Raw genomic sequence first — 144,179 nt, forward strand, 5'->3', positions numbered from 1 at the left:
ACCTCTCTAGATTTTAATATCTTTAACCCAGGTTGCATTAACTAATTTAAAAGGCTCTTGCTCTTAAAACAAGAAACCAATGCTCCCAGCCCCTTGCTAAACGGGGAAGCCATGGTCACAAGCACAATGGCTGTGACGATCCTACTTTGGACCACGAGAGGGAGCCCGAAGAGGCTACCTCTGCAGAACTGAATTGCTAAGAAAAGACTGAGGGCGTGTTGTTTAAAAAAAGGAAAAAAAAGAAAAAGAAAAGAAAAAACCCCAAAACAAAAAACAAAACAAACCTTTGCTCGCTCCCAAGATCTGCTCCTAATTATATGTAGGACTAGACTCAACCACACACTTTTCAGCCAATCCTAAATGGCCCAGGCCCCTTTTTCACCCTCAAAGCAGTCAAGCCGCAAGCTTTGCACTTTCAGACCAGAGAAGTGGAACGAAGAGTCATGGATACCGTGTCCCACCCCCAACCCCCTGTCACCTCCTGGAATTGAGAGCAGCTTAGGTTAACCTCTGTCAACTGTCCTCACTCCTGATGGCTAAGGCAAAGATGTGACGCAAATGCCTTTCTAAATTCTTCCAAGAGTAATTATGTAATTACCCTTTCCTCATCTTGTGTTAGAGGCTGGCAAATGAACGTCTTTCCCCCACATCAAAGGAGGAACAAAATAATTTGGAGTTCATGTAATGAAAACCTCAATTTTTGAGGGTCTAAAAGCCCTTTTAAGAAAAATTACAAGGGAGGTACATTTTGGAGACATTTTTAGCTAATCTTATTAAAGCAACCTAAGGATATAGTAATAACCATTAAGAGACTTTTCTTTTTCCTCCATTTAATCCTTCTTACATCTAAATCCAGAAGCTGAAAACGGTGGAGTAGCTAGAAAAAGATTCACTCATATATTCATGGAGTAAACTTTTTTCCTTTTAGCTCTTCATTTTAAAATAATTTCAGACTAACAGAAAAGTTGCACAAATAACACAAAGAATTTCTGAACTTTCTTTTCCCAGATTCCGAATACTAATCTTTTACCACGTTTGCTCTTTCCTTTCCTCTCCACTCTCACAGTTTTCTGAACCATCTGAGTCCAAAGCAGTCCACTGTGTATTTCCTAAGAACAAGACCATTCTTTTCCATAACTGCTGTACAATAATCTGGATCAAGAAATTAACATTAATACAATATTATTTTCTAATCTACAGACTTTATTCAGGTTTTCCCAGTTGCCATTAATATTTTAAAAGAAATCCCCTGACAATAAGTGGCATTCAGTTGTCATAACTCTTCAGACTGCTTTAAACTGAAAACATTTCTTGGTTTTGCTTTGTTTTTATCTTTATTTTTTTGATATTGCCATTTTTGAAAAGGACAAACAGAATTGTTGGTAGAATGTCAGTGTTTGGGTTTGTCTGATGTTATTTCATGATTAGATTCAGGATGTGCATCTTTGTTCAGAATACCATAGAAACGATGTTGTGTATTTCTCAGTACATTACATGGTACTACACGATGCTGACTTGTCCTGTCACTGATGATGTTCACTTTGATCACTTGCTAACAGTCAACAGACTATTAAAGCTATAAAATCTATTACATATTGACATACATATTGAAATATGATATAGAAGTTAAATAATATAATATTATATAACACAATAGGAAATATGCTGTGTTAGTGGTACTTAAACATCTGGTCTCATCTCAGAAATACTTTACACTCAAACATTATTGAGGGTCTCAAGGAGCTTTTGTTTATTTTGTCTGTCAGTAATTACTATATTAGAAATTAAAACAGAAATTTAAAAATACTGAATTCTTAATTTATTTAAAAATAATAATGATGTACCTGTTACATAGTAGCATGAATAACATATGTTTTATGAAAAACAACTGTATTTTCCCAAACAAAAAATAGTGAATAGAACGTCACTGTTGACATTTTTGCAAACCCCTTTAATGTCTGGCTTAATAGAGAGCAGCTGAATTCTCATATCTGCTTCTGGACTCAATCTGTTGCAACATGTTTTTTGCTTAAAGTGTATGAAGGAAAAGAAAAAAAATGCAACTGTAATTGGAAAAGGAAGGGGTATTTTAGTAGCCTTTTCAGATGATTGTGGATCATCTTTGATACTATACCAAAACTCAGTAAGTGATAGCTTCTTAAAGGTCACCCTGCAGTGTAAAATCTGTAACTGCATCCTTGAACATTTTGTTCTCTGTTACATGAAAATCCACTGGTTTATCATTCACTTTGAACAGATCTTTTACCCAGGCAAGTCTTTGTTAACATTGTACACTGGTCATTTGGAAAATGTTGACTCCCTGAGTTGTACAAATTTTCCACATGTTGCCACTTCTGTATATAATAACCACCCCCCACCCCATCCCCGGCCGCAGGCTGAATTTCACATTTGTTAGTAGCAGCACTAACTTTTTCAGAAAAGTGCTTAGATACTGAGAAACTGTGAAATTCATGGTGGTGGATGCAGATTTTCTAAAATTTGAGTTTTCAATTGAAAGCTCAAATTTTTATTATAGGCAGTAAGTATTGTGAGTTGTTTTCTTTGAAGTGACAGGTTTACTTAGCTTGTTTTGAGAAAATGTCCATTAAATTCCCAATTCTGAATAACCATAGTTTGTCAGTTGTTCTTTCAAGAAAAATGGTGCTACAGGAAAAAAAGCCAGTAGTGCTGCTCACAACTCAAACAGTTGCTCAGCTGCTTCTCTGGGACAACACCAGCAGGTCGGTGTGCAGCAGAAGTGCTTTCTGCACGCCCCCACTCGTCACACAGAATGTCAAAAAGGTGAGCATTCGACGGTCAAGATTTAATACAATTAATACATTTTAGTGCTCAATGAAGAACTTTTTAAGTGAAACTTGCTTTAAAAAAAAACAAAAGTTCATAGTATTGAAGGTTACAATGACCACCTGTACAATGTGGGACTACTTATCTTGATGGATGCTAAGGTACCAGCAGTTTTATACACCATTGCTTTCATAATTTGTGTAAATGTCAGCATATAAGAAAGGCAAGTAATGCCTTAGTGTTACTATAAATACCCTTTGAGCTGAAAGTGTCTCAGGGACTCCCAGTGTCTAGGGATTACACTTTGAGAAGACAACGAAACATAAGCATTTGTATAAAATACACGTTCTGCCTGAACTTAACATCCAGTTGGACCTGCAGACGAGCTGACAAGAAGCAGGTTGAGGGAAGGATCTATAGGCAGATACAAGGCATTGGTAATATTTTAGGTCTTGTTTTTGGTCATGCGTGCATGGAGTTTGGCTATCTTATAAACCTATGCTGTCGTGTGGTAGCCACTGATCACATATGACTAGTGATCGTCTGAAATGTGACTAGACCCAATTAATTTATGCTCTAAATGTAAACTACATACCAGATGTTGAAGGCTTCAAGTGGGAAAAAAAAAGAATGTAAATATCTCATTAATAGTGTTTATAATTGATTATATGTTGAAGTGATAAATCTTTTGGCTGTATTTGGTTAAACACATTGTTAAAAAATAATTTCATCTGTTACTTTATATTTTTTTAAACAGGGCTACTAGAAAATGTAAAGCTACATATGTGTGTCTTCCCTTGTATTTCTACTGGGCACTACGGTTATAAATAAATTCAAAGATAAAATAAAATATTGATTATAAACCAGGGCCAACCATAGACCAGTGATAATAAATGCATTCATTACAAGCCAAGGACTACGTTTCAACCAATTTGTGCCTATGACATCAAGGGCAAAAACCACTTTATTTAAACAGTGTGGTAAAGATTATTTAAATTTTGGATAATGACTTAGGTTGCTGAGCGAGCACAGCAGAGGGGCAACTAACCCAGTCTTGGGGAGATCATAGAAAGATCTCTTCCCGGAGAAAGGACTGTCTTGGTTGTAACTAAAGGAAAATTAGAAAACTTTCAGATGCAGAAGGTACAAGTAGGGAGGAAAGGAGAGGGCCCTCCAGGGAGAAGGAACAGAATTTGCAAAGACTGAGAGCCTTTGCTCAGAGCACACTTGGAAAACGCCAGAATTTATGCGGGCTATTGTAATACAATTACATCACCACCTGCAGCTATTTACATAAAATTCTGTTTTCCCTGAGGCACTTGTACACAAAAAAGATTTATTTTACTTTCCTGCATTTTTTTCTCAAAAGGATCATGAATTTAAAGTTATATATTTTAAAACCTGGGAAACATCCCAGCATCATACTAAGAGATACTTTGAAATTACTGTTTAGTTTTATAGACACACATGGGGTTTGGCTTATCCACATCTTGCCAAAAATGTGACCTTTCGTGTTCAGGATAATAAAAAACCTGACTCCATAATACACAGAGCTGCACATGACTCTCAGCAAGAGGAAAAGTAAAAAAATAAAAGTCTGCAAAGACATAAAAATCATATTATGCAATGACATCACATCAATACTATGGTTAATGCCAAATTGAGCAGTGGGGTCCCAGTGTCAGGACCTTGATAATTAGCCACCTTTAGTCCAGTTGCTACTGTGTCAATTGAGAGAACAGGCCCAGGTGAGTGGTGAAGACAGGATTTAAAATGTCTCCTAATTTGACTTCTTCCCTCCTCCTTAGATGAAAATCATGGCTGAAGACCTCAATCTTTCAAAAAAAAACCCCAAAACCATAAAACAAAAACCTGGAGACTAGGACATCTTCAGCAGGAAAAAAAGCATATTCAAACCCTAAACCAACTACCTGAGCCCCCCAATTTACCTTGGTAACCCTCTCACTCAGACGGCAACCACAAACATGATCCTAATTCCCTGTGCTTTCCTGTTTACGGTCCGCTGAAGTAGACGCTTTGAGAACTGGGGCCCCATCTGCCTTGTTAGCGTCATTGAGAACGAACATGTGTCCATTTATCCCAGGCGCTCTCCGTTCCCCATGAGGCTAAAGAGGACATGACTTCGCTACCGGGCTTCCGTAGTGACGCCGCGGCCACGGCGGAAGGGCGGGGCTGGGGTCAGGGCCCCGCCCCCTCCCAGCCCCGTGTGTGCTCACCTCACGGTTCCTTCCGCGGCTCAGCGCCCCCCTCTGCGCTAAGCTGGGCCCCTCACAGATACCGTTTTTAGCTCTTACTGATAACCCTACGAAATGTTGTTGTCATTGTCTCCACTTTACAAAGGAGGAAACTGAGGCCACGTACTCAAGTCCGTGCTGCTGGTAAGAATCAACTTAGCAGGGATTTGAACCCTACTTTGATTTCACTTCATGTCTGGCCTTCCCCTTCCACCCACAGATAGTCTGGTCTCCGGTTCTGGAATGCCAGCAGCTGGAAGAGGGGGATGTGTGTTTGGGGGCACCTGGAAGAAGGTGAAAGTGAAGAACAAATGGTATTGGGGCTTTTAACGCTTCCTGAACACATGCCATGGGCCTGCTCTACAGCAAACACATTACTGGTTTAATCTGTTACCTGTGGATAGGATTTTTTACGGGGAAAGAAATCTCAGGCTTGGAGAAGTCATACATTTTGTACATTTGTGCCAGGCCTTGGAGCTAGTGAGTGGCAGAGGCTGAGTTCAGACTCTTCGTGAATCTGAGGTTCATACCCCTTTTAAAAAAAAACTATTTTTTTTTTGGATAGGCATTAAATTCATGTGGTTCAAAAAGTCCAAAAGACATTCAAAGATACGCACTTAAACAATTTGCTCCTGTGTCCAGCAGCACTCCCCCTCCTCCTGTAAGTATCTTTTCTAATGCTGCTCAGTACAAAGAAAAGCAAGTACAAATAGGAGTTCGTATTTTCTTCCATTTCTTATACAAAAGGTAGCATATTCTACACCTCCAAACTTTGCTCTTTTCACTTATTAGAAAATAAAAGTAACTAACCCTTTTCACTTAATAGAATATAAAAGTAACAAATAGTGCTTCTCTGCTGTGTGCCAGACCCAGTTCTAAGCATCTGATGTATATGAACTCATTTAATGCTCTCATCAACCCTATGAGATAAGTACTAATTATTATCTCCATTTTGTAAAAGATTGTATCAAGGCACAGGTTAAGTGTCTTGCTCAAGATCACACAGCTGAGAAGAGGTGGAGCCAGGTTTCTGACTTGGCTCCAGAGTCTGTGCTCTTAACCTTTACTCCAAGCTGCCTTTCTTATATTATGTATGTATATAGAAGATACATCGTGAATACATAATATAGATCACATGTTATAAAAAAATCTCTTCACTTTTATATAATATGAATTACATATCTTCTGTATGTGGTGTTAAATATCTACTGTATCAGTACATAGAGGGCTTTCTCACTTTTTTACTATGCTGATATGATGTAATAATTTAACCAGTCTTACTGATGGATATTTTGTTTTTTTCTAAATCTTTTGCTATAGTAGGAATAATAATAACAACAGAATATGCTATAGTAATAATAATATAGAGTATAATAATATAAACATATATAACATACAATTATAATATACCATTTTCATATATAACTGCAATAAAATATAACAATATAAATGCCACTATAAATATCAATATCAATAATATCAATAGATATAATAATATGTATTTATAGTCTATTATTGTATTACAATATGCAATTGTAATATATATACAACACTATACTATAATATATTATAATAAATAATATACTAATATAAATGCTATGATAAATATCAAGTGCACATTCATTTTTTATGTGTGCAGGTCTGTCTGTGGGCTACAGTCTCTGAAATGGGATTACTGAATTGAAGGCCATATGCATTTGTAATTTTGATAGCTAGTGCCAAATTGCCTTCCAAGGGACTGGTACCCTTTACCATCCCCACCAGTATGGACAGCACTTACACACAGTGTGCTGTCCTAAGACCCACACCTTTGATCACTGTACCATTCTGCCTCCCAAGGACAAATTAGTTTGAAAGCTGTTTGAATCCAAGGAAAACTAAGTTACATAAGAAAAGGTCAGAAACTTGACCTGAGTCAGATGTCTGACTAGAAGTACTACCAATCAGAAGCAAAATGGAAGATACTTGTTAATTACACTCAGGGGAAGCAGTATAAAGACATTTATGCCAATAATTGAATTCCCATTCTGGAGAGCCTAGGTTTCTACACTGTCTGCTTCCTCTGCAGAGAGGAAGATAGTTGAATTCCAGGAAACGCCACTGGATCCGGAACACAGACAGGAAGTGTATGCTATCCTCTGAGTGCCGAGGAGGAGGAGCTGCTAGTCTGGGCTCCTGAAAGCCCTGCGAGCTTACATGAGATAAAAATGCCTTTTCTGGTTCCAACTCTGGTAACCTGGTTGAGTACAAATTTCTGGGAGCTGATCTAAAAGGATCAAGCAGGATCCAGCTTCTCCTGTGGGCTGCAGACACCACAGGAGCTCATAATGTGGGTAGAGGCTTCCAAGGAAATGCACTGAGCTGGTGATGCAATCCTGGGTGATTTTGTCTTTTTCTTAATTCTTTTGACAATAATGTTTTCCTGATTTTTAATAGGGAGCACATATTACTTTTACGATCAGGGAAAATAAATAAAGGTCATTGAAACCAAAATAGTTCTTTCTTTCCTTTTTCCTCCAAAACAATTCTTTCAAAACAGGCCAGCAGCCTTCTACATGGTGAGATTCAGGGCCCCAGGAAGTTCTTGGCTACCCCGAGGCCTTCCATCAGCCTTGTAGTGCCTGGGAACTTTGCAGATGCAAATCCCCTCTAAGAGGAGCATACTTTCCCTCTTCTCTATTTCTTCCTTGTAATTAACTCCTTCCTGGAATATACAGGTCCAGTAGGGATTCAGGTGGAGAAGGCTGAGGCACTTTAGACCTGAAGGGGAAGGAAGCACCGGGAGGCAGGGCGGAGGTGGAGCAAGGTGACTGCATGAACAGGAGTGAAAAGCAAGTGATGTGGCACCAACGACATTTCTTCTCTGACTTCCGCAGATTGTGTGCAGCCAGCCCTACAGTCACCACCTAGGAGAATCCAGAAGAGAAAATCTTGATGAGAGTGGATTGGTGAACCTCCCCTGCTGGTAGGAAAAGAAATCAATCCAGCCTTTACAGAACTTTGGTAAATACAGATAAAGATTCTAACAATGTGATTTGATTTTGGGGAATTTATTCTGAGGACATAAGTTGTAATACGAAAAATGCTTACTGAAAGATAATTACAGCATTACTAATAAATCTGAAAAATAAGATATAACTTAAATGTCCCAACAGTAAGGAACTAGTTATATAAATTAGGGTACATACACACAACACAATATTAAGCAGCCATTAAAAAAATTGTTACAATTTTAAATAGAAGCAATGTGCAAAAGTGATTTACTTTATGATTAAAATTATGCAAAAATATGCATCGAATGAAGACTCTAAGGAAAGATACTGAAATGTTAAATGTTAGTCTTTGGGTGGTTAGGATTATGAAAATTTTAATATTTTTTCTTTCTTTCAATTTTCTATGCGTATGACTTTTAAAATTAAAAAGATATACTTATCTAAAATACTATTACATTATTAATGATTAATGTAACTCTGAGTCTAAAAGTGGGCTAATTTTTTGCATCACCAGTGACCTAGTGAGAGTTTGACTCAGAATTCAGTATAAAGTCACTGAAGTCAATACCAGGTGCCAATAAAATGCTTCAAAGGGTCTCACTGGAAGTATTTTAAGTAATTGAAGATTCATTTTAATCAGTATAATTTGCATATAAGCAGTAATAGAGTCAACAAAGCCCTTCATTTTTTTCTTTCCTGCTAAGTAGGTTAAACAAACTCCTACAAATTCTGTTTGTGCTGTTAGCTTGCTTGGCAAAATATACCCTCATAGAAAATTCATAGGTCAGTTTCAGATTGGACTCTTCTGGCCTTCACTGGATAATCAAAATTAGAAGGTTTTATTGTTCATATACATGTAGTTTGTCTAAAGCTTACTAAACCTGAATCTTTTCTTGGGGTAGTGACAGGGAAATCCAACTCTATAATCTATACACCTCACTTACATTTTGTTTATAGTGTTTGGTACCATTTGCTAATGGTTTTATAAATGAGATCTTACTTCCCTTTGTTCCCCTGGAAGGCCAGGATTTGAATTTGGTTGAACTGATTTCAACCAAGAGCCCAATGCAAGGCTGTGCTCTGGGGATTTATTAACTGGTAAAATGAAAACAAAACAAAACAAAAAAGAGGAGGCAGAGTGGGCAGAAACATGCTCTAGACACAGCTGACTTACAATGTCGGAGAGGTAACAATTCAGGGTTATTTATTGTGTCCATGCCACTTACCAGGTGCTGTCTGGGTACCATAGGGATGCAGCAATGAATAGGATATGGTCCTTTCCCAGGGGCAGTTGTTGCTTACGAACTCTATTATGCTATCTTATGCAGGTAGCATTGATTAGTAAAGTGAGATAAATATGAGACAATGGGGAGGAGAAAGGACTGTGGAAGTTAGAGAGGAGTCTGCAGATTTAAAGGCTTTGGTCAAATCTTATTAGTCCCTCTGAGTTTCTGTAAGACAAGTTAGCAAAATGGATTTTTACCTAAAATATCCAGACCTCTAAAATGTCATCAACTAATTTAAGGTTTTTTAAAAACATTGTGGCTTTGAATCAAACAATAAAACTCCACTGGACCGTAGTGGGCCGCATATGTGCAACTTCTGTCTTTGAGAAACAGTCCTGTTAAATGACAAAACAATAAAAAATGTGTCTAATTGCAAAGCAATATGATAATAATACTCATTTCAGGTTTATTGGAAATGCTAAATAAGATATTGGGTATAAAGTACTTGGCAAAATGACAGCTCTTAATGGTTATAAATTAGTAATAAAAATTTATGTGCCAAGGATAGATGTAATCAGACAATGTAGTTACAGACTATTCAGGGAAAAGTCAGAGTTTCCCTGAGCATTATTTTAATAACAGCTTTATTGAGAAATAATTCATATACCATATAATTCACTCATGTAAAGTATACCGTTCAGTGGCTTTTAGTATATTTATAGAGTTATGCAAAAATCACCACAATCAATTTTATTTTATTTTATTGAAGTATAGTTGATTTACAATGTTGTTTTAATTTTTGGTGTATAGCATAGTGATTCAATTATACATACTATATATATACATATTTTTTAGACTCTTTATCATTATAGGTTATTGCAAGATATTGAATATAATTCCCTGTCCTAAACAGTAAGACCTTTGTTGTTTTTCTAGTTTATATATAGTAGTTAGTATCTGCAAATCCCAGACTCCTAATTTATGCCTCCTCTCCTCTTCCCCTCTGGTAACCATAAGTTTGTTTTCTATGTCTGTGAATCTGTTTCTGTTTTGTAAATAAGTTCATTTGTGCCATTTTTTAAAGATTGTACATATAAGTGATATCATATGGTACTTGTCTTTCTCTGTCTGACTTACTTACTTTGAATGATAATCTCTAGGTCCATGCATGTTGCTGCAAATGGCATTGTTTCATTTTTTTTTTATAGCTGAGTAGTGTTCTTGTGTGTGTGTGTGTATACACACACATACATATATACAACTTCTTTGTCCAGTCATCTGTTGATGGACATTTAAGTTGTTTGCATGTCTTGGCTATTGTAAAGAGTGCCGCTTTGAGCATTGGGGTGCATGTGTCTTTTTGAATTAGAGTTTCCTCCAGGTATATGCCCAGGAGTGGGATTGCTGGATCATATGGTAAGTCTATTTTTAGTTTTTTTAAGACTCTCCATACCATTCTCCATAGTGGCTGCACCAAATTACATTCCTACCAACAGTGTAAGAGGGTTCCCTTTTCTCCACACCCTCTCCAGCATTTATCATCACCACAGTCAATTTTAGAACATTTTCATTAACCTCCCCAAAGTAACTTTACTCATCAGCCGCCACTTGCCATTTCCTCCAACTCTCCCATCCCTAGGCAGCCACTGATATACTTTCTGTCTCTATAGATTTGCCCTTTTCTGGCTGTTTAATGTAAATGGAGTCTTACAATATGTGGTCCTTTGCATCTGGCTTCTTTCACCTAGCAGTGTTTCTAAGATTCATCCATGTTGTAGCATGTGTTAGTACTTTATTCCTTTTTAGTACCAAATAATATTCCATTGTATGGATATACCCTATTTAGTTTATCTGTTTATCTAAAGTTGAGGGGCAATTGGGTTGTTTTCATTTTTTGGGCTATTATGAATAAAGCTGCTGTGAACATTTGTGTTCAAGTTTTTGTGTGGACATGTTTTCACTTCTCTTGGGTATAAACCTGGGAATGGAATTCATGGCTGTGCATTGTTTTGAATGATTAGGGTTTTAGGTTGAAGAGGCAGGGAGAGTCAGAGGAGGGAGAAAGAATGGGTGAGAATTGGGAGGATATTTTGCATTTTGAGCAAAACCAAGGAGGTATAAAATAAAAAGGCATATGCAGGAAACTTGAAGGGGTTCTACATGGAAGAAGTGGTGATAAGTAAGGGTAAAGAAAGAAGAATTCAGAGCATAGAGGGACTTGTTGGTCTGTCTGTTCTTCTGAAGGTACTTGAGAGCCACTGAATGGCTAAAAGCAAGGCAGAGAAAAGAACACTCTGGAGGTCATGTGAAGGATGGATTTGGTTTCATAGCTGGGATTCTACCTGGCAGGCAGCTCTGGTCAACATGTTGCTGCCTGCAGAGAACTTTGCTCTCCAAAACCATCCGCATTAAATATTTGGACTGGCTTCTTACACTCAAAATAATATAATATGGATTTGTGATATGTGATATATTAATAATATGGCTAAGGGAGTTTTAAGATAAGCCATTTTGTTGTCTTGAAAGGCAGTGCACAATTGGGTGAGGCTTATTTATGTTGGTATCAAGATGTGTTTGGATTAAGTTTTTGAAAGTGAGTGTGCCAATTTGCTTAGATTCCTTTTTTTTCTTTCCTGTAGTAAGAAATATTCACTTTAGCCAATGAAAAGTATACCAAAATTGTGATTGAAATGGAGAAGCTGACTCATGTTTTGAACTTGAATCTTCTGAAATTAAAATCCCTCTACACTGGTTGTTCTTAACAATAGGACATTCAGAGGGTGCTCCCTGTGTATTCTAAGAACCTGCATTGAGATGTTGTCATTCAGAATGAATATTTTTTGTGTCTCTATGCTCTTGGAATTATTAGACATTATTAAGAATGCTGTTGTGTATTTCCTCTTTCAAAGCCACAAATATCAGGCTATGATTGATTCCAAGTTTTATTTAATATATTTTCCAGGCCTTTTCAGTTAAGGGCCTTCAAAAAATAATATATCTCTGTGCTGACTCCAAATTGAATTTAAGTCTGACGATTAATAAAACAGCTTGTAGCTACTTTTTAATTTCCTTATTCACTTGGTCAACAGCAGAAGTGGAGTGATATGAAAGGACTTGGAAAAGTTGTATAAAGCCTTCTAGTTTCTGTTTTCTAGCATTTAATTTATTGAGTTTGCTTTCTCCTTTCTGAAATTAAATACACATCTGGAATGTTTAAAGTGATATAGATATGTATTAAGTTCACAAATATTTATTGAATACCTACTGTATATCAGAAACTGAGAGGTTTGGGGAAAAGATGACTAAGGTAAGTGTCCCTTTAGAGATTTTTAAGACCTACTGGAGGAGATAAGAAAGGTACACAAGTGGCTCTGCTAGGAGGCAGATGGGGGGAGGGCCCCGGAGGGGGACAGTGGAAATGCTTGGGGTGTAGCCTGTTTTTATGGGTGATTTAATAAGGGTTGTACAGAAATGGGGTCTGTGATTGACTATATTGGCAGCCTTGGTTTAAAAAAAATTAAATGCACAGTATAGGATAATGGCTAAGAGTGCCTGAGTTCAAAACTGGAATCTTTTATTTATCTGTTGTGCCATTTTAGTCAGATTATTTAACCCTAGAATTTTCTCATCTGTAAAAGCGATGTATTTTGTAGAGTTAGTAATGAGGGTTAAATCAGGCATGTGCAGCAATTAGAACATCCTGGTATAGAGTAAGCTCTCAGCAATGATCGTTCTTGTACAGCAGAACTTGTCAAGCCCCAGAGTACTAAGAGGCATGCTGAATCAAAAAGAGAGAAAGAGGGAAATCATGCAACTGCTCCCAAGCCTGTTTGACCACAGAACACTTCTTTTTTTTTAACGGAGCATCTCAAAGAGCTAGTGTTCTAAGGAAGAGATTTTGAAAACGCTGAAATAGGGAGATCAGAGGTGGAAAAGACAGTACTTAGGCTGGGCCCTGTAAGATGGGAAGGACTAGGTCAAAGAAAGATGGGGTACAGGACATTTTAGGCAGGGAAAAGAAAACGCTAAAACCAAAGTATTATCATCATTGAGGGCAGCAAAAATCTTCTGTAGAAGATGTATTTATTCATGGGGAAAAGGTGACTTAGTGATGGAAAGAATAAAAGCCAACACAGTTGTAGTGGACAGCTACTGTTTTGGCCTGCCAGAGTTCACCCTTCTTCAGGAAATAGCATCAGAATTTTCCTTGGGGAGCCACCAGAGGTGGGTATGTTGTGAACCTATTGAAGCTTAAGCCTCCAAGCCTTTCATTCTCATGACTGTCTTTTCATCCTGACGTTCCTCCTTCACATTTCCCCTTGTGTTCACAGTATCAGAAGGGCTGAAGGCATGTTTTTGAGTCCAGTTAAGGGGAAGTTGAGTTGGCAATACATTTAGTTTGTGTTTCAGTGGATATATTTATGTGGCTCATGGTCACTTGATTATATAGTTTAGTATTTGCTGGCATCCTAATGTGATTCCTGACTTCTAGGAATATTCACTGCTGCCCCCTATGGTGCCTGATCTAATATGACAAGAGGACACTGACAGCAAACTGGCTAATGAATGTGTCACTTCAAAGAGTATTTGACATGAGTCCAATTTGGTCAAGAAAAATTGAAATATCTTGAAGTCATCCAGTTGATATGTAGGAGAGATTTGAGAGAAGTCCCAAATTCGACAATGATAAAATGTAATAATAATTTCTATATCCTAAAATATACAGAAAATTATCAATAACAGTGTGAAGTTGAAAGAACATTTTAAAAACTATCAGTGATAAATATATATTGATCAACCATGGTAGAAGAAAGATTGAATTATCTTTATATTCTCCTTTAAAAATGAATGATATTTTGAAGTCACTGTTGTATGAAGAAGTAATTGAAGGTATTCAGACAAAAATTGTAGGGAAAAAAACAATAATAGAGATATTCTAGGGAGGATTTTGTGATGATTGGGGCATTTCTTTGTTTTGGGGGATTTGGTATTTTTTTCTTTCCTTCTTTGAAATATTTTCTTTCAGTAGCTAATTTTGAATCTGTAATTTTGTCTTCTTTTTCTGAGAAAGCTCCCTCCCCACCAGAATTGGTAAAGTGTTAGAGCTCACTAAACTTGATCTGCCTCTGGGAACGACCTTCTTCCCACACTCACTTTATGACATTGTGGTGGAGCCAGTTCCATCCCAAACTCTAGAAGGGCGGGTATTTTCAGGCTGGCCAGTAGTGTACCACATTCAGTTGGTTGGAGAGAATGGTTCAAGGGTTCAGAGGTTCTGGGTCATGTGACCCAATCAGAGCCAAAGAGACTCAGTTCTGAGCTTGTGTGTCTGGAAGCCAGTGGGTTGGGAAGCAGATCCTGCCCTAACAGCAGAGCTGCTGCAGCAAGGGCACAGGTGAAGGCATCTCACCATATGTCTAAAAGTGATGAAGTTATAAATCAAAATACCAAGTTGGCTAATAAGACCATTCTGTCTCTCCACCATGACAAATACCCCTTCATTATGACAATTCATTTGTTATATAATGGGTTTTATATAGTTGAAAATTGTCAAATCCCCAAAGACAAATGAATTAAATTTTTATTGAGCATGATTGGGCATTCTTTTAGTGTGCTGGTGATGATTTAAATGAGTAATAAAGTAAACTTACACACATACATATACTGCAAATTATTCTGTATTTATTCCATAAAGTTTATTTTCCTTTTATTTATATCAGCAAAAAATCACTATTTTTAAAAATATTCTTTAATTTTGAAACCATACTTTTTTTTTAATGGAGGTACTGAGAATTGAACCCAGGACCTCGTGCATGCTAAGCATGTGTTCTTCCACTGAGCTGTATCCATCCCCCCCCAAAATCAGTATTTCATTATCAAGGTTTTCACATAATTTATGTTCTGTTGACAGTACATTGTCAATAAATTAAAATAATCCAAAAAATTAAAAAATGAAATTTTAATACATTTGCATCAGAAAAATAGAATTAAGGTAAATGTAAATTTTTAAAGATTAACAATATTTATATGTTTTTGAAAAGTTATTTGGTTTTTAATATTTTAACATTATCTATAAAAACAAAATAAATATAATAGTTAATCAATATTAGAAATTATAAATCAAAGATATATAGCTTAAATTTTAAATTAATGTTAAAATTTTAATTTAATCTTACTAAATTAAAAAAAAAGTTCACGATTCTAGCATTCAGTGTTCTTCTAGTTGCCACTGTATTAAATCAAGATCCATTTGTGCATGTACTAATCTAGACCCATGTGTAAAAAATTTGAATAATATGAATTCTTTAATATTGTGAAATGTTTCTGAGCTACCCTGTGCAAATACTGCAAACAACACTCTAGTCATTGACTTCCTCTGTAACGATAAATTGGGACTTGTAGAAATGGAAGAAAAAGAATCCTTAGCACTACTGGAAATTAATATTTCATTTGCAAGACATTGTGTTCATGCCAAATTGAAAGGATTTGACAGATGAATTCCTGTGTCTTTTCTCTTACCTGAACTCTTCCTCAAATCCTCCCCACACTTCCATGCAGTTCCCATCTCTGACATTGTGGGACAACATACAAAACTTCATGGCATCCAGATGCAGTTAGTTTGAGGAACTAGAACAAGAGATGGGGAGAAGTGTTTCACTGAGGCCTACAAGTTGTTATGCACAGGAGCAGGTTTTTAGCATGTTCTTTAATGAAAATAAATATACTTATGTTTAAGTGATCTAGTGGACTCTCCTAAACTTTGGGGGCCGGGGCTGGAATGCCTCTTGTCTCTGGAAGAAAGAACACTGCCTACAGCCCACCATTCTGCTGCTACCCAGAACTCGGGGGGCTTTGTCTCCTAGATACACTTCTCTTCTCCAGGGTTGATGGGGTGGTGGAGGTGAGGAAAGCTGTGAGCAACGGAAGGTGATCTTGCCTCTCATTCTCACTACTCTCAAAATCTATTTTCTCCTTTCTCTCTCAAGGACTATTTGTATACTCTTTCTTATGAGCTAAGTATTTGGGAAAAAATGGACTTCAGCTAGTGAACTTCGAATTTCTGGGTGGGAATGGAGGGAGAGGCGACAATCTGGAGGCAAGGAATTGTGAAAGGTCTGGCTGTCTGCTTAAAATAGGATGAGGGAAGGTCACAGGAAAAACAAACAGAATCAGTATCTCAATAGATCATCCTGCCAGTAAGTGGCATGGCTACTTACTTCTCCATTGGTTGGTGGGAAGGTAAGTTTCAATTGTTACCTTCAGCTTCCGAATTACAATGGGGACCATTCTGGAAATCAGGTTAGAGAAATGGAAACAGGTAGTAGAGAGAAAGCCTGCAAGTACCACCACCTGAGAGTGATGGAATTTAAAGGGTCAGCTGACGGGGGCGGGGCTGGGGCCCAGAGCTGGAGGTCTTCAGTCACTGGCGGAGCCTTTCCCAGGAGCCTGGAGGGACACCTTGTCTCCAGGAACAGGTATTGTTAAGTGGGACAGTAGCCAACTAGCCAGGTTGTATTTTAGTAAACCCAGCATGAAAAGAGGGGATGTTTTGCATCGGATTGAGCAGGCATAATTACAGTATGGGTTACAAAAGTAGTTAAAAAAAAAAAAAAAAAAAAAAAAATTAGGCCCAGAGGAAAAAATATCAAAAATAAATTGTAATTTTATGTTGTGAACTAATTGGAAGCTTTAAAATGGCAATTGAAATTCTTTCTGGGCCTCAGGGAGATAAGGTGGCCTTCTTCAGGATGTTTGAACTTAATTACCAGGTGCAGCAAGAGCGGAATAGATTTTGTAAAATTACTTAAAATAATCATGTTGGGCACCAGAAATGGTTACATTTATCTAAGGGCCTTAGCACACCTTTCAGGTTGAAAGATAATTTGTATCATTGAAAATTTAGTAGAATTTTAATGCATCTCCAGATGAGGGGGAGAGTGTTTGAAAAATGTGCTTTGTACCTTATCAGAAATTCATGTGGGTTTGAAAATGTATATGGAGATTTCTTTAGCGGAATACTGGTATGCTAGCAGCAAACTGTTTTTATGTTCTTAAAAATATTTTTAAAATATAAAAGTAATATAGCAACGTTACAGAGTTTTAGAAAAACAAAAAAATTCGCCTATGATCTTACCAAGTCTGCTATAAGAACTCATCTTTTTATAATCCTTTGTGGACATATGGTTTTCATATTGTTATGTAATTTTGTATCATGTTCTTTTTTCCCTATTATAAAAATAAGTTTTTTCTTTTGCTCCATATTCCACATTTAAATTTAAAATTCTAATGGTTACATGATATTCCTTCCAGGAGGTATGCCAAAATTTTTCCGTAGGATGAAACATTTAGATTTCTTTTTCCATTTTTTGCCATTAAAAATAAAAATGTAATGACTGTATAAAGTGCTCCTCCTTCATCTCTTGTCCTGGTTGCAGACTTTCAGTTATTTCTAAGAAGTGACATTAATGGTTAAGAGTATAGGACATTTTCTTGGCTCTAAATACATATTGTTAAATTACTTTACAAAAGTGTTGTTCTAATGAAATAACATGCTGCAGTGTATCAAACTAGCACATTCATTGTAGTCAACAGCATTTTGTCTTTTTTTTTCTAATTTAATAGCCGTTTTTTCATTTATGTTTCCTTAATTGTAAGCAGAGCTAAATGTTTTTGCTTATGCTTATTTTTTTTCTTATTCCCATTGTGTATTAGGGTTTGAAGAGTGAACCTAAATTCATTTGATGACAAATTCATGAAAAGTTTCTGAAAATTTGTTAGAAGAAAGTAATTATACTCCCAACCTAAGTGAACAAAATTTTTAGTTATATTTGAATTAAAAATTGAATGTTTCTAATGAGGGCTATTTAACTCTTGAGATAACTGTTTTCTGTGGTTACTTCAGTCTCAAACTAATTTCCCTCAAAATGTTACTGAGGATTCACCGAAGAAAAGAGTTTCATGATCAAATAAGGGGGGAGAAAGCACTTGGGGATGGTGGGCGAAGAGAAGAATGCTTTTCCTGAGTAGTTTCGGCAAATTGCATCGTAAAATCTCACATTCCCAGTTTGTGGCGTTCTCAATCCCTCCGAGGGAACCAGACACCAGCTTCCTTCTGGCGCCTTCCAAAGCATATTAGCATAATAATAGCTCTGTGAGGTACTGGGCTAAATCCTCTTAACAAATCACTTGATCTTACATTTGTTTTTCCACGGCTGTAATCAGGAGAGGTACCTAGGACCTCCTACCGTTCCACAAGAGCCATTTCCCTCCTTTGACTTGGTGCCTTCCTACCAAAGCCAAAGGAGTAGGAAGCGGGAATGGGAGCAGGTGTTGCTTTTCTGGGTCTGAGGGAGAAGGCTTCATTGCCTTGAATCTCTGTTTTTTTGCTCTTCTTGCCTTTAAGTGGTAAAGATCTGCAGCTGTGGTGGTGGTTGAGGGTGCTTTGGGATGCATAAGAACATCCACTAGTGCTCTAGAAGAATGTATTAGAACCTCTAATTATATTTACTTCTTTCGTCTTATTTTTGGTGTTTCTGTTTCTGTGTGCTTTATCATGCAGAGTCGTGTATGTTTATAAGAAATACGTACTGTTGGGATACATGCTCCAATTTGGATACTAGTGATCTAAAATGGCTAAGAATAGATTGTGAACCTAAAAGGAAATAAAGAGGCTGTTCATTTATTCATTCATTTATTCAAAAATATACTTCTTGAACAAATATTGATGGTCAAACCTACTAGGCACTGAGGTTATTATAATAAACAAGGGTCCCTGCCTTCACAGAGCTTTTGAGACTCAGGCTAGAGGGAAGAAGTTCTGGTACCTCACATGTAATGGATATAGCTTATTAGACCAGAACATTGGGATTTGGGGCATAATTTTACCTGGAATTTCCTTTCTGCACATGTCCATCTCCAAACTGTGGTGGCAACCAGCAACTCAATTATTTGTCCTTCTCTTTCTTTCTATATCTTTCCTTATTAAAGATACAATGTACAATATGCTTGAACCTAAACTCTGTGATTCCCCAAACTGAGTGTACTTTAGAAGTAGTTTAGCTAAGAGGTTCACCATTATGTGAATTGTCCAGTTGACTGATATCAACTTAGGGTCATGTGATGATGTACCAGTTTGCTCAGGTTGCTTTATGGGACAAAATGCTGCAAACGGAGTGGCTTCAACAAAGTTTATTTTCTGGAGGCCAGAAGTCTGAAATCAGGGTGTAGGCAGGTTTGGTTTTTTTCTGAAGGCTGAGGGAGAGTGGGTACCACACCTCTCTCCTAGCAGTGTTTGGTTGTCCTTGACTTACAGATGCATCATCCAATCTCCATTTTCATCCTTATGTGGCATTCTCTCTGTACGTGTCTGTTTCTGTGTCCACATTTCCTCATTTTATAAGAACATGTTATATTGGACTAAGTCCCACCTTTCATGACTTCATCTTAACTCGATCATCTGCAGTCACCCTATTTCCAAGTAAGATCACATTCACAGGTGTTGGGGTTAGGAATTCGTCTTTTGGGAGGGACACAGTTCAGCCTGTAAGAGATGCTTAGAATGTGCTGGCAGTTGAATATGGAGTCCCACTCTGAACCCTGCCCTGTGTCTGGAACTTGGGCCACCACCTAGCCTTTGTGGATCTTGTGCGCCAGGGTGAAGGATCCTATCCTTGTCATCCTGGCACTGGTTTCTATTGGGAAAAATGTAAGTGGGATGGGGAACTGCAGCGGATTGTTGGTGTCTCAAGAAATTTGGGAAGCTGTGTATTGATACTGAAAATGTGATAGAAGTGGAAAATGTCATGAAAATACATTGCCACCATAAACGAAAAGGTGGCAGAAGACAGGACACAGATGTAAGTGATGATGATTTTTATCTTCAGGGGGATGCGTTATTCAGTCCTGGCTGAAATTATCATCCACACTAAGGACTCTGGGGAATCCTGCTCTCCAGGACTAGAATTCTCATTTCCTACCCTGTACATCCCTTTATTACATGTTTTACTTTGCTCTGTGCATTTGCTTATCCACCTGTCTCTGCAAGACTGTGAGGTCCTCAGCAATTCATCTTTACATCCTTACTGTTTGGCAGAGTACCTGGCCTTTAGCAAGAGCTCAATAAATGTTTGGTAAATAAATGAAAGATTTAAGTAACTTTTTATTAAACCAGGCAGTAAAGGTATCAAAAATTAAAAATAGCCAAAAAAAAAATTGAAATGAAGTAGTCAACATTAGGGGAGTGGATAGATAAATTATGACCAGAACCACATGATGGAAGTTCATGATGTGAACAATGAATGTGTTCAAAGAAAGTTTAATGACATTAGATAGTAACTATTTATAATAAGTTAAAAAGCAGTGTATAAAACTCTGTGGTGTCATCCTCATTTTATAAAGGATGATATACATCTTGGTGCATATGTATGTATATAAGGGCATAAAACATAATTGTGTGTATATATTGGACATGCAGAACTAAAACAGGAAGGAAACATACCCACATATGATCTGTGATCATCTCCATTTGGTCAACTAGTTTTTATTTTCTTTGATAAAAGTGTCTGCATTTATATTACAAATTTTCTGCATGTATTTTTATGTTCTGAGAGAAATTGATGGACTGGATGAAAAAATAAAACACAAACTAGGAAGCCTTCATGGAGAGTTGTGAAGGCTCTTCTCACGGGGAATAAAAAGGACAACAGATCATTCATTACCCCAAGGTTAAGTTAGAAATTTATCCTCAGGTCCTCAGGGCCTTAAAGGAACCCTCTTCTTGTTCATGTCTAAAAGCGACTCCGTGGAATAACCCCACCTGCCCCAGGATGTCCTGGGCCGGCCTGGCTGGTGTCACGTGGGGAATGGCAGTTATTGCAGTTTTGCTGTTTTCCATGTTACAGTCTGGGGTCCTGCAAAGACAAGAACTCTACCCAGAGCTGTCCCCAAGTGGTGGCCTTCACTTTTTGTACCGCCAAGGCAGACTCCTTCTCCAGGTGCGCGGGCAGCCTCGAGGGCCAGAGTGGAAAACATGACACAGCCGTGTGCCTGTGCAGAGGCTAATTTATTTAGAAAGAAAAAAAAAAAGTCATTGCCAGGATTCTCAAATGAGGGCTGTTGACACGTTCTGGGGCTAATTTAAGGAGGGGCTGGGGTTAGGGAATTGGTCTTGGTAGAGGAAGATGAGGAATGGACTGGAAGCGTCTGAAAAGATGGTAACCAAGAGGCAAAGGAGATGAGGCTAAATTTATCTGGGGCATCTGGGCCATGCTGGCCCGCTTGGGGAAGGGAAATTGAGGCGGGGGCTGAGGGTGAGCCGTGTGGCAGACGCAGAAGTAGAAGGAGCTTAATCAGGCTGCTCAGACCTTCACAGGCACACGGATCAGTGGGGGTCAGGTCACAACACAGTTTCTGGGTTTAAAACCCAATCATTCGGGGTGGGGCCTGAGGGTCTGCATGTCTGACAAGTTCCCGAGGAATACCTGTGCTGTTGGTTCACGGACCACAATTTGAGAAATGAGGGCTTAGAAGGTAGAGGGCCCACAGGGGTTCTGAGGGGCTGAGAGGGGTGCAGTTTACCTCGTTGTCGGAGCTTGCAAGCACTGAGACTTCTGAGTGATAGGAGAAATTACCTGATCAAGTAGGAGGCCATCTGTTAACAGCCAGTAGTATTTGGGAAGCCATGTGGTGTGGGAGGTCAGGATTTTCAGTCTTGTCGACGTGGGTGTGAATCTCAGGGAGCTTGGTGTTTATCTTGTAGGGGATGGGGAGGCTTTGAAGGGTTTAAGCTTCTACTGGTCACCTCTTTCCTTGACCTCCTGGCTCAGTGCCTCCTTCGTGCTTGAGACACGGCCAGGTCTTCAGTGGAAATGGCCCACTGCCACCCTCCTGGCCAGGCTGAGGGACGCCTCCTGCCCAGAGTCACTTGGCTAGAAAGGGAGAAAGGTTTGAAAAGTCTGTCTCCCAGCTGCAGTCACGGTCCACACTGGGCCCTCAGGGCCTCTTCCCATAATGAGTTTGGCTTCCTGGTAACATCGTCTGTGCTTGACACCCTCCCTACTCAGCAGGATCTGCATTACCTTGTTAGAAACAGTCTTCAACTTCATCTTAGAACTTTAGAATCAGAATCTGCATTGCAACAAGGTCCCCAGGTGACGTGTGCGCACATTTCAGTTTGAGAAGCACTGCCTTACGTGACTCTCCCCCTGGCCCTTCTCTGTCCAGGGAAAGAGACTCAATAAATTAAAGAAATGCTTGCATAGCATTGCTGTAGACTAGGCAACGTTCTGAACACATTAATTACCCGTCAGTCACACCATGCACTCTTCTCTTGCCTGATGCCTGTGTCAGGGCCACCGTGTTATATCTGGGTGGGCATCAGGTGCCTGGTCCCATGGAGCCCCCACACCAGTCTGGCCAGCTGGGGACTGACTCAGCCTCTTTCTGGGGCTCAGCATAAAACAGAGCCTAGTGTGGGAGTGGGGAGACTTGCGTGTGAGGGAGCACTCTGTCTGTATTAATCCTTTTTAAGCATCATGGAAAGCTTTCTAGGTTCTGCCAGGGATTGCATTCTAGACATGGGTGGGTCTGTTGACTCCCACCCTCTCTCCAACCACTCTTCAACCTCTAGAGGGAGGGGAAATTGCTGTATTCAGTCTCAGGTCATGCTGATGGGGCGAGTCTCTGGAAGGCAAGACACTGAGTTGGCGGTTCCTGCACTTCACTCTCGAGGGTGGGGACTTTTTGCTGCATGGAGCAGTTTAGAGCTTGGACTCTGAAGAAAGACTTCTTGAGTTCAAATCTGCATCCTGTCACTTACCAATGGTATGAACCTTGGATATATTACTGAATAGCTCTGTGCCTCAGTTTCTCATCTGTCAAAGGGGGCTATAAAGTATCTACCTTACAGACATGTGGTGAGGATTAAATGAATTAATATGCATAACATACTTAGATGCACTTAGATGCATTTGAGGAGGGGATTGGCAGATCTTCTAGGGTGCAGAGGGATTCGGGGCAGTATTAGTTCTCCCTTGCTTCTGTAACAGCTTGCCGCAATTTGGTGGTTTAAAACAATGCAAATTTAGTGTGATACAATTCTGGAGGTCAGAAGTCTGAAATGAGTTTCACCAGGCTAGAATCAAGGTATCTGCACAGCTAAGTGCCTCCAGGAGGCTCTAGGGGAGAATTCATGTCTTTGCCTTTTCCATTTTCTAGAGGCTTCCTTGGTTCATGATCCCCTCCTCAAGCCTCAAAGCCAGCAGTCTAGCATCTGCAAATCTACTTCGTATCACTCTAACCTTTGCTTTGGTGTTAACCTCTTCTCTGACTCACGTCCCTGCCTCCTGCTTTCATCTGTAAGGACCCTGGAGAGTCATGTAAGGCAGTGCTTCTCAAAGTTTAATGTGCACACACATCATTATAACACCGGGCTCACCTGAAGAATCCAGGCTAACGTCCTCTTCATCTCATGGTCCTTAACCTAATCATATCTGTAAAACCTCTTTTGCCATGTAAGGTAGTATTCATAGGTTCCAGGGATTGGAAGATGGATATTTTGGGGAGAGGGGCATAATTTTGCCTACCTCAAGGACCAAAGAGATCCAGCAGTTTACTTTGCTAAGGAAATGAAGAAAACCCATGTTAACTGTTAATCCATGTTAAATGATGTTGGTCTGAAGCTGTTGGTAATCAGAGGGCGCTACCATTGCTGGGTGTCTGTGCCGAGCCCTGCAACAGGTGCTCTTGTGGTTTGTAGCATTTAGTTTGTGTACTAGCCCAGTGTCAAATGAGGTATCAGAGGCTGGGAGAGATGGGTCACTTCTCTAGTGACAGGGCTGGTGTCTGAACTTGTGTGTCTGGTTGCAAAGCCCACCCTCTTCCCACCACGCCATGATTTTATTCTGAGTCAATAGAGCCCAGTGAGGCCTGCCCATTCAGAAGGCTTAATGTCCTCCATGGAATCCATTTTTACAAATACTGCTTGAATATTTCTACAGCTCGGAACTGGCCAGAGTAGAATTTGGCAGGTAGCCTTTGGAGTCTAATTACCCAGCGCGGGGGGAGGGCTGGAGCAGCCCCTCAGGGAAGAGGCCTCCATTTGCTTTTCCCCCCTTCCCCGGCTTGGGCTTCATCTCAGAGCTGCGTGGTTTCCAAGACAGTGTGGCTCAGAAACCCGATGCCCTGCATGGCCCAGCCCAGCCAGATGCCCAGCCCAGGGTAGGATCCTTTCACATAAATAAATGAGAACATCTTATATATGGTGTGCAAACGACTCCACAAAATCAATTCTGCTCCTCTGGCAGCAAAGTTCTGGGCATTAGGAATATTGGGAGAGTTCATGAATAACGGAGATCACACTAAATGGCAAGAGAAACATGGTTTGGCGAACAAGTGCTGTCTAGGTGGAGATGGCACATTCCACAGTACAAACAAACTTGGGCACAGACCCTTCCAGAGAGGATTGTGAGAGGGGGAGGAGCCCCAGGGGCGACTGATGAAGGTGCTTTTGTACTGGCAGGGGTGGTACTTGCTCCCCCGCGGGACCCGTGGAGCATCCCTAGGAGCTGCTACTGGAAGCAGGTCTGGGAGATCCCAGTGACTAAATGGGCTCACAGGGAAAACGACAGGGAAGCAAACTTATGCTTCATGTGAGAGAGATCTTTGCAGCAACTAGAGCTGCCCAGAGATGGAGTGGGCCACCGTAGAGAGCAGTGTGTTCAGAATTATTTAAGGAGCAACCACGCATAGATCACTTCGGAAGCCTGGAGGAGTTTCTCCTGTAAACTCAAAGTCCCTCCCTTGTGGGTTTCAAGAGGCGGCATTAGCTCCGAAGTCCACGTTGGAAAGATTTGTTCCACCTGTAGAAGTCTCCTGGGTTATCTCTGGGAGTCCCCATGTGTTTCGCACATGCTCAGACCAGTCCTCCTCTGGTCATTTGAATGGCCCTGCTTGTCAATGTCACCTGCCTATGAGTTGCTTGAGGAAGGCACCTAATGCCCACCATTGCTCCACTCCATGACATGCAGCTGACTGCCAGATGCATTATGTACCAAGTGCCCTGTATTCCCAAAGAATGGGGAGAAGGCAGTAGGGTGCTAGTAAATGGTTAATAACTGGCTCTCTGAAAAAAAGGTTTCTGATTTCTAGTGTTTTCCACTTCCTGTGGTATAAATACTTCCACCATGGCTGATAGCAAGCTATCAACTTATTGTCAACTGGTTTGCAGACGTTCCTGAGAAATTACATTTGATTCTCCTAAACAGGTGCAGGTCAGCCCCAGCGCATGTTGGAAGGAAGTTTCCATTTCTGTCTGTCATTCAGAGTCCCTGCTTCTTGTGAGCAGAATGCATTATGAAAGTGGCTTCTTGGTTTCTGCCTATAGAACCCTCTTCCCCAGGGGACCAGACCAAAGTTCTTGGGGTGGGCTTGGGGACTTTGTGCCTGCCTTCCTACTTTCTCCTCCTCATGAACACAATATTTCCCTGGCTCTGGGTACCGTTTCAGGAGAGACCTTCCCACCTGTGCGAGTAGTCACCTCGTGAAGTCTCCAGATCAGGATCCTCCTCCAATCTGTTTCAGTTGAGCTGGTTCTGCAAAGTGGCTGATCATCAGAATTTCATGGATAGCCTTAAAAATGTAGAATCCTGTGCTGCTCCTTCCTCTAGAGATTCTGATTTGGTAGATAAAGTGTAGGGCCTGGAAATCTGTAATTTTCCAAAGTTCCCTGAGAGATTCTTATGATGGGACATGTTTGTGAGTCACCATGTATGACTGCTTTGGGAAGGGAGTTAGAGAGTAACTTTTAATAGCCTTTCCAGAAGACTCAAAGCCATTAAATCTGCTTCCCAGTGGGGGTGATGTCTTAAGTGAAGCATGATATCACTTATATGTGGAATCTAAAAAAAATGACACAAATAAACTCATTTACAAAACAGAAACATACTCAGACATAGGAAACAAACTTATGGTTACCGGGGGGAAAAGGTGTGGGGAAGGATAAATTGGGGGTTTGAGCTTTGCAGATCCTAACTACCATATATAAATTAGATAAACAACAAGGTTCTACTGTATAGTACGGGAACTATATTCAATATTTTGTAATAACCTATAATGAAAAAGAACATGGAAAGGAATATATATAACTGAAACTTTATGCTGTACACCAGAAATTAACATAACACTGTAAACTGACTACAATTCAATTAAAAAAAAAAAGAAATGAAGCAGTGAATCCAAGGGGTAAGACTGTGCCTTCCTTCTGACTGTAGCAGAGCAGATTTGGAAAGCCGGTGGTCCACATACCACAGTCCCATGAGAGCGGCTGAGCAGGTGAGTGACAGGTGCTTATGTTACATAGCTCAGAAACATGTATTCTTAATGACCATCACCCAGGGCCACTGGGCTGTGGCTAGGCTGTTCCTCAAGCTGTGTTCACCCTGCCCTCTTCCCTCATTCTTTCTCCCCACGTCTTCCTCTACATCTTGGATGCCTTGTGTACTGGGTTTCTCTAGGGGGCAGAGGAACTTCCTTCTCAGCCTGGCCTAAGAGACAATGATCTCAGAGAAAGGGCAAAAGAATTAAAGTGGCTGTAGTGGGAAGAGACTGGGGTGAGGGGGAGTCTGAAACATTTCAGAGTCCTCACCCAAGTGATAACCCAGGCCTCAGGGCCTGCTGTGAGCAAGGAGGATTAGAACAGCAAGGCTGTTGATAGGAAGAAGGCTTAGGGCTGGGGGTGGGGATAAATCATCACTGGAACCTGAGTAAGACTCTTGGACAAGCCATCTGTCTCGCACTGTGACCCTCAGGCCCTGTGTCTCTGATGTGCCCTTCTCTGAACTCCAGCACATTCTATGCCGTGCACACCGGCATTGGTTACCTACGATTGCCTGCCGGGTTCACGCTGATGCCTCCTGGAAGACTAATGGTCAGTTTACATGACCTCAAAGTTCCCTTCCATCCTCCTAATTTCCAAATTTGAGGAAATAGGTTTTCTATGTTGTTGTCTCACCCAGTGAGGTGTCTTCCAAATGGGTTACTGGAGGAATACTGGCCCCCTGTTCCAGAGAACAAAGGTGCAGCCATAGAGCCCACATCTGCCAGACTCAGGGCTCATCTGTTACCTATACCTGCAGATTACAGCTCTAGTGAACTTTGGATGACTTCAGAATCCCGTGACAGGTTGAACTTGAGATAGAAAGGAGATGCACGTTTCATTCAAAGGATCCTGGAACCTAACACCTGGTTCTGTGCACACAGTGATAAGAGGGCTTTGTAGGAGTGAGAGACAGTCTGCAGACATGGCCTCAGTAGGGAGCAGGAGGGTTATGGGCAGTGGGAGGGAGTTCAGGTGGACGGCATATGGAAATACCTGAGAGTGAGGCCAAAGAAACAGGCTGTACCCATAGTAGCTTACACTAACTCCCTGTGGCCTGGGCTAAGTCACGTATGTTCTCTGGCCCTCAGGATCGTCTTAGATACAATTTTGATTTTATACAGTTGAAACTATCAGTTTCTTTTATTTCCTGAAGATTTGAATTAGAGTCATAGATGTCATCCCACTCTCAAGAAGTTCACCCACAGTGGTGGATTAGTTCTCTGGTTGTATTTGTTTTATTTTATTTTATTTTGTTTATTTATATTTTTATTGAAGTATAGTCAGTTACAAGATGTCAATTTCTGTTATACAGCATAATGTTTCAGTCATTATATCTGTTTTATTTTTACCCTGAGATCTCTAAAGTTAAAAATGATGTGAAAGTATGAAAGTATTTTATTTTTTCTTTGCAAGTGGCTATCCAGTTATCCCAACACCTGGATTTATTAAGAATTCTCTATCCTTCCCAGTCATAGGAAGTACAACTTTAATTATAGGATAAATGTACTCTGCACGTGTTTATTTCTAGACTTTCTATTCTATTTCCATGTTTGTTCTTGTGTTGGCATTAACTATACTAATTGTAAAGCCTCCTTACAGATTTTAATATCAAACAGAGCTATTCATTGCCTATTTTTTTCTTCTTGTTTTTAGAGCTTTCATAATATTTTAGTCCTTTGGGCTGCTATAACATAGACTGGATGACCTAAAAACAACAGAAGTTTATTTTACAGTTCTGGAGGCTGGGAAGTCCAAGATTAAGGCACCAGCAGATTCTGTGTCTGGTGAGAGCCTGCTACGTGGTTCATGGGTGGCTATCTTTTCTCTGTGTCCTCATGTGGCAGAAGGAGTGAGGAAACTCTCTCAGGTCCCTTTTATGAGGGCACTAACCCCATTCATGAGGACTCCACCCTCATGACCTAATCGCCTCCCAAATGCCCCACCTCCTAATACCATCACCCTTGAGGGTTAGGTTTCAACATATGAATTTGGCAGGTGGGCACAAACACTCAGTCTATAGCAGATGGCTATTGTTATCTGTCTCTAAGAACTTTAGGGTAAATTCATCTAACTCTAAAAGGAGATAAGTAAATAAACAAATGAAAGGTGCAAATGATACACTGAAGTTGGTTAAAAATCTCTGCTCTGGTTCTAAGTGTGGAAACTTGGTAAATTATTTAGCCTCTCTGGGTGTGTTTTCTCATTTGTAAAACAAATATGAAGATGTACAGCAAAGCACTGCAGAGTAGATTTAGGGATCAGATGGACCGGGGTCCTGCTCCTGCCTTGACCACTCAGTAATAGTTGTGACCTTGGGTAAATGACTTATCCTCCCTGAGTCCCTCCCTCCTCACCTAGAAACAGGGTTAACAGTAGAGCTGATGCGATAGAATTGTTGTTGGGGAAGCACGGGCTCTTCGTGAGTGGAAAGAAAAAGGCAGTTAGTCACCTCTTCCTGTTTCTAGGTTCTAACCCATGGAAAAAAAATACAAGCAGTCAGATGGCGATTAGTGTTAGCTACATGGTGGTAAGTGCCCCCAAACCCTGAATTTCCCGGTTTCTTGATGGAGCTGGATTGGGGTCCAAGCGAGGGCCTCTTGCTGCTTCTCAAACCCAAGCCTTAGTCCCTGCCTGTGGGGAGCACTAGGTGGCATGTGGACCCAGGGCTCTCTTAGCCAGCGGACTTCAGGGAGCGCCAGAGCCTGCTCACACATCCATTGCTGGCAGAGAAAGGAAGGCCCTTGGGAGAAGGGTGACCTTCATGCTATCTCTTGAAGTCCTGACCCTGGGGTTCTCTCTGTCGGGGCAGGGAATATAAGAGAGCCCTGGCCCTTCCTGCACTGCCTCGAGACAGGAGAGAGAGAGACTGGGCCACCCTGTCCAACCAGGGTTGAGTGTCATACTCCCACCAACCAGGTCGCCTGTGCCCTGTAGGGGAGGAGCCAGTAGGGAGTAGAGGGAGGCTCTGAGAGTTTCGCTCTGAGACTCCCCCATGGTGGAGAGGGGTGTGAAAAATCTGTTGGAACACAGACAGGGGGCTGAGGGTTCCCTTCTGAAATGATTGTGCCTGTGGTGATGAAAACAATAAGTCTACTCTTGTAAAGAGCTTGGGTTCAGGGTATTTACAAGTTTGGCAAGTGGCTGGCTCCACTAAACCCATTGGATGGAGTGTTTCCAAGAGTGTTTCCTGTCTCAGACATAATCTGCCATGTTTCCACTCACTTTGAATGATTTGAGTATCAGTTCTTGTTGAAGTTTGTGAAAGCCAAGGGCAGAACAGCCGGAGTTTATAGTGCCAGATGTCCAGGAATACATAATAAGTTAGTGATTTTGATAGAAAGAAACAGGACGTCTGTTTTTGGAGAGGTTACCCTGGGTGAGGGGGAGTTTTTCCTCCTCAACACTCCATCCCCTGGCCCTCATCACTGCCTTGGGGCTTCCTAACTGGTGGCCCTGCTGGCGGTGTCTTCACCCTCCACTCCCTCTGCACGTGCATCCGGCCTCCCCAGAACCAGAGACAAGGAGCAGCCAGAGAGTGGCTGGGGTTGCAGCCAGACCAGAGGGCTAGTTTGAAGGTAGAACAATGAGTTTTCCTAGGAATTCTCAAGAGACTCTTTTCAGAAAAGGAGCCACGTGGGAGGCTGAATCGCTGCTTCTTTGCTCCGATGGTAAAACTGACAAGTGAGCAGTGATGTGGGTAAATTACTGAATTACCAGTCTGAATTCTTTTCAACCCTTGACTGGTATGGTTGCTCCTCTGGGCCTCCTCGAAATGGTTTGTACAAATGGATAGAAACTTGAAGAGGTTTCTGTGGTAGGATATCCAAGGAGAAAGAGGGCTGTTGCTTGAAACTTTATGGTCCTGGGGCGGGTCCTTGAATTGAGGAGTGAGTCAGGCAGATAACAGGGGAAAGAGCATCTGATGGCTGAGGGAACAGCATGTATAAAGACCACAGGACAAGAACATAGCCCATTATAGGCTCGTCAAGAAGACCCACTTGGCTGGAGCACAACAGACAAGGAGAGGAGTGGCTGGGGGAAGTGGTCAGGAAGGGAGTCAGGACAACCAGATGGACAGTAGTTCTCAACTTCCGTGCACATTAGAATCACCCAGAATGCTTTAAAGACACAGATACCCTGGCACCATCCGCTTGGTAATTTGTAGTGACTTTCATTGAAAAGACTTATTACTGCTATTGTTGTTGATGAAATATTTGTTTTTTGAATTTTTATTGAACTAAAGGCCATTAGCTCAAGAAGTTCAGACCTTCTTTGGAGAATTTGTGTGAGGATAAAGGGAGGACATGTCCTTTAAAGAGGTTGTTTCTTTCCTGGGAGATTCAGTAGGAAAACAGCTGAGACTCCTGGGGGTCAGTAATCTTCAGACGGTTAAAGCTGCTGAAATCGAGTGGCTGCCCCCCTTGAGGAGGTAGCTAACCATCTTGATGATCAAAAGCTTGGGTGAGGCGGGTAGAGTTCCCATGAGTTAAGTAAACAAGGGTTAATGTAGAAATCAGGCAAGGAAGGTCAGAGAGCAGTCCTGGCAGTAGTTTTTCATGGAAAAGAAGATGTCAAATAATAAAGCACTTGGTGGCAGAGCTTTTCTTCCTTGCTCTGAGCCCTAACTTCACCTCAGCCTCTCCTTTTCTCCCTTTGGGTATAGAATATCTTTCAGTGTCTCTCTATCTCTTTCTTCTCTTTCCTCCAATCAAAAACCAGCTCCACGAAACTAGTGAACTTTAAGTTACTATGGCAGAATACAGCAACAGTATCTACCATTCCACATGTTCTTCTTACAACTTGACCTTGACATTCCTCCCGATGAGTGGTAAAGTCTGTGTCCTCTCCCCTTGAACTTGGCTGAACCTTTTGACTGCCTCAAATAATAAAGTATGGTAGGAGTGACACTATGTGACTCCTGACACTGGATGAGAAATATGCCATGTACTTCCACCTTTTTCTCTGGACACTCTTGGAGCCGAGCTGCCATTCTGTAAGAAAAGTGAAGAGACCTATAGAGATGTTCTAGTCAACAGCCCCACTGTTGAGTGATGGAGGTCTCATCCAAGAGTCAGCATTAACCACCAAATATGTGAGGGTAGACACTTCCAGATGATTCCAGTCCCTAGCCATTAGTCAACCCTGCCCTCCAATTCTTGGCTGAGGCCCCAAACGTTGGGAAGCAGAGACAAACTGGCCCTGCTGTGTCCTCTCTAAGTTTCTAGCTCATTTTACCTCCTGGAGAGGACTTCCCTGACCACCTTTGTCTATAATGGTATTCTTGAATTTCCTCTTCCTTTTCCCTACATAGCAATTACTTGGTAAAAATAACTATTTGTTTGTTGGTTTTCATTGTATGCCTCCCACAATGGAATGTGAACTCCATAATGATAGGGACATTCATACTTAGAAAAGTGACTGCACATATTAAGCAAGTATTTGTGCAATCAATATTTGTGGCATGAATAAAACTTGACAATTGTGCTACCAGTTCATTCTTCCAGAGTCTTTGCCCTGGAGCCTGGATTATGCCTCAGAGTAACTCAGAACATAGTCATGCTTTGCTAATCTGAGTATAGTTTTAGCATGTTTATTTATTGTCTTATTGTTGGCATTATTTGGATGTATTCAACCAGATACTAGGTGCTTGCCAGGGTCATAGACTGGGTTTCATAGTATTTTTGGCACATAGTAGAAGTTCAAAATGTCCTAGATGAATTTAAATAATTTGTGATAAGCTTTAGATCAGCCCTTTGGCAAGGAAGAAGGAGGACTAAATCAACATATAATCATGAGGCTTCCCAAGGTAAGGCACAGATGATTTGCAACACAGCAGTAGGGAGTATCTAAGACTGAAAGAACTGAAGCTACCTCCTGGCAAAATACAGTAGTTAAGAAAGTCAGTTCTGATGTAGAGATTTTTGGATGGCAAGGTGTTCAGTAGAAACCTCTGTAGGATTTGAAAAGTGGACCTTTTTCACCTCTCCCACCACACAGCATCCAGACCTTCATTTGCATCATCTATCTGGATATCTGGATATGGTATGATGTTGGTCAAATGGAATTTCTACAGGGCCAGGCATAGAAGCGGGGGTCAGGTTTGGGGTGAGGGAGAAGGTGGGAGGGGAAAGTGATGGCTATAATGCATTCCTTCAGACTTGAGGATCAAAGGACCCTCTTAACAGATTTTGCTGGGAATGGGTGGTCTGTTTTAGGAGAAATGAGATCTGGAGTGATCTTCAACCTGGAAGGCCCTGACTTCCTGGGTGGATTTGGCTTAAGTGTTTTCATGGCTGCCATCTGAGGGGCTCACTCATATCAGGTGTTTCTCAGATAGGGGAAATATACCCTAATTGGTTATGAGTGCAGTCATTTCTGCTTTAGGGCATACATAGTCAAGAAGAACATCCCCGTTGAAAGGGAGAGATGAATGCCATTTTTGGAAAGAGCTAGTTTCAGCAAAGATCATCATCACACATAGAGATATCATTCACCCTGATTACCAGTATATCCATCAATCAGAAATAACCCAAACTCTGAAAAGGAAACAAAAAGATATGCCATTGGGAAGAGCTCAGATATTTACTCCCCACACCCTCCTGTAGCAAGTTGCAAGAAGATGTATGGATCAATGAAACCATACTCGTCCCCACAGAATTGTCTGACTAAAACCAGAAAAATGATCCGAGGGGAGATAGTGCCCTATGACTGCTGCTGGCAGGGTTCCTTAGCATTTGGGCAATTGGAGGAATGTTTCGTTAATTTATTAACACTAGGAGTCTGGTCTAGATTCCAGTGGTTAGGCTCTGAGCAACGACTTTGCTTTTGGTCCTTTGGTTAGCTCAATAAAAATCAGGCAGTGAATGCTATGCAAATCAAGCAGTTGGTATTGAAATAAAAGTTTTAAGAGTCTTAAAATCTTTAGACTTTGATCCTTGCTCCTGGACTGAATCTGTATGCATGTGTAGGGAGATGGTGGGGGTATTGAGTGAGAATCAGAATTGTCATCCAGGGCTTTTTTCAGAAATTGTTGTAAATCTATAAATGCTGTGTGGCAGAAATTTGTTTAGGTTCAAGTAAATCATTATTAAATTTGTTTTGCACCATCTAGGGGAAATTCAATGATGTCCTTTCAGATATGGTCTTATGTAAGTGTTGGGGAAGAATGATTATGTTTGAGATTGTGTGATTTTGAAAAGTTAATCAAAATAAATTCATCTTTTGATCTTCTTGAAATTAATTTCAGAACCTTCCTGACAAGAAAGCAAAAGAGGTTGCAATGTTTCATCCATATTTACTCATCAGCACCCAAAACTTCCATCAGGGTGCCCCATCAAATCATCCAGGTTCTCAGAATTTCAAAATAGAGGCTAGTAGATAGTCAACCTCTGCTCCTCCCAGATGCTCTGGGGTCCTTTCCACTTTTCTGGGCATCCCTCCCCGGCTTTTATGTTCTTCTGTTTACCTTTAACAACCCCCATCTGTGACTCTCCTTGGAGGATTTCCTACATGCTACTGGAACGACTTTCTTCAACTTGCCAAAGCAGGCCTAAAATGCCCAGGAGTTTGCACTTTTCCCTTCCCATCCTCTGCCAAGAGCACTGAGCTTTGGATTATCTGTGCAAGACTATAAAAGCCAACTCCGAGGTATAGGTTCTTCTCCAGGATGTGCCTTGAGACCAGGCTGAGAGTGGGACTGCCTGAAACCATGCCCCTGCTTGGCTTCTTACCTTCCTGCTTCCTTAGCCCTCCCTTGTTGGTCTCACCTAAGGGCACTTCCTCACCTGCCTGTGAACCTTCATTTCAGGGTCGGCTTCTGGGGAACCCATTACCTTTTCCACCCATACTAGTGAGAATTAAATGAGGTAAATGCATGTAAAGCACTTATTGTCTGGCCATCATATATATTAAAAATGTTAAATATTACTGTCGTGGTCCCTCACGTCTTTGTTTTGGACTTTGGTCAATTGGTGCCAAGCTTGGAACATCAATCCATCCAGTTGGGCGCAGTGAGGCAACACTGAATCAGACTGAAAGAGCATGTGAACGTGCATCTTAACGTCCCAAGGCCTCACTAGCCTGGCTATCCATGCAAATGTAAACAGAATAGGAGCAGGGGTAGCCAGCAGTACAGAAGTTGCTGGGGAGAGAGTCCACCTTATTATTATTCAAAAAAAAATTGGTAAGTCTGTTTCCCTGTGTTGGAAATTTCAAATGTTTGGCCATTTACTGTGACTGCTTACTTTTTTTTTTTTTTTTTTAGCATATTTTAATTATTTATCTTTTAATAAATACTGTATTTTTAGAAGAGGTTAATTTGGAGAATTCCTGGTTATACAGTCAGCTTTTAACACTTGTGCACTCAGAATATGGTTTCATTTCAAAATAACTTTGGGATGGTTCAGAAATTAGTTGAGCTCTCTTTGGGTGCTGTATGTATCTTTCATTCTTTCATTTAAGACTATTTACTTTTAAAGAATTCTTTCAGATACACAGATTGAAAGATATCTTAGTGGTGATCATGGGGTTGACGCATCCCAGTGAGAGTGAGGCTGGCGGTGGAAATGACAGTGGTCTGAACACCCTCCACTTAATGAATTAGTTGGTGTTGCCCTGTGCTTTACCACCCAGAGTGGAAAACTAAGAGAAAGGGAAATTTTATATTCATACTGATATGATTCTGTAGAAAGAGTCATAAAGAATCTGAAAGACACTTTGAACAATCCATAAAGTTTGTGTTAGAAGGTTATTTTTCCTTTAGACTTTATGTAGAAAATAACAAAATCAGAAGACAACCTTCGAAGCATATGCACAAGCTTTCTAGGGATTTTTTTTTTTTTGGCAGAAAATCAGAAATCTTAGTATTCAAGGGGCTTTTGAGAAGCCATCTTGTCCTCTTCCCTTTCATGAGGGTCAGATGCCAAGGCCAGATGGGTCTAACTCATTTCAATCGCTAACAGCTTTCACCGTCAGGAAAGCCTCTTTAAGTTTCTCAGCAGGAAGTTGAGCTCAGTTTCTCTGTCAGGGGATAGTCAGTCTCTGGGCTGGACCAGAGCCTTTCAGATTCTTTATAGCTCTTGAATTCTGTAGCATCATGTCAACTTAGTGCTGGGAGCAGAGAGGGACTTTCTCTCTGAGTCCCATGTTCCCACGTATCCATCACTTCAGAAGGCTGTGGTTCTATATGTCTAGAGTCAAACCTAGAATCTGTCTTTAGATCTTGACCCCAGGGCATGAGCAGGGAGGTTCACTGTAGCGCCTGGGAATGGAATTGACTTGTGCTTCTATGGGCAGTGGAATGGGAAAGTGGAATTTGGCAGATGCTGTAACCAGAACGCTGAGCAGCCATGGGGAGCAGAGGGCTGGGTGCACATGTTACAACACGGCTTAGATGTCCAAGGCAGTGTGGAGTCTGAGAAGCAAATTTATGATTTAACACCATCTGTGCAATAACCACGCACACAAAACAACACGGTGTAGAAGGACATCTGCACATTTAAAGACATGTATCGAACATATTACGGGAGTTGGTATTATGGAAGAAGGAGAAAATAATAAAGAGAGGGCTTTGTAGATGGAAGATGATAATGCAGAGCACTGAGGAGTCTGATTGACTAGACTCTGCTTCCAGTCTTCAAGAAAAATAGGGAAAAAGTGACTGAGAGCAATTTAAAAAATAAAAGAAAGCAAGCTCTAAGTGAATCAGAGGCTCAGCCAAATTTCACCTTAGGGTGGCCCATCCTTACTCCACAAAGAAAAGGGAGAAATGGTGAAGGGGACTGTCTTCTTTGAAAGAGCCATACTCTCCTCCATCCTCCCACCACCTGCTTTTTCTCTTTCCACAGCTCTTACTTTCTAATTCTTGAATCACTGTCATGAAGCACTAAGCAGCAAGGTTGGCCCTCGGTTTGAGAAATGTAGGAAAAGATCGCATGGTTCTATTTTGTAATGTGCAACGTTGTCCCCCTCTCTTGGATTTCTTGCCTGGGGGTATTTGATGTGCTCTCAGGTCCATTTATTGAGTGCTAACTAGTGCCAGGCACTGTGCCAAGTGCTTTTACCTAAATCATCTCATTTAATCTGCACCAAAGATTCAGTGAAAGCTGTTTCCTTTTTTTTTTTTTTTTTTTTAAGATGACTCAAGTTAGAGAGTTTATATATCTTTTCAGACAACACTTAAGCTTAACATTCCATGGTATTATCGCTCCAGTTGGGACTACCATGGGTCATGAAACCAAAAGGATGTTTATTTTTATCAGATTGGGAAGGAACCAAAAAATGCCCAAACTTGGGTTGGCCTCCAAGCAGAGAGAAATGAACCAAGTTCTTTTCTCATTGATTGCCTGCAAAATCTAACTATGCTTGTCGTTGGGACTGACAATATATTCGGACTCAAATAATTTAAATACCCATTCTCTGGGGCCACATTTGGGAATCACCTGTTTTATCTACATGCTACTGGAGATTCATGTCACTAAAATGTTCTGTTCCTGGAGAAATGGCAAGCATGGGAGTGAGTTGCTAGCAAGTCACTTCATGTCTCCTACTGTTGTTTCTAGCATGTTCATGTCTGTGGATGCGCAAATGTATGATGGATTTGTTTCTACCCAAGAGTTAATCTGCTCCCAAATTATTTCCATATTTTGTAGACTCTAGTCTGTAAAAGTCTAACTGATGAAGCACCTGCACATGCACTCAGTGAAAAATCATGTGTCTAAATGGCTTACGGAAAAATACCCAACTTAAAGGGACTATTAGCATAGGCTGAAATTTTCAAATGCAGCCAAAGGGAATAGCCTGGCTTCTCCTTTTACAAGTCACCAGTGTGGCCACACCACTGCCTTTCTGTGTTGCATACATCACCTGCCTCCTAACTGGAAATTCAAGAGAGCAAAGTCTTCATCTGAAAGTAAATTAAGTCATGAGATATGGAATAATCTCACAAATTAGCACTTTGGAAGAAAGACAGTCCATCCATGGCTCAGAGTGTTAAATTCAACTTCCATGGCTCTGATCAGTGGCCCTTCTCCCTCTTTTTCTTTTTTTAAAATTATCTTTAGTCTCCCACCCCCTCGCTTCCTTCTGTTGTTGCTTCTTGATTATTACACACATGCTCATATACACACAACACAAACATTCTCCCTGGCTTTTAACTCGACATCTTTTATGCAATAGTCATATTCTTCTAGAAAAGAGAAATTATTGCTACTTGCCTACTAGCACCCAAGTAGAGCATTCAATTAAGGAAATACCATTATATATTTCCACAGGAAAAGGCCTGATACATCTTCGGCTTGCAGAATAGCATTCATTTCAGAAATGCTGCACTCATAAGTTTCCAAATTCAGAATTCACTGTTTTTCCCTCTGCCTAGTAGAATTTATTCTACTTAGGCAGTGTCACATTGATGAAAAACTGAATTTTGACAACTGATATACCATATAATGGAAGCAAGTGTGGGGGAAAAAAGTCTTAGAAGCATATGATTCTTGCTTTTGAATGTCTGTAATGAAAATAATTGAGTTACTTCTAAACCAGTAGAATTTGTGGTTTCTGTAATGCTGATAAAGGGTTGTTGAAATCCTCAATGGTTTGCTAGACATTGCCTTATGAGAAACTTACACCAAGACTTTCTTCAGGTGAGACTGCACTGGAGGCAGTATGTAGAAGGTGCCTAATCTGGACCTCCCACCTTTAAAAGGTATGCTGATGTGTTGGAAACTGCCTTCTTCCTGCAGTTGTTATTATTTTCTTTTATAGCTGTCAACTCCTTTCCACAGGGAATTTTCCACTCAGAAAATCCCCCTTTGCGATCTCTGTGGAGACCCTTCTTCCCTCTGAGCTTGGGCAAACATTACACTACCTAGAAGTCCAGAAATCGTTTTCACATTTTCCCAAAGGTTTTCTCAGATGTGCTTCTGAATAAAAGACTGATCTTCAGGAACCCACCAATACATACGTTCACTTAACTGCTGGCAGAACTGCCCAAACGGAGATTATAATAAGTTCATTAGAGAAGAGATGTCATTTTTGTTTTTTCCGAAAATGTACCATGTCTAGTGACATAATGGTACTTGCCAAGAGCAGAAAGCCAGACCCCTCATGTACAGCATGGTGTTAGACTTTCTGCAGTACTGAAGACAAGGACAACAGTCATTCAAGCCGCCTTCTTCCTGGAGCACACGCAGCCCCCTGTGACCCAGCACTCTTCGAGTTTTTAAAAAGAAGTTAAAGTTATACACATGATAATGATGGTAGGCCTTAAAAAAAAAAAAAACAAAACTGGAGGTATTTTATAGCTAAACAATTTTATTGGCTTTTTGTGAAATAAAAAACAGGAAACAAACCACCATGGTTAAAGGCCGTAATCAGCAGCAACCAAATGAACCAGCCACTTGGTTACAGGAGCTGACAGCAAACACTAGTGGATATTATTGCTTGTACCCCAGGTGCATTTACATGCCCATTACGTTTTGGCAAGGTTACAGTCAAATGGGAGCTTTGGTTGTGTAAATTCAACTCTGACTACTCGTCAGAAACTCAACTTCTACCATTTTTTGATGGGATATATGTCAATTCTTCCTGAGTCTTGACATCTATCCTAATCTTCTGTCTCCTTTCTCCTTCTATTAATGATTTACAACCTACTGACCAAAAATTAAAGCAGATGCATTTGCAGTCATCCATCCCTACTCTACTGCCCCCTCCTTTACCATGCGAGGGTGACACATTTCTGGGCCTCTCCAAACTCTTGTAACTGGTGTGTATCCACCACCTGGAATAAATGCCCATCTGTAATCTGGATAGATTTTCCAATGTTTTTGGCTGTCAACACTGGGCTCAATTGCCTGTTTTCCAACTTCTGAAAGCTAGAAAAAAAATCAACAGCCTTTAGCATCACTAAAATGACCTCCTGGTAGAATAAGCCCCAGCCTCCACCGCACATCCCATGACAGGCATGGAGCTGTGGCCTTAAAACGCTCTGTATGAGTCCTGTAACAGCTTCATTTACAGAGAGGCGATGATTGGCTGCCTCGCCAAAGCTCCCCTGCTCAATACTTTCTATTTTAACACTGAAAACTCAGAAGGACAAAGGGTCAGAACTAACTCACAATAGCACCATTTCCTAGACTCTTGGAATAAAATTCCTGTCTGCATTGGAGGATGCAGGGACCCTAGACGACCCAGCCTCCGGCTTTGTGCCTTCACAGGCCCCACTGCATTTCAGCAGGGGTGGGTGGTCTGTCTTGGCCTACTTCTGCAGCGACACGAATTTTCCCTGGAAAGAGTTAAAAATACGGGTCTTACAAAGTGAAGTTGGCCGCAGGTGAGAGACCTGAGGAAGCCTTTTTCTGGTGGTGAGATGTGACAAGCCTGCAGACGTGGGGACAGAGTCCGGGGACCCTTTCCCTTGCGCATTTCGATTCAAGTCAGTGGAGAATCTGCGTGCAGAAACACGGCAGGATCCAGGACTCCCGAGAGACAGACATCCTCAAACAGCCATCCCAACACCCATCTCTGATGGTATCTCTTGTATTCAGGTCCACGAGTGAGTTTGCCCTGGATAATGCTGGGATGTAATAAGCCCTTCTAATGATTATAAAGATTATCCTCTTGAATCTAGATGTTTTAAACAACAGAAGATTTGATATCACTATATTTTACATGGCACATAGAACCATATAATTACTAGCACTTACACGGCAAATATTGTAAATACACATTCTTGGAGTTGACTTGGTAATTATACCAATGTTATTCAGCAGAACAAAGATTAAACAGCTCTCTGGCTTGCACTTTGGGGAATTTCATTCCAACCCTTTACTTCACAACAAAAGGATAACCCACTAATTAAGTAATAATGCTCAGCGGTCACGTGGGTGAAGAGACTCACAGGGCGACTGCATGGTTAATTTGTGGTCTGTAAAATAAAGCAATACACAGTATTTTCATTTCCAACAAAATACAAGAGACCATATAAAAATATTTTCCAATTTGGAATTTGAAACAGGAAAGCTGGATTTTTTTTCCTTTGTATAAAAAGAAAGGAGATAACGGACTGAAGTTTATTAAGCCTTGTAACAAAAAATTATACATGTAAGTTTAAGGAATGCAGTGAGCGTCAACTTCCCTTTTTGTCCAGGCTCATTGATGGTGAGCTTGTGCTTTGATCCCAACAAAGATAAATGCACAAAAGTGGAGGCAGATCAGTGCCTGAAACCTGAACTACATCTTATCTCTAATAATAAGACTAATTTTACAGTAGTGCCTTTAAAAGTGGTGTGTCAGATTACTGATTTTCTTCCCTCTTCCACCTCAGGCGACTGCTGGAGATGAATTCCAGAAGCACCACTTTCGTCTTGAGTGATGTTTATTTAGTGCAATGTCTTCCTTCTCTCTTTCTCTTTTCACACGCTGGTAGTGGTCTTCTTCCTTCAGGTACCACACTGGGGGCCAGCGGTGCCGCTCAAAGTATTCCTGGTTGTCTGGTGAAGGAGAAAGGTGAAGATGATGATGCCTGCTGTTCACTGACCGCTTCTGTGTGCAAGGTTCTGTGCTTAGTGCTGCTCATACGTGATTATCCTGTGCATCCTCTCAAAAACCCAACGTGCAGGGACTACGAGTAGGACCCTTTGCAGATCGTGACACTAAAGTTTTGGGAGGTAGAATTACTTGCCTAAAGTCAAGCAGCTGGACACACAGGGTCTGAACCCAGGACCCCCTGATTTCAGAGTCTAAGCTAGCTCCTAAGCATGCCTCCCTGAGCAAGGGTGAGCTAACCACCTTAGCTTGCTCTGCAGCAGGGCACCCGAATCCCCCCAACCACGAAGTTCTCCGAAGAGAATTCCCAACCTACAAGTCCCTGTGTCCCATCACATGAATCTGGGACTGCCAGCCAGTCCCAAGGAATTCTCCACATTCCTTCTCAAGGGCAGTGAAGGCAAACCCTTCACAGTCAAGAGGTGAGGAGAATTGGACACATGGGGACCGCACAGTCTCACCTGCAGATTTCGATTTGATTTCCTTGCGGAACTTGGAACACACGCTGTTGTAGTTGGTGCAGATGTGGTGCAAACACCAGGCAGCCAGCTGGTGGGCGTTGTGAAACTGCAGGGAAGTCACCAAAAGGGTGTCAGGCTCTATTGTCTAAAGTGATGCAACGAAGAAATAAAATGCCGTCGCAGGGGTGAGAGAAATGGCCCAGAGGACTAATTCAGAAACCTCCTGTTCTGACGATAGTGTTTTGACTTTGACCACGGTTCTGATGCCAGCTGAGTAGTGTTTGGCACACTCCTCCCCTGCGCCCTGGGATAGGCACACTAAAAATAATCACTGTAGCAGATCAGGAGTCTGAAGTATACCTTGCCCCCCGCCCCCCGCCCTCTAGTGATAAGTGGCTGTGGCCTCTGGAAGGCACCAGCCAACAGCAGAATGTTGCGGTGTCATCTGTTTAAGGAAGCCTCCGCAACAGAATCCTCCGTGTCGCGTGTCAGAGCTCAGCTTGCTGGGGCCGAAGATCTGAAAGAGGAGACTGAGGAATGTGTGACTGTCTTATACCTGTCCTTTGGTTACATAAGAAGAGCAGGCAGTGTGGGCAGGGTAGGAGGGATCCAAATACTCCATCCACCCTCTCCTTTCCGAGCACATGCTCAGGATGGTGGCAGCTGACTTGGCTGAGACTGAAAAAGACCTGATGCTCAAAAATCAATAGTCCACTCCCTATTCCCTCCCCAAACTGGGCAGGTCTCCGCATCCCTCACTTTCTGTCCATGCCCCTTTCAGGCATCCATCCTGCGGCCTGTTGCTCTTGAAGTTTCTCTGATCAGGTGAACCCTGAAACCTGCAGGGTGCTCCCTCTGGGGCCCACATCTCCACCCTGAACGAAGGCCAAGGAAATAGCCAAAGTCCTCAAAAACTAACTCAAGAAACTCTCTGCAAATCACAAGCCCAACATCACAGAGAATTTTAGCAGGTGCTTTCAACTTCTCTTGATAGATTTCTTTCTGAAAATAAGATTAGAGCAGTGGTATCCTGGAGTTGGAGTTGGCTTGTACTTGCTCAAGAGAGGCAACTGGGTACATTTCTTCCCTACTCTTGAGTTTGGTGACTTCGTGTTGTTACAGTTAGCCAGGTAGGAATGTGTATGGAAACAGCAACAGGTCAGGGTCCCACCTGTCCCCAGGCTGACTGTTAAATACTTACCAGTACAGCCTGGGGTTAGAGTCTAACGAATGAGCTGAGGTACGGGAGACGCCACGCTACACCCTTCCTGCCCAGGCTTGTCAGAGCTTAGCAGCCATCATACTATTTCCTTGCAGGGTGTAGGTGTGGGTGGGGGCGGAGTCTGTGGTCAAAGCCAACAAACAGACAAAACTGCAACTCATTACCTCATGTGGACTGGCCCTCTATGAAATTCCAGGTCATTTTATTTTTCTCTAAGAGGAATACTTATTGTAGAGAGCACAATCACAAACTCTCCCCCAGGCCTCTTTCAAAAGACCTCAGATTCCAAATGTGGACAGTTTTGACAGGGCTTGGTGATTTTACTGCAATGTCTGATGTCTGTTCTCAGTTTTGACTGTAACCTCTATTGGGCTGTTGCTCATACTGGATTTTAATAATCTATGCGTATGTGTTTTTTTCTCAGTTGCCCACAATCGCCCCAAGGGCAGAGCATTGACCGTTTGTATCTGTCTGTCCTCTTGTCTAGTGTGGTGCCTGGTTCACGGGGAGAAAATAACAAATATTAGTTGAATGTTAAGTCAGAATGAAGAGGTGGATGTGAAGTCCCGTCCCACCTTTCTCCCTTTTGAATCTGGGCCACCTCCCATGGCCACGGTTGGAATGGCTGGAGGAATACCTGCGAGAGGCCTCCCTCCTCTCCCTGAAACCGCCCTCTCTCTCTTAATTGAGAAACACTGATTTAAAATGCCTGACCTAAGACTCCATAAACCACTGTCTTAAGGGAGACAGGGAACAAAGAAAGCCAACAGGCCGAAGAAAAGACTGAAGAATGTATTCTTAGTTCCTTCTGAGTGTAAACTCATTGCCAGTAAGTCTGAGCCAGGGACAGGTAACTCCGAATACCCTCTCCAGTGCACTTTTTGGAACATTCTCTCCCACTTGATTTTCCACATCATCTGTGAGGTTGCTAGGCTGTGAACTGCCAACCCCATTTCCTACAGATGAGGAAACTGAGGCAGAATTTAACTTTGTGCCTGAAGTAAGTTGTTCCGTGACAAAGCCGAAGCTAGATCTCAGACCCTCTCTGGAGGAAGAGGCTAGTGGGTATTGGGATTATGGAATCACAACATCAACAGTAACAAATACTGATTAAAAAACAAAAACAACCCCAGGAGAGCTACAGTGAGATGTGGGGCATCACAGGACTTCCCGGAATTCTAGAAACTCTGATCTCAGCCAATATGTGTCTAAGAATTCAAAACAAGAGAGACAGAGCCTTCCCCTCCCTTGCCCCAAGCTGTTCTCCCACTTGTGAAGCTAGTGCCTTGGGGGATAATGGGGCTGGCGTGGGGGTGGGGTCCTTGTTTTTTCAAACGAAGCCCAGCAGGGTGAATGGTGCCTGAAATGTAAAACTCTCAGATCTTCTCATTGCACACAGGGGGCCTCTGTGACTCAGTGGTGACATCTTTATTTAGACAGATGTAACAGCAGTGTTTTATCAGCATTAAGTGAACTGGTTGAACACACTTAAAAGGTGAAAAGCAAATGGCTACAAACCTGGGCCAATTCCAAATAAGAGAGCACTTCCCCATCGATGCCCACGCCACTCATGGCAGCCTTGGTCAGCTCCTGAACAGGCGTGCTGCTCTGGGGGAGAGAGGGAACAGGGGAGAGTTAATACCTGGAGGGTCTGGTCTGGGACCCTCTAACAGAGGAGGAAGTATGGGACAGCTCTGCAGCCATGCAGATTGAATCTAGGGCCCACTCTGATATGTGGCCTCTTAGCACATGGAGTTCTGGTCTCTAGCCATTGCACCAGTGACCCCTGGGGACACTTGTTAGCCCTTCTGAAATAGCCAGAGTCTGTAGACTTGCACTGTCCAGTATGGTGAGTACTGGCCACATCAGACTATTTAAACTTAATTAAAATCAAATCAAATAAAAAATTCAGGTCCTCAGCAATACTAGCCACATTTCAGTGCTCAGTAGCCCATGTGTATTGGATAAAAGCAAACACTCACAGTTTCCATCACTGTGGAAAGTTCTCTTGGAGAGTGCTGCTCTGGACAGTCCAGTACTTTCCTAGAATCCTCTAGACTCCGCACTATCTTCCTGCTGGACAGTTTCCCCACTCACATCACTCCAGTTCTCAATACTCTGACAGTGGAGGGATCGAGTAACAGGAATGAGTCCAAATGGGGAATTAAAACTGAAAGTGTACGTCTGTCTCAACAGCAGCAGATGGGGGACATTATTGTTCAACCTCTTAGATTATAAAGATTGGAGGGAACTTCAGTCAGAAGTCACAAAAGTCTAGGCAGGAGGGCCATTTCTGCTTCGAAGCTGTGTTCAAGGCTTCTGAGCTGAATTCAAATTGTGGTTCCGAGACTGCGTTGTTGGCTGGCCTCTGGGATTGACGTGTGAGGGTACAATCTTGGCCCCGCATTTCAGGTTCTTTGATGCTGATATATATTTTTTTCTTTTTAAATTGAAGTACAGTCAGTTACAGTGTGTCCATTTCTGGTGTACAGCATGATATCCCAGTCATGCATATACATATATGTTCATTTTCATATTCTTTTTCATTAAAGGTTGTTACAAGATATTGAACATAGTTCCCTGTGCTGTACAGCAGAAACTTTTTTAGAATCTATTTTTATATAAAGTGGCTAACATTTGTAAATCTCAAACTCCCAAATTTATCTCTTCTCACCCCCTTTCCCAGGTAACCATAAGATTGTTTACTATGTCTGTGAGTCTGTTTTTGTAGATGAGTTCATAGTGTCCTCTTTCTTTCTTTCTTTTTTTTTTAAGATTCCACATATGAGTGATATCATATGGTATTTTTCTTTCTCTTTCTGGCTTACTTCACTTAGGATAACGATCTCCATGTTGCTGCAAATGGCATTATTTTATTCCTTTTTATGGCTGAGTAGTATTCCATTGTATAAATACACCACAACTTCTTTATCCAGTCATCTGTTGATGGACATTTAGGTTGCTTCCATGTCTTGGCTATTATATATAGTGCTGCTATGAACACTGGGGTGTATGTATCTTTTTAAATTAGAGTTCCCTCCAGATATATACCCAGAAGTGGGATTGCTGGATCATACAGTAAGCCTATTTTTATTTTTTTGAGCATTTATCATTCGTGGACTTTTGAATGATGGCCATTCTGACTGTGTGAGGTGCTAACTCATTGTAATTTTGATTTGCATTTCTCTGATAGTGATATTGAGCATTTTTTTCATTTGCCTATTGGTCATTTCTATGTCTTCATTGGAGAATTGCTTGTTTAGATCTTCTGCCCATTTTTGGACTGGGTTCGTTTGTTTTTTTGTTACTAAGTTGTATGAGTTGTTTATATATTAGGGAAATTAAGCCTTTGTCAGTCTTATCATTTGCAAATATTTTCTCCCATTCTGTAGGTTGTCATTTTGTTTTGCTTATGGTTTCCTTTGTTGTGCAAAAGCTTATAAGTTTAATTAGGTCCTATTTGTTTATTTTTGCTCTTATTTCTATTTCCTAGGAGACTGCCCTAGCAGAACATTGCTAAGATTTATGTCAGAGAATGTTTTGCCTTTGTTTTCTTCTAGGAGATTTATTGTGTCTTGTTTTGTATTTTTTAAGTCTTGAAGGCATTTTGAGTTTATTTTTGTGAATGGAGTGAGGGAGTATTCTAACTTCATTGATTTACATGCTGCTGTCCAGTCTTCCCGACACCACTTGCTGAAGAGACTGTCCTTTCTCTGTTGTATATTCTTGCCTCTTTTGCTGAAGATTAATTGACCATAGGTCTATGGGTTTATTTCTGGGCTCTCTGTTCTGTTCCATTGATCCATATGTCTGTTTTTATGCCAATACCATGCTATTTTGATGACTGTAGCTCTGTAGCATTGTCTGAAGTCTGGGAGCGTTATTCCTCCAGCTTTGTTCTTTTTCTTCAATATTGCTTTGGCAATTCTGGGTCTTGTGTGATTTCATATAAATTTTAGGATTGGTTGTTCTAGTTCTGTGAATAATGTCCTGTAATTTGATAGGGATCACATTAAATCTGTAGATTGCCTTGGGCAGTATGCCATTTTGATATATTCTTTTTCATCTCTGGCACTGCATCTATGCTTCTAATCTAGTATACTATCCAACTCATGCTTACTTTCTGCTCTGGTTCTACATACTCGTTGGTCAGTATGTCTCTGTCTGGTCAATGTGGCATCTAGATATACATGGTTTTCGTTTGCAACCCTTCCTTGTTGGATTGACAAACAAAAAACTGTTCGGAACTTTATTTCCCAGAGAAGTCACTGGGTTTTGAATTTTAGGTAAGAGCAGTATTTCTTGGTATTCATTTAACACTTTGGCTAGCAAAGCATTTTCGTCCTAGAAACTGATTTTTTTTAATCACAATGTATTTTAAACACTATGTTTGAAACACTCTATACTTACACTAAACAGCAAACACCAGTATAAATGAGTAAAGGAATCATCTTGGGAAGCTGTATATTAAATAATAATAACAGTTAATAATAGCATTTAATAAGAAAACATACATGGGAGTCTGTAGTTCATACAAGAAGGTTTCTTTGGGTAGGTTTCTTTCATGGAGAAGCCAGTTCCATGTTTCCATCACCATACTTAATATTCATGCAAAAATGACATTACTTCAAGATTGATCATAAACCTTGTTTAACAGATTTGGTTCCAAAATACTTTTGACTATTTAAAACAATCAAATTTATCTTCAAAGGGTAAATATTGTAAATACTGTAGATACTCAAATGGTTTGGGACTCTTCTGAAAAAAAAGGAATTGTCTATTGAAGCCTCCTAGAGTTAGTATTTAAAAAGCAATAATACTCATTTGGCTCTATGACTTCAGGTGTATTGATTAAAGACAGTTACAAAAATTGAACAGCAATACTTCAACTTTGATCTCTTGCTATCCAACTGGTAAAGAAGGAAGGTAAGGAGGAAACTTTGATCTCCAGCTGGTTGATTGTAGTAGAAACCTGGAGTACAGAGAAATACATCTTTTTTTCTAAAGGGATTGCCAGAAAGTTGAGTGCAGATATGGCTGGTTGATTTGTTCATACACTGATTTTCACTTAATGATTCAGTAATTTTTTATTGAGAGCCTAATAAGCTGAGGCACTTTTCTGTGTGCAGGGGACAAACCAGTGAACAAAACAGGCACTATCTCTGCTTTCATGGTTAGTAGGAGTCAACTAAATGTAGCAATAAACACCCGTATTGCTAACTGACACCTCTGGTGAATGAAACAAAAGGTCCAAATTCAAGAAAAGAGTATCTGAATGCATATATCTTGTTTAGACCTGCTTCAGCTTACCAACTGAACAAATGTAGAAATGATAAGATTTCGTGAAGTTAAGCCAAATTTCCTTTTTTCCCTTTTTCCCAAAATGATCTTGACAATTTCAGAACATTTTCTAAAATAGCTTTAAGAAAACCACTTACATAATGCTTACTAGGTGCCAGACACTGTTCTAAGGACTTTATATATATAATGCACACATCTTACTTAGTCTTCATAACAACTCTGTTGTAGAATAATAATATCCCCATTTTGAAGAGAGAGAAAGCTGAGACACAGAACGGTTAAATCAAGTATGAAGTCATCCAGCCAGTAAAAGGTGGAGTCAGGATTTGAACATAAGCAACCTGGGTCTGTAGCCTATGTTCTTAACCACCGCCTCCTACTGCCTCTTCCTTAGAGGCTGTGTTTGAGCACGTTATGGGGATAAATGGACACAACAGTTTTGTTTCCAATTCTGTGATCCACTGATGAGGCAGAGTGCACAGAGCATGGGCCTCGGGGGCAGTGGTCATGCATTACTCATGTTTATATATGCGGCACCGAGCAAGACCTGCTACCCAGTAGGTGCTTAGGAAGTAGCTGTTGAATTGAGTTGGGCTGTCTGATACATCTGATCAGTTCCTATCACCCTACACAGGACACTCTTATATTGGGTGATAAAAAATTAATTTTTCATCCCCTGGAAATCTTGCTTTTGCTTAAATGTGATTTTGATAAATATGACAGACAGACACTGCATGGCCCCGAGTCATCAGCCTTACCTGCAAGTGCAACCAAGTGTGGCAGGCAAAATCTGTTTGCCAAGGCAATTAATTCCAGTGGGTCCAGGTCCAAGTTAGGTGACAACTGCTTGGTATAGAGATAATCCAATACCGCCTGCATTGACATCTTGTTTATGTTCGGGAGGTATACCTGAAATGTTATTTGAAAAGGTAAGTTCTGCTGAAGAAAGCAGGGGGCACATTCTCAGGCTATACTGCTCGTAAATAGCCCAACTGGGGGACTGGTTATTAGCGGGTCTGGGGCACCTGCTCTGAGGCTGTGCTTAGAAGTCATTCACTATTTACGGCTTTAAACATAACAGTTTGATTTGTAGATGACAAAAGCGTGCGGCTGCCTGACAAAGCCTGATTTGGAATTTTTAAATGGCTATTTGGGCTTATAAATCAGACAAATGGGCTGTAAATGTATGATGACATTATAGGCCCTCCTTGCCAAGTACCTTACAATACTCTATTGTGGGGAAAGAAATCTCCTAGCAACATGACAGGTGCCGGGGGGAGCTGCACACCGCACTGCTGCCGACACAGGATACAGCCCAGCTCTCTTGAGATGTCAAAACAGAGCATGAGCAACCACCCCCGTTGCCACGGTGACTGGCTTGATTCCAACATTCTATCAATATATGCTTGCATGATATACACACTTCAGTATTTTTCCTACGGCACAAGCACCTAGATTCAGAACTACTGGAACATTATCAGGTAGCAGATTGAGAGACTCCAGAGAAACCTTTGCCTGGGAGGACATGTAGGGGAATGGCTAGGCAAGGGGAACTGTTCACTGTTGGCTCCCCCTAATCTCCCTCCTGACTACCTGTAGTTGTTGCCCATACACATACACGCTAGGGTTTGCTAGGGCACCAGGGACGGCGTGCTAAGCGGAGTTCCCAGTGTCTGGGCATGGGTCAGTGGGGGTATACACGGTAGAGCAGCTATTCTTCATTTTCGGTCTCTCACTCCATGAGGTGTGCTCTGGCATGGTGTAGAATGGTACCTCTAGTGCTTGCTGTTGGCATGACGACGATTAGAAGATTTAGCCTAATTGAAGGCCTCCTGTGCACAAGGTAATGTGCTAAGAAGCTTTCCACATGCATTACCTACTTTGATCCTTACATCCGTCCTAGGAGGAAAAGACTATGATTTTTGCCATTTTACAGATAAGGAAACGGAGGTTCAGGGAGGTTAAGTCCTGTGTCCAAGGTCACAGAGCTAGGAAGTTGGGACCAATATGTGAACCCAGGAAATACAATTCTAGTTTATAGTCAGAACTGCTGTGCAGGACCGGAAACCCTTCATGGTAAGGAATAAAGCTACAATGCAATAAAGCACCATATTTCACTAACAGTTTTTAAGAATAGATTTCTAAGTTCTAAAGAATGAACAGTGTTAGGGTGGAGGGTATAGCTCAGTGGTAGAGCATGTGCTCGGTGTGCATAAATTCCTGGGTTTGGTCCCCAGTGCCCCTGTTGGGAGGAAAATACAAAATTAAAAAAAAAAACCTAAAATAAAAACTTAATAATAATAAATAGAATGAACAATTATAGACTTCTTAATTCTGGTACTTAATAAACCTCTATACAGTATATAAAAATATACACCTATGTATGATTACATCTATGTATTATTTATATCTGTATTGTATATCTAATCTCTCTCTCCATATATTTGTGTGTGTGTATTTGTCTATAAAATGCCTCCACAATCTACAAGGGGCTCACAGCCACTGCAGTCTTCTATAGTGGTGTGGTTGCAGAATGGTTTAAGCTCTAGTAACCAGCTGTATCATTTTCCTGCATGGCCACCAGCTACCTCAGAGAGGGAATAACCTTTCAGACAGAGCTTTCCCTTAGTGTATCAAAGGGAAGGCCCAGAAAAATTCCTAGAAATACTGAGAAAATTACCTGCTCCCCTCTCTGACAGAGAGAAAACAATTGTGATTCTACTAATAAGGTGCATGGGTTACTACCATCCATGACTTGACAAGTGTGATCATTTCAAGTTTCTAGCATAACGTCTACAATAAATAAAACTTGGCAAGTAGAAACTGTTACTGATACTATTTTAAAATAAAAAAGCTGTTGTATTGTAATTAATTACTATTCAAGTTAATCTTAACACCGGTTATATTTGTGTATATATATGTTTACATACACATACATTTATCTTAGACATGAATTTATTTATAGATACAGAAACTTGTTCTATGTGTATGAACATATGGCAAAATTTCACTTCTCTAGAATGGTGTCTGGGTTAGTACAGCTAGATAATTGAAGGTTAATTAAGCTGTGAAACTTTAAAATTTGGGCCATTTTGATAGTAAAAATATATACATTTTATAAACTGCTAAGTGCTATAAAGTGTTTATTAGTGATTATAAATTTTAAAAATCCCAGAGCTTCCTGTGAACACCTACTCTCACAGGGATGGGAATGTCTGCTGTTTCTGAAAATAATGATTTGGAGGACAGGGCAAGAGGCTAGGCAGGCCCAGGGTTGTGACACTACAATGCTGTGTGACCTTTGACAAGTCATTCACCCTCTCTGATCCTCAGTTTCCTCATCTATTACATGGGAGAGATTTGAAATAGATGACATCTAAAGTTTTTTCTTCTTCACTGAGATTATGAATTTTGAAGATATTCAGATTACCTTAGCAATTTTTGGTAAGAGTGTATTCCACACAATGGCAAAATAGGCATCTTAAATAGAAATTATTTCTGGCAGCAGCAGATGACAAATTCCAGCAAGCAGCCCTGCCTCAATACTCCCAATATCTTTGGAGTATTCTGACATTTGTAATCATCCATGACCTGCTGTTTCCTTCCTGCTTAATACAACACTAACTTTTTTTTTTTTTAAAGCATTGGTTCTTTTTGGCAAATAATGTTAGGAACCCTCAGATAACCAGCAAATGAGAATAAACTCAAAACACTTGCAGAACATGCTTTTTTTTTCCCCTCATGGTTGATTTTTTTTTAAGGCTGTTTCTGTGGTTTCAACATTTATAATTAATTGTATAGCAACAGAGTGACCATTTCTGTAGAACTTTAAAGAATGATATGAATAAAAGAAATGGAATTAAAAATTTTGCATCCTACCTGCTGGTTGTAGCTTAAAAAAAATAAGAGTAATGAAAGAGAATACAATGCTACTCTAAAACTATGACCCATATTCCAGTTTAGTTGGTTTAAAATTTTAATTGCAAAGATCAACTTGGACTATTAGGCTTATAATTAGAGACGGTCTTACAGAAAATGAGAAAATATTCTAGATCCAGAGCATTGCTTACTACAACCCAGGCATGAATTTTTAATGAACCGCTTGCTGAGTACCTCTGGGGAGAGAATTATGCTTACTGCTACATTAAAAGTAATGAGAAAAATATAAGTAAAATACAGTGTCCTCTTAAATATTAAATGACAAAAAAAGTAACATCAATGGGCATATTTTATTTCTTTCTAGATATGCATGTGAATTCTATTAATGCAAAAAAAAAATAGGCTGGATTTTTGTGGGGGATGTCAGATTTTCAAAAGACAATAAAGAGTAAAAAGGTGGCCTAGAAAGGTCCATGTGAATATGGGCCAAAATTAACCATGGAGCATTTCTTGAGTCTTTAACCCAGTGCTTCTTCTTACCCCCATAACTACCTCTGCCATACTTTGCTGGTTCAGGGAGGGAACTGGGGGCTGGTGACATTAGGGCTTTCAGGTGACAAAGATCTTTAACTCCTCATGGAAACACTTTAACAAGGTCCTCCAGGGTAATAGTCACTAACACTTCCTGAGCATGTGTATGTTCTGGGCACTAAATTCGATGCTTTACATGTGTATTCTTATACTTACTTGCCCTTTGAAGAAAGTTCTCCTGTTGTCCCCATTTTTGCAGATGAGAACACAGGTTAAAGAGGGTCAGTCACTTCCCAAGTTCAGGCTGAGACTAGAGTTCATAGCTATATAATGTTATAGTCTACTCTGGAAATAAAGAGAACGGGCAGGAAAGGGTGGATACGGCCGTGGCTCACAGCATTCTTCCTAGATTAGCTATCTGGGCACAGACCTTCTGTTGCTTGATTCCATGGTCTTTGTCTTTTGAGCTGGGTTGAATCTATACGTCTCTATCAGGCTCAGCTGCATTCTAAGTAGTGAGTGACCTCACTGTTCTTGGCGGGTGGGGGTGGTGGTGTTAGGTCCCCGGGGGAAACGCTAAACAGGTGCCGCCTCCAGGAGAGGCTGTTATACCACCTTACACTTGTGTGTTCACATCTGCTGCCAAGTTTCTGTTTTGGTCACCTCTCCGGCACATTTTAATCTGGAGACAATTACAGTCCATTCTGGGAAGGGATAAAGGGGATTAGCATTTGTGAGGTCAGCTCCGACAGTGTCCCTTTGTGCCTGGGCTCCTGACCTTGATTGAGTCCTCTCTGCTGGGTTAATAGCAGGCGCTCCGTGGCACCACCAGCACACACTTCAGTGACCTGGAAAAATCAGGGAAGCCAGCCTCCGGGCTTTGTATCTCTGGAGATGACTGAGGTTGGTGACATGCCGACCTGATGAGGCATTATTAATTGGTGGCTTCCCCAAATTTTCTTGGAAGTGAGAAGGGAAGCATATCATCAATGCAAGTGGCATCAACCTAAGACTGACGTCAGCGACTGCGTGTTTCGGGCTTACGAGGTGCTTCACGACTACTGACTCACACCTCACAACCGCGCTTTGGGTTATTAACGTGTTTTCCAGATGTGGAGGTTGCAGCTGGAGGCTGGAGCTCAGAAAGGTGGTACTTGCCCAAGACCACACAGCTTGCACGCAGGGGAACTGGGGATCTGAGCCCCTTCGTCACTGGGCAGCATCCAGCAGCTGTAGTGTCTTGGTATCAGTGCCCCCAGACACCTTGTAGGGTTCAGGAAAGACTGCATGTAGCTACAGGAGAGGACCTCCTGATTTACAAAGGCTGGGAGACACCAGCAAAGGTCATCAGGATAATTCTAGTATCTTTTCTCCAAACAGCAGACAGTCTTTTGCTGGGGATTGGTTTAGAAGCAGCTGCAGTTTGTTCTGGAAACAGGAGAGGGGCGTGGTGACGGCCAGTCACCCTGGCTTGTGATGCTAGGATTCTGTTTCCCTACTTGGGGATGCAAATGCAGGCTCCTGGGTCACAAAGGCAGTGCTCAGATTTCTGATGTGAGGGCCCCTCTGGAAAAATTAGCCATTGTTTTCTGTATTTCTGTTCAAAGTTTGGAGAGATGCTGGGATAAGCAAAACCAGCCCCTGAGGACAGTAAACTTGATGGGGTGTCCCTGTGTGTGTGTGTGTGTGTGTTTTTTTTTTAAAGACAGCTAAGAAATACTTGCAAAACTCAACAAAAAATGCCTACCTCCAAACTAATGCTTGAAGGGAATTTTTCTTTCTTTTAGAACAGTTTGTAAAAAGATGAAGATACAGGGTCTCTTGCTCTGTGCTCTGAGAATAACCCACTTTTGGAGACAGGGCCAGGGTTTGACAAGTGACCCAGTGGCTTCCACTAGACGTAGTAAGCACTGAGAGGCCTGGTTGGAGGAGTAACCCTTTGCTCCGTTACTGTTTCCCCAGAGTTGACAAGCCCTCTGAGAAGGCAAGTCAGGGCCGAGCCTCAGGGAGTGCTGTAGCTCAAGCACTAGGTGATCTCGTGCCTCCCTCATCTTGCAGATAAGGGAACTGAGACACGAGGTGGCTTTTTAAGATCCCTCATCTGTTAGGGACAGAGTTGAGCCCAGGAGGTAACTGACTGAAGAAATTTTTCACTGTCTGGAACTTGGGGGGACAGGCATGACCCCTCTTTTATGTGATTGATAGTATCTTGCCTGGTGACATTTGTTAAAAAAAATACAGTTGAGCATGTGTTCAGGGATGAGGAGAGCTGTGAGGATGAAAGGATATAAGAGCACTGAGGGGCTCACAGGTAACAAGTGAATGGTGGACAATCCTGCCTCGTAATTGCAGAATCAGGAAGAGGGTAACCTAAGACTCAAGTACCGCGTAAAAGACTATTTCAAGGAAGCAGTTAAAGAATTGAAGTCCTCTGGCTAGTTAAACACCTTATATACACATGCGCGTTCATAAAGATACCACTGGGGCTTTTCGGAAGGCACGTACCTCACTGTTGGCGCTTTCTACAAACGACCCCCCGAACATGGCAGCCATCCACTTGCAGCTACAGATCAGCAGCGGTTTGTGGGCACTGATGGCTCCATCGTCCAACTTAAATGTCACATCTGCCCAAGGATTGAGGAAGCACAACCGTGAGCCAGCCTCGCCCAGAGCTCCCCCCACCCCATACTCATCAGCCTGTGTCTCGGATTCTCTCCCAGACCTTTAATGACCGATGTTGCATCCACCCCTGCCTCGGGCACACCTACTTCTCTCCACGGTCTCCAAGGATTAAGGAGTGAGCATTTACAGTTGCACATCAGGTCACAACACATTCTCTGAACCACAAAGTAATGTAGAGGAGTGGAGTATTTGTTCATCCTTATGATGAAACATTTCATATAGAACATTTGTCACATGGTTAACATTTTGTCATGTTTGCCTTAGCACTATATATATACATATATATAGGTATATATATATTTCATGTGTGTAAACATTTTTTAACAGCATGATACTTCACTACTAGCTACTTTACCAAGAATTTTCTAAAAATAAGAACATACTCCTAGATAACCAAACCATTATTACTCCTAAGAAAATTAGCAATAATTCCCTCATATCATTCATTATCTAGCTCACACTTAAATTTTTCTTAAAAATTTAATTGTAATATATGTATTTACATACACACATATATATTTATTGTAGAGAGAATCCACCTGAGGCTCACACTGGTTTTCGTTACTATGCCTCTGCAGTAGGAGAGGGAGATTTCATCACCTTCACTTTCGGTCCATTGTTTAATTTACTGCAGGTTTGTAACATATCTTTTCATTAACTTTCAAGTTTGCTTCTGTACCATGATGGTCAGTGTGCAGAGTAAATATTACTCAAAGCTTTAAAATTAAGCCACAGATGCAGTTACCACTTATTAAATGGATGTTACAATGATAGGCATTATGAAAGATAAAGATAAAAGCAGAAGTATCCACATAAAGAGAAGTCAGGAAGTCAGTTTTTTATACCAAAACACACACACACACAGGACAATTACAGAAGAAAAACAGCACAAGCATGTAAGATGGTGCAGGTGTGGACTGGTACCCCCTCTTGGATATGGGCCACCAGTGCGCTTCAGCCATTCTGCAGGGGCGCTGTGGGCAGCACTCGGCACAGTTATCGAAGGCAAAGAGGGGGCAAGAGACATGGAGAAGAGCAGGGTAAAGGAGTGTGAGGCCGAAAGGAGAAGGGAGAGAAACAGAGGAGGCAGCCTGTATGGGAGTGCAGAGGGCCACCAAGGTCGCCTCAAGGATTTCAGTGGCCTCAGGACCAAAGGTCACTGATTTTTGTCACGGGTAAGTGCTGAAGGGTCCATGGAGAAGAGACTTGGTCAGGGAGGGATCCTGAAGGATTGTGAGCATCAAGCTGACTGGCTCAGGTTCAGGGATAACTTGACCTCCCTAGAGAAGCATCATGACACCACAGGGCTGCAGGGGGCAGCTTGGGTTCAAATCTTGGCTTGACCATTTCCTACCTGTGTCACATGGGTCAGTTATATAACCTCTCTGTCCCTCAGTTTCTCCATCTGCAAAATGGAGACCATATTTAACCCTTAAGTCTGATGAGAATAAAGTGAATACATGTAACTTAGGTACATGGGGAAATAAAGTACTTATCTATATTAGGGATGGTTATCCTTTCCCCTGATCACGTTTGGCTAATGTTTGAGAAAACACAGCGAAAGGTATTGATGACTTTGCCGTTGAACCCACTCACCTGAGAATGTCCCCTTGCTGAGACATTCTTTTATCCGATTGGCTTTCCTGACGTGAAAGGCTTTTGTAATTTCCTGGTTCATGAAGGCTTCCTTGTTCATGATGTTTTCCACCATCATCCTCAAGTCAAACATCTCCAGGACCTCGGCGATCTGAGCCAGGCCCACCAAATCCTTTTCCTTTTCATCCAGTTGCCCTGTATAAAGAAACTGGAGCAGGGTCCGGAAAGGGCCTGGCTGGACAGACGAGTCCATCCTGACCACGGTCACGGGGCCCACTCGCTTTGAGATGGGATTGACTTGCATTTCCCTGTGCATGCCAATGAACCCCTTACTCCAGCCCGACAGAGGCTGTGTCTCCCCGACCGGGCCCCCAGCTTCCAGCCCCAGGCTGTCCTGCTGGAGCAGGTTCCAGCTTGAGAACTTGCCGTGATTGGCCTGAGGTGTCCTTGGGAGGCCCTCTTCCCTTTCCTCGTCTGGGTCAGGACTCCATGCCTGCTCCTGGAAATCCCTGCTCTGCTTCTCAGTCTCACAAGCCCCTTTGATCCAATTTGGGGTTTCTTCACATTCCATTAGAAAAAGATCGTAAAACTTGGAAGAGGAGGTAGCGAGGTAAATTCGGTGCGCGAAAATCTGCTCCTGGTCCTGGAGGACGAACAGGACGTCGGCACACAGAGGATTGTCCAGTAAACAGGCAGCTTCATTCGTCCCCATGGAGGGACATTCTGGGACCTTGATGACCGGTGGAGGGGCTTTTGGAGGTAGGAACGGTGCCTGAAGCAAAGGTTTCTGAACTTTCTTTAAGTGGGATTTCCAGAACTGCAGGTGCCGGCGGGCAATCAGCGCGGCTCGGATTGCGTTGTCAAACACGTCCTTGATTCCAAACTGGTCAAAGACGCTTGTTTCATAGTAGGGTATGCCGAGCTCCTTTGCCACCTCTCGGCCTTTTTCTGGGGGCAAAATATCCCCTCTCTTTATGGGCCTGAAATAAAACAGTTAAATTAGAATTGGTCTTATTTGAGGGGGAAAAAATAGTATCCAGGGCCTAGCTAAGCATCTAATTGAATTATACATTTAAAATCCTCTTTAAGCTTTTAACTGGACTCGAAAAATCTACCAAACTTGAGTCTTTCAAATATAAAAGACTTAATGACTGCAGAAAAAAACTGCTTTCAGTAGTTACAACAATAACTGAAGTATCAGCAATTTACTAGCTATTTGATCCTGGGCAAGTTACTTAACCTCTCTCTAAGCCTCAGTTTTCCCATCTGTAAAATGGGAACGGTAACAGTGAGTACTTGTATCTTTAAGGAATATTTGTATTTTTTTGGCGGGGGGTTTAGGTTTATTTATTTATTGTTGTTTTTTAGTGGAGGCACTGGGGATTGAACCCAGGACCTCGTGGTTCAAGCACACAACTCTACCACTGAGCTATACCTTTCCCTCTTTAAAGGACTATTGAAAGGTTTAAATGAGTCATTTGTCCAGCCTAGTACCTGTTCCACAGTAACTGCTTAATCAATGTTAGCTGTTATCCTTATTATTGTCACCACCACCATCATCATTTTCATCATTATCACCTTATGCTTAAACTTTGCTCTATAAAATGAATCCATATTCATTTTCTCACTTGAGCCTCACAATAACCCTACGGGTGGTATTATTTTTGTTCTACAGGTCACATTTGTAAAGTGCTGAGAGATCTTTACTAAGCAGTCGGAGTCTAGAACTTCCTAGTTCTAGACTAAATGGTCCACGTCCAACAGCTCAGCTCCTCTACTGGGCTAGGGAACCTTTCAGATCTCACCCCTTCTCTTCATTTCCACTCTCTTCAGTTGGGCCTTCATCATCCTTTGCTTGGACTAGTGCATAAGCCTCTTAGCTAATCTTTCTTCAGATTCTCCACATTTTAGCTCATAGTTCTCACTGTGGCACAAAAATATTCTTACATAATACAAGTAGGACTTAGCTACAGTTTTTAAAAAAAAGTTTCCTCTGGTTCCACAGAGCCTGTGAAATAAAGTCTCGGCCCTTTGTTAGGAGTTTGGGATTAACAGATACACGCTATTATATATAAAACAGATAAACAACAAGGACCTACTGTACAGCACAGGGAACTATATTCACTTTCTTGTAATAAGCTATAATGGAAAAGAATCTGAAAATATATTATGTGTGTATATATATATGTATGTATATGTGTAACTGAACCGCTTTGCTGTACACCTGAAACTAACATTGTAAATCATTGTAAAAACTACACTTTAGTAAAAAAAAAAAAAAAAAAAAAAAAAAAAAAGTAAAAAAAGAGAAGGATAAAGTCTAGGCCCTTTTGGCTGCCACACAAGGCACATTCACAGTCTAATCTCACCCAGGGAGGCCAAACCTTTGGAAGGAGGATCCACAGAGTAGTGCTGGGGTTATAGCAGAACCACAGCCGTGCAGCCTGTACTTTTTTTTTTTTTTATTGAGGGATATTCAGTTTACAATGCTGTGTCAATTTCTGGTGTACAGCACAATGCTTCAGTCATACAGGAACATACATATATTCGTTTTCATATTCTTTTTCACCATAAGCTACTATAAAATATCGAATGTAGTTCCCTGTGCTATACAGTATAAACTTATTTATCTATTTTATATATACCTGTCAGTATATGCAAATCTCAAACTCCTATTTTATCCCTTCCCACCCCTTTCCTCCCGCTGGTAACCATAAGTTTTCTATGTCTGTGAGTCTGTTTCTGTTTCATATATAAGTTCATTTGTCTCTCTCTTTTTTTTTTTTAAAGATTCCACATATGAGTGATATCATACAGTATTTTTCTTTCTTTCTGGCTTACTTCACTTAGAATGACATTCTCCAGGGCCATCCATGTTGCTGCAGATGGCATTATTTTATCATTTTTTATGGCTGAGTAGTATTCCATTGTATAAATATATCACAGCTTCTTTATCCAGTCATCTGTTGATGGACATTTAGGTTGCTTCCATGTCTTGGCTGTTGTTAACAGTGCTGCTGTGAACATTGTGGTGCAGGTGTCTTTTTGAATTAAAGTTCCCTCTGGATATATGCTCAGAGGTTGGATTGAAGAAAATGAGAAGATTAAAAGCACTTGGATATGTGTATCTGTATGAACCTCATGCTCCTCGGGCCAAGAATTGTGGCTGAGTGCTCTGAATATTAGTTAACTTCATGATAATAATTTCAAGAAAGACATTATTATGAGTAGCTAACTTTTAGTTTACTACTTTACAAATTTCCAAGCACTTTTATACATATCATGTCATAATTAGAGAATTCCCTTTAAGCACTGGCCAAATAATGGGTTCCTGCCTGAGAGGTGCTGGTGAGCATGAGAAGAGCCAGGACATACCCCCTCATGATTCACAAGCTAACTGAAAGCATACGGCTGGTGGATGGGGTCCCAGAGCCACCGAAGAGCAGACCCCAAGGCTACAGAGACATCTCCTCTATCTCTAAATTTTAATTTGGCGGGCACAGTGAAACTGAGTCTCTTGGCTTACCTTGCTAAAGGGCGTCTGGCTCTATTAACGGCTTCAAGATCAGCATAGCGGAGATCTAGCTGGCAGCCAACTAGAACAACAGGTGTGCGAGGGCAGAAGTGCTTGATTTCTTGATACCACATGGTTTTCACATGATTTAGGGAATTAGGATTAGCAATGGAAAAACAGAGGACCACCACATCGGACCTAAAAGGAAATCACAAAAGACGCTGTATTGCCTTTTAGCTTTTCTTTTTCTTTTGTCACTATAGTTCCTCCCTTCCCCACATCCATCTAATGCCATATCATGTCACAATTTAAAAAAATTACCAGATATTAAAATATATCTCGGAGTCATGCAAACAGCCTGATAAGCCCCCACATTCCAGCACCAACACAGCCTGAGTTCATTTCCATCTTGCATGGCAGAATGCCTCTGCATTGAAAAGTTTCCAATGAAGTTATTTTATGTTATAGATGGTTACCCACACTGGACTCATTCCTGGAACCACCACATGCTGAACTATTTCTGTTCATCACCAGAAATAGTTTCAAGATAAAAAGAAAATAACAAAAAAACTACCATTTTCCAGTTTCAACATAAAGATGATGATGACTCAATGAGATAAAGCGAACAGTTTAAACATGACTGAAAATGTAACGGGTATTTGCTGTACAGGGTTGGCAAATACACAGAAGGATTTCTGCCCTTCTTTTCACTTAAGCGCAAATGTAGAGAGCACAACCACTTATCTGTTCCTGAAAAGAAAGATTTCTGAATTTGCAGGAATTTTGACTCTTTACTAGGTAGAAGGCAAGAAGGTATTATTTAACATAAAGCTAGCAAGAGTTAGATGGATGGCTAGTAAGATGAGAAAATGCTGGAAGCAGATTTCTCAAATGTTACATATGACACAGAGCAGGGTATATGGGGAAAAGAAAAATTGTTTTATAGTCATTTTTGACATCAGGATCTTCCATTTTCTATATAATAACTTACCATTCTAGAAGCCAGAGAACTGTTTTACATAACAGTTGTTCAGTTGTGGTGTTTGACAGCTGCTAAAAGGTATCTTTAATAATTATGAATCATTTTTCTAGGTTAAAATATGCAGAATCATGACTTTGAAAACACGGAGGCAGAAGACTATAAAGAATAGAAAAAGTTATGCCCAAGGACGCAAGACTATCTTGCAGCTACATTCAGAAATAAACTTATAATTTTATTCGATGTTAATTTATTGCCTTTATTGTTTATGTATTGAGAAGAATCAAGTCGATGAATCAAAACACCTTCTTTTTAAATCATTAATGAGCTTTTCTCCCTACATATCATTGAAGACAAACAAATATATCCAGGCAACCATAAAATTTCTAAAAATATTCACTTGCAATGCAGCAAACTGCAGGGTGCTTACATTAAATGTAACTCACAAGTTGAGTCTTTAAATTTATATCCAAAGAAAAACTGTGCCAGGCCACAACAAATAAAGGGGAAAATCTTGACATTAAAATACAAATTATAAAAGAGGACCTAAGACTCAAAGCACATGAGTGTATCCATCTGCATGTTTAGAATGCCCTTGGAATAAAGATATTATCAAAGATTCTTGAGCACTGGAAAATATAATGTGTGTAAAATATGCATTACTATAGAAATGAAAGGGAAGCATGTCTTGTCTTTGGGATTCTGATTTAGTTAGTGGAATATTCTGTGCAGAGTCTTACTTCTAATTAGCATAAATAACAGTATCCAGTAAAGTCAAGAATGCTTTGAATTTTACATTTTTTTAGGAGTTGAGCTTTCTGTTATTCATAATCCTATTTATATAGGATATCTGGTGCAGCTCTGCAATAAGCTTTGTCCCAATCATAAAATAAAGCTGCCAAGAATTCTGGCACAGTAAGAGTAATATGGCAATATCTGAGGTTCAAAATCATAGAGAAAGAATTGAGGAAACGCATCTTGCACCTAAATGTGGAATAGCATGTATATGTACAAAATTGTTCTAATTGGTGCCTTCATTCTCATGTTAAGGCACATGGCTATAAAGGAAGTCATTCTCGGAGCTTAATTTATATGACAGACACGTAGCTAAATGTCAATTCTGTTATCTAATTTTATGATGCAGCATCTGAGGTTTTGAAATCAGAGCTAGCTCGGTTGCCAAGGTTACCGTGATAACACTCATACCACTGAACATACACTAGTTGCTATCCAGATGACCTGTAAACAAGTACAGACAGGACCTTGGGGGTTGGAATAAATGGAATCTCCTTATGATAGCAGCACAATGCCATTGCACAATACAGGTCCGGAGGGCCCAACTTCTAACTATGTCGCATCAATATCTCAGTGCATGAAATGCTGTTGGAAAAGCTAGAAAAAGAATTCAATGCTCCATAAATATTTGGCCTGAAAAGGATGAGAGTTAAAGAGAGGAGGGTGTACTGAGAGCCATACTTACTGAGTCAAAATTCTATTTGCATCCTTGGACTGAAGTTATCCTTTTTCCTTTTTTCAAACACACATTTAGAGGCTGTGAGAATCTGTCCCCATTATTTTACACTGAAAGCAGTTAAAAAATTAGATCCTATTTAATTTGCCAACTGCTTAAATGTCTTTAACCCTCGTTGATTTAAATACAAATGCAAGTTAAGAAACACCACATACAGATTATACAGAATCCTAGTCTTTAGGCCTATCATACAAATGTAGTATCTTACACCTGATTTTAAACAAAAGCCTGTGAATCAGTGGACGAAGTGATGGGGCTATAGAAAGATGTGGCTTTGACACACCTCTTCTTAAACCAACCTGCTTTTCTAACTCCTGATTCCTAACACATCAGTATCCTCTGTGATATAAACACCTACATGATCCAGTAACTATTTTCAGAATGCCATTTATTCCCTCTAGATGTTGAGCCAGTTTTCTATCTAGTCAAAGGAGGCACAAGACCTGCAGCTAAGAATATCTCCAGCTTTAGGCACAATTCCAAGGAACCAGAGATATTAAATAACTTTTAATCAAAACATTCATTCCTGCGTGGAGACTGTTCAGTGTCTGACACGAGTTCATGTTTTAAAATGCCATTCCTATGAAAGATAAAAAGAAAAAGGCAAGTTCCAGCATTTCTACTTCTATGGCTCTGTGACATTTTTTTTCCTTTGAAGAGTTGAGTTTAAAAATAATTGGGAGGGGGAGGTGTGATGAGGACATTCTCATATACTAGGCAGCAGGGTTAGCCCAGAAATGACCTCAGGGTTCCTATTTCAGCTGTAAAAAGGATCTGATAGGATTTAAATGGAGTCCTACAGCTATTTGGAGTAGAAAACACAAGAGTTTGAGAATGCAGAGGCAAAGCATGTAGTAGACAAAACTCTATTAAACTCCAGAACTTGAATACTGAGGAGGGTAGGAAGGGATGTGGAATTTTTTTTTTTTTTTTTGGATTGGGTTAAGTGTCTTTATTAAGGAAAACCAGGATTACAAAGGATTTAAGAACGTGTGGTCTCAGTTGCTTGCCTATGAATGTTTATTTTTTGGAGAAAAATATGGTCTATTTGTTCCTAAGGGAAAAATACCAATATAAAAATGTCACTAGGATACTAACACATCAAATGATGCCCATGAAATAATTTGTTGATTAGTTAAGTTAAAAACAACCCAAAGTAAATCTACTTTGAAACAACTGTGAATCTCCAGTTTCAGGGAGGGACGAGAGGTGGGGAAGGGATGAGAGACTGAGTCATCCAAAAATTCTTGAGCTGATAAGGCTGACCTCAGTTGTATCAGTTTTTCTTCAGATGTTAAACAAACAAAAAAAAGCATATTTTTTCAGCTATCTTTTAAGGAGAGCACTGGCCAAGGATAGCATATGAAAGACTGGCAGTGATACTTGGATAACATGAGGAGTGCATGCAGAGTTGGGACTAATCTTCGTTGGGGGATTAAAGAAAAAAAAAAATCTGAAAAAAGTCCATCTTACCCACATATCTTGCTTGGCCTAAGAAAAACTTTTTTAAAAAAAAGTTTATTATACTTTATTATACTTTTGATTGGATATTGCTATGGACATAGAGTCAAAATTTTTATGGGAAGCCCCTTAAAAATAAATTGCAATTAAACACGTAGCAGATTTTCCTTTTAAGGTAATAAATTGTGTATGTATGTGTGTGTATATATATATATGTATTTTTTCTTTTTCAAGCTAGACTTTACATATCAAATGCCACATGTTCTCATGGCCTGCATTTATAATATCTGTAGTCAAATACAGCACACTTGGTGGGAAAAGAGCAGGGAAGCAAACAGTAGCTAAATTCATCCTTTGAAGAACTAGTTGAGAAAGGAGAGATAACCAATATCAAAAATTAGTGTTAGGAATGAATTTTCTACTTTCTTTCCTATCACAAAAGTATTTTCCATCTCCTTAGTTTGTCTTCCCTTTTGGAGTTCCCTCTATTTTGCTACCACTGTCCAGCTAGGGAGCTGTGGGCCTTGGGTTTTCTTATCTGCTTAAGTGAAAAAATAATTCCTAAACGATCCTTTATCCTAGAGCTGAAGATCAGGCCAATTTGATGGGCAGTGTGAAGGTCAGTGGACTCTTTCCAGTCCTCCAGGCAGCTGTGAGTGGGAAAGTGGATGCCTTTCTCTGGTGTGCTGATTCTGGTTGGGTCTCTTGCTGCTGAACACTGACCCAGGGTGTGCTCACAATTGTATTTACCTGAATCTTGCTTGGAAGTATCTCCTTTTAAAGAGATACTTCTAAGCCTTTTCCTGTGCAGTAGGATCCCACTTCTTTATGTCACTACTGCCTATTATTATTATTATTTTTAGTAGAGACTCCCCTGTCCTCTATATTGGTCAAGATCATGATCACATTTCAGTGGGCTTCTTTTTTAATGTACATAAGTCCTGTTCTGGCAAAGATTCAAGTAAGAGTCTCTCCCTCCCCCCACCCCATAACCAAGGAAAGCTCTTTACAGAGACATTTTCAAAACCATTTATGGCAACAAAACACCTTTCATGCATATAGTCTGACAGCACTTTGCAAACAGACAGGTCAAAACAGCACAAAACAGCTGAAAGCATGGCAGAGAGAAGGAATGTGTAACATGTGGCTTTGGAAAGTTTTAGTAGGGGAGCAGCCCGGTGTGTATGAGATATGGAGGGAGTTGTCAGTGATGGTGAACATAACCACCTGGAGATGAATGGCTGTGTAAGCTCATACTCATGGAAAATGGAGAGGCCTGTAAGGGAGCACCTGGTAGGGGGTCTGGGGAGAGAGCAGGGCAGTACCATGCAGTGCCCTGGGTGTGAGCAGAGAAATCAAGTCAATACTTTACCAATAGCAGTGAGGCTTCTTAAGTACAGATGTAATGTGGGGAAAACTGTGAAAACACCCTGAAATATATCCAGATTTGGGAGTGATTAGCATGCGCAACTATTTCTTCTAAGTCTGTAACTGTATGTTTAGTTTAGTAGGAAGCAAAATTTTAAACCAGTCTTCCCCCACCCTCCAAAAATGGGGCCAAAGCAGTGCACGCTTTTAAGTGCAGGAAAGCCATATCAACACCACACCCATGCCACCAAATCCTAAGATAGATAATACTCAAGTCTTAGAAATGGTTGACTCTGTTATCATGGTACAAATATCACAGAAGGCAATGGCCTGACCACAGAGAAGGTTGTGGGTATCATCTAATGGAAACCAGCTATTTTTTACTTTATATCCCATTTTTCTAACTATGCTGTCTTCACGGTATAGATCTTCTGACTTATGATGGAGTTATGTCCTAATAAGCCCATCAGAAATCGAAAATATCATAAATAGAAAATCATTTAATACACATAACCTATCAAACATCATAGCTTAGTCTAGACTACCTTAAATGTGCTCAGAACATGTACATTAGCCTACACTAGGGCAAAATCATCTAACACAAAGCCTATTTTATAATAAAGTACTGACTATCTTATGTAATTTAGTAAATACTGTATTGAATGTGAAAAGCAGAATGGTTGTGTGGGTACAGAATGGTTTTAAGTGTATTGGTTGTTCACCCTGGTGATCACGTGGCTGACTGGGAGCTGGGGCTCCCTGGCGCTGTCCAGTATCACTAGAGAGTATCGTACCAGGTATTGCTGGCCCAGGAAAAGATCAAAATTCAAAACTCACAGTATGTTTTCTACTGAATGTGTATCACTTTCACACCATCATAAAGTAGAAACATTGTAAGCTAGATCATTGTAAGGCAGCCACTGTCTGTATTCTTACACCTCACACAATCATCTGAAAAGTTGAATGCATGTGAAATTGGGGGAAGCACAAGTAATTAATTAAAAGAAATAGCTTAAGCAATCTCATTTAACTCTTGGTCAATGAAAGGAGGAAACACTGATACAGAGAAGGCTTCCTTAACAGGAGAAGGTGAAACTGTGGTAATAAATTCCCGCCCTCTTGCACCTCATTCTCATTTCTCTTTGGTTTGCCCTGAACCTAAATGACTGAGGAACTTCCTTCCTACACACTGATTTTCCTCCTAAGAGCAAGACTAGCTACACATATAACAATGCCTACACATCAGCTAGACCGCCAGATGGGACGCCTCTGGGATTAACCTCCCTGACTCTTCTGAAACGAAACTATGCAGATCATTCCACCACATAACAAAAGGAGTTTACCCAGTCTTCTCACCAGTGGTCTTTGAATCAGTAAAGGCACAGGACTTGTCAAGTGATTTATCCAATATCAAAAAGCAATCAATCAGTCAATCATTTCTCCCAGAAATATTAACTGATAACCTCCTATGTGCCTATGTGCTCATGGAGACATTGGGGATACAACAGTTAAAGACACAAATTGCTGTCCTCATTGTGTTTATCCTTTTCACGCTTATATCCTACTGGAGATCGGAGACAATAAGTAAGAAAAATATGTAAAATATTTAGTATACTAGGGAGTGACAAGTGCTAAGTAAGAAACAAAGCAGGGAAAGGAGCAGAAGTTGCTGTTCAAATGATGTGGCCACAGAGGGCATTACTGAGAATGTGACATTTTAGTAAAGACCTGAAGGAAGTGAAGGAGCTGACAAGTTGATATCTGGGGGGGGGGGGGAGCACTATGGAAGAGGAAACAGTGCAAATGTCCTGAGGCAGGAGCATTCCTGGGGCATTTCCCAAGGGCGAGGGGGAAAACAGCAGGAACTAAGCTCAGAGAGGCATTGCTGGGCTGAGGTAGGGAGGGCCTCATGGGTGTCTGGCTCTTACGTTGATTTAACTGGTAGATGATTTTGGTTTTTTGAGCAAAATGACTTAATATAATTTATATTTTTATATATACATATATATTTTTACAGGATCACCTCACTGTCATAAAGGGAATTGATTAAATGGTGGTGGTGGTGCTGGTGATGGTGATGGTGGGGTTGTCAGGAGGGATAAGACAGAAGGAAAGGACAGTTAAAACATAATAACCCAGAAAGAGATGATGGTGACTTTGGCCTGGGAGCAGCGCAGGTGGTGAGATGTGGCTGCATTCTCTGCTTGGAAGATAGAGCCACTGGGGTTTGCCAATGGACCAGGTGTAAGGTGTGACCAAGAGGAGTCAAGAATGATGCTAGAATTTTTGCCTTGAGCAATTCCTTCTTCCCTGTTCCTGACAGCTTTAGTTCAGCATTTTAACACTGAGTTGTAACTGTTCATGTTGTTGTCTTCCCTACAATACTTTGAGTTTCATCTTTAGGGATTTCATTTCATCCCTTTCCCATTGTGCACAACACAGTGTTTGTAACAAAAGAGGCCCTCAATTACTGTTTATCAAATAAAAAGTCCTTATATAGATATCGGAGGATTAAAAAATGTAGATTCAAATGTGCCTGCAGGACTCAAAATCTAAAAGAAATAAGTTTAGGCCTAAAATAAGTCAGTTAGGGGAAATGTTAGGGTTTTAACAAAGAAAGAAGATAGTATGTGAGCTATTCTATTTCTTCAGACAATTATTGCTGAATGATAGCCATTTAATATCTCTAGTATATAGCAGAGATTATCCAGTGAATATATTTTTAAATTATTTGAATTTATCTAAAAAATCCATTTATCTGATCTAATTGGATACTTTCAGAACACCAGAATAACAATGGATTAATGATCTCTTCCAGGAATTAGATTATCTCCGGAAGCAAAGGAAATATAAAGAAATAGGCAGGTTACTTTCAGGATTAATTCTGGGTTAGTTCCACAGAAATGAGGCTTAAGGGAACACCCCCTATTTCACAAATCATCTTGTTTTTTTTAAAAAACATACCAGGACACCCCCTCACCCCACAAGAAAAGCACTAAATTAGATAACCAAGGTGATAAGTTTAAAAGAGAATTTTGGTAATTTGCTTTATCCTTCTGTAATTCAGGACTTTGTCAATCTGACTATATTCTCTAGGCTGGGGGCAGAGGAATTCTGGGGAGAAAATAAAGTAGTGGAATAATTTTGGAAATCTAATAAATGGTCAATATAAAAATTGCCGAAATGATTATTGTTAAGATTCACTAAGGAAAATATCTGTGAGAATGTGCTATAAACCATAGGTACCGATATTGTCAGATAAATATATTATGGGTTCAGAAGTCACCAAGGACATATCTTGTATATTGTAGCTAATAAGAATGGCAGAGCATTCTCATCGAAAGAACTCTGCCTTGTGGCTTACCAGCTCGTGTCCTTTATTGACACGGAACTGCTGAAAGATGGTAATAGAATTATCCTCTGAAGACACTGCAGAATTACTCAACAGTCTCCTTTCTTCTTGCCACCTAATTTAAAAGGGAAAACTACATGGGCTGAAATATATTTCTTCATCAGAAGATTCCAGGATAGAAACATCACAAACTGATGTTTTCGTCCATGATGAAAAGTCAACACACTTAGCTCTATTTGACCCAGTGTGTCAAGCTTGAAGTTATTAAGTAGTACCAGAAAAAAAGGTAAAAAGGAGGCAGAACACAAGATGTTAGTGTACTGAACAGTGCATGTGTTCCTTATTCTCTTTACCCATCTCAGTGGCCTCATTTGTCCTATTTCTGCAGCATCTTTTGGTGCATTGACACTTTTCTGGCTGAACCACAAAGGACCAGCCTCCCCAGCCACGTGACCAGTGTCTGGGCAGCAGCCAGCATCCTCCAGGGTCCTGGAACACGAGTGACCGGGTCATCAATCAAGCCCTGTTCCTATCTCATTTGTCACTGCTGCTTCCCAAGGACAGTTTCATCCTACGGGCAGGGCTGGGTCAGGCACAGGAATCCCAGCTCTTCTGATATTTTGTCCTCTGGTTATAATACAAGATGTACCAGTTCAGAGCAGGAGGACAGTGTAGGACAGCAGGCTGAGCGGGGCACAGAGCAAGGCACAGACATATTTTCTGTGATGCCAGATAATCTGGCATCACTGCAATCCTACGCTCGAGTGTGTTAGGACAGAATTCATATATTTCCACTGCATTTACAATTTTTAATTACTTGTATGCATTGATTCTTACATATTTTTTTGTTTTGGATTAGCAGTAACAATCCACTTTCAACTGTTCTACTTAATGCCCTCATCTATGGGTAAATGGATTAAAAAGATACACATATAATTATTTTAAAATAATTCTTACGGAGATCTTGGAAATGATACCCAGAGGAGAAACAAACTATAGTTGGAAAAGCATTAGTGTTAATACATGTAATTCTCTGCTTAAGAATACTCATTCAAACAAGGCATTCCCCACAAAACTTCCAAATTCAAAAATCTGGTGGAAAAAGGGGGAGGTTTGGGAGGTGGCTGACTCTGCCTCCTTCCTTTTCCTCTTGACCTCACAGCATCCTCCAGTTCCAGAACAAATCAACTATGAAAGACAAAATTTTTACTTTTTGATGGAGAAACTGAAAGCTTTTCACAGAATGTGTTATTCTCTGTTAGGCTATCGAAGGGTACCTGGGGTCAAATGTATCTTCTCAGAAAAAGATGCACACGTAAGGACAGCCAAAGACACAGGCCACTTGGTCAGACTATGATCCACACAGCTGAAGGCTCTATCTCTGGGAAAAGGGAACCAGCATGATTTGCGGACAATTTGATAGTGTCCCCATATTAGCTCTGGGATGCTTGAAACATTCCATTTCTCATACTCAGCTATTAAGGATCTGGTCCAATTTTTTTTTCCCCCCTAAGTTCACACGAATGATTTCTTTTCAATGAGAACCAAGTTTAAGTTCTATAAATAAAACATATTTTGTTAACCATGCAAATTTCCTCACATATAATAGGCTACTTTGCCCATAAAAATATTTTATTTAAAAAAAGATTGAGATACAATTGAAATACACTAAACTTTGTATAAAAAGTGTTCAGTTGGATTAGTTTTGATACAGGCAGTAGACTCCTGACATGATCAATCAAGAAAACAAACATTTCCATCACCCCTAAAGTGTCCTTGTGTCCCTTTGTAACCCATCCCCCTTCCCACGCCATCCAGTGATCTACTTTCTGTCACCAGAGATTACACTGCATTTTCTAGAATTGAATAGAAATGGAAACACACACAATATTGTGTTCTTCTTCCCCTAGTTCCCTTTACTCAAAAGCTCTCTCTAACCTTCAGAGGATTCCTCCCGTTTGCCTGAATTTCGGTTAAGAGCATTGTGATATTTTCCAGGCAGTGTTTACCAAAGCATGGCCTGAAGACCGGCTGCTTTCTAATCATCCAGGTACTTGCTAAAACTTGCTGATTCAGCTCTCCCCAGATCTCTGACATCAGATAACCAGGATGCTCAGGCATCCTCAGGCACGAGCACTAGCAGTTTTTAGTCTAATCTCTTAGGGAATAACTATTCCTGTCCCTTGGTCCAGCGAGATCCTCTTATGTCTTCCTACTGTTTCCTATAAACCAGGCAAATCTTAGTCCTTTTTACACAGCAGAGCACAGGACTAAAGAGCTTTAGAAAACAAGCTGCGAATAATTTTCCTAGATCCCTCTGTACCACACGTTTACAAGTGTGGTTTGGATTACTTTTCCATAAAGTACCTGCACTGATAACTTCCCTTTGCTACTTCGTTACCAATTGATAAAGTCTACCTTCAGGGTCAGGACTTGGGTGAAGAGTGAAGCACTTGCCTCAGGTGCCAAAGTTAAAAACGTCCCCAAACCCTGAGGAATCCAGATGAACGATATTTTTTCAAAATATCAAAATTAAGGCAAACAAAAAGTCTATGATGAACAAAATTCCAAAATTTAAAATCAAGTCAGGACCAGTAATAGCGCCATGCTGAACCTGAGACGGAAAGAAAAGGTCAGTAACAGCAATCCTATCTTTTAAACTCTATTATCATTTACATTTTACAGCCAAGGTGAATGCCTTACTTGTCCCACCCTAGTCCTGGTCCTGGTCCACCTCTACTTGATATGTTTCTCTGTCCAACAGGCTTTTCACCATCCTGAGATCATCATTAGAATGTTAGTTCTGGCCCAGTGTTTAGAATACACCATGGACTATAAGGGCCACTTCGGAACACTTCATCTAGACACATTGGTTGTTTCTTACTTTTCCCCTTGCCATTAACCACAAGTATGACCAGTCCCACACAAAGACATAAACCCTGGTCACCCACAGTCCTGAATTTTTTAAAGGACCTCAATCGATCATTCAAAATGGGATATATTCATGCTGTATCTGATTACATGTGCTTTCGACTTGAAACTAGAGCCATCTTACCTAAATAGACACACAGATACCATGGTTCTGATTAATGTTATCATTTAAAACATGTACTGGGCTTCTTTTTGTGTGTGTGTGTGTGTGTGGAGAATGTTTATTGTAAAAACATGTCCTGTACTTCTTATAGGACCTAAAAACATTTGTGAAAAATCAGTGTGTAAGAATAACCTATATAATAAATGAGTTCCAACTGACCTGAAAATATGCCCAGAAACTGCTGGGTGTAAGGACAAACAGGACAAATACAGTGATTCTGCATGCTTAAGTTAAATTTGGAGGAAAAAAGCATGTCATATAGAGTACCCAAGATTCCCACTCTCAAAAAATTCGCTTGGATGTATCATTTTTACTGAAAGTGAAAGGGCTCATTCATTCATAGATGAACATAAAGAATTGTTATTTGCCATGTATTGAAGAACTTAAGGGGAACAATGGAATATCAGAGCTAGTGATCGATGGTAAATCTGGCCTTCCAGGTCCACATGGAACAGTGTAAGAATGAGACTAGACTAGGAATAAGTTTAAAGTATGTTCTGCATCCATCATCATCATCACCACACAGCATGGAGGAAAGAGAAGACACAGGCTTTGGAGCCAGACAGAACCAACAGGAAAGGTTCAGTTCCACTCTTTCTTAGCTGTCTGATGTTGGCCCCTTTCTGTGCATGTTTGCTCAACTGTGAAATGACCCTACTTTACAGGGTCCCCACAAGAATGACAGGGGATAAGATATGTGGAGCCCTGAGCACAGGCCTGGCTCATGGGGAGCCCTGATTACATTGTCACTGCTGTTATCACCACCTCCAGCCCCATAGGCTTTAGGTGTTTGAAGCTTCTCTGACCCTGAAACAGATCAATGGTGAAGGTTTTCAAGGAGGGTAAACGGTAAAATTGGTAATTATTTATATGTGTGGTGTGAGTACAGGAGAGGGACCAGGTGAGATACAGGTGTCCTGTTGAAGGCAGACCCATCCTGCTTGTCTATGTTTTCAGTGCCAGGTACCTAACTGTGAACACTTTCTTATAATAGTTCAGGCAGAAAACTCTTGAGTGATAGCCCTCTAAAAAGAGGCTTTTTTTTTTCTTGCCAAAAAAGAGCAGCTGATCACAGTCATGGTTATTATGTACAGTTTCGTTCTTGACATTTTAAAAGATCCAGAAAAGAGCTTCAAAAGTTCATCCAAAAGTGGACAGAAAGTAGGTGGTAAAAAGAAGAAAGAGTTGGAGTCATTCGCTCCAGACAACAGAGGGCTTGGGAGATTTCAGATGTGTTAGTTGTGTTAGGACGCTGATGCTACGCTGCTACTTTTCACGTCCATCGACTAGAAGGACTTCCATCACTGCTTTTTCTTGGATGGACGGTTTCCCTTCCTGGAGAAAAGAGGTTGGCCAGATGACTCTTTGAGATCGCTTCTCATTCTAAGCCACTGTACAAATACAGAAGTGCAAATGGATACCCAGCCCATCAACGTGGGGTGGTTTTTGGTTGCATCCTGTTCAAAATGAGGTCAAGGTAGCTTGTCATGATGAAAAGAATGGGAGGAACGAGTCAGTCAGAGTGGGTTTGAATCTGCTCCTGAAACCCCCTGTTGGGCAAGTTATGGTAGTAAAAGAACTCAGCTCTCTACTCACCTGTGGCATGGAGATCATCTCTGTCTCCTAGGGTTCCTGAAAGGATTAACTAAACTCATGTTGGTAGAACACCTAATATTTTGACTGGCATACTGAAGGTCTATGATGAATTGGAGCTGTTATTCTAGTTGGCTAAAGAAAAAAATGGGTTGAATAGTTACCTTTGAATCATAAAGAGAGCTATGACATTCTGGTTGTAGTTAGACGATACTAGGAAAATTGCAAATTCAAGTCAGCAGACTGACACCAGCCTGGCCGACTGAATCCGCTCAGCAAATCAGAGCTTGTCTATGCAAAGGATGTTTGAGGGGGTAACTTATGAACTCCCTTAGTGCTAAGCAGCAGAGGAAACTGAAGGCGAGGTCTAAGACATCTTGATATGAATCTGGTTTCTCTCACTGTCACCGTAAGAATCAAATGAATTATTTTAAAAAGGTTCCAAATACATTTCCAAGTATAAGGAATACATCACATCCCACTGACTTGTAATTCACACCTAGTATAGTGAAAACATCAGTCAAAAAACTGGTTTGCAAACCAAACTGATTGTCAGAAAATGTAATTATGATTTTTTCCTTCACAAATGACATGGATCTAAAAACGGAAGTCATACAGGAATTAAACAGCTCTCACACAGCAATGAAATACAGGGGTCAGAGCCCTATACTGAATAAAAGAAACTACTACTATCAGACATTCCCATAAAATGTAATTTTTGGTGCTCCATCAATGCGGTATCACATATTTAGCATTTACAGAAAAATGCCGGGATCCAAGACAGAACGGCTCTGGTTTTGTTCTTCACCAGTGGTGGGATTTGTGGCAGGAAGCCTGGAGGCTGTGGAGCATTGGAAAAGACAGAGGAAATACAAGGTACAAACATGCACGTAAAGTGAGGCCCACTGAGAGCTCGGCCAGAAACAGGGAGTGTTTCCTGAAGCCCCTCTGTGTCACTCAGAGAATCAGACTTGGCTTGGAAAGCACATCCTGTTTCCATCAAAGGGGGATGCGGGTTACAGCTGATAGAACCGAATGTTACAGGCAAGGGAGCAGAACAATGCACTTTGAACTGATAGAGTCACATGAAAGAGCAGCTTATTTTTGTTGGGAGTGACCAAGCACAGGCATGACGTGTAAAATGATCCCAGATGCATCAGGAAGCAGGGCGAGGCCCACAGCAGATGCCTGTCGGTATTAGATCTATGAAGGCCCCCGCGCCCCTACATCACCCCTGAGCAGGAGTCTCACATGGTAATGAAGCAGCCCTTATATAAGCACAGGACCAGTTTTACATTGGGGGGCCAAGTTAAAATTCATTATCTCAAATACATAAATTTTAAGTGGCAATAAACCACTGAGCTCATGAGGCGGCCTGTGGAAGCTAAACCCGGTATCTCAGTAGGTTCATCTTTATTCACCACACCTTTTTAGAAGTCGGGGTACAAACAGTCCTTTGAAATCTACTGTATTTATCTTTACTTTACTCAAAGTCATCATTTCATTAGGTTTCCTTAAAACCACAGGTGTTACAAGTCTGACTGGATAGTAATTATGAGCAGGTTCATTTATTGTTATCTTGTGTGTGTGTGTAATAATGAGACAACAGAAAAAACCGAAATGGCAACAAAGATAAGAATCAAGAACATCAAGGAAAGGAAACAAAACAGGAAACTCAAGGAGAAGAAAAGTGTCTATGATGCTGAATATTAAGTTCAAAAGTTCTTGTTACCAAGGGAACATTAAAATCAAAGTCTTACTTCTATATGCCTCTTTCTGAGACCTCCTTGCACAAACTGGTCTAAATCATAGATTCTTTCAGTGTGTGAACGACTTCTCAGGAATAGGGCAAACCCTTTCAGCAGTTTATTCAGTATTTTAGACCACTTGGGTAAATGCCAACAAAATTCTGTTCAGAGGTTTAAGAGACTACTGGCTGGAAGGAACAGAGGTATTTTCAGAAATGCTTATCTCAGTACCAAGGAGTAACTCATTGTGTGGAGTGTCTAATCCAGTTCTGTGAGGTAGCGTGATATTTGATGTTAACAAAGAACAACTGATCCACAAGACCTAAATTCTAAACTTAAAAGGCAATGTGTTCATTTATAATTCAGGGGTAAAAAATCTCCTTATCTGAATTGATAGTTATAATATATTTGCTTAGAGGGACTTTAAGGAAGCTAGAGTCCTGAAGACTCCAACAGAGTTATGGTGACAAGGAAAGGCTGCTAAATATTTTAAGGTCCTTTCACCTGTTCCCACTCATATTAATGCCCTTCTAGATTTATCTTCTCTTCTACTGGATTTTTCCTTCTTCTTCTTCTTCCTTTTTTTTTAAATGAAAAATAGACTTAAATGCTTCAGTTCATTTTGGAGAAGTGCCTTGTGAAGGACTTCAGAGATATTTTTCTTTCTTTTTAAAAATGACCTTCAAATAAAAATAATAGACTTCTCAGACAACAAAGCCCAAAGCAAGTAACATCAGATTCTGCTAATATGGTCATGAAAAGACCAAAGAGACCTTCTGAAGTGGGGTGGCCAAGTGCTAAGAAAACTTAAAGCATTCTAACACAAGGCAAATAAAGTATTATTCGGGAAAGCAGCAATCAAAGCAGCCCAAGATTAGAGGGTGCAACAGAATCCTCGTCTAGTAAACATCCAGTTTAACTAGGACTGGTTGTTTTAAATAAAGTACTTCCTGGGAGGAACCAAGTGGCAAGGCAGACTGCTTTTCTTGACCTCAGGAAACAACGCTGCTCTGGAGTTTTTCTTTTTTTTCTTTTCTTTTCTTAGACACGGCACAGAACCCAACACATTTCAAGGCCACATGACGGGGTTTTCGTTGATTTATGAAGCAGAGACGGGGTTTGGAAAGGAAATTGTACTCAAACTGAACTGCACTGCACTAATCTTGGCTTACCTGCCATATGCAAAACGCCTGTCTTTGTGATGATCACCAAAAGTATCCCAAAGCCTGAGAGAAACACTCACTTCATCAACAACATCCCGGGAACGCTCCAAGACCTGCAGGAGAGAGAGAGAGCATCCCTGCTCAATGTGCATCTGAGGCTCCCCAGGAGAAGGATGCACAGGTCAGCACCCCTCATGCCAGAGACACTCACTTGCATTTAGTTTCCTCATTCCATCTAACGGGACTTAGCGAAGTCCTAACTGGCTTCCTGGAATCACGTGACTCAAACCCTCAGGCAAGATATGATAGCCATGCTCCAAGTTTTGCCTTTGTTTCTATTGCGGCACTGAAAAAGTTAGTTCTGTCTTGAAGGTACAAGTTAACCCCTTCCCAAACTTTTTGAAAATCACACTGGTTACAGCTGTGATGTGCCCTTAGGATTCTAAAGAAACTCCATACATCTTACCTCCTGGCAGACCCGGTACTGGTCAATCGCCCACACAGTTGGTACGTGGGTGGCCAGCAGCTGATACTGCGTGAGTGTTGTATTACATGCTCTGGCGCAGATCAAGCGCGTCTTCCCCACGGCGTTGTCTCCCACGACCACACACTTGATGGTTTCAACGTTGGGTCTTTCGTAGTCCATGTCAGTGTCCATTTATAAAACTCTATAAGAAGAGAGTGAATGCCACGTTAAAGACATCAGGGCTTTCCAGAGCAACCAAAGACGTGAGAGGTTCAGGGAGTTTCCCTTTGGTCCAGGTACTTCTGTGGAGGTGCCCAAGCATAAACCAGAAGTTTGGAAGTTCTTACTGAGCCTAAGTGAAACTCAACTTTTCTTTTTATATCTCACACAAGTACAAAAACACCGCATTGTTATTTTGACCCCAAACGGTTTATTCCAGTCAACATGTTATTTTCTCCTTGGTTTTCTCTAAACACAACCTGCCTACTGGAGATCCATCCAGGCGAGTTGGGACTGCTGGCTCATGTTAACAGCTCACTAACTATTCATGTTGACCTGCTAAGGAGACACTGGTCACCTGCAGGTCTAAGCATAAGCAGCCTCTGCAGTACTGGTGTCTGTCACAATCGTCCATTGATCCAAGGGCTCTCATTAAAAAGCAGTTTCCTATAGGTTCTAAACCATCATGGTGATCATGGGAAAATCAAAAGTGCAAGCAGAAAGGACTCCTTGACTTTAAAGAAGAGTGAACTATAAGTCTTAATTACGATACATTATTAAAACTATTTTATATTTATATTCATTCATTCATTTATTATTGATCAAATTCATTTAAAAAGGAATCCTTAAGAGTAGCACTAGATGGCAATTTTTTTTTTTTTGGATTCTCTTCCTCTCTTTGTTTGCATAGAAAGAAATCTGGAGCATATGGTAGAGAATGGTTTTACCAGGATGAGGAGCTACTTTGGAATCTTCCTGAAACCACCAAAAAAAGGTTTGAAGAGGGCTGCTGAGTAGGGCTGAAGAGGAAGAGGGGGAGCTGCTGGCAGCTCTGTGTCCCCATCCAGGGCAGGAACCGCCACAAACTACAGGGCAGACTGCTTCCCAGTAGCAGCGGGACGGGCGGCCAACCATGCAAGATTTTAAGATTTTAATGTATTGTGATTGCGCTTTTGAGGAATTCTATTGTTAATCTGGTTAGATGGTCATTTTTTTCCCCCAAAAGTGCCCATCATGGTCTTAGCAGTCATGGTAAAAACAAATAAACAAAAAAACCCCAGAAAACAACTGCTCAGAGTAGCGCCTAATACATAACTGGGACTTAATACATGTTTGCTTAATTCAATTGATTTGAGAAAAATGATAATTTGGCTCATATGAGACTGAGGGTATAGAAGGAGAAAGATAAGGAAGAATGTCAAGAAGAACGTGTCTTCACGGTTAGGACCATCTGAACATGGGTAACACCATCACAGGAGGTGTTAAACTCGAGGCTGGAGAACTATTTGACAGGAATGGAGAGAAATGATTCAGGGAACAGATGTGCGGTGAGGTTAGGATCTGATCCTACACCGTGGAGAGGCTTAAAATAGATACCTGTCCCACCACCTGGCAAATGCTGACTTTGAAGGCCTTGGGTGGGAAAGAGAGTCTTGAAAAATCTCCAATTCTGATGATTAGCCAGGTGTGGTGACTTCTAAAATTAACCTGTTTAAAATTCAGCCTTACAATTCTATGGTTTTAGTAGTTCTCTATTTAATAGTATAATGTGGCAAAAGCATGACTTTGGTATATAGATCCGTGGTTCTTAAATACTGGCCCGAGAACATCTGGCAACGTCTAGAGACATTTTTGGTTGTCACAGTGGGGTACTGGCTTCAGGTAGACAGAGGCCAGAGATGCTGCTAAACATACCACAATGAACAGAGCAGCCCCCATAACAAAGAATTCCATAACAAAGAATTATCTGGCCCGAAATATCATAGTGTGAGGTTGGGAAAACCCTGCCTTGGATGGATGAGAGTTTGAATCCTGGTCTCTCCACTATTCATTATTTGACTTTGGGCAAGTTATTTGTATTTTCTAAGCCTCAGCTTCTGCATCTGTTAAGCGGAAATTATAGGACCCATCTCTGAATGTTGTGAGGACTCGGTGAGCTGATGTTTGCAGTCCCTGGTGCAGTACCTGACACACAGATAGCTTCAAAAATTCTAATCATGATGCTGAAATGCTTACCTCTAGATGACAAAAAAATTGAGTCAGGTGGAAGATCAGAGTTAGATGTAAAATCATAAACTTAATAAACATAAGAGCTAGAAAAGGATAAATTTTAGCAGAACTATTAAAGGGTAATTCATTGAAAATCAAAGAACATAAATGCAAGATGGAGCACAGCTAACCTGATGCCAAGAAGGCAGAAAGTTCTGGGTGGGGAGGAGAGGAGATCGTAGTTCACTGAAGGATAGTAGAGTTGGAAAAGTAGGTTAAAAATATTTTTATGGGGCATTTCTAGATTCTGGAATAAAAATGGTAACACTTCATAACAGTCTTTTACAAGTTTCTGGTGCTATTACCATGGGGCAGCTTGTGTCAGGAAAAAAAAACAAAAACAAAAAACCAGGTTCCTTTTGGAGTCTCACAACTCTGGAATCTGAGGTGTATTATTTGGAATGTCCTAAGTGGTGAAAACTTTACTCTTTTGCTAGTGAATTTTAACTAATTAACTTTTTGGTAGATTAAATGTCAAAGAAAGCCAATCCCTGAAATTTGGGCAATGTTTGGATTTAGTAGAAATTCAGACACGATACAAAAACTATAGAACTGGTTTTCTTGTTGGCTTGCAAACTCTCTCTGATAGCAGCCCCCAAGAAGGAGTGCCCCAAATAATGTGAATCATGGCAGCGCTGGCGGAAGAGCTTGTGTAGCTTTTATAGCAGATGACTCTGAGGGGGACAAAAGCCCTCCTAGTTTTAATATTAAGGCCATGATTACAAAAAATATCACTAGCTTTACTAATTTATAGATACATCTCACACACAATCCTAAAAAGAATTTGTGTGAAAGGTGAGAATAACATCCGTTGGTCCTCTAATCTCTAGCAGTCTGCTCAAAACTGAAGTGACTGCCAAAGGTGCTGAGCCCTGTGTACAGGGGACAGCAATGCAAGGGAAGTGGAAGGCAGGCAGAATTAAATCCTCACAGCCTGGATCACTCACTCAACAGGGGGAACTTTCAGGAAGAATTTGCTGAATTTCCAAATACTGAAAACCTTTCCTTTTGGGTAGAAATTTATTTTGTAGTAATCTAAAAAGCACTTTAAGAGTATGAAGTCACAGCCAAGGATGTAAACACATGCTTTTCTTGTACTAGAAACCAATTATTCATCTGTTACACATAAACAAATAAACATTATATTAGGGTATAATCATAAAAGTATGCAATTTTATCCTTCTTTGCTTATTATGGGCTCAAATTTATTCATATCTAGCACTCTTATGGTTGAATGAGCTCTTAGGACCATCTGGATAATGACTGTCTATGTTTCTGATTTTTATTTACCTGGAAAGAGAGTAATAAATATTATTCATTTAACATTGTTAATAAATGTCACCACCATAAATCCTGCTGATCTATGCAGGTACCCTTTTGCCTTTTGATCCATATCTGAGGAGACAAGGAGGGTATAAAAGGAAAAGAAAAGCAAGGAAGAACTGATACTCTTCACCTGATATGATGGCAGCTCTGTAATCTTCTCACTCAAAACTGACTTGAACTTCGTTTCATACTTTCACTGAATCTTTTGGACATATTGCTGATAGTTAAAATGCTACCTGAAGAATCTACTTGCACAGTCTCTTGAAGTCAGAAGTGGTAAATTTACTTAGAAACAGGGTGAGTGATTAAGAAATAAAAGAGAAGAAACAACAATCAATAGCGCAGGAATATGAAAAACCTTAAAAGAATGCTATGAACAATTATATGCCAACAAATTGGACAACCTGGAAGAAACAGAAAAGCTTCTAGAAGTATACAGCCCACCAAAACCAAATCAAGAAGAAATAGATCATTTGAACACACTAATCACTGGAAGTGAAATAGAATCTGTAATAAAAAAAAAAACTTTCTGCAAACAAAAGTCCAGGACTGGATGGCTTCACTGGGGAATTCTACCAAACGTACAATGAAGAACTTATACTGATCCTTCTCAAACTCTTCCAAAAGACTGAAGAGGAGGAAATACTCCTAAAGTCATTCTATAATGTCACCATCATCCTGATACTAAAGTCGGACAAAGACACCAGCAAAAAAGAAAATTTAGGCCAATATCTTCGATGAACATCGATGCAAAAAATTCTCCACAAAGTACCAGCAAACTGAATCCAACAATACATAAAAAAGATTATACACTACAATCAAGTTGGATTCATCCCAGGGACACAAGGATGGTTCAGTATACACAAATCAATCAATGGGAAAAAATACCTTGATGAATATAGATGCAAAAATCCTCAACAAAATATTAGCAAACCCATACCAGTCAGAATGCCCATCTTCAAAAAGTCTACAAATAATAAATGCTGGGGAGGGTGTAGAGAAAAGGGAACCCTCCTACACTGTTGGTAGGAATGTAATTTGGTGCAGCCACTATGGAGAACAGTATGGGGTTTCCTTAAAAAATTAAAAATAAAGAGTTACATATTCCAGCAATCCCACTCCTGCACATACATCCAGAGAAAACTCAAATTCAAAAAGATACACACACCTTAATGTTCATAGCAGCACTATTTATGATAGCCAAGACACAAAAGCGACCTAAGTGTCCATCAACAGTTGAATGGATAAAGAGGATGTATGTATGTGTGTGTGTGTGTGCGCTGCTGCGCGCGCACACACACACACACACACACAGAATATTACTCAGCCATAAAAAAGAATGAAATAATGCCATTTGCAGCAACATGGATAGACCTAGAGATTGTCACACTAATTGAAGTAAATTAGACAGAAAAAGGCAAATATCATATGATATCACTTATATGTGGAATCTAAAAAGTATGATACAAATGAACTTATTTCCAAGATAGAAACAGACTCACAGACATAGTTATGGTTACCAAAGGGGAAAAGTGGTGTGGGGGATAAATTGGGAATTTGAAATTAGCAGATATACACTACTATATATAAAATAAACAACAATGACCTACTGTATAGCAAGCAGAGGGAACTATATTCAGTATCTTGTAATAATCTGTAATGGAAAAGAGTATGAAAAATAATATATATATATTTATATATATTTAAGAATCACTTTGCTGTACTCCTGAAACTAACACAACATTGTAAATCAACTGTACTTCAATTGAAAAGAAAATGGTAAGTGAACAAGATAATGTGGTAGTTGAGAAGTGAAGGAATTAGGTTGTGCAGGATGGCCGCTGCTCTGGGTATCTTAGCCCACCATTCACGAGGCTGACTTAGATCAGTGTGGTCACGATCTTCTGGCTATTGAGTTACCCCATCTGGCTTGGTAATCCCATATCTGCCCCCTGCCATTACTACTGTCATCTACTGGACTTCACGTCACTCTGCCACATTCACCACCAACTCAGTCTTCTTGTGTCCACAGGATGATGCATCCTACACCCGAGCCTCACGGCTTCTTCCCCTCTTCAGTGCCAGTGATAATTACCACACTTTGCTTGTGACATTCACACCTTTAGGCCACATGCTGGATATTGCTGTTATCCAGAAACATTTTGCCTCTAAAGTCTTGAATTTCAAAATCCTACTCTCAGCGCTAGAACTCCTATCTTTACAGCCTGTACTGGATGTCATATGGCCTCTGTGTAAATGCCTATCAAGAGATGTAATCTATTTCCCTTCCTCCTGAATTTTGAGTTAGACTTGTGACCTCCTGGCCCAACCCTAAAGAATGTGGTGAATGTGATGCTGCGTGGGTTCCAGAATCAAGGCCTCCACAGGCCCTGCAGCTCCACCTTCATGCTGTCAGAACAGTGTCTTGAGGCCATCATCTAAGGCCCACCAAGCATTCAGTGAGAAAAACCAAGGCACTGTGGCTGATAGCTGTCACCAAATGCCACATAATGTGAGGCCATCTTGGACCTTCAAGGTCAGCCAACCCTCCAACTGAATGTTTTATCAGGGAACCTGCATGAAAGCAGCTGAGGAGTCACCTAGCCAATCTACAGAAACATGAGAAATAATAAACTGTTGTTTTAAGCCACCAAGTTTTGGGGTGGCTTGTTACATAGCAATAGTTAACTGAAACATACCCATTATACTTTAGGAAAATCTCCAGAACCTTGACTCTTCCATTAAGAAAGAAAATCACATTATAGGCCCCTCTTGGATGGATGATCTTTTCTACCTAGGGGTGATGAATCATGCCAACTTTTCTCTGCACCATCACTCTCAGCTTCTTGTTCTGCATGTGTAGTAGGCAGAATAATGGTCCCTCAGAGATGTCCATGTCCTGTCTCTGGGACCTGTGAGTATGTTCTGTATCATGGCATGGGGGAATCAGGGTAGCAGATGGAATTAAGGTTGCTAATCAGATGACCTTACTATAAAGAGATTATCCTAGATTATCTGGGTAGGCCCAGTATAATCACGAGGGTCCTTCACATGTGGAAGGAGGAGGCAGAAGGTCAGAGTCAGAGAGAAATATGAAGATGATACACTGCTGGCTTTGAAGATGGAGGGAAGGGACCTAAGCCAAGAAATGCAGGTCATCTCTAGAAGCTGGAAAAAGTGAGAAAACAGATTCTCCCCTAGAGCCTCCAGCAGTAGCACAGCCTGCCAACACCTTGATTTTAGCCCAGTTAGACCCATTTCAGACTTCTGACCTCCAGAACCATAAGATAATAAATCTATTGGTTTAAGACATTTAATTTTTGATAATTTGTTACAGCATCAGTAGGAAATTAACACAGCATGCTTTAGCCACACAAAATGCCTTCTCAAATTCCAAACATTGCTTGCTACCTCAGTACCTTTACACATACCATTCCCTCTGCCAACCTGCCACCATTCCTCATCTGCTTGGCAAGTTCTATTCATTCCTTGAAGTCTTATTCAGATATTACCTCCTCTAAAAAGCTTTCCTAACTGCCCCATCTCCCCACAGACTAAATTACTTTCTCCTCTGTACCAATAAATGGTTTTAGGAGAAGCAATTGAAAACATAAATACTTTCTCACACACTCATTTTTAAAAAAAATTATACTAGCAAACCATTGGATGGTGGTAATTGAACTTTAAATTTTTTTCCTCCTGTGGCTATAACTTCAAAGTGCCCATCTTGTGAACTTAATGAATCATCAGGTGTTTCTGGGGTATTACTATATACTGAAGTGCTTGGCATATAAGAGTATGCAATGCCCCTCTTCTATAAAGCTTTCTGTGTCCACTCACTCTGGTCCATAGGTCCCCAGTATACCTGTCACTCTCTGCTAGGGCCAACTATGGGCAAAATAGTGATGTAGCCTAACATGCTCTTAGCTGCCCTAGCCTCCTCTTGAAATAATTTTCTTTCCTGTGGTGCTACCCCACCCCCAACTTCAGTCCTTGAGATGATGGCCTTCCTGGTGTCCTGTTCTCCCCATAAGAAACAGGTTTTCAGAAAGTGTCAGGCCATTCACTTCCTCAGTCACATGACGGCTAGGTGACCATGAGAGTGTTGTCCCCATAATTCAGTAATTCAGGGGCACTGTGGCTGATGAAACTAAATACTCCTTGTTCCAGATAGGTGCATGTTAGTGTAGGGCCACCATTTTAGTTCAGATAAGGGTGTGAGTCTCTTCTAACATAAGAAATTCAGATATTAGAGAGGGTGGGCAGGGAAAGGTGCATCATTTGTGTAAGATGCTTCACTAAGCATCTCCTAATTGCTCCGAATCACCCCACCATTGGAATATGCCACCTCTTACCATCACTTTTGCCGTGTCTCTTGCTATATTTGCTATTGCAATCAAGGCATGGTAAGCAGTCTGCTTAAAGCCTGAAATCGAAGGCCCATAGAGGGGCCTTTGTCCTTGAAGCTCCATTCAGCTGTTCACAGGCAGTTTGAACAGTGCTACTGCACAGCCACTAAATTTTCTTGTCCTTTAGAAAAGTACATGTTCTGAACTTTGAGAAATCATTTAACTTGGTCATTAAAAATACTAGTGGAACAAATTTTAGTGTCTTTGAAGAGTTAGCTCTGAAAGAAAAACTGAGAATTTTGTATTATTGGCAGAAACAAAAGGGAAATGTTAAGAGTTGCATAATAACTATAGCCAACAGCCAAGTTTCAACTGTGCAGATTTCATTATCCTGAGCTCTTAATCACCAGTCCTAGTCAGGCAGGAGCTGCCTTATGCATAATATAAACATCTCTGCTGGGATGGAGAATGGGTCCAGACCTGGGAAAGAGACAGTCAGGGCTGGGCTGGGCTTCCCTAAATCAAAACTTCATGGAAATCTAACTCCAGGATAAAACTGCCTTTCATCATTCAAATCAACAATATTTTTTCAATTGAAAAGTTTTGATCAAAACAGAAAAGAGAAGAGATTAAGTAACAGAAAGAACACTGCCCAGAAGTCCAGGAATACAAATCGTACAGAGGCACTTAAAAAAAAAAAAATTCACTCCTTCTCCCCACCAGAGCCCTGTAAAGACCTGCAAGAGATCATGCTCTCTCATTTCAAAACGCAGTGTAAGTGGGGAAGGTGGGCCAGGATTAGAAATAATAAACATCCTCTTCTATCTATCCACTGCCAGTAATAAACGCCGACCCAGCTGAAAAATAAAACAACAGATCGAAAACAGTTTAAAAGATGCATAAAAATTTCAGAGTAGGTTTCAAAACCCCTGTAATTAAAGGGTGTGCTACGTTATAGACACCCTGGTCTACTTTTGTTTCTAAATATGCTGTGTAACCTCTCCTTCGATGTTGATTATGCCTTTGTTTCTGCTCAAATGCCCTTTCTTATGCCCCTGATCCACCCAGTAAAACCCTTAGGACCCAGGCTGAGCCCCTAGTGAGTGCCAGGCGCACAGGTAGACAGCAGTATACAGGGCAGGTATGGTGCTTGTCTCCTGGGACCTCACGGTCGGCTGGGAGGGACAACTAGATGGGGGACATAATCATATATTTGATAAGCTCCTCGCAGGAAAATGAAAGTTGTCACGAGAGACGGTGACGGGTGGGAGGCCTACAGGGAAGACGAGGGAGGCTCCATGAGGAGACCCCACGTTCCTGCTCTAAGGAGAGTGAGGCGGGTCCAGTCACGAGATGGGAAAGGAAGCAGGTGGGAAAAGCTAGAATGGAGGGAACTGGGGAGAGGGAAGGCTGCAAGGCGGGTGGGGGTGGGTTAGATCAAGCATGGACTTTGAGGCCAGTGCCAGGAGTTTGGACTTTATCCTCAATGTAGGATAGAAGCCACTGCCATTAAAAATTTTTTTGTTGTTGTTGAAGTGTAGTTGATTTACAGTGTTAGTTTCAGGTGTACAGCACAGTGATTCAGTTACACACACACACACACACATACACATTTTCTTTTCAGATTCTTTTCCATTATACGTTATTTCAAGAAACCGAATGGAGTTCCCTGTGCTGTACACTAGATCCTTGTTGTTTATCTATTTTATATATAGAAGTGTGTGTCTGTTAATGTTTTAGGCAGAGGAGTCACAAGTTCTGACTTGCTTCTGAAAAGTATCACGGAGACTGCTGGGCAGAGAACATGCTGTGGGGAATGTGAGCAATGTCAGTCAGGAAGCTCCGAAATTTCTCCCGGAGGGAGAGAATGGTGGCTGGGACCAGGGTGGAATCGGCAGAGATGGAGTGGAGCAGACACATTCAAGTTCACTTTTTTAGGAGATCCACTTGGCACATTCTCTCTTTAGACCGCTTCTAGGGTGTTTATCACATTCTTATTTGTAATATTGACAATTATGCTTATGTATCTCATTTACACCGCACCAAAATTAGGCATTTTTGACAAAAGAGACTTATTCATCTTTAAATCCTCAAATCTTTTCCCGGTACCCGGGCCACATGTGGCCTTCAATAAATATTTGTTTAGTTGCATTTAAAAGTACAGCCACTCTACCTTCCTCAGGAAACCTTCTACTTGGGGCTGGCAGAGACCTTGCACTTGGCTGTCTCTGGTGACTGATCATCAAGCCCATGGCGTCCAAAGCAGCAGCATGTGGCTGAGCCTGCAGTTGGTGAAAGGAACACGTTGAGGGACATCTGTGTGGCCATCATGAGTGGTCTCTGACAGATGGCATTGCACCAGCTATGGCTCCCCCAGCAGGAAGAGCATCAGTAACCATGGGAACCACCAGGGACCAAGGCCTAGGCCCTCCACCAAACAGGAAGGCAGGGGGCAGGGAGGAGCCCTGATATGGGCAGACAGGAGTGGCTTAGGGCTGGATTCGATTTAGAAAAGTAAAGGAATGTGACCTTTCACTGTGCTCTAGTGCTTAGGGCCAATTTATGAATCTTAATAATATTCACATACAAAGGTCTCCTAAGGTTCTCACCCACTTTTAGACTTTTAAGATGCTAATTTGAGGGATTTCCAGCTATTTTCAGTGAGTCACTGCTTGGCTGGAAAAGAAGGGGAAAAGGGAGGCATAGGCAGCCACCACATAGGGAGAAGGATTTCTAATTGATATGAAAGTGAGTCTGGAAGAGGGAGTTCACTCTTCGCCTAAAAGAGTCACATCACAAAAGGCAACGAACTGGACTTTGAGGCAAGTTAGCAATGAAAGAACAGATGCCTTGGTTTCCCCTCTACCCACGTTTCACTAAAATTAACCTTATTCTCTGCAGACAGCAGACTCCAAAACAGTACCAGAAACTTAAGAATAAGGAGTCACCATATACCAAACATCGGAAAGATCTCTGCCCTTGTCCTTTTCTCACCCTCCAAAGTTCTCTCTACCTGAACCAAACTGAGTTGCTTTGCTTGTCTGCTCTGGACGGGGTGGGTTCCTGGGTCTCTATAGAGCCCTGTCTTGGTCTCTGATGAGCCTAGGTTATCCAAGCATTTGGAATATAAATATACTTCAACCCTTGGCTGGCATAAATCCTTTTTTATATAGATGGAGCAAACAGAGACCATTCAATATATGGTCTATTAAAATCCCTGAGACAGAAAAGGACAAGCAGTTAGCTAAAGACACAGAAAAAGTCTTCATACCGGGGTAGATATGCTCTAAGACAGAAGAAAAAAAAAAATCCAATCCATGTACTTGATCATGCAACAGAAGATAATGCAGGTATATACACTAACAGCAGATGAGGCTACAAGTAGGCAACAGAATGAGATAAGTAAAGGCCATGTATAAAGGAAATAAAAGACAGCCAAATTAAAAACCATAATGGCATCAGTCACTAGCAGCCTTGAAAAAGTAGTAGAATGAATTAGTGAGGTACAGGCCAAACATGAGAAACTCTAAATATAGGAGGAAGGCCATCTGAAAATGATGTAACAGAAGATAGGAGGTAAAGAGGCTAACTGTTGAAAAGCAATCCCCTAGACAGTAGGGTTCCTGAAAAACTAAGGTTGCAAAGTGTGACTGAACAGAACAAAATTTCCCCAATACTGAAATGAGGATGCAGTGGGGAGAAGGAAAAGAATAAGACTCTGAGTCTAAACACTTTTCAGGAAAAAAAACACTTGTATAATAATCCTGTAAGTATCTCCTAAAACTAATGGTCAAAAACATTTCTTTCTATCAAGAAATAATAATAGGGATGACACTTCGCTAACACCCTATTTTAAGACAACAGGAAAATACAGAGCCTTCAAAGGAAAAGGACATAATAACAAATTTCTGAATCAGGTCAAATTAATATTGATGTGACAGCAACACAAAGTTATTTTTAGATACCAAAGACATAGGGGGCAAAAACTCAAATGTCTTTAAGGAATTAATCTGCTTAAAGATACTTGCCAAAACACCCAGAGATAAATCAAAATTAAAAACTAAAAAAAATTTCAGTTTTAAAGAACTTGGGAAACCAAAACCAACTGAGCATATAAGACAAGCCTACATAGTTATTTAGATTTTGGTTTCAAAATTATTTAGAAAAATTGTCTGTAAAAGATATTAGACAGTAAAAAAAAGGGGGAGGGCAATTCATAGTAAAAGCATAGACATAACTATGAACCTTCATAGACCAAAAGGCATGTAATAAAAATGAAAATAAATTCCATAAAGAGAAATTAATGCAAATAACTGACACCTTAGATGACAAATCAGACCCGTGATCAGATTAAGAATGCAAAAATGAAAAACAACACATGGAAGGCTTGCCCATAGCATAAAAAGTGGGCTTAAGTTGATAGATAACCCACCTTCAAAAAAATCTGCAAGAGAGTGCTTTTTTTCCAAGTGTTCTTGGCACATTTATATAAGGACCGACCATAAGGACAAGTATCCCCCAAAACCTAAGTTGTATCAACCAAAATCTCCAACCACAAAGAAATAAATGAAACAGTTAAGAGGAAAGGTTTTATGACAGCAACAAAAAAACTCAACCACTTGGAAATTTTAAAAGTACTCATCTAAGGAAATAACTTTATAAATGGAAAATGTTTTAAAAGCAAATATATTTATCACATCTTTATTAAGAAAAAATGAAAACCACCTAAATCTATGCCAAGTGGAGGAATAATTAAGGTACTTGATATGTGATCTTGGGCAAATTACTTATCTCTCTAAGCCTCTATTTCCTTATCTGTAAATTGGGAATAATTACCTCTCTCAATGGACTGTTGTGAAGGTTAAATTAGATAACGCTTGTAAAATATTTTAATCACTACGCCATCAAGAGAACACTCAGCAAGTCTGATCTATTAAAATTGTCATAATTTACACAACATGGTAAACTGACTATACCTTAATTTAAAAAGTATTAAAATATTTTTTAAGATTGTCATTATTTAAAATTATGTTTACATTGAGTTTGCAATCATACAGAGAAATGCTAATGCTACAGTATTAAGGGGAAAGTGCAGGTTAGTAATCTGGAATCCAGCTGATGAAAACTACATAAAATAAACAAATATGTGTAACTCAAATAAAACTGGGTCTCCTCATTCTCTTACCTAAGTATCATTTTAGCACTGGTGACACATCTAAAAGAAACAAAAAGGTGACTTTTAGAAAGCCATGAGGACAATATTGGTCTTTAAGAATAGGTTTACATAATATAGCAAGCATCTTGCAGCAAAACTCCTGAAAGTCTCTTTGGAATGTTTCCCCAAAGAGTTCCGCCTCTCAGGGCAACTGCTCACACCTGTCTTTCTGCCTCTCAGGACCCCAGATCTTTTCCCTTCAGGTGCTGCTTCATCCCTTCTCCCAGGCCCAGCCATTGCTCTCTGCTTCTCTCACCTGCATTCCCCTCAGCCAATGAAATGGACCTTCCTTGGGGACTACCCTTTTATTAGAGGGGAGGTGATGGGTGGGTACTAATATGTGACTACTTAAAATTTAATAACTGTCTCTGTCAACTAAAGGGTAACAACACCAATCTCTTCCTTCTGCAACAACACATGGAAAATAAACAGGAAGAAAGTAAACAGGCTTAACGGTGATGGTTGCTGGATAATGGAGCTATGACTTGGTGCTATTTTTCTGTTTTCCTTTAGTTTCTAAATTTTCTACAGCAAAAATATATTACCTTTTTTGTGTGGTAACTTGAGATAAAATTCATATGCCATAAAACTCACCCTTTTAAAGCGCGCAATTCAGGGTCTTTTTTTTTTTTATATTATATTCACAGAGTTGTACAACTATTCCCACTGTCTAATTCTAGAATATTTTCATCATCCTCAAAAGAAATCTTGTGGCCATTAGCAGTCATTCCTATTCCCTCCTCCTTCCAGCTCTGGAAACTATGAATTTACTTTCTGTCTGTATGAATTTCCTACTCTGGACATTTCTTATAAATGGAACCATACAATATGTGGCCTTTTGTGTCCATCTTGCACTTAGCACGATGTTTTCACAGTCATCCATATTGCAGCATGTATTACTACTTCTGTTACTTTTTATGGCTGAATAATATGCTTAGATGTATTACATCTATAATGAGAAAAATATTTTAACTTAAAAAAGAAGTAATGGGTACATAAGCATAAGCCTTGATTGTTAATTCTAAGAGTACACTGGTACAATCCAATAATAATAAAAAATGATTTTTGATAATGCATAAATTGTTTTTCAGAACCACGTATTTATAAAGCATAGTGAGCCTGTTAAACCTGTTTTTTTCTGACTCAAGCCCTCAACTGAAAAAAAAAAAAAGTGAGAATCTAAATGATATCTTACTGAGTATCAGACATAGAAACTGAACCAAAAGAGACAGCTGTGGACAACCAGGACGCATATATACAAGTCTATCTCAAAGAAAAGATGAAGAATTCTTGGCTCTTAAATTTTGACTGTTTAAAGGGAATACTTAACGGTAACTGAAATGAGCAACTTAAGAAAACATTTGGAAACTTAGCATATGAACTATTCTGTGGCAATCAATTGTAGTTAAGATTTTTTAAGCTGGATAAATACAGTATAATTTAGCTTTATATTCATTAAGGAAGAAAGTTCCAAATTTATTTGTATGCATGTATTTGTGTATCTGCAAGTCACAAACACATAAATATTGATGCACACTCAGTGCACAAATTTAATGTTATAATCTTTACTTGGAAAGGCAAATTCTACTTACTTTCAGTTATTAGGGAGATAGCTTGATCAACGTTGACTGCAGCTAACTCATATAAAAGTAAAGGTTCAGTGAAAAATCAAATTCTGTAAATGAGTCAATTACCCAGGACATAAAATTTGGAGCAGTTCAAACACACTGAGGATGCAGTGGGGCTGGTGACCAGAATTGGGGTGCTGGTGGTGTCTGGCTCTTGATCTAGGTGCTGGTTACATAGGTATGTTCAGTTTGCAAAAACTCATAACTTCTGATCTGTACACATTTCTCTATGCATGTTATAATTCAATACATCTTTTTAAGTTAAAAAAAAAATAAAGAAACAAAAGACCCTACCATTGTTTTCAGAGGGCTTGTATTCCTCCTGTGGGTGAGCCTGAGCTGAGGGCTAGATCAGGAAGCTTTGTCAAGAATTAAGGATTAAGATCTTTAAAGAGATGTCAAAGTTGTAAATGTTTGTTTGAGAAACCATTAATAATAAGTCTGCAGACTAGATGTGCTTAAAAGTCTATTGGTATGTAATGAAGTCTCTATAGTAGTCTGTCATAAGTTGTTGTTCATTGAAAGTATTCTCTAAAGAGGTCACTTGGGCCAGCTTGTGTAGCATCAGAGACCACCTGCTGTGAAACCGTCAGATATGACAATCAAACCATTGCATTTAGTCATTTATGAGACTATAATATGTCAGTTAGCATTAAGTTATGCTCTGATTCAGGCAAATGAAGAAAACTGTTTTCTTCCCCCCTCTGGGATTTCTTAGCAAAGTTAGACCATAAACCCAAAAGTGCTGGTGGTCAAAAGCCAGATTCCTTAAAAGTCTCATATTTTATTCGAGGTTATTGGCTGACGTCAATGTGAAGATTCTGGCTAGGATTTCCAGGACATGCTTCTATACCCTCCAATTCAAGAGGGGAATTATTACACAAAAGATTGCACATTTTTAAAAAGCAGGATGAAGCACTGTTTGAGGGAGTGGAAGATGATACCATTATTTTGGCATGCAACTGGCACTCAGCAGACTTTCAAATGTCCATAACTTTCATCCAATTATAAGATTTTATTCCCAGAAAAATATTTAGGGTTACAAAAAGATTCCATAAAGGAATGTTCATCATATTACTGTGGAAACAAAATATTAGAAATAATTTTAGAAATCCAACCAGAGGGGACTGGTTAAAAAAAAAAAAGTCCATATAATAGGAGTATATAGCCATCAAAAATGGGCTATAGGAGACACTTATTATTATAGTTAGAAGTTCATGAGTAACACCATTCTTTAAAAATTATGTACCTAAATATACACAGAAACATTTGGGATAGAGAAATGTTAAAATATTAATGCCAACTAGGATTATAATTGACTTAATTTTTCTTTTCTACATATTCCATCTTTTCTATAACAAACGTGATAACAAAGAAATTTTACAAAAAAGTGAGGGTGAGGAGGTAGGAAAATCAGGTGCTAAAATGTTTATGTGCATGAGAATACATTCTTCTTTCATTTTGTGGCATTAGTGTCTATTCTTTACTTCTTCTCTACATATTGTGAAAGCTTTACATGAAGTGCCTTTCATATGGTAGGAAACAGCCTTAACACTACTAGATGCTTCCTTGCAGTTCTGAGCAGCCATCCAACCCATCAACAGTATCATCTTAAAGCTCCTGGTCATTCAGCTCCCTTGACTTATATCAAAGAGACTACCATCTCAATAGACTCAACACAGAAACTGCACAGCCACTCAGCCCAGAACAATGTAGTGGGGATACACCAACTGCCCACTATGTGTAGGAACGCCCATGGGAAAACCTCCTCCTGTACTCTTTCCAGACCAAGTCATGAGATTGAGAGATTTCAGTTCTAGTGTCAGGAGAGAGCTGCTGGTCTACCCCCAATGAATACATTTAAAAAAATTTAGAATCTGAAATATTGTAAAGGTTCGCTGTGGATTTTTGTTTGATACACACAAAGGGAAACAATCTCCCTTCCTTGAAGTCTCTTTCCAGGAGCCTTAATGATCAGCTGCCAAATTTAGCCTTGGCTGCATCTCCATCATGTCTATTATTCCTCCATGCTATTGATGTGAGGCCAAATCTCATCCCTATTTAGAGCACACAAGAGCAGATGTCTTGATGAAAGGGGGAGTTGGTGAACGTATATTGAAGAGAGCCAGGAGCACATGCTGTAATGAACGGAAGCATACAGCTTCATGGCTTAGGGTGCTAAAAGCACATTCACACAAAAGAATCAACAGCCTTGGTCACATCACATGAGAAGTAAAAGAAAGGAGGGAGAACCATAGAGAAGGCACTCAAGAAATCGGCTGCTTGTTAGAATCACTGGGGGAATGTGTTCTGTTCTAAATACTGCTGCCTATACAAGAGTGTCCTTGGCAGCACTATTCATGATAGCCAACAACTGGAAACAAACCATCAACAGTGCAGTGGATAAAAAAATAATAAGTCAAGGTCTAGCCACACAATGGAATATTATACAGCACCAAAATGGAGGAACTACTGCTTCATACATTATAATGAATCTCACAAACATAATATTGTGGGGAAAAAGCCAGATACAAAAGAGACTTCATTTATGGAAAAGTTCATAATCAGGCAAAACTAATGCATGGAGTTAGAAGTCAAGATAATGGTTGCCTTAAGAAGGGATTTGGGGGTGCTGGTGATGTTCTGTTTCTGTGTTTAGGTCCTGGTTATGTGAGTGTGTTCAGTTTTTGAAAATTCTTTAAGTTACATACTTATGATTTGTGTATTTTTCTCTAAATAAGATATACTTCAAAAAAAAGTTTTAAATTCAGATTCCTGGGTCTTAACATGAATTGACTAAGACTGGGCTATAAATTTCCTGGGAGTATCCCAGTGTATAGCAAAGGCTGAGAATCACTGGACCAGATAATCTACACCTAGTGGTGTGCTAGAGCCAGCGCTTACTAGTTCATGAACTGATTGTTAAATTTTCAGGATTTTTGCAAGCTTATTAAAATACAGTCAGTATTAAAAATTAAATTATATGAAGTTTCAATTAAATAAATTATACTAAAAACAAAGGTACTAAATCCTCAAAACTCATCACTTTGTATTTATTTTACTGTATTTTACTGTTATGTATATTTGTGAGGTTATTTATGTCAACTTATCTGTATGGTGGAAATACTATATACCAGTGCACTTCTGTGTCATCTGTTTCCAAATCCATGCTCTGTCACAGTGGTGGTTTGAAACTGGCCATGGTGGGAGTAGTTACGCCACAGAAATTGGCAGCCACTCCACATCAGGGCTTGCTTTATTGTTCTGTTGACTCTCTTGACTTAAGAAAATGATTAAAAATGTTAATAATGCATATTAAACTTAAAAGTGCATTGTATGTGTAGCTGTTACATGTGAATAGTACATTTAAGGAAAAATCCGTATAGTATTACAGCCATTATTTGGTTCAGCAAAGAAATCATTCATCTTTGATGAATGAGCACAGTTCTGACCCAGTCTTTGTTATTTCACTTTTGTCTTACTCATTCACATAAAGGAATATACCAGCCAGAATTTACTTGGGAATCACACTCCTTCATCAATTGTACTACAGGTAAAGGATAGATAGATGAGTTCAGCAAAACCAACAAGCATTTTGTGAAACCCAGTTAGCTATATGGAATTTCCAATAAAGAGCACTTTTTATTTTATTATTATTATTTAAAAATTGTATGCTATACACATTCTTTATGTCAGTAACCTTTATCATCAATTTATACATGCACGTAAAGGCATTCTTTTTTTTTCTCCAGGGAGCTAATCTGACTTACCAGCACATCCCTGTCATGCTTAAGATTCCATGACTCTCTACTGTGATTTCAGAAAGAAGCAAACAAAGTAAGACAGGACCCTCTTTCAGCCTCTAAGACGTGAGTTTCAGCATAAGACAGAGCAACTTTAGAGAGCCTCGCTACTCAAAATGTGGTCCTCAGCCCAGCAGCACTGGCAGCAGTGAGGAGCCTGTGAGAAATGCATAACCTCAGGTCCCACCTCAGAACTCCTGAATCAGAATCTGTATTTGTATCAAGATGCCCAGGTGACTGATCCGCACATTCAAGTTTGAGAAGCCCTGCTTTAAAAATAAACTCCTCGGTAGGAACTGAAACTTATATAACCAGTCTGAGACAAGTAATAAGGTGATCTTTAAGCCTTTTGCACCAATTTAACCATCGCACTGGGGAAAATGCATAATCGCTACCTCTCAACTTGAAGAGAAGGACACACATCTTGCAGTACACATTTGTCAAATACTGAAAAGGGAAACTGAGCCAATAGGAAAATAAAGGCTCTTCTAGGCCACTTGGATTATTAATTTAAAAAAAGCGGGGGGGGGGGGGGGCGGTACAAGTAAGAAAAAAAAACCCGACAACACAACAGTAGTTTTCCTCCATGTATGTGATGAACGGGACATATTGCCAAAGACTTCGTTCCAAAAATCCAAAACGGGGCAGCAAGTGCCACATGACAAAGTGTGGCAGCTGGGGACAGGAGTGTGAGGAAACACTTCCCAGAGATGTAATTTAGGCCAGGGTAGCTATCAAGCGCTGAGGGTGAAAGGGGGAAATTGCAGTGCGTACACTTTCTCCCATCAACATATCAATCAGCAACCCAAGACAAAAAGAAAAGACAGGGCCTGCTCACAGAAACAATTCAATCCTAGAGTTAACTGAAATGAAGGGAGGGAAGTCTCACATGCTTTGAAATTGAAAGCAAAAATGTTCTACTGGCCACAATATTCTCTGGAAATATTTCTTAGTTATTCGGCTGAAAATATAGTAGCTGCTTTGAGATGCAAAGGTCTACGTGGAAAACATGTTAGAGACTTAAACAGTGTCTGGAAGGAAATGAGAATCACAAATCTCCAAGACGAGCTTGGTATTAGTTTGTGGCAAAAATTGAAGCAATAAAATAATTCAAGTGAACCTTGGCAACCCTAGAGTGTGAAGAAAACAAATGTAATTGTGACCAGGCCACTGGTACTCAGAGATACCACTCGGCCTGTTTCTACCCAAGAAAAAAGGTTACTGTAATCATCCCTTGCAATATCAGAATTCGAGTGACTCCAGTACATTTAGCAGCAAAATGATAAGAATGCCCTCATGTGTTACGTTACATTTTCCCTTGAGATACTTTGGCAAGGCTGAGAAGAGAACTCACCCTCGTTGAGCACCTGCTATCTGTGTTACATGTGTGATTTCATAACACCCTTGGAATCCTCTGAGGAGGGCTGATACTGTCCCCATCTTACAGGTAAGCAAAACGAGGTCCAAAGAAATATTTCACCCATGTGACAGAGTTAATAAAAAGCCAGAACTCCATAAAGTTAAAAACGCCACAGTTGATTAAAACAGGTATCTCAACAAAAGACAGCTTGGAAGGCATCAGAGTATGAGGCTGTTATGTTTTGAATGAGGGGAAAGAACTTGTCTATACTGGCATCAGTGAAGATAAGTGAGGTTTCTCCTAGTGCCCACCATATCTGTATTCTGCTGGAATCCTCCTATCACCCACTTCTTGATGTGTATTAGGTTTCAGATGTATTTCAAACTTGATCATTGTAATTTTGGCTAAGTTGGAGGGTTTAGAAGACTTGGCATAGTTCAGGCAGTATTATGTAACAGAACTGAGCCCTGGGCTGGGCCTGGGAAACCTGGGTTCGGTTCCAGCTGTGTCACTGAGTAACTATGTGAGTGGGTAAGTGACATTGCTTCTTTGGATGATAGGTTTTTGTTTTTTTTTTTTCTACCTACATGAGGCTGGACCTTTCTCGGTCCATGATTCAACCCTCCCTGACTCAACTGTTGAAGATTGTGACTCCCATCATAATATATTAGAAATGACCTGAAGAGTTAATAGATCTGTCCAGGTGAGACTGCTGTGTGGTTCAAGTTACCAAATAAAAACCAAAAAAACAAAAACCCCACAAAAATAATTACTTAACTCCTATACTCTACTACCTGCAAGAGTAACCTGGAATGTCATATGTCTGTGAAAATCCAAGCTCTATCTCCAGTTAGTTCTTTGACTTAATATATGTTTCCTTTTTGCTTCTGTAAAATTGGAATTAATAAAAAACATTAGCTGTAATGCAGTAAAGTGGCACCTAGTAGGAGCATAACAACAACTGGTTATTGTTACTCCAATGGTCAGTAGGGGTTTGGACTATGGTTCGGTAATAGTTTAGAGGGAATTTCTTCACAGAGGGAAGGAGCCTGAGAGTGTAACCTCATCAGCACCGAGAACTTGCACTCACCTCTGCAATAGATAAACTCAGGTGCAGAATGGAGAAATGTAATCATGCTTCTTCTTGACCTAGTGATATCTACCTCTTTCTTTCTTTGTAAAACTTTCTAGTTCACCTCTCAGTGGATAAACCTTACCAGAGACATCCTGGTGTACCTGATGGAACAGCTGGAGGGAGGATTTGAAGGCAGGGGTGTCTGGGAACCCCTGGAAAGAACAGCTGTCATACTCATATTTCATTTTAGTGTCTTTATTTGCCCATTTCCTAGTTTCTGCCCCATGTGCACAAGGAACAAGAGATTCTACGAAGAGGAGGAGTGAATTCACTTTCTTTATAAACTACAAAGACAAACCTTTCTGATGCTGACATGTAAATAACCAATCCATACACATCCCATCCATTTGAGTGACAGCCTCTTGCCCTCCCCACCCAAGCACTCCCTTTCCCCACCCCTCCCCCACCACTCAAACACTCTCCCATCTCCTGCCCTTTCCTGCATACATCACACTCTTTGTGACTTATTTTTCCTTCCCTCGACAAATTTTGTTTTAGTGTCGTGAAGCTGATGGGAAGCCCGGGTGGAGAAAGGAAGATGAACACGAGGACCAGCTTCAAGTCACCTGTACTCTTTGAACCCTATTAGGTGAAGCCAGAGTGAGGGCTTCAAATGAGATTGACCTGCCTGTTTTCTCAAGGGAAGATCAATAGAAAGATGAAAGAAAAAAAATTCCTCTGTTTTCTCCAGGTAAATTTCCTGAGTGAAAAACATAGTAACATTTCAAATATTTCCAAGATGTTTTGGGATAAATCAAAACATTAATCAAAGCCTCTGAAGTTCAAAAAAGCAAACAAATGATTGCTAATTAAATTACTATTAGAGATACTGTGCTAATTCTAAGGTCTCTTTTGGTGCTAACATTATATGATTCAGAGTATAATTTTATTCTTTAAGTAACTATAGGTTTATAGTTATTATACTGATAATTTACAACACACCATTGTCATAGCTAAGCAAGTATCAGTTGATAGTGAGGTCTTATGCTGTAGTGGGATCTCCCCAGTATGATAGTGCTGTTAAGGTATATCTTGTAATGATACATTATATAACAACTTTTACAGGACAAAGCTGTTATAAGGAAAGCTTATAACAACCCTTTAAATGCTTAAAAGTATCTCTTAACTAAGCTTTTAGGGTTATTAGCTTCAGTTGGGGGTTTCAGTATATTAAAAAGATGACATAGTAAGATTTTCTTTAGTAATTTATTCATTTCATTTTTATTACACCTTTATATAATACTCCCTGAGAAGCATTAACAAGTGTTAACAAACTATTCTACAAAAAGTAGGAAGGGAGCATGGAAGAGGGGGAAGAAAAGATTGTCAACCCCGGCAAAAACTGAAAAAGTCCTGCTTAGTCTTTAAATACCGGCCATTTTCAGGACTTTAGTTGGGGTTTATCTATTATGTATCCAAATCTATCTATGTGACACATTTCAGTCAAACCGAGGTTTCACAAGGAATCCAGTACTCTTAAGCATCATGCCAAGCTGTAATGCTTTCTCAAAGATGCTGTGCAGATTCAGACAGCTCTCAATGCTTTTGAAGCAATAACATCTTGAGCCTGAGATACTGTAATTCAGTGGTTCTAAATGAATGCATAATCTCTCCCTCTTCGGCTGAAATTTAACATTCTGTCTTTCTCCTAACTCTCACCCTTTAATTATCTATCTAGGTAAAAATGTGCTTGGAAAAATTTTTTTCCCATGCATACATGGAATTGCAGAGTAATTCCACAGAGTGGAAAATGCTGAACTTCTCATAAATGTACTGTTGACCCTCAATTCAGACTTTTGGCAGGTATGATCTTGATTTATTTTCTCATTTTTCCTACATGAATGTTTAATATCTTGTTTTTAAAATCTGTTTGTAGGATCCGTAAGACCAGAGACCCCATGGTAAAAAAACTTTCTTAGATTTTTCATGGTGCCATGCCAGAAAGTACACATGAATACTTTTTTTGCTGTTTTACTTAAAAGAATGAAATTTTTTTTTTTTAAACAGCTATGCCATTGAATGTTATAAGCTGTAACTACCAAGGTATCTTAGACAAGTTACCACCTTTCCTGGCTCCAGTTTCTCTTGGAGAAGATTTTTCCAACTAGAGAATTTAGTTTTTGGAGTAAGACAGAACTTAAAAAAACAAACAACTATTTCTTCCATTTATTAGAAGCAGGAATTGAACCCATGGCCTAATCTCTTTGAACCTTCAATTTCTCACCTGTCCTTTGGGGATCAAGACAGTAGTTTCACCTCACAGTGATTTGTTTTTGTTTTTTGTTTTGATGCAGCATGAGAACATAAATGTAAAGAATGCAGCACATTACCTGAACTTTGGTTTATGTTCAAAAATGTCAACTATTATTATATCAATTTTCTTTCAGCCCTAGAGCACTAAGATTAGAAGTAAAATCTTCATTATCAAGCACCCAAATCCCTAGTATCCTCAGCTGTTCTGGCACCACTTGGAGCCCCAAAGTAGAAAAAAAAAAAAAAAAAAGTCTCATCAAGAACAACCTGATTCAATGCCCATTTTTAGTACCACTGAACTCACAGAGTAAATAGATTAATTTTAATAATAATTGAAATTATGATATTCATAACTGAGTCAGTCAGAAATGACAAAGACAAATTGTTTTAAGACAAATGACTATGAAACTTGTTCTGAAATGTAGGCCTAGGCCCAGAATTAGACACAGGACGTCACCAATAGGTCATGGGTTTGCACAAAGACACTGACCTGGCTCGCTGGAAGTGAAGAACAGAACACCTTGCTCACTGCTGGACTTACCTGCATAAAAGAGAGAAATAACTTTATAAATCCTGCTGCTTGCTAGAAGCACATGGGGAGCCACTAACATTTTCAGCATACATCGTTTCCCCCCGCCCTCAAAGGGCAGAATCTGCTGTACTTTTGCTAAGTGTCAGTGTTAAAATGGCATTTCTTGGGGTCAGAGACATCCTGAAATAGCTAAGTTAACTTTCTGTTGCATTTCTGAAAATATATTTCTGAGCATTTAGGGATGATATGAAAAAAGCATTTAGCCTCAAACTCATGAATATGAACAAGGAAAACTTTACAGGCATTTTACAATACAGGAGTCACGGAAGTGGACATGCTCCAAAATAACATTTTTAGACAGTATTTTCTTAAGTAAAAGTCCGAATGATTGTGTTTTTTCCTATTAAATTATATTTGCATAGTTAATAAGTTATGTTGTGCCAACGACATCAAATTACCCGTGCTTTTACTTACAACTCTATGATCACACACAGCCCTCTGTACTTAAGTTTACACGACCTTCAAAATTTGGGAAAACAACAAACAATGGACAAGTTTAGAATACTGACCGTGATTTTACTGCTTCCTAATCATTTTTCAAAGTCTTCCACACTGGGATGAACAAGTTAAATCCCCTTCCCACTAATACGATCAAATATGATCCAGGAATCTCAGAGGAAACCTAGTTTAATAATACTTTGTTGCCCACTCCACCTGTGGAGCAGTATGCAGACATTATTTATATTTAAAAGAGCTTATGTTTATTTTCTAGCAACTCTCTTAGGTATCTAGAGTTATTGAAAATGAAATATAATTCCAAATTTCTGAAGGGTGTTTGCAAATGAACTTACCAGTGTATGTTTAGAAAAGCCCAGTTTGCTGAAACCAAACAAACAGCCTATCAGCTATTTATATACACGGATAGTGAGAGGACAGTTACACAAAGATGAAAACTACTGATAACAGTACTTTTGCAGTTCAGAGGGGCTACAGCAGTACAGTGTAGAATATGCAGCACGGCGGGTTGGTGCTGGGGGAGCCCCAAACTAGTGAAACTTCAAGCTGAGCTTCTGGCTGCAGTCCAGCAGAGCTGCATGAACAGCACAGGTTGGGGGAAGTTCAAAGTCAAGGCGACTCTTCTGGTCTCAACTTCCCAGATCTTCCTAGGTCTGGGTGCCTTTGAGTATATATATCAGTCTTCATGCATTCCCCCCCCCCCCAAGCAAATGTGTACAGTCAGCTCGAAAGGCACAGCTTGTGTGCTGACGTGCAAAGCCAAGTCAAAACCCTGCGCTTGGCGCTCCCTTCTAACTTTCTGGCTTGTCCAAGTCTAAATATTGACATTGCTCCTCAGTTGACATGTTTGATACTGCTGAGGATAGAAACGGCAGAGCTAGCAGTAGGGTCTAATGATATATTTTTACATAGTTGTGCCTTCCTTCCACTTCTTTTTTTTTTTTTTTTTTTGTAGAGGGGGTTGGATTCCCTTGTCTGCACATCTTCCTCCCCACCCTCCCCCAACCCTGTTTTTCTCCCGGAAAGCTGAGCGTGCAGAGACAAGGTAAGGTGTTTTGCAAGCCCCTCATGGCAGCTCCTACTGTTGTCACAGCAACTCACAACAGACTCCACAGACACGGGGCTGGGGGTGGGGAGCGCCAAACTGTGGGCTGACCAGTCAACTCTTACAGGGGTGTAAGCGCCAAAGGGGCTAGCGTCCCCCTTTTCAGTTCCTCTGGCTCCCCACCACTGTCCTTCGAAGGAAAGAGTACTCTGGTCGGCGCGGCGCCACCCCCTCCCTGGTGCAGCCAGCCTGCTAAGGGTGCCTATTGTGCATTTTCTCAGCTCCAACTTAGGGGTGCGGCTGTGCGGGCGCTCCTAGAAATCTCTTCTGCTTGCCTCTGATGAGAGGGTTCCCGGCCTCGCAGAGAGGCGAGGGCGGCTCCCAGAGCAGCTCCGTCCCACGACTGTCTCTCGGGACGCAGCCGGCAGGGTAGCGCGGCCCCGGGCCCCCCGCATGCCACCCGCCCGGGGCCGGGGCGGTGGGGGCTCCGCGGAGGCTGCTCGAAGAAGAAGTTTCATAGCATAGCGCACTCACGACACAGAACCTACCCTGAAGCCGAGCGAGACGCGAGCTCTCTCCGCCTTCAAGGGCCGGGGGGAGCGGGGGGGCCCCCGCCACTCAGCAGCAGCCACGACTGCGCGCGGTCGCGGGTGTGAGGGGCCCCTGCGCGCGGCGTGCAGCCCGCCGCCCAACTTTGCACAAAGGCAGCATGGCACTGCCTCGCCTGGCGGGCTCGCCCGGCGCCGCGGCCGCTCTTCCCTGTCCGGGGCCAGAGGGGCTCGCCCCTTTCCACCTCCCAGCCCTCCCCTTTTCCTCCTGCCCCCACCCGCTCCCAGGCTGGCTGGCCGGGCGGAACGGAGAGCTCGGCACCCAGCTCCGCCGCCGTGGCGGCAGCCGCTTGCTCTGTGACGTTAGCAGCCTTCGCGGCTATTTATATCCACACGATTGGATTTCATTCATGAAACCAGGGCCTGGTGTCTCTGTGCGCCGGGGCGCGGGTGCAAAGGTGCCTCGGCTTTACGCAGACCTGGGGGGCCCCGGGCTCGGAAGCGGGCCTCCGGGGGTTAACGTACGCAGAGCATGGGAGACCCCAGCCCTTCTAGCCAGCGGCCGCGAGGGGAGGAGCAGGGCGACCTGTGCCCCCTGTCCTCTATTCCCAACACCCCACTCATTCCTGTGTAACTGCTGGCCCTTTGTCCCAAGCTCTGGAAATGTAAGTTGGGCCACTAACCGGTTGGGCAGCATGGCCTTCTTCGCCCTAGGAGCTGACCGGCCGCGGACTCTGAGGGAGGAAGGACATTGGCTTTTGTTTCAAAATCGAGCACAGCTGCTGACTAAGGGCTGCGTTAGTCCAGTCTCCTCCTGCCCTGGGCGCTTGCACGTGCTGGCGGGCTCCCCTCTCTGGGTTACCTTCCTCTGTGATTTGGCTCATGGGGTCCCGGGGGCGTAAGGACGCATTGGCTGCCCCTACCGGAGTAAGGAGGAGATTTACAACCTCCTACAAATGGCTGAATGAGGAAGTGAAATTGGCTTTTGGCCGCTCATCAGTGGTCAGGAATCCTTGGATGCCCACGACAATCCGCCCTTCCTCATGAACTCTTTCTCACTCTTCTAGGCTGTGAACTCCGAGGACACGAGGGGAATGGTTTTTAATCACATAACAGATAATTATTTAGTGCCTACAGTATGTCAGGTACTCTATCAAGCTCTAAGGCTGTGACAATGAACCCAACCAACCTAGGTGCTGGCCTTCAAGGAGCTTACAGTCAGCGTATTAAAATTCGTATGCTTTAAACCTCCTCATTCCCAGCCTGTAAAGAGGCAATTAGGGGATAAATTTACCGCTATGTTCAGCTACCTAAAGGGATTTACGCATTTAATAAACCTTTATCGAGAAGGCTGTGTACTAAGGGCTGGGGATACAAAGATGGCAATAACGTGTCCTTAGTTCTCACGGAGTTCTCAGGTAACGGGTTCCTGAGGTTTTGCAGGGCTGGGAAAGAGGGAGCCATACTTTATTGCAAGTGCTATCTCTGTGTTATCCCTCAAGAAACAGAACATTAAAAAAATTATAAATGCAACAAACCCCTTTATCCCTCAGTTTCTTCCAAGAAACCATCCTTAGTTTCCCAGATGGAATACTTTCCCTTTCCAGGATCCCCAGATGAGTTTTAGTCCATTGGATATTCCTACTCTTCCCCACTCATTTATATTCCCTTTGTTGACAAAATCTTGACTGATGCTCTCTGACTCCTTGAGAGACCCCAGAACATAATAAAATTCAGTGTTTTTACAAGGGAAGATATTAAGGGCTAGCTGCTTTCTTTAAGCCATCCTCACTGGGCTGTCTTTGGAAATGGAGTTATCAGTCCCCAATCTTTGATACTCAGAAGATAGGACAATGGTAAGTCAAGTATGGGGGTCTACTCTAAGAAATTCCGGACAGATACATGAAGGTGTAATCATTTACTTGGCATAAAACAAACTTCATTTACTCTATTTAAAAGTTACTCCATTTTGAAAGGTTTAATCAATATACTTTTTTTTTTTTTTTTTTTCCAGAGCACATTTCCTGGGGTAAAGTTAATTAACCCTGTTCACTCCTAGCAATCAGTCCTCTTTATTGCAAGCCATTTCTCTTCAAACTGCCCTGGGGACCAAGAAATAGTGTAGCAACTCAAAAGAAACAGCAATCAACATGTATTATGGCCTTCAGGTGTGGCATGTGATGGGCTAGGTTAGGAGATTTCAAACACCTTTTCTCAATTAAGCCTTACAACGACCAATGAGGTAGACGCCATTATTAACATAACCATTTTATAAGTGAGAAAACTGAGGCCCAGAGAAGTAAGTCGTTTTCTAAGATTCTGACAGTTGCATTTGCACCTGGGTCAGCCTGTACCAAGGCCATATTTTATCACTGATTTTTTGACATCTTGCCTTTTCTCAGTTTCTTTCATTTCCTCAGTTATAAATTAAAAAGAGTTACATGGCATGTTTAAGCAGCAGGTAGGTGGTAGAACCAGAAAGACACCTACACAGAGACCCCAGTTGGTAGGTGTGGATCAGATGTTGCCCTTCACCCTTAGGAGGTACTGAGTCTCAGACAGACCTCCAAAGGACGTTTCCTCTACAGGGAGTAAAGGACAAACAGTCACCATAGAATTACCCAGTTGCATGCCTATATCTGAGGGAAACTGACCAGAAGAACTTCCAGGAAAATAAATTATTGTAAATGATATTTCAGGTGTGGCCGAGGAAAAGTTAATTTTAGGAAGTCCTTCCAAATCAGGTCAGTAATCTGAGGAGGAGGTTGCCACAATGGTGCTATGTAGCTTTTAGATTTTACACATGACACCCCTGATTTTGGAAAGGTTGGAGAAAATGCAGTAAGGAATACAGACTATGTTTTACCAACAGGAAAGGAGAGAAAAGATACAATAGCAAATAATCCCCTGAATAACTGCCACAAATGTATTCCTGTTCCTGTTTATTACCACAAAATGATCCACATTTGTATACTAAGATTGTTGCTTGCTAATAAAATCAATACCATTCACTTTTAATAAATATAAACATTGGTACTTAAGCTTAATTAAACCAACACTGTGTATTTAAACACTCAGGATTGTACTGCACAAAAGTGGTGTAAAAACTTTTAACTACCTTTTATGGTAATTCTTTACCAAAGTCAGAAGATTAAAAAAAATTCCCACAGTCAACATACAGAACTGTTTCATTATCATAAAAGAACTTCTTTATGCTAACTCTTGGTATTTGCATCCCCCTACCAACCATTAATCTGTTTTCCATCTCTCGAATTTTATCATTTTGATGTTTATATTTATACTTACGTAATGCTTTGAGGTTGAATGGACATTTTTTTTTACTGGGCGTAATGCTTATGAGGTTCATGTGGGGTGTTGCATGTATCAATAGTTCATTTCTTTATATTGCTGAGTAAATTTTTATTGGATGGATATACCAGAATGTGTTCATCTATTTTCCCATTGAAGGACTTTTGAGTAGCTTCCAGTAGTTTGCTATTAGGAATAACACTTCTGTAAACACTGTACTGTAGTTATTTGTGTGAACTTAATTTTTTATTTCTTTGGGATGAATGCTCAAGAATGCCATGGCTGGGTCATATGCTAAGAAACTGTCAAACTATGTTCCAGAGTGGCTGTACCATTTTACATTTCCACCAGTAACCTATGAGAAATCTAGTTTCTTCACATTCTCACCAGCACTTGGTATTGTCACGATTTTTTAAAAAGTTCAATTGTTCAATAGTTTTGTAGGGACAGGTCATTTCGGTTTTAATCTGGATTTCCCTAAATGACTAATGATATTGAACATCTTCCCACATGCCATCCATATCTCTCCTCTTTGCTGAAATATCTGCTCATGTTTTTGGGCTATTTTATACTTGGATTTTTTTTTTTTTAATATTACTGAGTTTTAAGAGGTTTTCTTTCAAAAATATATTCTGGGATCATACTATTTTCAAATTGCACATTATTACCTCAAGATAACTCCATTTTCAATTCAGTCACCATTGTTCAACATTTCTATTGCCATCCGTTTTATAGAGAATATTCTCAAGTATTTGCATACAGTATTCTTAAGTACTTACGTAAAACTTGTATAGAGAGGGTCTTTCCGGGATTATTTTTATAAACTCGCTTTCCAGCGGTCCGTAACCGAAACCCAGAGCCCGCCCAGCACGAGGCCGCAGCGTTGCGTGCACAAGCCGGACCTTCGCGCAGGCGCAGACGCTGACGCCGACACATCCGCAGGCTGCCCGCGTGCCCGCGATGCCGTGCTGGCTGCAGCTCAAGTGTGAGGTGAGGTTAGTTTTGCACAGTTCGTGTCTTCCTCCTAGGATGTAGAATTTGATGCTCTGCTTGGCTGTTTAAAGGATATTATCAGTCAGGTGTTCACACCACCTCTTGTGGACTCTGAAGTTCGTATTTTCTGCCCCCTGTCCTGGGGAAATCTGAGCTAGTCTTGGCTGTGGAAGTCAAGTGAACAGGGATGACCTTTACCTAAGAGCAGCAAGGGTGGCGACTTCTAGGTGTTCTAGAGAAATTTCATGGACAAGCACTACCAGAGTTTGAAGACGTGACGAGAATGAGCTCATACATGTCTATTTAAGAAGAGATGTGTTTGGTAGAAAGATACTGAAAAACATTTGTCGGAGTGGATTCCTGGTGTTAACATGGCGACTTTCGCAACAGCCAGCAACCCTGAGGTACTTTAAAGATGAGATGGCTGGAAGCATAGTGACATGCTGGCTTATGTTTTCGGGTTTTCTGGCTTTTGAAGAATCGCTTCTGGATTACAGAACTGAGTAAGGGCCGTGGGCACTGAACTTAAGCCGTGGTTTAGGGGCGACTTGCTTGTACAGATCGTCTCGCGCGCCCGGTGCCGGGGAGAAGCCGGGCTTCGCCTCCGCCTCCGCCTCCGCCTCCGGGCTGTGGGTCTGGCTGGACAGAGCCGGCAGGAGGCAGCGTGCGGCTCCGGCGAATGACGGCGGGAGGTAAGACAGACCCTGTTCCGGGGCTCTTCGTTAATGTGCGGTATTGAGGGATAAAAAGAAAATGAACCGACCCTCCTGAAACCTCTGTTTCTCCTGAAACTTTACTGTGTCCAGGAACTCTGCTTTCGCCAGCTTAGGTGCTTTTCCCAGAGGTCAGACTGCTCTGGGGCCTGACGGTGTCCAGCGTTCCATAAGGGGTCCCTTCCCTAGCTTTCCTGTCTTGACAGCAAAATGGAAGAACCTACTATCAGCAACCCTTTCTGTCCAAATTCTACAGGCAGGGTTGGCACGAATCTTTCTCTTGGGTAGAGTGAAAACCCTTTAGCCCAATAGTCCAGCTGTGTGGAGTTTTGGCTACTTGGGAATTTATCTAAGGTGTTATTCGCCCCAGGTCTTGTGGTCTCTGAAGTCCCTATTTTCTGCCACCCTGTCCTGGGCAAATCTGAGCTGGTCTTGGTTTTGGAAATCAACTGAACAGGGATGTCCTTTACCTAAAAGCTGTACGTATAAATTAACTCCTAGTCTTGGGTTTGAAGTCCAGTTATTCCTGTTGATCTTGACGCAGTTTCTAGGAGAAACAGTTTTTTTTTTAAACATTTTTTTTAATTGAGTTATAGTCATTTTACAATGTTGTGTGAGAAGCTGTTTTTTAAAGCATGATTTAAAAGAAAATTTTTTTTTTTTAAATTGAAGAACACACAGGCTAATCTAGAGGATCCAGTCTTGGCATTTCCTTGGTTACTCATTTAAAGACAGAAGCATTAAGTATAGTGTGCTTCTTGCTTGTCAGTTCTATGAAGGTGAAAATGCTTTTTACATTAGAGTTGCTATATTCCTGGGCACCAATGGTTATAGGCCATGTGTTGGAAGTAGACAAAAAGGCATCCTTTTCTTATAGAATGTTAACTATATTTGTGCAGGTTTGCATAAACTCCTTTCTGCATGGATCCATTCATTAGGTTTTCTGTTGCGGTGGGACTAATTTGGTAAAAATATGACCTTGCAAGCTCCACAATTCTAAGTACATGCGTCTTCCTGTCAAAATCTCTCTCACAAGATGGCGTTCCCTGGTCTAGATCTGCATGTGTAAGAGGAGGTAGCAAACAGCCTTCCCTGTCCTCTGTCTGGCTTTGCTTAGTATGGCGTTACTAATTTAAAACCTGTATGTCACACCTCTAGAAAGATGAAAAAAGTATTGTCTAATGCACAATGTGTATCTTTGATTTAAAAAAAAAGTGATAATAGGATTGTGTGCTGGGAAAAAATCTGCATGTGAAAGAGACATTAATTTCAGAATAAGCTGTGTTCCTAATGTTACAAAAAGTGTTAATGTTAGACTTCACCTTTACCTAATTAAAAATAAATGACAAGATTTATGTGTTATAGCATGCTTAAGGCTATCTTGCCTGACCAACTGTTTCATACAAAAAATACAAGACTATGTTTCTCTTAAAGAAACAATTAAAAAAAGAAAACCAAACACACAATAAAGGGAGCACAGGGTGGTGGAAATGGAGTTGTGTGTTGGCCATCTTAATAACTAGTCATGCTATTCTGGGCTAGTCCCTTAATCCACTGTATTTCAAATTTCTGTATACAGGACTAATAACTTTATAAAAAGGTAAGGGGACTAAATGAAATAATGTTTGTGGAAAATGTCTTATAAAATGTGAAACTCCATGCACACTGGTAAGTGTAAAAATGACTCATCATGAGGCCATTTAAAAGTGCGGTGCAGCACAGGGTGTCCTTTGGGAGTAACAGAGATCAGTCATATAGGAACTATAGCAGTCACACAACTCATCCCCTAGTGCTGACTGTAAGTATTATACAGAATTGCCTCCATCAAATTCTCCAGGAAGGTAGAAAGTTTAGTCTTTGAAATTTGAGGGTTTTCACTCCGGCAGTGACTCGCAATTGCTGCGTCCCTCCTCTCCCCAGCGATAGAAGTGAGCGAAACCACATGCAGAAATTAGAAAAATAAATGGACTATACACACACACACACACACACACACACACACACACAGGGCCTATTTCAGAAAAATAATTCCACCTATTTTCATATCACATATTTCTGCTTACTGAGCATCTCTAATATACACGTCACTTAATCTTCATGGCAATGTTGAGAATTATTATCAAATCTGAGAGATGGGGGAATGAAGTTTACTAGGGGATTGGTGACTTATCTCTGTAAGCAGAGGGGAACCAGAACTCTGTCTAACCCAGAATTCTAACCCTGATCTTCTGCCCAAGTGAAAGTAAATATTCTGAAGGAATTTAGTGCATAGTACACTGACTTGTGCATAGATACCACTTTAAAAGGAATACAAGTTTTTTAAAAAGAATCTTCAGTGACCTGGAAGGGAGACCTACCAGTCAGACCCTGGAAAAAAAGCTGAATTGTGAAATTTTTTCTTGATTGTCACCACTTCTGCTTTCATAATGGTTTCTTATCTAAAAGCACAGAGGTCCTGACTCCTTGCACTGGAGTCAAGACCATGTCTCTGTGCACACAACTGCAATCTCTCCTTAGCTCTGTAAATATTTCTTTACCTAAATACTTCATAGGGCCTATTATTCACCAGTTGGTGAACTCCCCTTTCTGGACAGGTAGTTAACTGCATCACATTTGAGTAATATAAGCAGTTAAATACTGTTATCATCAACGTTGAAGGAGCCCAGCCTCTCAGCTTGTAGACGTAAGCTGATAAGTCTTGGGGTCAGGAACAAAATCGCACATCCCATCACAGGATGAATTTTAGAGGACCCTGTAGCTCTGGTGAAGACACGTGTTGTGTCTTTGTCCCTATGGTGCCTTGAACAGCACTGTTGGCAAGAAAGCCCATGGTGGATGGTTTTTAATAAAGATGAATAATAAAACTGACAAGGCTCCTTAATTATAACTTCTTCTAATTACTAATATATACAAGGCTACCTGTGTGACTTACAACAGAGCTGCAGTTTTAAGGGAAAATTATCCTTTGTGGCTTTATTTGTTCTGCTGTAACCACTGCCAGCATGACACTGATCATCCATGAAAGGGCACTTTTAAATCATGAAAATATTTTGCAAGGATTAAAGTGTAATAAACAGGTAAGGTACTAGTGTGCACAAATAATAGTAATAAACACTAGGATCACCACCTGACTTTTTAATCTGTAATTATACTAGTTAATATTTAGGGAGCATCCACCATGCGTTGGGCATGGTGCTAATGCTTTTACATGCAACTTTCTTTAACTCCTCACAATGACTTTATGAAGGAGGTACCACCATCATCCCTGTTTCATTTATGAGGAAACTGAGGACCAGAAAGTTCAAGTCACTTGCCAGAGGTCAAATATCAAAGTTATTCATCTTAAATCAGAATGCCTGATAGAGAGGAAGTCTACTTTCATACAGTTAGCACTTCATATTTACCATTTCTTCTTCAAAGTAATGCTGATTACAGTGTATGACATCACGCAAACCTCAGGTAAACTTCCTTAATACTTCATATCTTAGAAACCTCAGGGAGTTCAAGGTTGAGTAGAGCTGAAGAGAGCTTATGGTTATGAGATGACAACTTCAGGACTTGCAGGGTCCTTGACAAGCTGGCCAACACCTGTGGGTCAGTTGTCTGTGAGTGTTAGGACCTCACCACCATGTCACAGAAAACACAATTTATGGAAAACCATGCAATGCAATCTCTAGTTCATTCCTTGATAGTTCCTTGAGAAATTAAATTCTTGCTCCACTTTTTAATGGAACAAGTGGGGTACTGCAGTGGTTTCACCCTGTGCCAGCAGTGTCAGGTTGATGAGATAAGAGGGGAAGGTTATGCAGAAAAAATACAGCCCATTTTGACAGATGGTGGGATTGTGAAGTTTAAGTATATGGGCAGCATGGGTAAGGCAGGGACTTAGGGTTCCAGTGAGTATATCATTCTCCTATATTCAAGTAAAGAATATTCCTTGATGTTTAGATATCCTTGATGTCTGTCTACTGGGGGAATATGCTGAACACGTAAGAGCTCGTTAGTTCAGAAGGAATGCTTTTTCTGAATTCTTGGTCAATCTGGAATCCTTGTTGACGAGCCTAGTGTCTGACTCCTTTTTCTAAGTTACATGGCACCTGAAGGGACGATGGTATTTGTGAGGGATGGGTACTAAATATGATACTTACAGAAAACAAAAAGCAGTACCTTTTTTTTCTTGGCAGTTTTCAGTACTTTAATCCAAACAGTACCTCTTTTTAATAGTAAAGATGATATACCATCTGTGAATATAAATAGTTCTACTTGCTGTAGAAAGGAACCCATCACATGTTGCTCTTATAAGCATTACTTTTGTACTATTTGACTATTGCTGGGCTTGATGTTTCTTCCAGTAATGCATTTGAGGTGGCGAATGGGTGGGAAAAAAGCGTGTATATCCTGAACGGTAGTTTACAAATAGAAACACACAGGCATGTGGAAGAAACTCTGGAATTCTCTTTAAATTTGTGCTCTAGCATACTGTACAGAAATGGGGGAGAAACACTGGGAGATACAGAAGTGCATTCTGAATGGTAAAAAAAAATTATGTCCAGTATAATTTAAACTTTAAATTTATTTTAATGTATTCAATATTATTGTGATTTTATCAATTAAAATGATAAACTTAGCTAACTATTATTCAGAACATTTATTAACCCATTTATCACCTTTTTTCTTTTTTTCTTTTTTTTTTGGAATTGATAGTTTTTGGCCCTACCAGACACAGTGTACGACAATAAAGACAGCTTGGTTGGAAGTTCAGACCGTTGGCTTGAGAGTTAGGTAATGAGAGCTCAAGACTGGCTGTTACCAAATCCTTGTGGGAGAATTTCCTTGGGCAAGTCAAGTCACTTCTCTTGGGGCCCAGTTTCCTCATCTTTAAAATGAAAGTGCTCTGACTGGAGTACCAGACTTCATGGCAATCCAGAGTGAATACACTCTTCATGTTGAAATTATGATAAAAAGGCCAGAGACACAGTAATCTCAAAAAGCGCTTCACGCTTTTGTTATTATGAAAGACTCAAAAAATGTTCTCAACAAACACTGAATGAATCCTTTCCATGTACTTCCTACTGAATTAAGCTGATAGTTTCATTAATTACTGATGGCTCTCATTCGACTTGTGGGGAGGGTTGCTAGATAAAATACAGGACACCCAGTGACATTCAGCTGTCCCATGTGATATTTGGGACATATGTTAGAAACATTACTCGTCTGAAATTCAGATGTAACTGGGTATCCTGTATTTTCATTTGCTAAATCTGGCAATTTAGTGGGTCAGGAAGGGTGAGGAGAGGGGAGCAAAAGTGAATTGAAGGAAAGTAGACAGAAGCATTTTTGGAATTATCTAGCAGTGAATTTACTAAAAAGAGAAGGAGATGAAATAAATTAGTCAAGTAACATTTCCCAAAGTATATCCTATTGGACTAGCTCTGAGTGAAACTCTGTTAATAAAGGAGACTATTCCTTTATTTATAAATAAGGGAGATAGAGGAATACTTTATATTTTATCCTCTTCTTAAGGAAAGTTACATTTCTTTTTTTAAAACAATTTTTAATCCATAAACTCTTCAAGGTTTTTTTTTTTTTTTTTTTTTTTTTTTTAGGGGGAGGAGGAGGTAATTAGGTTTTTATTTATTTATTTAAATGGAGTTTACTGGGGACCTCGTGCATGCTAAGCACGAGCTATACCCTTCCCCCACCCAAAGGAAGTTACATTTCTTACTGTGAGGCTTCTCAGGGCATTTACGGGTGAAAGTAAATTGTGCATTTATAAGAGGGAAATAGTCTGTGTTGAGCTGTCCACACTTGTTTGACCTGGGCTCCTCCTTTGTGATCTTAGAATACCTATCAACTATCCAGAGTATTCCCCGAGTACACTTTGTGAACATCTAAGTTAATGATACCAAAACAGTGTGCTGCGTGGGTTAGTCATTCCAAACAGTTGAACACAGAGGCTTCTTCCTGATTGGGTGGACATGTGGGTCATTGTAGTCAATTATTCAAGGAGTAACTGTCCTGGGTTGCCCCAAACCACAGTTAATTGCCAGCTATGGTTACACAGCACAAATACATTCATTTAAATAGCCAGTTCAGTATATACCAACAATGTGGATTATAAAACACTGTAATTAGTTAATGTAGATGGTAGCAGCTTGACCCAGTGTTAGAAAGCCTTCTTAGTCTAAATTTGTCATCTGTAACTTGTTAGTGATACGTACTCAAACGGGTCCAGTGTTCGATTGCAAAGGAAACAGAAACCTATGTGTACACCAAGCTTGTTTGTTGTTTGAAAAAGAATGTCACTATTTTGAAAGTTAATAATGTGCTATCATAGTTGATGAGGTATTTTTCATTTAAACACGTTATAAAATTCGTAACAATTTTTAGCCATTAATTTTATCAGTGAGCACACTGAACTACTATCATGTGGGATTCTACGGAAGTTTTATAGTTGGGCCTCATCTGTTAGTAGGCTGGTAATCCTCTTTTGAGTAACTACAACTGTTCCCAAATAATTTGATGCAGTGGTGTGACCACCACTAAGCCTTAGGAGTCAACTAACATTCCTTCCTTCTCCCAGCCTTAAAACCAACCAGAATCAAATGCTAATTGACAATGACAATGCTAAAAGGCAGGTCCACCGAATAAGTAGAGGAGGGAAAAAACAAGGGCAATTTTAGGACAATTGCAAATTTAGTAATCCATTTCTGAATAACGGAAAGAGTATTCTTAACAATTTGTCTAATGATAATAATAATAACAACAACATTTTTTACTGAATGTTGACTATGTGGCTGACACTCTATTCAGTGCTTTTGCAAGCTTTATCTCATGTAATCCTCATGGCAACCCTATGAGGTACTGTTCTCTCCACTGTACAGCTGGGAAAGCTGAGGTTTGGAGAGGTTAAGTCATTGGTGCAAGATCAAATTCCTGGAAAGAGGAGTTCAAGGATTAAAATTCTAAGCCTAAATCCAAACCCAGTTTCATAGCCACTATGCAATATTGCTGCAAAATGTAAGGACTTACTATGAGCAGACATTACTTGTGAGTGTATTTTCTGTGCTTTGCCAGAATAGACACAGACCCCGCCATTAATTGGATGAAAAAGTTAGTAATTGAGTCCTCAGAACATGTGGTTAGAAGACTCAATACAAGGAACAAAAAGGCTACAGCCAAATTTAGGGAGATGGGAAAGTCAAGCCTTTCTAAAGGAAGAAGTCATAGGGAACTTGATACCATTTATATATATATATAAGGTTGAAGCCTGAAAATACTTTGTTTTGGGCACAGTGTGTTATAAAGAATGCTAATGTGATCCGAAATTTTCTGAAAAATTGTCCAGTATAAAAATATGAAACTCTCAGTTCGTTTACAAATCAGTTTCTGAGCTGATCTCTTATAAAAGAAACCCAGTAAGTTTCAGTTTTAGAAGGGTTTGGGACCTTCATAATGCATAGGTCAGAGGATCTAAGTTTTTTTATTTGGTGAGTAAACATAACTGGATCTCTAAGGCAAAACTTGGAATTAAAAGACTGTGTAGATATGAATTTCCAAATTTTTTTCAGAAAAATCTCACTAAATATCAAACATTAACAGAGAGGAAAGGGTAGAAGTTTAAAATAAAAATTGCTTCAATTTTACAGTTAATATGGTTAACATCTCACTATGGTAGCATGTTACTTTGGTGGTTCCCAGTGAACTATGCCTCTCATTATTTCTGCCTGGGGCAGTCCCTCCTGGAGGAGGCTGGCACTGTGACCTATGTTAACCAATAGAATGTGGCTGAAGAGAAACTGTATCAGATCTGGGCTCAAGAAGGCCTGGCAGCTTCTGCTTGTATGATTTGGAGGAAGCTACTCACAGTGTAAGAAGTTGGACTGCCAGTATTAAGAAGCCTAACCTAAACATGTGGAGAGAGGCCCTAAGGATTAATAGCTGAGCCCTAGAGAACAGCCTCAGCTGAGCAACCAGCTGACAGCCAGTGCTACTTGCCAGCCAGGTTAATGAAGCCATCTAGGAAGTGGATCCTCCAGCCCTAGCTGAACCACTCCAAAATGATGCCATGTGGAGCAGGTGTCCCCACAGAGCCCCGCCTAAGTTGCAGAATTGGGAGCAAGTAAGTGAAATGGTGGTTGTTTTAAGCCTCCAAGTTTTTGAGTTAATTTTTCATGCAACAATACATAAACATAATTATACCAGTTCTTCTCCCCTCCCCCCAAAATTGTTTTGGAGGAGGCATTCACTCATTTGTTTATTGGTTTTATAAAATGGTCATAACTTTACCATCTTATACTCTTTCCCTCCCCACAACTGCATTAGAAGAAGCATTCATTCTTTTAATAAATGTTTGCCAAGTACTCCTGTTGGGTGCTGTTGGGCCCTAGACACCCAAAGATAAGATGCAGAAAAGCACTTAGCCTAACAGAGGAGATGGACACACTCACACTCATGATCTGTTTTGTACTGGAACATTGTGTGCCAACTACAATGGCAGCATCGAGAAGGGACTAACTCATTCTGCCTGTGGCTGTGAAGGGGTTCAGAATCTTCCAGAAAGTGTCCTAGAAGAATAGCATTTTGCGTTAAGCCTTGAAGGATAAAAGGAGTTCTCCCAGGTGGAGAAAGAAAGGTATGGAGGAGTCATTTTGTGCTGAAGGAAGAGCATTATCAAAGTTCTGACAATGTGAAAGAATAAAATAGTTTTGAGTAACTAAATGTAGTCTTAGGTGGCCATGGTGCAAGGTGAAGTAACAAAGGTTACCCAGCTGTCCAAGCAGACAGAAGAGAAGCCTTGGAGGCCATTCTAATCAATTTGACTTAAGGACAAGGTAGAACCATCTGAACAACTTTAAAAAATTGTACTTACATGAAGTATAACTTACACACAGTACAATGTCCAACATCTTAAGCTCAGTGACTTTTAATATATGCAAATGCCTGTGTGACTCATACTTGAACCAAGATGAGGCTGTATAATTTGATAAAACCTGACAAGGACATCATGAGCATTAACCTATATATCCTGAACAAAATATTAGCAAATAAAAATATTAGCAAATCCAGTAACTTAACAAAGAATAATACTTCAAGATCAAGTGATCAGGAATGCAAGGTTGGTTTACCATTAAAAAAAATCAGTAATGTAAATCATGGCATTAGTAGAATAGAAAACCATATGATGAGCTCAATAGATGCACATAAAACAGTCGATAAAATTCAGAACCTATTCACGGTCAAAACTTTTATCCGAGTATTTAGAGCAAGGAAGAGACATGCCCAGATTGGTGCTGTTCAAAGTAGAAGGCTCTTTATGAAGCAGTCATCATTCTTGGTCTTGGAACAAGGAGCTACAGTATGACATTCTCTGGAGAGTTTCCAGAGATAGGGGAGAAAGCAAAATCCACAGACATCCAACTCTACCGCTGGAGGAAATGTGCCAAATGCTGACTCCAAGTGAGCCATAGATTAACTTCAGACCTCTTTAAGAGCTGTGCAGACAGGCAAGGACTCAGACAGAGTCCATTAAAAGTGTGATTGCTCTACACATGACAGGCAGCAGTGCTAATGAGTATTGCTTGCATGTCTCTGAGACTGGCTGCTCTGTGCTGAAACAGAAGTAAAACAAAATTAAGAGCTGAACAGCTTAGGCCTATGGTGATGGCTCATGGCAATAAGGGTAACAGGTGGAAACCTGAATCCTGGTTTTGTCTGCCACTGTCTAGCTGTGTGCCCTTTGGAAAGACAGGTTACCCCTCTGGGCCTGATTATGCATCCATGAAATAAGTGGATTAAAGAGTAGATGGGCTTCGGAATAAGTCAGACCTGGATTTCAATACTGGCTGTGTTCTTTACCATCTGTATGACCTCTGCCTTGGTGTAATGGAAAGAAACCTCAGTGTGTTTCCTTGAGGGTGAAATAAGATCATGTAAGTGGAGCACTTAACACATGCACTGCCTATGTTGGACACTCAATAAGGGTAGATGTTATTAATGTTTTTGAGAATTAATTATTAGGTTCTAAAATGCCATAATGATTTTAAACAGACTGGAAACACTACTTTTTTTTTTCCTGACATGGAGATTGGTAGGTGTTGTGGAAAGCTTTGAAATTCTGCATATTCTGCCTGTCACAGGTGGTCTTGTAAGAGGCTTGATAACTTTAGCAGGAAGGAAAACAGAAGGGTAGATATTCTTTCATGATTTAATCTTGGTAATGTACCAGTGATTTCATTACCATGTGCAAAAAACTATGATGACATTTCTTATACTCTGATAAGTACTAAGTGAAAAATCTAATTAAATGATGCATTCATAGAACTTCCCATAGAATGTAATTAATGAAACAACCAGAGCCCCCTATTGATTATGCTGGTGAATTTAATCAAATCGTATGTTTATCTGAGTAATCCAACAGAGTCTGACGTCCACAGTCAGGCATGTGGTTTTTGCCAGTTGTAAATAAGAACCGGAAATTTAATGATCTGCATTTGCAACATAACATATTGTATCAAATAAATGACTGTTTTTTTTTTTCCCAAAAGTCATATTCATAATATCTGTCTGAGAGTTTGAACTATTCAGTTGGACCAAATATTCAAATTGGAAATATTCATGAGAGAGCTTTGAGTGATGTTACTTTTGGACCTCATCCCCATTGTACATCTGGCCCTTTCTTATTTATGGGCAGTCACAGCCCAAGTCTTGAAGAAGTTATACTGACCATAGTTGAACTGCATTTTCTGTGGCCTTTTGAGCAGTGCTGGAAGCCTGGCTACCCCTACTGCCTGCTGCATTGCTTACCACTTGTAACAGCCTTGACCTTGTTATTATCACTTTGGGAAGTTGCCGTCACCATCGTGACCACAGTGCTGAGAGCAGGACTGTGGAGTCTTTTTCAAACTTCTTTCTATGGCTCTTCCTTATCTTTCTTGACTTGAGGTTGGGTTTGTGGGTAGGGAAGTCCCTAACTCTGTCCTGTACCCAGAGTCAAATGTGCTTTTACTCAGGACCTCTTTTTCTTCCAACTCATCAACCAGCTAAAGGAACAGGAGGGGCGGCTGACACTTTTTAGAGGGCCCTGGGCTTCTGGCACTGCTGCAGTTGGTCCTCTGTGGATGTTCTGGAGGCATTAGCCATGCCATGCTAGTTGCTCTTGAAACATAGAGCCCACACCAACAGCATTTGGAGCATAGAGAAAACCTCCTATTCAGTGAAAACATACAGGGCAGAAGTAGCACCAAACCATGGACAGAAGTTGCAAATAGAACAATTAGGGCAGCGAATGCCCAGTCTAGAATAATGGTGGCCCTGAAAAGAAGGTGCTTTTCCGGCAGGCTGTGTGGCTTTGGAGTTGGACACCCCTGGATGTCCCGGCTCCACTGCTCACTAGCTGTGTGATTCTGGGTGTGTTAGACTTGCTGGGGCTCTGCTTCTTCCTCTCTAAAAAGGAGACCTGTGCTTGGAGTACACTGCCTGGCACATGGTAGCAGCACAATTGTGCGTCTGTTATATCAACATGTAAGCAGGCAGCCTTGTGTGATAAAATGAATGCAATGATGATCTGAGTACAGCCTCACTAGAATGTCGCTTAGATCTCGACTTAGACGGGGGAGACCTTGCTGGAGAAATAGCTCAGCAATTTCCTAGCTATGTGACCTTGGGAAACCCCCAGCTCTCTAATTCTTAGAAATGTCTGGAATGGACTTAACTTTACCCACCTAGGATCAGCATGAAGTTTAAATGCGTTACTGTGTGTAGAAGTGCTTATAATAAATCTATAAATTCTAAGTAAGATGGGTTATTCTATAAATGTCTTTGTATGTTATTAAGTGTAGTGATTGTTTATAGTATTTTTAAGGGGACTGGCCATGTTTCTGCACTTGAGATCCAATAGTAGGACTGTCATGAGTAGAAATGTTCAAAATGAGCCCCATGATAGAAAATGTCTGCTGATTACATGCTGTTAGTGATCTGGAGTTCTTGTTGGAACCAATATTAAAATCATCTGATTATCCCTGACCTCTAATAAAACCCTTCAGAACAAAAAAGCAGATAATGTATCAAAATACACAAAATGGTTATATTTTCCTTTTAAGCATAAGCACACAGAAATGGTAGAGTGGAGAGGAATGATTAAGCTTTAAATGTAGTCATTTTATAGCTCATCACAAACCACAAATGCAGACTAAAATCAGGAGGCCATATTGGCTCTTATATGTACTTTTTCTACAAGCATTTTTTTTTTAACCTTTTAAGGGAAATTTTCACACCCAGGGGAATAAGCAAATTATATAGTGTTTTTTTTTTTCCCCTTGTAAAATGTCTGAAATAAATGTCTAGGTCTTTTTCAAACAGTCATAATTTTCTATTTTGTTCTAAACAAGTTTCCCACTTGACAAATACTTAGATACTCAACTGTCCCTCGATAAAGATTTAAGATTATTTACTGCAGCCTTGGAAATAGCAGTTGGCTTAGTCAATTCTGAGAAAATAGAAATAATGTAACGATGCTATGGTTCCTGGTCCACTTGTAACAATTTTGTCCCCTTCCTGGGTTGGTCCTGGCTTCCTAAACATCACCTGTACACTACAGTGCTATGATTCTGCTGCTTTACCTCTTCAGAGCAATTTCACTTAAACTCTCCACTGGTTTCAGTGCACTTAAACAAATAATGTCATTCCTAATCTAGAGTTAGACCATCATAAATAATTAGCAGCTGTATCGTTAGCACTGGAAGTCCATTTTCTAAAGTCTCAATAAAGTCTTGATTGTAATGCAGACCATGGCTCCAGATGTGATGGCAGAAGTCTCCTAGGAAGTATTGCAAATATGTGTAATTTCCAGCCAGAGCAATCTGCATAAACAAGCAGTCACATAAACCACACCATTTGGTTTGACCTAAAGTTATGGCAGGAATGTCCTCAGGGTTGTTCATTGGTGTACTGTTTTCGTTCCCCTGTGCTCCATGCAGAAAACCCAAATGGCTCAGCAAATATTGACCAAATTATAATTTTGACATCAGTAATCTTTTTCTTCAGAGACTTGATTGAGGTTTGCATCTTGCTCCCAATTTCATAAGATGAAAATGAATAAAGAAGTTTAATCAGCAGATAATCCGAATACAATAAAAAAAGTTCCCAGAAGATAAATTCACAAGCAAGATAAGAAGCTTTTAGGGCAGTCTTGCAAAAAGGCTCTTTTGAAAGTTGCTCCCTTTGCATAAAAATGTCTATGAGCAGAATAAAATATTCAAACAGCAACATTAACTAAAAAAGAACACCTCAGCATTTGAAAAGTGCACACTCAGGCACTCCTTTCCTATTTAGGAAGCTGCCTGTATTTGGTCATCACCTTTTAAATAGAAAACTGTGTGTTCTGTTGGAATGGGCTAGGATTTCAGACCTGTGGGCCTCCAGAAGGATTCCACAGCGTGTGTCAAAGGATCAAAGCTTTTGATGGCATGTTGCTCCTAGTTGGCGCCACTCCTGTATCATCCTTCCTGGTATCATGGGGTTTAGCCTCACTTTCTTAATTATAAGCTCCCTGCGGTAGTTCCTTGGTTCCACACATTACCAAATGTAGCAGTTGATATAATTGTTCTTGCATGTAGGTAACTCCTGAGTGAATGAATGATGAACAGGCATTCAGTAATAACTATGGATTGTTTCAAACCAACTGGAGGAAAAAACTTTGATTTCTTTCCCTTGATACATCTTATCTTTTCCCAGCTGTCTCACGCTATTCTCTACTCCAAAATGCATGAAAAATACATTAAAAGACCAACTAGAGTGTGTGTGTGTGAAGTGATATACACAAACATAAAGTACAGTCTTCACATAATGTTCTTTCCTTTCAATCTCTGCAAAAAGATACTTCACGCAATGTTCTTTTCTAATATTTAATGATTTTGCTCGTTAGGTACTCAGAAATAAACATACCACTGCCAGCTAGCTTACAGAAGGCGGGCCTGTGAGAAATGGGGAAGGGACTGGAGTGAGGGTTGTCGCCAGAGAGAACGAGACTGACAGAAATCCTGTGTTTTAGGTCACCACTGCCCTCTAGGGGACACATGGAAAATAAGCAAATTCTGTCAAGCTTCTGCTAGAAATTAAGACCTTGGAAAATAAACTTCTCTCTTCAGCTTTTATTAAGGAAGGCTTAATAGAAAACTTTTTAAAGTTACTTCAAGGATATTTGTATAATCCTTAGCATCTTTACATTGTGTGCTGTTTTAGAGTCACTCTCAGCAGATAAAAAGTTCTTTATTTTGTCTGTCCTAACTTTCTTCCTGCAGAATTTTAAACGTGTTATTTCTCATCCTGTTAAGGAACAGCTGCTTACTATGACTAATGTGTTAGTCAGTGTTTATGCTTTTAGATTTCAATGCTCCAGAAACCCCAGCTCCTGCAACCTTTCTTTATAAAGTCAGCTTGTACAGAGGAAAATATGCAACCATTTCCAAAGTTGCCAAATTGTTACTTACTTCTAGACAAAAGAAGCTTCACTAATTTAGACTGACTTTTACATGGAAGATACAACTTAAAATCCCTCAGGTCAGTCAACCTTCTTTGTATAAAACTTGAAAAATTAGGGATAGTATCTGCTGTAGTCCTACTTTATAGGCAGAAGTCAATCTGCTTTTTCATTTCTACAGTCTTAAAAGGAAATTTAAATAGTACAAAAATGAAGTTTCTGGAAGTAAATATTCTGCCTTAAGAAAAAATTTCATGATCTTATAGAAGAGTTACTTGTAAAACGTGTTTGCTCATTTAACATTTGTTGAGTATTACATTACTCAAAAGAGGGGTTCTAAGTGTACAAAGAAACTTATCATTCAGTAGAAAAAATAGTGTTATAATATTACATTTTGTCCTGTATTATGTTTGATTTTATTCAACAAGTTATTATTGAAGTGTTTAGTTTTTATATATATTATCTACCAGGCTTTAAGTATCTTGAGAAATGGGAATTTATTTTGTTCATCTTTGTATCACCAGTACCTAGATGATTTAATTTCTCAAGCCTAATATTCTCAGTTTACAGATAAACTTAGGTTGTTCAGCAGTTTATAAAGTAGTACATAATTGAGATTTATGTCTGTGTCACTAACATGATTCCACCCTGCTCACGTGCCTAGCATAGTGCCTGACACATAGTAGGCGTTCAGTAAATTTTTTCTGAAAGAATTCATTGGTGTGCTTTTCCTAAATAGTATATTCTTTGCTGTCATCTTGGTATCGCAGGTGTTTCAAATATAATAGGTCCATTATAATTGTTCAGTGAATGAATATAGGTGTCTTAGGAAGTCTCTTTTGAGTATTTTTCCATTACCTTAATTCTTACTGTATATCCTGAATGGTAGAACAAGGCCGTAAGACTAAATGAGACAAGTGTTTTATAAGATGAAGTACTAATGGTGGTTTCCAGTTAGTTACCCTGGAATTCATTTTTATATAAACTCAGGGCATCCGATAGGTCACTGACCTGCCTTCTTGGCAATTTGATTGCCTCAAAATTTGAGGAAATGAATAGGGGAGCTGGTATTTAAAAAAAAAATCAAGTTCTAACTCATAAGGGAGAACTGGTTGGCCATGTGGAAGTAACAGGAATCTTAAGGAATAATAAAAATATAGTCTTAGAAACCATGGGGATAGAAGGTCTGAAAAATATCAGACAAATATGGCAAATTTTTGAGAACAGATTTTTAAAAGTTCAGGGAACAGATTAGAAGAATTCTATAGCATAAAAATTTGAAAGAGAAAATGCCTTGAAAAGATTGAGAAGCTTGCAAAAATTTAAAACACCCCAACCTCTTAGCGTCAAGTTTTCTTGATACTAGGATTATGAGTAATTTCTTTAAAATTTTACCTCACCATATTTTTAACTTATCTGTGAAGTGGTTTTCAGATGATCAAAGCAATTCCAACTATATTATAATTTAAGAAATAAAACGAGTTATTTTAAAACAGGCAACTTCTACCATGTAGTTGCACATAATTCTGATGTGAAAGTTGAAAACTATAAAGAAGAAACCACTGTGGTGGTTTTTATATGACCTTCTTCCCAGTTTCTGTGCATCTGCATATGTTTATTGAGAAACTCTGTGTAGCAGCACTGTTCCAGGCACTGGGAAACTGATGTCTTTGTTCTTAGAGGGCTAATATTCTAGGAGGGGGGAAAGACAGTAAGCAGATAAACAAAGCATGTCTCTAATTCTAGGTAGCAATCTTGCAATCAAGAAAAATAAAGCAAGGTAAGAGGATAGAGAGCTGTGGGGTGTTGTTGCTCCAGACATGTGGTCAGGGAAGTCCTCTCTGAGAAGGTAGTGACTCTTGATTGGAGGCTCTGAATTGGCCTTGGGAAAATCCATGTGAAGAGTTGTACAGTCAAAGGAATGGCACATTTAGAGGAAAACCCCCAGATGATCTGAGACCAAATAAAAAAAATCTCCAGATACACGGTTTTTGTTTGTGTGCTTTTTAAATTCAAGGAGCACAGTGTTCTGATAAAAGATGGCCTTGCAGCTTAGAGGTGATGGTAACACTGATAGATGAGAAAGAGAACAGAATGGTAAGATTTCTGGTTTCTTTGTCTATGTCTTTGGAATGGAAATAATAGATGACTGTTGCTAAGAGGAAGGAGAAGATGAAAAAAGAGAATGTCAGAGGGTGCCTACAGCCTAGATGACTTCAGGGTTCTGATTGGTGGGAACTTTGCCCCATTTTTTTCATCCGTTAGAAATGATTGCAGTCTTGGAACAGAGAGACAATGTGTTGGTACTCCTATAATTCTTCTGAATAATCTCAGTTACCAGGGTTTTGTTGAAATGTGAGTTTTGGTCATCATCACCTCCATGTTGTCTTTAAAAGCTGTTTCTCCTGAAAGTCTCTTGTCCTTTTGGCTGAAATTTCCCTAAAGAGGCTGATGGAGGGAGGAGTGCAGGTTGTATTACATAACCTAGTAGAAGAAGAGTCAGGTCCTAAAAGAGTTTGGCCCAAGAGGGGAAATAAGAGGGAACAGAGGGATCCTAGCTGTCGGGGCACTGAAGGATGAGGCTGCAGGGACTGAACTGGACACCTCCCTCGCTTTCCACAGCTCTGATCCTTGACTTCACTTTCCTCTTACTTTCTTTAATGCCCCCACACTTTTCTCTCCCTCTCTCTCACCAAACAGTTCAAATAAGTCTCCATCTGAGCCTCAGACTAGTTGGGAAACTAGTGCTCAAAACATCTCCAGCTGACTTTCCAGAAGTCATCTTTCTGGAAACTCGGGGAATGCCATGGACAACCCTTAGAAGAAAACTTGGAAGTGTGTTAAATAGGTGTGGCATATAGTCAGGTGTGGGGCTGTGGCTAACTCAAAATTCTAGTGTAGTGTACAGTAAATTTTATCTTCAGACATATATATATGTGTGTGTATATATATATATATATATGTATGTGTGTGTATATATATATGTATATATATATATACACATATATATATAATTCTTATTTCAGAGTTTTAAAACGTGAATATAGCAACCAACATACCAGATTTTGAATGGTTTGTTTCTTAAAAACAAACAGTAGGGTTCTTTTTAAGTTTTAGACACTGTGGTAGGTTTTGGGGACAATGGCTAAGCAGAGTCCCTGCTGCAGATGACACCTCCTGGACCATTGCTGACCATCTGTGAGGAACTGCAGAAAGCAGGAGAGGTGGGCACAAGCAAAGAATTGGCAAACGTGGATCTGATTTTCAAAAGGGGGACAGGGCTGTTTCTTAAAACCTGCATATCAGTGAGCCTCAGATCACCTGTGGGGAGGCTCACAACTGGGTTCCAAAAGCTTCACCAAGGAACAGATCATGAATATCCTTTCCTTCTCCGAAGGGATTATTGGACTAACCAGTTGGGGTAATATAAGTGTATCTGCATTTCTACAGGCTATTTGCCAAGGCATCACACAGCATCTTTGTGGCTGTGATGGAAAAATATGAACAACTTGTCGGATAACCACACTCAGAGGATAGCAGTGAGATCAGGGTCTGTCTGGAAGGACATTGTAATGGTGAGGCCCTTGGTCCCAGTATTGTCAACACTTTGAAAAAACCCCAAGTATTGTAGTAAATTGAAAGTATGCTAGTCAGGTTACAAGTTACAGCCCTAACGTGATGACATGAGTTAAGATTCCACTTAGTTGAATAAGTGAGATGACAGAATTAGAATGCCCTCCCCATTCCAAATGAAAAACAAATTAAAGTTGATGGGATGGAACAAATTTAAGGAAGTAATATTAATGGAAATAAATGTGAAGTCTGCTCTGGGGGAACAGAACAAAAGGACAAAAACCCAGCTACGCAGATTCAGGATGGGGTATGTGTGACTTGGCTCAGACATTTGAGAAGCACTTAGGAATTTCAAGTGTTGCTCGGATGCCGTTGCCACACAGGCAAATTCAGTGTTAACAGAAAGACAGTGCTTGGAATAAAGCTACTGCTAATTGTGTTTTATCCTGTGCAGGTCAGTTGGTACTCTAGGTTTGCCAAATGTTAAGAAATTGGAGCACGTTCAGGGGAAAGTGACGAGGGTGTTGAAGGGAGGAAGCCAGAGAGGATGAGGAAGTGTTCGAAAGGAGCTGGTCAGGGGGTTGGAGGGGAAGTAAACACTGCATTAGTGCCAAAGGTTACATTGAGGACAGTAAGTGGCATTTACAGAAAGATGTATTGTAGTTCGATTTAAGGACTTCGTTTCAACTAGAACAGTCTGAGGTTGGGAGGCCAAGAGATTCCTATCATCCGTGGTGTTTCAGTGTCACATCAGTCATCAGAAGAGTGTAGGATAGTTACTCATGACCTAAAAGGTCCCTCTCAACCTTGAGAATCTTTAGTTCTAGAGTTGTTCACATTGAGGTAGCTTTGGGAGGCATTTTTAGGCTACACTTCTAGAGACCTTTTAATCCCTCTTGCCATCCCAAGGTGAAATCCTTAGAGGGCAGGCTGCAGGACTTCACACATTTTTTAACCATCTCAGTTCGGAAGTCAGCAAGAGAGAAATGGCAAACTGGGGCGACTGCATGATTGACACGTACAAGGCCAACTGGGTAAAACCATCATCTGGAAACTGCATTTTGGCGGGGTCTCTAATTGTTATCTGGCAGAGGGATCATTCACTGCTATGGATTGTGGTCTGTCATTTAGCGGAATGTCATTGTGAGCGGTGATCATTTGCCTATAGTCAGTATCACCCTTTCTCTCAGTGCTGTAATAAAAAAACATGGGTTGTTGGTGGTGACAGTTCTAATTATGTTCATTGCATAAAAAATGCTTCCCAGTTTCAGATACAGTGGGGCTTAGGTGATGTGAGTGGTAGTCACACCTTGTATTTGGCACAACCAAATGCCACCCTTTTTAGGTATACAAACCCACTATTCCACCCATAAGACAAGCTTTTATTCAAGGGATAAGGAATATTCATGATAAATATATTCGTGATATTTTCCTTTTTAGTGCCTTATATAAAATATGTGCTGATCAATATAATTCAGACCTGTGTTGAATGTTAATTCCATATTTCATGGATCTTGGTAATTGTATTAAGTTCAGTGCTGCACATTTCCCTGAGAAACTAATAAATTTTGATTTAAATATTTCACTGTAAAACTTCAGAATCATTTTTGATCCTAGCATAATTCTTTTTATACTTACACTACACACAATAGAAAAGCTACCAAACAACATAAGAGTTAAATATTTTCTAACAGTACTAAGCTCACAAAACAGCTTACTTAGCGTTTTTTTCTGCTTGCTTTACTTTTATATTTGTGTCACAATACAAATAGGGCTTTTACGGTCCAAGATTAATGGTTTGGTTTTTCTCTGTTCATTCTCTATCATCCAAACTGCAGTTGGACCAAACAACAACAACAAAATAATCAACTGAATGCTGAACAACTCATTGTAAATATATTCATGGACATTCACAGTCAGTATCAGAAAAAAGGTCCTAGAATATATGAGTAACTCACCACTTTTGTTTTGGTAAAACTTCAGAGAACTGTTGTGACGAGTCAGTAAAAATAAGTAAAGCCCTGCCAGAGATTAGCTCAGGGTAGCTAGTTTTTACGGAATAATCTTATCATCTTCATTATTAGTAGTAATAATGTAATTAATTGTGTTAGCACCTGAATCTGGAATCAGGCAGATCATCCATCTCATGTGTATGAGGTCTGTTTCCCACTTTTCATTTGTAGAAATTATCTTTTAAAGTTTTCTACTGGTTCAAAAATAACTGATTACAAAGTAAGGAGAACTAATAACCTAATTGTTGTGCTTCCAAGAATCATCATTGGCTTAGTGCGCAAAACCACTAGTGGTGGATTAAATGGCAAGCTCAAGGACGGCTTAATCTAACTACTGCTAATCTTCACCAAACAGCCTTGTCAGATGTCATTTGCTCTGTGGCAACCTTGCCCAGAAGGTAGCCTTGGAAGTAAAATGTCCACTGATGTTAACAAAGCTCTCCCATTCATACAGAAACGATCACCCCAGTGTAGGAAGCAAGGACGATTTTAGGTTGAACAAAGTAGAGTTCATGAATCCTTTAACCACGCCTATAGGAGTGAATGCTTCTAATGCAGAGCAACAAAGGGAAAAGTCAAGAAATAAATTGCGTATCATTACATAGTATGTCTGCCAATTTTTCTTTTATGACTTTCTTTGGACTTAATGATTCCATATGAGTGCTTTGAATATAAATGTAAGCAATTGTTAAGGGAATTACTTCCAAGAAAACAAGCAGAATCTTTCCTCCATTAAAAGGTTTTCATCTGTTAAACACTCTCATATCTTAGGGCAGATTAGATTTAAGTGTTTGGAGAAAATGAGATGCTGGGAGCTAAAATTATCGAAAAATCACAGGGCTGGGGAACCATCAAGAGGCCGTTTAGTTCATCCTCTTGTCTCCATTCAAAATAGCATCCAAGGGGAGGGAGGGTATAGCACAGTGGTAGAGTGTGCACTTAGCATACACAAGGTCCTGGGTTCAATCCCCAGTACTGCCATTAAATAAATAAACCTAATCACCCCTCCCCCCCCAAATAGCATCCAAGGGAGAAAGCTTTTCATCCTTTCCTTGAAAATGTTCAGCAAAAACTACATTTGCGCCTTATCTGAGATAGCTGACTTGTGTTTGTTTGTTTTTGTTTTTAATGAGTACTTCGCTTCTCAAAGAATTTTGAAAACATTATTTGGGGACTGTACCATAGAAACATCGGAGCTACATTGAGGAGGGCAACACCCTTTGGGTCTTATATTCAAAAGAAATAACCCTGACAACTGAAATGATGCTGTCAGTAACACACAGGAAACTAATTTCTTAATAGAAATACTGGTCTAGAGGAAACTTGGAGGCCTGGGAGAATGGGAAAATAATATAGATTCAAACCAAGCATTAAAAGGACGAAAAACCCAGAATAATGAAAATGATTTAGTATTACATTACTTGTAGAGGAGAAGAATAGGACATTCTGGGAGAGAACTGAGTTAGATTTTAGGAAGAATTTATTCAAAGTGAGGAGTTATGCTAAACCCTGAAATGTGTTTATGTTTAGGTTATACAATTTCAGTCTTCGGTGATGATCTTTTCTTAAAGAAAAGGTTCTAATATTTGAACTAGTTTGGGCAAAATAGTTTATCGGAAGATGGAAAGATGACCTCATTAAATTAAATCAAAATGATTTAATAAATGACATTTGATACCTATTTTTTTTAAGATGAAAAAATAAAATCTCCAGAATTTTCTGTCTGCATAACATGAACTACAGTTGTCCCTCAGTATCCCCTGGGGATTGGTTCCAGGACCCCCACGGATACCAAAATCTGAGGATACTTCAAGTCCCTTCTATAAAATGGTGTAGTATTTGCATATAACCTATGCCCATCCTCCCATGTACTTTAGATCATCTCTGGATTATTTATAATACCTAATACAGTGTAAATACTATGTGAATAGTTGTAAATACAATGTAAATGCTATGTAAATAGTTGCTGGCAAGGCAAATTCAAGTTTTGTTTTTTGGAACTTTCTGAACTTTTTTTTTCCTGAATATTTTTGATCTGCTGTTGATTGAGTCTGTGGATGCAGAACCTGTGGATTCGGAACCTTGGAATAAGAAGGGCTGATTGCATATTACTCCTAACACCTAACATGCATGGTCAAAATCCAGACTATCTCATCTGTGCATCCCTAGGTTTATAATTAATTAGGAGTGCCCTCACTCCTACTAGCTCCAATTAAATAGATTTAAGACCTTTTTTCAGATTAGTTTTAGGTAAATAATATAAATGCATACCTGGAAACAATTAAAACTATACTTCAGTGAACAAAATGTGATCACTAGACCTGGACTCATAACTAATTACATAATAGCCAGACCAAATAAAAAGATAAAAATAGACAATAAAAGACAACTGTGAAACTGCTTTGGTAAAATAACTATGGTTTCTCTTTGCTTCTCCAATTCCCTGATACACTGAATTCTTAAGTTCAGTATGAACACATGTCTTTCTGTTGCTATTCATTTTAAAATGAGATTCCAAAATGTATGTATAGCTAAATGATCAGGCGAGGTTTCTCTGCACGTCCAGGGAGATAAGACTGCCACTTACAGAGCACCCATTTCTTGAGTGAGATCTGGGTTTAGACTAGTTTAGAGGAAATAGCCTATAGGCCCAGTGTTTATTCTCCATCAGGCAGGGAACTTTTATTTGCTTCTCCTCATCAGGGCCCATGTTGCTGTGAGTAGAATCTAAGTAAAGACACAAGTTTAGTTGAAAGACATCTGTCAGATCTGAGTTTTACTCTCCCCTCTATGACTTAACTGGCTGGGTGAGCCTGCACATGAACTTGATTTCTCTGAGGACAGCGTTGGACCTACTGTCATTTCTTACACGTTACTTCCCTTTCCTGTCGGGAGGGGAAGGCATTGTGATGGTATACATGGGAGTGGCTGTATTTTATAAGCAAATATATTTAAAAAGCTTCTTTACAGCAGTATGCCGATATGTTACTTTATAATAAGAAACATATCTATGAAGCTAATGAGTTGCAGTGACTGCTGTAGGTATAGATATAGATGTAGATACAAGTATATGTGAAGAATGATAATCAATGAACTGATTACCAAGTGAGTCTGGGTTCAGAACCAGGGGAGTAAGTCGGAAGGTGTAAATGGCTGATGATTCAAAGCCGTGAAAACCTAATGGATCCTTCTCTGTCCAGGGATACATTTGCCTCTTGGTCTAGACACCCATGTTCTCAGGCTAGAAGGCACGGCCCACATTTACTGCTTTGAATTTCCTCTTTCTGTACCAACATCTGATGGAATAGAATGCTTACTTGTAACAGTTTTCAAGTCATGTATAGACTGAAGCTGACATTTTAAGCTTAAGTATTATTTATCAGTTTGCATGGAAATGCTAGGTAGTAATTGTGTAAATGCTGTGCTGACTTTATCTGGAAGCAAGATTGTTTCAGCAACTTCTCTAAATGTAGTTCTGAAAAATCATGAATGCTTGGTAAGTTCTCTCTTTGAAAAGGAACACAGTGTTTTTACTTAGAACATTACTTTTCAGTTTTTCCATAAAAAAAAAATCCCTCCTCAAAATATTTCTTTTTTGGCAGAGGCTAACAGCATTACATAAAAAAGATGACAGTCAATGAAAACAGAAATACCACAATAATGGATCCCGAGATTACAAGACCGAGAACCTGGGAATCAAGCCCAGTTCGACATTTACAATAATGGGCGCTCATTTGTATCTCACGTTCTGTGAGGGCTGCTGGAAGATAGGGAAGTGCAAGGGAGTCTTAAATGGTTCATTGTTGCACCAGAAAGTGATGTAATGTCACAATTCTCCTGTAAGGCTGTGTAAGGACATGGAGTTCTCAGAGGAAAATGATGTGTCCAATTCAGAAGCTGCAACATGTGTCAAATAAATGTCCATGGGAAGGGAAAATGCCATCGAGAAAGTCTTGGACTGGAAAAAGCCTTGAGGTATTAGATACTGGAACTGTGGTATGAAAGGGAAGCTGTAATAGCATTTCACTTGGTTATTTCATTAGTTGGAGGGATTTTTAAAAGGATGAAATTTCTATACCCCATATATTTAAATTTTACTTTCTTATTTTGAAATTTTTCTTTTAATGACATTTTTATTTTTTCTATTTTTATAAGAGAGTAAGATGGCTAAAATTTCCCAATTTCTCTCTCTCTCTGTCTTCATTAAATGAAAATAATCCACAGTGCCCACTTAAAGGTCAAGTATATCTACTTCTGAGTTACAAAACTGCACACTGAGGTGCTGATTTCTTTTACAACTGATCTCTAAGCAAGTAGCCTGAGATTATTTTAGTGACATTCCTCTGTAGTAATGCTCCTTGTTTTAAAATAACTCATTTAAAAAACTTCCATGCCCTGATTAAGTCAATACTGTGCAATAGATCCCGTAGCAAATGACGCAAGTTAAAAAAAATTACTTCATAATACATTGTTTTATTGGTAGATTTGATGTAATGGAGTTTATATTTCAACATGTACAACATTTTAAAAAGTAAAATTTTTTCATAAAATTTATATCATAGCATTTTCTGAATTTTCAGGTACTTTCCTGATTTCAAAAATATATTTAAATTTTGAAAGAGACAATTTCTGGATTCTGGAAGAGTTTAAATACCCAGTGCACACAATGTTTTAAATTGTCTGCCTTTGACAGCTAAGATGCCAATATTTAGACTTTTATCAGAAACTTTCACGTGTGAAATAAGGGCAGGGACTCTGCAATGAATTTTTAAAAAACCTCAGTTTTATTGGCTAAATTTAAGAGTCTTGAGATTAATAAATGAAGGAGAATTATGTATTACAAATTATCATGAAAGCACATTTCTAATTAATTAAAACATTTGACTTATGATAAGATGACTGAAGTTTTTGGTGCTTTGTCCTCTAAACTATAAGTTTACATAGCGAAATGGCATTAGAGGGAGTATAGCTGAGTCAGTGCTTAGGGAGCTTTTTGAGAACCTTGACTTCAGGTGCAGCACCCGTGGAGAGAAGCACTTTTACGTACAGCTCCATAGAATGCAATACAGAGAGAAATAATGCACACAGGAGTGTTGTGGGGGTGGTTACCCTTTATACTAAACCTTCATAGATCACTTGTGTGTGGTTAGTCTCTTCTTCATACAAGCAGCCACAACAACCTTCTTACTGATGCAAGAACTGATAAAGAAAAGGAAGGGGAGAAATGAAGGCAGAAGAGGGAGAATGAAGTGAGCAAGACAGCAGCCCCATAGCCCCAGGTTACTCCTTGGGCAGATGTAAATGATCAGATTTGTTTGCTCTTCCACTTGCCAATGTAGCGATAAGCCTTTTGGTTCTTTAATTTACAGTTAGGATTTTAAACTCTGAAAATCTCCACACATCTTTTCTGTGTCACTAGACTGGTGCCACGTGGTCATTTTATAGAAGGACCATCATTTCTCACCCACACAGACCAGAGGCAGCTTTCAGAAAGGTGGGGGGGTGGTTGATTTAAATACCCCAACTCAGAATTTACTGTGGATTTAAAACCTCTGACTTAATGTTGCATTTACTACTGGTGGCTGCTTTACTGCCTTTAAAACATGCATATATAATTGGATACTGTAATGCTTTGCGGGTAAAATAAATACCACCTCACACTAAAATAAATACTCTGCATGATGAAGTTCATGTAGACATAAATTAATCATTTACCAGTTAACCAATATGCACAGGAAAGAAATAGATCACTTATTAAAGGTTGCCTCATCTATAAAATGGGAAAAATAAAATGCTGATATATTTTACAGTGGTGCTATGAGGGAAAATGTATAAAATTATTGCTAAGCAGTTTATAAACCATAAAATGCAGTATGAACATTAAATTAATAATATTTGTACTAATTCAGATTCAACACCCTCTGCATTAAATATATCTTTTTGCCTTTCGAAGCATACACAAAACCCAAGCTGAAGCTTTTTATTTAATTTTTATTGGTGTCTTTGGAATTCTGCAGAGCGTTGCAGAAGTTACTGGTTATGTTAAAAACTTCTCAGTGGCTCACCCCCAACATTTCTAAGACAGAATTCTTGGCTGTTCTAGAATGGGGTTGCAACCCCATTTTTAAAGTCCTCTCCCAAAGGGTCTTATGTCTCTCTTATGTCTTTCACTTGTGTAGACATAGTAGTTACGAAGGGAACATGGGTTTGAATTTTTTGATCAGGTAGAAGTGATTAGCATGCTCTGTTACTAGGTTTATTCTAAATTATGGATGAAATAGGGAAGTGATGTTAAATTGGTTGAGGGGATGTGTTGGGTCTGTCTATTGCATGAGACTGATCTGTGGTGGAAATGTTTTGTGCTGGGACAGCAGCATTGCCTGAAGCCACGGGGTTTCAAGGATATCATGCTGTTCAAAATGTTACAGGCTTTAGAGATAAATCAAGCTTCTGTTTCTCAGCTGGAGCCCAGACATGTCATTCAAGGGCACAAGGGAGGACTAGGCAACATAGAACATATTTCCTGTATTCTTTACTTTTTCTTGTTCTTCTTCTTTCTTTTTTGAATGGAATTTTATTATTTAGAAGACCAGTTCGTACAAAACCTGTAATCCACTCATCACATTTTTAACATTGTCGGTGTCCCTCTGACTCTCAATGATAAAACACATCATTTCTCCACTTACTTCCTTTTATAGGGGCCGTTAATATAGAAATCCCTCGTCATCTTCCACTGAAATGATAAATGGCTGACTAGAGATAGCTGAAATGCTGCCAGATCTCCCCTATGTATCATGTGTCACCAGCAATAATAAACAGTGACTAATCTTTGGTCATGAACTATATTTATGGTTTTCTTGTCATCGGAAGGTAAGTATTTCTCGAATCAGGTTTAAGGTTCTAATATTTATGCTAGGAACATGTGTGCTAGGAGAAGTATACATAGGTCCAAAGGAAAATAACGCTCACATTTTCTTTCATGTAACTATCTATGGAACTTGGCATTTCCATCTGTATCTCTTTTTTGCATCAGGATTCACCCAGGAGTGTTGCAATCAGGTATCTAACTTATCCCAGTCCATTTACCACTTTAGTGATAATAGTCTCCTTATCTAACAGGAAAAGTAACAGGGAAAGGTACATGGCTATAATGCATATTTATCCCAGTTGAATCTTATCAGAGATCAGAAGGAAACACAGTGAAACTGTTTCCTCCTCTTCCTAAATCTGTTGAGGGATTGAAGTTTTCTTAAAGGAACTGTAATAAGGGCAGAACACCAGAAGATAAAATTATAGAGGCATTAGGCTTTGAAGGAAACAAAAGGTCAGTAAGGCTACAATTCTGCTTCTGTTCATTTTAACTAATATCTTATCAGATGCCTACTGGATACCAGGCACTGGAATAGGTGCCTGGGATACACCAGTCAAAACTAACAAAAATCACTGTCTTCATGAAGCTTAAATTCTAATGGAAGGAGAAAGACAGACCGTAAATAATTGAGTAATAAATGAGTAAACTGTTTAATTTATTAGAAGATAGTAAGTTATGGTGAGAAACACATCGGGGAAGGAAAACAGGAACTGTGGGAAGGGATTGCATTTTTTAGAAGGGTGATCAGTGAAGATCTTACTGAGAAGTTGACATTTAAGGAAAGACTCAGAGATGAGAGAGCAGGTCATGAAGATTCCTTGGGAATAATGTCACAGACAGAAAATAGCATGTGCAAAGACCTTGAGGCAGGAACATGCCTGGTGTGCTGGCAGAGCTGTAGGGAAGCAAGAGTGATTAGAGTGGAGTAAATGTCGAGGTGGGGGCAGAAGGAGAGGGTGTTCATGATGGGTTGAAACACATATGACTTGAGGACCATTGTTAGGCTCTAACTTTTACTCTGATTGAAACAAGGAACTACTGGGGAGTTTTGAGCCAAGGAGCAAAATGACCTGACTTATACTTTATTGCAAATAGACTATAGGAGGCAAGAGTGGAAGCAAAGAGATAAACTCAATTAATTAAAATGAAAAGTTCAGCTCTCCTCTCTGCATAAGTTTAATGAATCTGCACCAGAAATTGAGAGACAGTAGTTCAAAATTATATGCAAAGACATTGAAGTTCTAACTACGCAAAGCCAAAACTGGTTGGAAGAGAGAGTTCAATAAAGCAATCAGTTCATCTGATCAGCACTAAATGGTTTAAGTTGGAAAACATTTTAAGCTAGGGTCTATGAATAACCAATGATAAAAAGTATAACTATTAAGGTTTGGGAACTTTGGACATCCCTTGTTAAGGAATAGATTTAAAAAACTCCCTCCTTAACATGGAATGGGTTGTGGAATTAAATAAATGCCTATCATGATGTTGAGATGGTCTCCTTTTGGTCCTGGGAATAATAATAATAATAATAATAATAATAATAATAATAATAATAATAATAATAATAATAATAATAATAATAATAATAATAATAATAATATCATCCAGGTACCTTTCAGTTAGAAGTTGGAGAAACTGGAGTAGTTAAGAAGAAAGTAAACCACCAAGAATAATGAAGGGAACCATAGTTTTGATTAATTATGTTTTTATTTTCAAATTTAAGACATATGAATGATGGGAAGAAAAAATACAGTTGTGTCTTCTTCAGGGAACAAAGAAATGGAGAAATAAAATACTGATTAAAGGTGAATTTAGCCTTACAGTCAACCTTCCTGGCAGTCAGAATTTTTAGGTTATGAAACAGCTCTTCCCATCTCTCCTGGGCCATTGAGGTTTGGAACAAATTGGACCTGGAAAAAGTGTCAAAATTCACAGTAGGAGTTGCCCACTCAAAGCACCGTTTCTCTCTCTGAAGTAGGTTACTACATTCACCTAGGGAAATTTCTATTGAATTATAATTAGGTGGCTAATTAAAAAGTGGATAATCAACTATATTAAAATATGAGAGAAAGATGTGCCCATCATTCATTCTTTAATTTGGGAAATTCACTGTTTCCTTAAAAAGATTCTCACTGGGAAATTCCATGTGTAATGTGTATGTTTTTTTTTTCTTCTTAAATCGATTTTATTGAAGGAAGCCTAGGAGTTTGTTTTTTGAGGTAATGGAAGTGATTTGAGCTGTTTTTTTGTTAATAAAAAAGTACTAATACATCATAATTATCATTCTTAAGAATGAGAACTGAAGGCAATGCAAGGTTCCTAGAAGAAATAATAACAAAAATAATAACTGCTACCATTTATTCACTGCTAATATGTTTCAAATACTGGTTGTCTCATTTAATTCTCAACAACCCTATTAGGTAATTTTATGCCTATTAAACAGATGAGGAAACTGAGCTCAGAGAAGTTAGGCAAATTATTCAAAGTCACACAGCTTGATGGTTATAAAGTTGAAATTCAAACCCAAGTCTGTTTGACAAATAATCTTGAATTAAGCAAGAGTTTTCCCTCCTTAAAATGTTTGAACATTAAACTAAAACTATATTGTTGCTTTCAGCTGGTTTTGAGATTGGTAATATTCATGTACCATATAAACAGTTAAGCTATATCTTATATTAATGAGAAGACCATATTTCCTAGCTATTTGTCCAAACATCAGTTTATTTGATAAAGTAAATGATCATCAGGAGACTGAGCCATTACTAACAGCAGAAGTTAAAAAGTAAAAGTCACCGGGTATTGTAAGTTACTTTTTATTTGTCTTTTCCTGTTTTCTTCTAATTTCTAAGAGGGTAAAAATTAAATGATATCCTTGAACTTTGTTACAGTCTTCTTTACGAGCCTGCTAGACTAGTCAGGTATTAAGTGGGTCAGTTCATTCCTAAAGGCCCTCAAAAACTGGCCGCCCCAAGTAGATGACTTAGCAGTCAGACACGATGGCCTATGCTGGGATGGGCTTACTGAATTGTTTATAGTGCTCAGTCCTGATACCATGCAGGGAATTGGGAGTTCCTTCTCTAATAAATGATGACAACAATAACAATGTCATTATACTAATACTTATTAAGGGCCTAGTTGTGTGTCAGACACTGTGCTCGTGGAGTACATTGCTTCCCTTTGCTCCAGGGTTTCTCAGTCTTGGTACTACTGACCTTTTGGGCTGGATGACTCTTTTTTGGAGGGTTGGAGGTGTTTTGTTCTGTACATCTTAGGAAAGTTTGAAACATCCCTGGCCTCTCCTCCCAAGGGGCTAGTAGCACACCCACCCTCTCCAGCTGTGATGTTGCCAAATATCTCCTGGAGGGCAGCGGCATCCTGGCATTCCTGGTTGAGAACCTGTTTTACCTCCTCAACAACTTGAGGGAGGTCAGCACTGTTAGACAGAAATATTACTGATGAGGAAACTGTGGCTCCAAGGGGTTTAAGTAAAATGCCCAAGGTCTCACAGTTAGTAAATTAGAAAGCTGGAATGCACACAGATCACCTGCCTCTTGAATGCTGTTATTCTCTGGTTGAAACTCGGGAGGGAAGATCTGCCCTCCCTGCCCACCCTCTTCCCTCATCGTGGGGGTGGAGCAGTGGGAAGGAAGAGAGAGTGCACAGAACTCTACGGTACTATGGTCTTTTATGCGACAGACTAATTCCATTTTAATTGGAATTCTGAAAACTAATGAAAAAAAATTACAAATGTTTGATGGTCTGTTCTCAGGGTTTTTGAATCTGTCTGATTTAATTCTAACCAATTAGCATGCCATTATGGAGGGGTATTACGCTGAGAATCAATATTATACTAAACACTAATATTTTATTCAGTATTAAAAATTTATATAAATGGTAATACAAGTGCTTTATTCTTGCTTTCTCTAAATGAGAAAAAATGCTTCCTTAGGGCAATTCCAGCTACAAAGAGAATGTTATCATCTTAGGAGGCCATTGGTATTATACTTTACATAGATCATTGCTTAAATGAATCAGTAAGATTTAACTGAATGAAATTTGTTCATTTTATTATAAAGTGTGTGAGTTTTTTCAGGATATCAAAAATTGTTTTCCTTTTAATACCTATAGTATAATCCCTTGCTCAGATGACAACAAAATTACATTATTGTCCAATATGGCTAAAAAAAGGACAGAATAACTATCATGCTCATTCTGATTTTAGGATATCATTTCTTTTTTTCTTCCTTTTTTCCATTTCTACCCTTTTTTGATTCAGTATTTCTTAGGCTGGAATTTGAACCTAAATATATTCAGATTCTGCATTTTATGTCTTTGCAAAGGGGATCTAGTAAACCAAGATAAGCAGTTAACTAGATAAACATATAGTAACTGCCTTGTAGTTCAGTTAGGCTGATTTAAAAATGGGATTTCAAACCTGCTTTCCAAGTTGTGCTCCTTCGTGCCTTCCCCAGTGTCTGGCCCTTGCCATGATACTCTTTGATGTCAGACCCTGGGCCCGCTGTGTGGATCCCATGGCTCTCCCTGGCCCCTCCTTCATCTGGCCTGTCCTGTGCTGCTTCTACTCTCCTAACTTTGGTAGCTTTTGCAAGCTTCCAAACTAGAGTAGCACTGAGAGATTTCCATAGTTTGGATCTAATGAAGGCATTTACAGTTTTTATCTTGTGTACTTTAATTCCCAAATTCTCAAATATTTGAAAGCTGTGCCTTCTAAACCATGCCTAACTTTGTGAATTACTGTACTTTGTTTTTCAGTATTAAAAAGTTTTGCTCAATATTTTAGTGATCTCCCAGTTGGGTTGGCAGGATCAGTCAGTTTATATGCACATACCTTGAAAAAGCTACTCTTCAGGAAAGAGTTGCTTGTAATTCTGCAGGCGTATTAGTACTTAAAAACTGGCATGCAAAGTCAAAGCAGGAAAAAAAAACCATTGAATAAATAAATAAAGCTAACTAAAACATTAGCAATTGAAGGTATGTTCAACATGGTAATCACCATTACAAATAGGAAAATTTAAACTTAAAAAACAACATTTAATGGGTTGACTTTTCTAAAATATTGATTGGATTTCATTAATAAACATTTTATGCATATGCTTATTTGGAAAGTTCCTTTAAGAATGAAAGACTAATGCCTTAATGAGAGGTATTATCACATGAACATATTTGAATCTGGCTTATGAAAAATAGGGCTTGAGATTTTAAAATGTGTGCATAAAATGCAAATGGATTTAATTAACTGAAAACCCATAAGACAGAACTTCTTCAAATAAGCAATTACTTTGGGGACTAATAGTGTAAATAGGATCCTGATTCATTAGCACAAATACCCACATGAGAGAAGGATCAGCACATTTTATTCTTTAAGTTATTTATGCACACATGGTAATATCTCATTAATTTAGGGCTTCAATAAATTTAAAATCTTTGATAATTTGCTCATGAGCTGAGCTGACATTTACCTTTGTTTCACAAATAGTTTATTTATAGGTAGATAACATATGGTGTTTTAAACATTTATTTTCAATCTCATGTACACTTTTTGGACACAAAATAAACTATTTTTGGTGAACCTTGGGCACTTTATAAGCTCCTACATACACCCAATCTATATGCTAATAACAATGTTTGTATGATTTATTATAACAGGTCTTCTTAAGGTTTTCTATTTTGTAATGTTTTGTTGAAGTTACTATATGTAGTTTGAAGTAATAAAAGACACATTGGTTTAAAAGTTATCTATAATTCAGCTTTCCCACAAATGAAGATATGCCCACCTCCCTAATATGTTAGAATAGATGAAATTTTACAATATTCACGGCTACACATATATAGAGAATTTTTCTTTTAAATATGTATTAGGACATATAAAGAAAATACAGTGAAGAGTGAAAATAAGCGATTTTCGTGAGTGGACAAAGGAGAGTGAACTGTCTCAAATCATTAAGTCCTTCAGGCACAATATACTGGTGAAAGAACTCAATAAGATAGCCCTTTCTTCAAAGCTGATTTCGTGCACTTGGGATGACTCAGTTCTAATCACTGGCAAAGTGATAACTTTTTCCAATTAAAGACAGTCAGTGCCCAGGCCAAAGTAGGGCATGTGGGATGAGAGAAATGCCACAGCATAGCAATCTGGCATTTCTAAATCTTCCTTGTATGTGGCCATGACTTTTCAGAGTCCACATGTCAATTTTCTGCACAAGATGCTGCTCACTAAAGAATTTTAAAAGTGTGTATAAAGTGGGTAGAAGAGTTATGTTACTTCAATGATCAAAACTCATTTGTAGATCCAAGTGACTCAAATTCTAAACCAGAGAAAACATATTTAACATGGATAAAAACCACTATCGAACTGAAAAATGGAATATTCCCCCTTTTTGTGAAACATTTCTGAAGACAAATCTGGATAAGTCATGCAGTCTTCATACAAGAAGCATTTCCATTTCTTTTGCAAATATTGTGAGGCAATTAGAACTACCCGTAGTAGTAGTTACTTACCATACGAAGGAGAAAAATAAGTTTCCATCCCATTTTCATAACTTAATCAAGAATACTTGATGAAAGAGGCCTGTTTCACGTACTTCTTGATAGTTACAAAACCTGGTAGGAGATACAAGCATGGAATGGTTCATCACCAAGAAGAAAACTTTACAAGCAATACTGATTTCTTATGTTAATGATTATTTCCCATCTGACTGAGAGGTATCCCAGCCAACCATACATCATGTACAAATCAACCAGCTGTCCACAAAGGTTTGAGCAAGAAAGGCTGAAATGACTACTGCCATTAGAACTGAAAGAAGACCTGGGGCCGAATCCCACTCAGTATTTATTTGTCTGAGTAAACCGAAAGTCCTTAACTTCACCTCTGCCATTTCCTTCACCTCTCGTGTGGGAGTGTTAATGCCACCTATTCAATGGACTGTTCTGGCCATCAAATGAGACAATGTGTAGAAAGATACTGAATTAACAGTCAAAGTATTTCATTTATTTATTCTCTGACTCTTTATCTTAAGGATCTGAGGTGGCTTCCAAAAAGAAAAAAAATAATGAAATATGAATTAAAAATAAGAAAATAGGGTTGGGAGTGAAAAAAAGAAGATGTATCTATGCTACCTATGTTGGTCAACACTTGAAATGATTAACGTTATAATTTGGATTTGAATTTCTTGGTAATTTAGGTAAAAGGATAATTTCTTCCTAAGCTCCTATTATTAGAAAAGAGAAAATACATCACTCCCCTGCCCCAAAAGAAATCAAGTATTTTATCCTCTTGATGTGAAATTCATAGACTTTTTTTAGTGTAACGTGATACAGGGGCACTGAGATAAAATGGACTATTTAACAAGAGTAGGGCTGACTAGCTACTATGAAACCCAAAGGGCAAAATAATACTTGTGCTTGAAGGTATTTATTACTGCTAAAAAATTGTATTACTCCTCGAGACAAGCTTGGAGCTTGGATAAGGGAAATCCTAAATAGAAGCCCACTGACTCCCAGTTAACAAATGATCCAGCTCTGCTCCCTTGCTGTGCCTTCCTAACAAACACACCAGGAGCTCCTTCACTCAAGTCATGTTCTCAGGAGTGAGGAGGAGCTTCTGAAGGAAATCACTGATTGCTCATGACTCCAGGTGACTCTGGGCAAGTCACTGTTCATTAATAAATAGAGGGTAGAGCTGCAGAGAGGAAATTCGAACCCAGACGAGATCCAGTACTGCCAGCTGCACAGCGCATTTGGTGCGGCCATCCCACAAGGGAAAGGAAGAGAGAGAGAAAAGAGACAACCAAATGATAACCCTGTAAATGAAACAAATTACAGGGAGAGGCTCTTCCTTGAAATCCACCTCACTTCTATTCTCACAGGAAGTTCCTCTCAATGTTCCTTTTTCTACCTCCCCTTAAACATGGGCTTCCTCAAGATTCTCCACTTGGCAGCAATTTCTTTCACACTCACAGCTTGAGTTACATCTTTTTTGGATGCGTTTCCAGGCTGGTTCCTCATCTCCATCCTCTCTGGAATTTGCTTCTTTTCCTACCTAAAGTCCCTGGCATTGTCACTCTCCATGGCTTGGACACTGGGCATCATCTTCATTCTCCCCTCCATTACTGTACTCTGCACAAAACACAGCCACCTGACCACAGCCACCTGGTACAAAAAAGCTTGACTTCCCTTTCACATGTCCAAGACCACTGTCAACCAAAAACAAACCCCCCATCTCCCATTCAGGCAATGGCCTCCCATCTCATATACTCTCTGCTTCCAGTCGCCATCATTTCCCAGATTTCATAATGCCCTAGTTCTTCCTCAACTTCATACTTCCCCACTTGCTTGAAAATGTCTAACAGTTATCCAATCCCTATAGGATCAAGTCTAAACTTACCGTCACTACAAGAACCACAGTTATAGTACTCTGGCTTTATTTTTGATAGTTATAAATACAGCAGTGTAAGGAGCTCTCAGAAAGCTTATAATCTAGCTAGGGAAAACCCTGCTTTATTCACATTTCTAACTTCCACAGTGTAATATTTCATGCTTGAATACTGTGGATACTATATAAACAACAAGAGATTAGATGGGTTTTAAAAGTCAGACAGTGCCGTGGAAGGCCCTGAATATATGATTAAGGACACTATTTTAGAAAATATTTTCTGAGTAAGTGACAATAGCAAGACTGTCCAAATTGGAAGACAAAAGTAATGAAAGGAGAGAGGATGAGGGAAAAAACCCCAGATACAGGTAGAAGTGTTACTTTTCTCTCTTTATTATTTTAACACATTTGTTTGATCAGTTTATAAAAATCAAGTAAGTGTTTATATCTGAGGAAGAATTATGCGTTTGTCTTCATGAATCAGATCACAAAACATTTAGTCATGACGCATCTGAGATTACTGCACGCAGTCCATCTTACAGCAGATCTCCCAGTACAGATAGAGGATGTCTTCCTGGTGCCTAGCCTGTTGCCTGATACATATAAGGTAGTTTCATATTTGTTGAATGAATAAGTGCTTACTCATCCACTTATCCACTCTCTCCAGCTGCCCTCCAGTCTCTCTCTTCCCCTTTGTAGCCAAACTGCTGTAAATCATTACCGA

General features: G+C 40.0%; 1 protein-coding gene and 2 long non-coding RNA genes across 3 annotated transcripts in view; 1 reads left to right on the plus strand and 2 right to left on the minus strand.

The window, feature by feature from the left end:
* The first annotated feature begins 5,050 nt into the window (after positions 1-5,050).
* On the plus strand, positions 5,051-61,566 carry LOC116667167. The gene is made up of 3 exons (XR_004323960.1): positions 5,051-5,204; positions 7,937-8,063; positions 61,473-61,566. It is a non-coding gene; the product is annotated as an uncharacterized LOC116667167 (long non-coding RNA).
* On the minus strand, positions 38,943-103,451 carry RHOBTB1 (Rho related BTB domain containing 1). The gene is given in 12 exon segments (XM_032491468.1): positions 38,943-41,139; positions 41,656-41,761; positions 44,396-44,473; positions 44,475-44,485; positions 48,937-49,087; positions 55,094-55,212; positions 56,867-57,846; positions 60,393-60,578; positions 76,679-76,782; positions 77,136-77,337; positions 100,963-101,013; positions 103,114-103,451. Coding segments are annotated over 10 exon segments (2,097 nt in total). The 5' UTR covers positions 77,328-77,337; positions 100,963-101,013; positions 103,114-103,451; the 3' UTR covers positions 38,943-40,969.
* A 33,267-nt stretch (positions 103,452-136,718) lies between these two features.
* The window catches only part of LOC116667166, a 17,980-nt gene continuing 10,519 nt past the window's right edge, over positions 136,719-144,179 (minus strand). The window contains exons 2-3 of the long non-coding RNA XR_004323957.1: positions 141,583-141,684; positions 136,719-136,973 (exon numbers count right to left, since the gene is read on the minus strand). This is a non-coding gene — a long non-coding RNA (uncharacterized LOC116667166). The remainder of the gene's footprint in view (positions 136,974-141,582; positions 141,685-144,179) is intronic.

The sequence above is a fragment of the Camelus ferus genome, chromosome 11 (genome assembly GCF_009834535.1).
Source record: "Camelus ferus isolate YT-003-E chromosome 11, BCGSAC_Cfer_1.0, whole genome shotgun sequence".
Classification (NCBI taxonomy): Eukaryota; Metazoa; Chordata; class Mammalia; order Artiodactyla; family Camelidae; genus Camelus; species Camelus ferus.